Below are 129,199 nucleotides of genomic sequence, written 5' to 3'. Positions count from 1 at the left end.
CTGCCAGACCGATGAAGAAGCGGAGGACGTAGAGTTGGGTGGCGTTTGTGCATTTCGTGAGAAGGATTGTGAGGACGGACCAAGTTACTTCGCAGGCGGGGATCCAGATACTTGGTCGGATGCGCGTCAATAGCATGTTACTAAGCTGTTAGTATTCTGTTCATCATTGACATGAGGGTGAGTTACCTTGGGATTTCTCCGATGACATATCCGACTGTCCAGCAGGTTTGCATATAGTTCAGCTCGTTGCCGAACAGATTCATGTCTTCTTTCATCCCAGAAACAAACGCATTGTTGATGTTCACCTGTCCCGTCACTGGTCAGCCATTGTCTCACCTAGCAATAGAGTGATCTTACCTGATCCAAGTATTTGATAAAGTATCCCAACGACGCCAATGTCATAAGAGCAGCGTCAAGCTTGAACAAGAACTTGCGCTCCTCCGGTGATTTGTCGAAGGTATCCCATATGTACGACTTCCAGCTCCTCTTGGGTGTTTCTTGTAGAACAGCGACAACAGGAGCGTCCGAGTCTGAGCCCGGGGTCAGGTCTTGTGCGCCTTGGACCTTCTCGGATGAAACCACTCTACTTTTCTCTGCCATTGTGATTCTAATTGAGAATAAGGTGAGGTTGAAGATTGTGGCTGATCGGGGAGAAAACTTTCTTTTAAGCTTATTTTCACCCTTGAAGCTGCAGCATCATTCCCCGGGGTCTTATTTCCCTCGCACTATCAATTTTTACTGCTTCGAGTAATCTCGTCGCGTTTTAACCGATGTAGCGTCCTCCGTGGCGAAGGGAATGCATGAACAATATGCTATAGCCCATCCAATGAAAGAGTGAATAACCTACTGCTCATTCTGCACACGAATTGCGTCAGCTTGTGTTTCACGAAAGTATTTCCGAAATTACTCAGATCAGCGCTGATAAGCCCAATAGTAGGAGTCATGTATCCGCGATTGCAACGCTGGGGTAGCTTGATGATTCGCCAGTCGCGCTGACGTGACCGAGACCTGCTATGTGGTGATTTTTTAGTCCGAAATCTCAGATGCGGGGGACAGAACAAGATGCGAAATAAAGCCATAAATTACTCCTCCCGTAGAATATTCGTAGATGTACTTATTAATCTGATAGGATTTGATTATACTAACCTCTCTTATGCGGTAGATAGGTTTGACAGGGGCGTAACTCTGAATATCTAGCTCAACCAGACAGGTGATCGACTAGCCACTGGTATTTTCTGGAACATTACTGCGAGTGCGAAGACGAGACAAGTAAATAATTAAGAAATATTGAACTTTTGGCAACATGGATCATTTGTGATAGAAGAAATGGTCTAGGTTAGGCAGCTCTGTCTTGGTCCAAATCACATTTCCAGATCGCCTTAATTAACTTTTAAAGTGCAGTAAAGTCGTATAACGAGGCACAGTGATGGCTTATATGGACACTTTATACCTATCATTGTAGCTGTCACAACAACGGAAGCCAGGCCAGCGCATCTAGGATTCATTTAAGGACATCGCCACGGTTACTTCGATCGCTACATTACTCGAGAGCGGTTACAGGATATACTGAATTTTACCGACCTTGTGCACAAGCACAAGGAAACTATCATTGGCTTTTAGAGATCTCTAGCCGTTTAATGTTCTCATTAGCAAAGAACATGACTCCGATGGCTATTGTAAGTCCAGTAAGGCCGGCGAAGGATACACGACACGCCTTTGTTGCATGGAATTTAAGGCTGTAACCTATCTGATTCTATCCATCCAAGTCCACAACCAAAACAATATTTCTCAAAGAACCTTAGAGCTGCCGCAACTAATCATAATCAGATACAATCTTTATAATCTTTAGCCTCCACATCAAAACGATGGCTCTATCACTCAAGCCTCTGTACCCTTAACCATTCTCACAATATTCCAGTGAAGCAAGTCTCGTGTAGCAGTCGCATCCTCAAGGCTATCGTGGCCTCTCCCTTTCTGTATGACTCTGCCCAACCGCTCCTCAGCCAACTTCTTCAACGAAAGCCCAGTCGTTGCGCCATGATTATCTCCCTCGACAATAAGCGTGTCGATAACTCGAGGATGAATCCATCGCAATGAAGTGAGATCTGATTTCACACCATGCCCAATGACAATTGTTTCTGGACTCACGAACTTCCAAATCAAAGAACGTGCGTTTCTCCAGCCAAACACGCCCTTCCCTTTGTTCCGTGCTTCATACATCATCTTCCATGTTACGCCTGACCACTTGGTGTTCAAGTGGCTCATTGGAACATCAGGCCAGACGAGCTTGTCAATCACAACATGGCTGGAAAAATAGTCGATAAGAGTCAGCCGTATCAGCTCGCAATCTCCGGATGCTGCTGTTCCCATTTCACAGTCGATCACGACAGCTTTGCGTGTATCCTTTGTCGTTGACGATGGCGTTGCAGTGTACTGCCAGCGATTGGATATATCTTTGAGAGTACGTTGTTCAGGCTGGTGATCCTCTTCTTGCTTACAAGGAGGTCCCATCACATGCTCGCCACAGCAGGTCCATCTCTGTCATAATTATCAGCGAACCCTGATTCGCTTGGAAAGTGCAGAGGTATAACCTTGTTGACTGTTTTTCCGTCGTGGAACTTACATCGCGGTACCGGTGCGCGTGTTTCCTCTAACTGCAGTTGATCCATCCTGAGTGAATCGATCTCGTCTGGAGCATTACTCTGTAAGGGAGCTGGGGTATTCGCACGCGCGGGATCTTGTTGACGAAGTAATCTTTGTTGCCTTCTTTTTTCTTCCTTGGCAAGCACTAGCTGGCTTAGATCTCAGTTCCAGGGATAAAAGAGAAGGAATCTTACACACGCTGCACCTCGCACAGCGTCTCTTTTTCTCGAGGTCGGTATCTGACAGGCGAGTTGTAACATAGCCCTTTGATGATAAGCATTCAGTTGAATGAACCAGTTCGGAAAGGGAGTCTAGATAAGATGGTTGATCCAACATCAGTGTGCTCAAGGGCCTGGTGGTGTCTTCCATAATGGAGGAGTCGAGGACACAAGAGCGATGGTGTTGTGTTGGAAGTGTCAGAGGGAAATGGTGAGGAAGGCAGCTGCTGGGCAGTATTTCTATGTGCATCAAGGTCAAGGCAAGCTAAGTCGACTAGAACTTGTTATCCTTCAATATCCGGCTTCGCAATAGAAGGAATGCTTTTTGTTGAGGGAAAGTAACTCAAAATAAAGATAAGGAAGAGAAAAAAGATAATTCGAGGTCGGCCATATAACCAAAAGCGCGAAATAGCTGTGGGAGGCCGACCAGTTCTTGGTGCGGGGTAAGGCTGCCAGAGGCGAATCAGGTACACCTGCATGGTTCAATAAATAAAGTCTTCACCTTAGCCACCTGTAGACACTGCTGGTTTTCGTGGAACGTTTTTGAGTAGAACCTTGAGTCGTGGAAAAGATATGCCGTGTTCCAATTGCCTGCGCTAGCTGCCTAAAGTATATCCTCAAGGCTTACAGTCCCTCAATTACCTGACCAGGTCGGGTATAGGAAAACTGGCTTTTTTCTAGAGATTTATAGTCCAGGAACCAAGACCTTATGGGATAACGGATCTTAGGAAAATAAATATTGCATTACTTGCTGCAGTAACAATATCACAGGATAACAAGTCTTTTTCTTAGGAAGGCATGCGGGGTTGACTGGAAGAAACAACTGGGATTTACTATAGATTGAAAAGCAAATACTAAAGAAGAAATCGAGCCGCTGCAGAAGATCGATATCGGCGATGGCTCCCCCAGCGTATACAAGCACTACAGCTTACTATGGTCAGCTAGCTTGGCTTCTAGCGTGTCAAGATCCAAATCAAATAGCCACTGCATATTATCCTTCGTAGACTTTTCCTTGCTCTCCGTGCCCAGCAATTTCGATCTTTCCAGCTCGGACGACCTCATCATATTAATCGCCCGCATCATCTCATGTATCCTGTCGATCTTATCCTGCCGCCACGACTGCCAAGTACTCAGCACCGAAGGCCAAACCTCTTCATTCCATTCGTAAGATAAGACCTTGGCCAGTGAGAAAGCATCTTCCAAGGCCTGGTTCACTCCCTGGCCCGACGAGGCCGGCATGGCGTGAGCAGCGTCGCCTATCATGATAACATTTCCAGAAGATGACGACCAGCTGTGTAGCTTAGGCATGGCGTAGAATGGCCAGCATTGTATGCTCTCCGGGCGTTTGCATAATTCATCAATAGCATGTCTCGCTGTATCATGCCATTGGTCATAATCCTTCCGCAATAAAGCGGACAGAGATGCTGGGTCGGAGGCGAGAGCCTCCCAGCCTTTTCGATCAGCTTCTGGATACGCAAATTGCGTTCCGATCATGAGATCTGATCCATCTTCCACTTCAGGAACCATGAAAAGACTACCAGGCTTCCCTAGGATTGTACAACCAGCGGCAAAGTCCTGATCGGGCCATTCCACTGACTTCGTTGGAATATGCCCATATAAACATAACAGATTAGTATAAACTGGAGTAAGATCCGTGATGTGTCGTCTCAAAGTTGAATGGATACCGTCAGATCCGATCACCATTGCGGCGCGTTCTGTCCTGTCTCCAACCTGGAAGACAACCCCCTCACGCGTATCGCTGATTATCTTCTCGAACTTCATATCATAAAAGATCGGTATGTTCCTCTCAGCCAGGGCCATCTTCACTTCTTGGAGGAGGGTGAGCCGATACAAACGGTAGCAAGGGTAAGCACCCGGGCCATCCGAAGCGATCCTCGTCTTCCTCACGGTCTTGTCACCTGCGTCTTTAGTGACGGTATGTTCGAAGATATAGCTCTTCTCTTGCAAGCGACTCAAGATCCCTAGCTCATCAAGGACTCGGCACCCGTTAGGTGTGAGCGTTACGCCACTTGAAAGGATGGCCGAATTTGCGCTCCTGGTCTCGAAGATACGACATGGAATCGATTGGCGATGCAAAGCTAGGGCGAGAGCGGTACCCTGTAACATTGGTCAATCTCAAACGAGCATCAATCACGGCAGGTCTAGACTTACGCCCAATCCGGCACCAATGATGGCGACACCATTCGATTTGATATTGGAGGACATAGTGATTCTTGCGTTGAGATTTATTCAGGAAAAGTGTCACAGGGCTCAGAAACTTACCCTCTTAATTTCTGGGGAGGTTCTATGTAATGCGGCATATCCGGTATTGTAAGGTTTGGACTACATGCAGTAAAGGGCATTTCGGAGTATTTGAACAAGTCCGACGGCTTGATTAAGATAATCTCGACCGGGGTTGTCAAGGCTAGAAGGTATCTAACCTAAGCCATTTCGAGAGAATAGATACTCGACAGAGCACAAGTAAGCGGGATTTGAGAAACTCCGAAGCACCGTCGAACGGACTCGGCGTTTATTTGTATTTAACTTTCACCCTCCGTCACAATGGAAAGATCTAGATCTCAAACACGAGGCATGACTACAATGTTGAGTAGAGTGACTAGATACAACGAAGCGTGCATGTTAATGACCTTCGCCTTCATCTAATGATTCATACGCTCACCACGACCCTTCAATGCCTCGACCAAGGCAATTCCATCTTTCGTCGCCTCGTCCAGGTCCTCCTCCGGCAAACCAAGTAACTCGTTCTGAGCCTTAGCAGATAGATTACTCGGATCCTCTGGGAAGAAAGCTCTCGAGTAGAGCAACTTGCTGAATCCAGACATGTCTCCGTGCTTAACCTGCGCCATACCCTCCTCGTACCTATTCTTGCTTGACTCATGAGTAACAGTCCAGTCGGAGTCAGAAGTACCAGTGACACGCTTGACGCTCTCAAAAAGGTCTTGCTGGCTAACGACGAAGCTGTTCAAGTAAACCGCCTTGTCCAAGAAGCTCAATATCGTGAGACTCTCGTCGTTCTCATCATCAGGGAGTTCCTTTAAACTCAGAACTCTGGCAACAGCTCTTCCAACCTGCGCAAGTGTAGAAGTCGAGTTCTTCACATTGCCATCGTCATAAAGCGTAAGCGACTTCTTGTCAAAATCAAACCCAAAACGGTTCTCGCCGCCGGCAAGACTGTAGTCGAACCAAAACCCGCAACAAACAGTAATCCAATTCATACCCAGCCTTTCAATCTCATCTCTGTTCGCTTTCGCGATCGGTCCAAGCAGAGTGTCCTCGCCGAGTGTAACCTGGTCGATATCGCCGGCGTAGCCATTTGGCATGATGTAAGGTACTCCAGCTTTAGCGGCTGCTTGGACGAGTTTGCTGTGCGTATCCTTCGGAGCGTTGGGAGCCATAGTTATGATAAGGAATTGCTGGCTCTGGAGAGCGGCAACAAGGGTTGATTCATCGTTGTAATCGATGGAGGCGATGCGAATCCCGTCGGGGAGATCGTTGGTACTTCCTTTGCGGGTCAGTGCGGTGAGTTCATGCTTGTCGTTTCGCAGAAGGGCATTGGCGATGTGAGAGCCGATCGTACCGCCGGCCTGACCTGTTTGTTAGTGGCGTTCGGTGGAACAAAGGCTGAGTGTTCTTACGCCGACGATTGCGACTCTATCAACGGAGTTTGTGAAGCCCGCTGGCTGGTCTTTAGCGTATTTGACCATTTTGGTTGTTGTCAGATGAGAAATTATGACAAGTGTGAAGAGTTGTTGTGAATGCAGGTGTAGTGGATGATAGTTGTGCTTGATGAGGTTCATTGTTGGAGACCCTGGCTATCTTTTATAACATTTCGTCTTACTTCGTTGGTACAACCAACATGTTCAATCGTATGACATCTCGGTATTTTCGTATACCATGGCTTATAAACTGAATCTTACTGTCCGTCGTATTCTCGGGATATTTCTGTGACTGGATCCACATTTGCCCGGTCTATCGGATCTAGCGCGGGAATAATATTGCTTATTCATGACTTCGAATAAGCCGAGATCAAAACACCGAGAGGAATCACAACAATCGTTCCACAAACCGCACTGCACAGCCCTGCACATGATCAGAAGTCGGAAACAGACCGGCAATTTCATCTGTTTGACTAATCGGCTATCGGGGGCAGGATGACTTGATCTTACGAACGGCCGTGGAGCGACAACTCGGGATTGCAGGGGTTGGTCCTTCACTGTCTGGAGCTGTTCAGTTACTCAACTATGCGGTGCTTTTCGCGAATTGGATCTGTATGACGAGCTTTTAATTCTTCATAATTACATCCATAGATACTGTGATTATTACCACACATCTCTGTACTTCATGTAACTCCTCTGATGGCAAGTTGGAGTGTAGGTTAGTCAAGTTTTACACTGCTCGAGTTAGAAATGCTGATATAGAACCGTCCTCGATGCGTTAATCCCCCAAGGAAAGCTCAGAGAACTCTCTAATAATCTATGCACTTCTATACGATGCAAGAGGGATGAACAAATGCTTTATTATAATAGCTCCAAAACTTATGTGCCGGACAGTCTGGGTGCAGAGTTCGTAGCGGTTGATAGAAAAGGTTATGCGTTACGACATCTTCATCTTTAAGACTCATCTCAAGCAAACACCACGACCGATACCGACAGCAACTGTTTAGACCATTCAAGAAACAGAAACAGCCTTCCAGATTTATGCATTCATGTGTTGTTCAAAAGGCTTGAAATACTAACTATAGTCTCTAGTTGACAGCAAGAGGGCAATGAAAAAAGAAAACAATCCGACCAAAGACGCAATGAGAGCCCAACCAATATTCCTACTATAGTGAGAATCGCAATATGCTTCAACCTTGCCAGATGCAACATCAACTTCAGTGTTTGATAATCCAGTTCCAACCCCTTTGTCTGGTACCTGAGTGAATCCCGTGGAACCAAAGCTTTCAGGCTTGTACCTTTTCCATCCCCTATCGCCCGATTTCTGGCTCAGTAACTTGCGAACCTCCTGCTGTACCGGAACAATAATGAACTGAGAGCGATTGCGGTGCATGGAAAGCTTGATGAAGTAGGTTGGCCGAGCTCTAGAAAATGCCGTCAACTTTGTGACAATAGTCAATTGGTGAGGCAATGTTCCCGGAAACTGCCATCGTAGAAGTTGCGAACGCAGAGGAAGCTGTAGAAATGTGCCATTTTGTAGATTCCACATGATAGAGAACCAAAGTCGAGAAAAACATCCATAGTAACCTTTTCGGTACAAGTGACATGGATTGTTGATTTCATAGCCTTCCCCATTGATATAAATGAGTGGAATCAACGGATCTAAGAAGTCATAGATTGGAATGTAAACGTTCAAATCTCCATCAAACAGGAGTTGCAGGACCTCTAGATGTTTTGGACAAAGGTATTCGCCACCGAAGGGCTTCCGCCGGTTATCAGGAGATTTCCAAGATACGATACCTAGGTGTCCGCTCATCAAAACGAACAAAGCAGTCCGAAACAGAGTTCTCTGTTCTTGTTTAACGTGAAAATTCTCCTGATCAAGAAGAGCACGGAAGTGATGCAATCTACCATGAAAAGCAGCTGCAGTCAACGTACTTCCAGAGTCGAAATTAACGCTGACATATGGGTCTGCTCCAGCGTTGAATAAAGTATCGAACAAGCTTAGCTGACGGTGTGCTGTTCCTTCGTTACACTGAAGCGCGAAATTAGACCCATCGAAGCCGAGACCACGGATTTCATACTCATATTTGGGATATGAGCTTACGGCCCTGCTTAGGGTATCGGTCTCACAGTCCCTCCAATTGATAAGAGGGTTAGATTCAAAGAGAAGAGCGGGGAAAATATTCGGTCTATCGCGAGTCGATAGGGCTGAGAGAATTGCCTCCCTATGATCTCGATAAGACAGGTCAATATATGTGCCTGACATCTCCAACAAGGATCGAACACTCGGTAGATTTCCCTCCCTCAACGCCCACACTAATGGTAAGACTCCTTTAAACGGCTCTTCGATATTGGCGCCAAGCTTCAGGAATAATGGAACGAGGTTGAAATTCCGGTTCCTAGCCGCCAGGCTTAGGAGGTGATCTGGACTGTACACTTCTGTATTTGCGTCGAGAAGAATTCTAACGGCTTCCTCATCGGCGTACTGGACAGCGAGCTCCAAAGTAGTTCCAGTTCGTGTCTTAAGATTCACGTCTGCACCTCCATCAAGCAGTCTCTGTATAAAGTATCTTCGACTTTGCTTTCTTGAATGCCACAACGCAGCTTCCAGAGGTGTTTCTGGCCTTGTTAGATCAGGCCGGCTACCAAAAGATCGAGCCATTTGAATAGGAAGGGGATAAACATGGTTCACGTCTGCCTTAGCTTCAAGCAGTGCTTCGAAAGCTTCCATGTCGTCGTATTCTATTGCTGATGTCAGGGGTCCCGGGCCGCCGTTGTTAACTTTTGCTTTTGCGAGCAATATGAACTTCCAGATGGGTTCATGCCGGTACTTAATGGCTAGGGTAAGGGGAGATGGTGACAACATATGGAATACGTTGAGTTCGTCCCCCGCTCTCTCCCACAAGTCTCTCAGGATGTGAAATAGTCCGTGAATGGACATAACCTGGAGAGGTGTCGATGATATTTGCAGAGATGAGTACCCTAGGCCTTTCCTCGCGAGGCGAGATCTCTGGCTCTCCATTTTTACTGAGAGGCGCCTCCAAGTCTGGAAAGACGAGCTACCTTGTGAAATCGGTTCGAAGAAGTTCCGTAAAAGATTCGAGAGTTCAGAGTGTCTGAACTTAGGCGAATCCAATTCATGGGCATGCCAAAGTACATGCTTAACTATATAGGGACAGATAACTGTAAATTCAACATAAGGACCACCTGGATCAGATCGACTTGGTGCAGAGACCCAGAGAAAGTGTTTAATGCGGAACTTCGGACTTGGTGGCACCCAGACCAAATCTCTTTCAAGGAACTTAATAGAAGAAATAGCAACATGGTGATGTGATTCAAGTATGCTGTAATGATGCTTCTCGATGTATTCTCGTGCCGACAAGTGTGAGAATCGCCAAACATTCGACTTCCGATCGTAGACAAGCAAGTTTCCGCAGATGCTCTGGATAGTCTCCGGGGTGAAAAGTGTATTCGCTTCTGTCGAAACGGAGTTGGGGTCGATCTGCATCACGAGCGACAATTCGGAAGTCATTAATGGTCTGAATGCACACAGAACCCATTGCAAGGCTCGCCTAGCTAGCTGTTGTTCGTACGAGGACATCTCTTGCATCTGATTCCAGACAACATCGTAAGCACCTTTGAGTCCGGTAGGTAAGATCTTGATTTGTTCCCTAATATTCTTTTCGTTCCATATTCTGAGCCGATGGATCTGGTCTACCTACAGTGCTGCCCATTGAAACATGCCTAGACTTTTTTCGTGAAACACTGCTTTGACCTCCTCCTGAAGCTCGGGACTTAGATGGGCCCAGCGAGAATCTCGAAACAGCCTATCGTCCACATAACAGGAGATGTCTTCTTCATTGTCTGTTACCTCCATCTCCATGACAGGTGTACCCTTGAAATGTCGTAGAATGTCCTCATCATGTCTGCTGGAGATAAAGACGCGGAATTTTGAGCTGCCATTTGCGAGGTTGCTCAGGACTCTCATAAGCTCCTCTCGAGTGTTTCTATCGCACTCATCAAGGGCATCAAGAATAATCGTAGTTTTGGAATAACTTTCGATAAGCTTTCCAATCAGATTTTCGCAGGTTGGTACATCAAAGGTTGTACCATTGAGTGCAAGTCTGTTTGGCAGATCTTTAAGAGCGACGTGAATCGTTCCACTTTCAACGTCCTTGACTGGATTAGATAGCTGAGGAAGGATGCTGCGGAGGATATCCTGAGGACTCCGCCGGTTCTCTTCGTCTCTCTTACAATAGAAAAAAGCCAATGCCTCACTCGCTTCAGCCTTCTCAGTGCAATAGTCGACTACTCTTGAGATGAGAAACGTCTTGCCAGCCCCAGCTATAACTTCTGAGCCCCAAATAAGAATGAATTGGAGAGTTGGCGAACTTACGATTTCCATACAGAATGGTTACTGATGAATCACTTTCCTCCCATCGAATGAACTTCTCCTTTTTCAGTATCCACTCACAGGTGCCGGCCGTTCGTTTGCCACTGACTTCCTCGTGATGAGCCCGATATAAAATGGCAGAAATACTTTTAAGAGTTTCGCGTCGTTCGGATTCGTCGATTCGTACCAGTAATTCTCGGACTCGATCCCCTATTTCAGTAAGAGATGGCTGGATGCTTCTGAGCAAGTCGAGAGATTTGCGGGATAAGGTATGACTCAGGATTTTTCGACAGTCCTCTCCGCGATCTATGACCTTTTTGTGTTGTGCTTCCAGGTCCTGATGGATGCTCACCAGTTCGGATGAATTAAATATTGCCGTGGCTTTGCGTTTGACCTTATACTGGCTCGAAATCAAGTAGGAATAATTGAGAGCACTGAGCAGCGCCGAGTAAAGCTTGATGAGTTCCTCGCGCAAGTTGTCGAGGCCTTGTTGACTAAGTTTGATATCATCCTGGGTCTCTCCGATATGCATGGACTCTTGTGTGTAGACCATCTCTAGAACGCGACCAGAGAAGACGAAGTGCGGGGTCGAGGCAAGAAGTTCAAGGACGGTATCTGCTTGCTCTCGTTCGGCCAATATAGCTTACAAGAAGTTAGATTGCCAATCAGGCCATCGGAATCGGGGCATATAATACCTGCAATATGAATCGAAAGGCTGCCCATGGAAGGGCCGCATGCACAGGGTCAAAAGAAGAGACGACATCGCCAATCCCTTTGAACTTATCCAACCAACGGATTATGTTGTCAAAGTACTTCTTGAACCTGTGACTGTTCCTTCCAAGCTCTTGCTGGCTTTATGGTGTCTGTTTGATGAGTGCATCGATCTGTTCGGTCCCTGTCGCGTTGAGCTGTATGCCTTGTTCAAGGGAGGCTAACCAGTCTCGCACATCCGCTGGAAGATTCTCACGAGCTTTCGCCCAAAGGCATGATGAATGCTCATAATAAACTCATTAGATGCAGAATATATAGACCATGACAAGTGTTGATAGTACAGCAGAACAATCGTGCATATAGCAAAACAATACTGAAGTTAGGCTTCACCTCTGAAACATGTAAGCAGTTGGGGAAATTCAGCTGCATGACCAACAGACTGTCGTTACGTTGGCTGCAGTTGCTCGGCCTCACTGTGCGCCTGCGTGTCAGCCTTGTATGCAGCCTTTGCAGGTAAAAGCTATTATTAGTAATTTATGCTTTTGAGTAGGTTGAAAATGTAAATAAAGAGACTCTGATCAGTTCGTGAATAAATACTCAAATTGGTTTTAACACCAAGCCTCTTGGCTGTTCATTCTAAGATATGGCAGCACCCAACACAAATGACTCCACATTGCATTAGACATAGCTACACGTCCTTAGGACAGCTTAGTACTCGTATGATAGTGGAGGCCATTACTTCGAGGCTTGTCGAGCAGCGACCTTATAAAAAAGGCTCCCATCGTAGATCCCTCTGATATCCTCCTTCATCATACGCCCATCATCCGGCCAAAGCAATATGTAAGTGGCCAGCCCTGTAAAACAAGTTAGTCTTGCAATAATAACACAAAAGACGCCAATGGGTTTTCTTACACTCAAAGAAAGCACCACCCCATCCAATTGGATCAGCGATCAACCTCTGCCCCTTCATCAAATTACTCACGTCCCATATGGTCAAGTAATCACGGCCTTCCGCATACTTGGAGAAAATGTCCTCGAACTTCTGTGGAATGAAGCGTCCTTCAGTATCATAAGTTCCCGTGTCGCTGCCATGCTTGTCCTTATGAATGTTGTCGATGTGAATTCGGAAGAAAGGGTCGGGGAGGAGCGAGGACTGCGTGGGATATGAGAAGTTCACGTGGATGACGAGGACGGAGATTATAGATAGAATGATTCCGTAGCCTAGTTGGTAGAAACCTGTGAAAGTGTCGACTGGCCAGATCACGCCATCGTGGTCCTTGAAATCGTTAGTCTCACATCCAAACGATCATGGAAGAGAGAAGGACCTTATCAAAGAAGTCGCAATGCTGCTGCAGAACCTGAGAGACATCAGCACTTCGATCTGCCGAGTATTTACAAAGCTTACCGTTTGATCACGATGTCGATCAGCCCAATCATCATCAGTCGTTCCTTCAGGTCGTTCGTGGGTTGCAGCAAGATTGACTCTCGCAACACCTGGACACTATTGGTTACCCAACATCTCCAAATCCAGCTCGATCATGCTTACCTGCATGGGCCAGCCTAGGTTTGTCAACCCCGGGCTGATATGGCTTTCGCTCAACAGTCACGGGAGCTGTATCAATTGAAGTCGTAATAATAGAATTAGGATCGACTTTTAGCGCATCGGAATAAGACTTTGTGTTTTTGGGATCGTTGAAGTCCATCTTGGCGATGCAGAAATAGCAGTATGTCAAAGTTCGTTGGATAGGCTGCAAAGGAAGGTGTATGAAGCTGGTTTATATTTCATGCTGCTGCTAGAATGGAAGTTTATTTGCAGCGTCTTTTGGCATGTGAAGACGAGGATGTAAACATGTGACGTCATTGATTCAAGCTAAGTCATAAGAACCACGCAACTTTCTGGTATGCGTAGTTGTTGATACGGGGCAACATATGCGCGAACAATAACGTCATTGAACCGTAGGTAGAGATTGTCTTATCACGGTATTAATAATTGCCGCATCCTCGTTTGTCACGCCATGTTTCAGTTTATGAAAAGTCAATAGCAGAGTTGGAGTAGCGTCATCATGACTCCAAAAATCCCTGCCCAAACGTAAACAACCCGACATAACTTTATGAAGCATTGGCACTGTCATCATAAAATCATCAATAGCAACTCAGTAGGTATAATGGTCTATAATAGCAGGAATGATTAAAAAGTAGCTTGATCTCTTTCGTGGCATTTTTCGCCAAGTTCCTCAAAGCTTTATTTTCCACATACGCCAAGTATTTCCGAACTCTTTCGATATGGACAAAGCACTACAAGCTGGCCTTTCAGCAGGCACGTCCGCTGTATCGGGCTTTCATTCGGAGAAACCTAACTGGGCAGACCCAGAAACTGCCGGTGCCAACGTTCTTCCTACATCATACTGCCCAGAACCCAGTTCTCGTGTTGAGTTTCCGAGTCCTCAAAAGCCCGTGAACGCTTCGCATATCTGTGTTGGCGCTTGGTCGTGGGGCGACAAGTCTACATGGCAGTGGGATGAGAAACAGCTTCCTGATGTCATCTTGGCTTGGAAGACGCTATATGAAGCTGGTATCAATTTTATAGACACAGCTGAGGCATACGGTGACGGAGAGAGTGAGAGGATAATCGGAGAACTGGTCAAGAACATTCCTCGTGAAAGCATTGTTATCCAGACGAAGTACTTCAGCACTCCTCTGAAGGCTTCCAACTTTATGCATCCCGTCGACGCGCCCATTAAGAGTCTCAAGGCCAGTCTTCAGCGCATGAACCTCAATTACGTCGACATTTACCTAGTCCATGGCCCAATTCATCCGCAAAGCATCGCCACTATTGCTGAAGGTATGGCTCAATGCGTTGAACAAGGCCTCGCCCATTCAATTGGCGTAGCCAACTATGATGTTGAAGACGTTCAGAAGATCAACGACGAGCTTGCAAAGTTCAACATTCCTCTCGCGACCAATCAATGCGAGTATAACATCCTACGTCGCTACCCCGAACTCACCGGCAACATCGAGAAGTGCAAAGCTAGCGGCATGATATTCCAGTCATATTCATCCCTAGCCCAGGGTCGATTGACTGGCAAGTACACCAAGGATAACCCGCCGCCCAAGTCACACCGTTTCAGCAGCTATAAGATGGAAGACCTCGAGCCTGTACTTGAGACTTTGCAGAGAGTTGCTGAGAGGCGGCGCAAGAGTATTGCTGCTGTTGCGTTGAACTATAATATCAGCAAAGGGGTCCTGCCCGTTGTTGGAATCAGGAACGTTGAGCAGGCGAAGTGTGCTATTGAGGCGCTTGGATGGAGACTTACGGACAGTGAGATGGTTGAGATTGATAAGGTTAGCATTATTGGAGATAAGACTGTGCTTTGGCAGCAGGGCTAGTCGCTTGGGGCTTTGTCCGGACTGTTGTCTGGTTAAGAGGAATTTAAGGATAATAGATATAGATGTTCTCCAACCTAATCTATACCACTGAAACCTTTAAGGCTCAGGTTATGACCATAGGCACAGATGCAAATTGCTTGCGGCGTTGCCGCATTCACTAGTTTTCCCGAATGAGAAAGAGTTGCTACAGTGGCTGCAGCAGGTAATCCCTCGGGGGTAATGAAACTTCTGACGTCAAAGCAGAGTGTCATAATGAACTGGTCTAAAGGCCTACTAATAAAATACACTAAACTTACCTAAGTCTTTTCGTCGCTCAGGATAAAGGTCCTAAGTTTTCCTGCCTCCCCAAGGTAATGTAATTCGTAGCACGACCGCCCAAAGTGGTTGGTCAAGAGGCAGTATCACAAATGTGTGCAATAATGCGGTCAGAATTTCAGCTGGAGTGGTTACCAGCCACCGGGACATGTGGGTAAGTGTGATAGGCTGTTCTATAAATTTGATGCGGGTGCCAAGTTGGGCTGAATGGTCGTATTATGCAAGACGCTGCGGAATTTAGCGCTCGGTCAAGCCATAATATGCAGGCTCGAGCAAAATTCAGGGCTGTGCTTACGCGCCGGCGGCAATCAAGAGGCAGGCTGTGATGCATAGTGGTCTGGTTCATGAGGCTCAAAGATACCATGGAACTTTCACTTTCATTCCGTCATTCTTCGTTCGCATAATACTTAGGTCCTCCTACATTGCATGTTGTTTTCGGAGAGAATTTTGAGCACGTCCATTCGGCAGCATATACCTAGCTAACTCTACGTGGCAGTAAAGCAGTATATCATGCCCAAAGCTGAGGAATATACAATTGGCTGGATCTGTGCTTTGACCAAAGAGCTCATCGCAGCTACAGCGTTTCTCGACGCTCTCCGCGACCCCATTGACAACGCAGAGATTAATGACGCCAACAACTACACCCTCGGCAGCATTGGAAAGCACAATGTTGTCATTGCAGTCTTGCCGTACGGCCAATACGGTCTGGTCAATGCCGCAGCTGCCTTGAAAGACATGACTCGGACGTTTTCTAATCTGCCAGCTGTGCTCATGGTCGGAATTGGTGGTGGCGTCCCATGCACTAAAGATATCCGCCTGGGTGATATTGTTGTTGGATCTGTAGGTCGAAACAGTGGCGGCGTCACTCAGTACGACTACGGAAAAGCGATCCAAGGCGAGGAATTCACTGTTACTGGTCATTTGAACCAGCCACCTATGACGTTCCTAACAGCTATGAGTGCTCTGCACGCTAGGTATGAGATGGAAGGTCACAGCATTGACAGCAACATCGATAAAGCACTCCTAAAATACAAGCGACTAGGCATGGGATACAAGAGGCCAGAGGCTTCCACCGACAGATTATACAAAGCAGACTTCGTTCATAAGTGAGGCGAGGGCGTAGTCTGTAGCAATTCTTGCGGCGATGACAAGCTGATACACAGAGACGAACGAGACGAGAACGAAAACAATCCTGCCATCCATTGCGGCTTGATAGCATCAGGCAACCAATTGATGAAGGATGCACTTTTACGCGATAAGCTCGCAGCGAAGCATGGTATCTTGTGCTTTGAGATGGAAGCTGCAGGGCTAATGAATCACTTCCAGTGCGTGGTCATTAGGGGGATCTGTGACTATTCTGATTCACATAAGTCCGATGAGTGGCAAGGGTATGCGGCTATGGCCGCCGCGGCCTACACCAAGGACCTACTTCTTCAAGTAGCTCCGAGCAGCGTGCAGAAGGAGGAACGAATTGAAACTCTTTTGGGACACGGTGAGTGATTAAGCATGCGATACAATAGCTACTATATGATTACTGGAAGCTAATAGCAATAAATAGTGAATGAAAAGGTTGATGATATTCACCAGATGACCACGGAAAGCAGTCGTGACATAAAATCTCTTTCGTCCAGCGTTCACGATGATGCTATATCGAGATGGCTCAATCCAGCTGATCCATCTGTCGATCACAACAAGGCTCGCGAAGCTTGCCACTCAGGTACCGGGCAGTGGTTGTTAAATAGCCCTCGGTATCTCAAATGGAAGTTCCAGATGAGTTCTTTTCTCTGGCTGAATGGGAATTCCGGTCGAGGGAAGACTATTCTAAGCTCGACTGTTATTGAAGATATACGAAACAGCCCTTTCCCCCAACTCCGCAACTGCGCAATACTGTACTTCTATATAACATTCACCGACAGCAAGAGACAGTCTCTCCACGCTATTATTCGATCTCTAATCAGTCAGCTTTACCGCAGCCGGCCAGAATCTCGGCATCCAATCACCTCACTTCATTCGAAATGTGGTGGCGGGAGTAGTCAAGCAACGGTAGAACAGCTGAAATTCACCTTTCGCGAAATGCTGTCGGTTGGGGGAGAGGTGTTCATTGTTATTGATGCGCTAGATGAATATCAGAACCGGAGCACCCGGCGAGATGAGCCATTGACCTGGATAAAAAGCTTTCGGAACGGGCCAGTCAACACCCATCTCCTCGTGACAAGCCGTCCGGAACATGACATCAAGACCTCTATCGGAACATGGGCTGATTCTGACCGTATCATCTCACTTATAACAGATAACGTGGGCAGAGATATTTCTGATTATGTCCATGATGTTGTGACCAAGTCCACAAGCTTTCGTCGTTGGCACAGGCAAAAGTCAACCCAGGATGACATCGTGAACACATTGACTGCGAAGGCAGATGGAGTGTAAAGCCCCCGAAGATCCTGACTTCTAATAATAAAAGCTAATCATTGATTTTAAAGGTTTCGTTGGGTCGCTTTACAACTGGAGCGCTTGAAAGACTGCATCAACAAAGAAGAAGTCAATACAACCCTTGAGACTCTTCCAGAGACGCTTCAAGAGACATATTACCGAGTATTAAACGAGCTTACAAATACTAGAAGGAAGTATGTCATTCGCATTCTTCAGTTTCTAGCGTACTCGGACATCCCAATGGAGCTCGAAGCTGCTGTCGATGCTCTCGCGATAAATCTTACAGCACAGCCCGGTTCACGATTCATTATGAAAGAACGTATGCCATTACCAGCTGAGATATCGTCACTTTGCTCTACATTATTTGTCGCAGTTTCTACCCGTCCGCTCCGCAAGCGCAGTAGATCACATGATGCGACATTAGTACTGCAATTAGCCCATTCGTCTGTGAAGGAGTTTATATTATCCTGCCCCAGGACCGAGTTCGACGGGTTATTGATCGAGTCTAACGCAAAGTTGACCATTACAGAAATATGCCTTGTCTACTTCCTGGAAATGGATTGTTCCTTGACCGACAAAGAGCTGATGAGGACACATCGTCTATTGCCATTTGCTGTAGACAGTTGGTTGCGTGATACCTCCTGCCGCGGGTCAAGGCTCAGTACCTTCACACATTTGTCAATGGAGCTCTTTTCGAACCACGTACTCTTCAAACGATGGAGGAAGGTCATTGAAACAAGGATGAATGATAAGCACGAATGGCTTAGGCGTCGTTTACCAAAGCATGATCAAGTGTTTTATGCAAGCTGGTCTGGGGACCAAAGCTCCGTCAAGCAGCTTATAGACGCAAGCGCCAAGGCGGATACTAGAGAAGGGAGGCTTGATCCTGCCCTCCATCGTGCCTCCAAGTTTGGCCATTTGGAAACCGTTGCGCATTTAGTTCGAGAAGGTGCTGATGTCAACGCTCATTCAAGTGATGCCACTGCCCTTTTTTCTGCCTCGTGCTCTGGCCATCTGGATATTGTTGTATTCTTAGTTGGAAAAGGTGCTGATATTGACGCCCGAACAAGAAGATCCAATAACGCTCTTCAGTGTGCTTCAGAGTATGGCCACTTGGGTATTGTTAAGTATCTATTGAACAAAGGTGCGGATGTCAACGCCCAAGAAGGAGAGTTTTGTACTGCTCTTTACCTTGCCTCTTGCTCTGGCCATTTGGATATTGTTCTATATCTGATAGAACAAGGTGTTGATGCTAATGCCCAAGGAGGAGTCTATGGTATTGCCCTTTGCGCTGCCTCCGTCTCCGGCCATTTGAATATCGTTACACATCTCGTGCATGAAGGTGCTGATGTGAACGCTCCAGGGTGGGGCTATGAAAACGCATTTCAAGCTGCCATTTACAATAAACAAGACGCTGTACTCGAATTCCTTCAAAATCACAAAGCCAACCTTAGGTGCGTCGATATGTCAGACTTTCACCTCCATGATCAGCCTTATTGCTATCGAAGATTGGAGCTCATCTTTCACGGGCGTTACAATCCCCATACTTCAAGCGCCGCTAGAAAGGCGCCACATCATGCGATTGCGCAAGAAAAGCGCTTCATCAAATTGGCTCAACTTCCATTCGACCACCTCGCTAACACTAATATTTTAGGCACCAGTAGGAATCCCAGGCTGATTTTGCCTCACGTCGCCGTCGCCCTATTGCGAGGAATCGATATCTAATTGAACATGGAGCCGATCCTTGTATCTCGTACCCTTGTGACTGGTCAGTCCTTTTTGATGCTTTAAAGAAGATGTACATCAGAAGATTTTACATAGAATCACCGAGCCAATATCGTGCAAGAACCCAAACTGAGCTTCTTTGATGTGACAGAGAGCGTCAATTAAATCGTGGGATTATTCGTCATCCAATTTTCCATCGTGAATAGGTGCATTTGTAAAGGTTAAAACTAATAGACAACATACCTCATATCCAACGTTAAAAGAGGCTAGCCGCTTCAAAACAAAGGGCTGTTCTTCAGGCTTTGCTACTAAACTTGCAAACAGAAGCTAAATTTAGAAAGAGTAAGACGCATGTCACTAGTAGAGCTCTTGAGCCGTCCTACAAAATGACTATAGCAACTATTAACTCATTGCCGTAGTGTCTGAGCTACAATCTGTCCGCGCTTTAGCGGGTTAGCTTATCCACAACTTCTCGCCAATATACATGTATGTAGCCTGGTCTCCTTAGTCCAATGGAACTGTTCTATTTATAACAGTACAGATATTTACTAGATCTGTATACGAACCAATGCTTTGAGTAAACAGAACATTACATAAGAATTTCTTGATTAGAATGGCTTCGTTTGCCCTCTGAAACACTACTACCTTGGACCAAAGCTCATCCGCAAATAGGGCATAAATAGCCGATGATGAAGGTGCTATGCTCCGCTGAAAAGAATACAAAAGATGAATATCCATATGTTTACATATTAAGCCCGTGAAACGTAGGCTCGCATATCTTAAATAACACATAACGAATTGGAAACCTCCCCGTATCATGACTCTCTGCAACTATGGCTCACTTCAGCCAACCTCCGTGCTGCAGCCAGTTCGCACACTCCTCTCCGAGCTCCTTCTTCGCCCTCTCTTCGTACGCCTTACAGTCCTCCTCAGAAAGCACATCCTTCCATCTCGAGTTCGTTCCCTTGTACACAAAGTCCTTCGCACCGTTCTCCCAAGCAACCTCGGCCTGAGGCGGCGCCGCCAATTCCGCATGCTCCTTCATCCAATCAAATGTAGAATGCTCAACGACATCTTTGAACTTATCCTCCGGCATGTCCGGAATCTCAAGAAACTTGGCAATTCTCTTGATTCCTCCTTCAAGATCAGCTTTGAGATCATTGAAGTGGACAAGAAGCAAGTTAGGCTGGTCACGATGCTCCCACCATCCACGAATATGACTCCAGAAAGGCCAACCAAGGGAACTTGGCATGTCGTCCTTCACAAGCTGATCGAAAATGTCTTTGGGATTCTCACTTGGTCGTTTAGGGGGTTGGCCCTCATAACCTGTGTTCTCGAAAAAGCTGTAGAAGGTATCTGTAGCGCGATACATATGATTGTGGATACTCCAAACCATATCACGACCGTCGCGTGCGATGAAGATATACTTGACTTGGGGGTTCCAGACAAGAGCGTCAAGAGGGAGATGTGTCTTGAGGAAGCGACGGTGAGTTTGTGATTCGATTAGTCCTAGCATGGCCTCCTTGGGGACGATGCGAAGGTCGACCCATGGTGAGAGAGCGCCTGCTGGAACGGTTGGATCGCCTTGGTGGAGGAGCTGAGAGACGATTTGCTGAACCCACTATCGCGATAATTAGATACTGGCTCGGAGCAATAGAGCGACAGCTTACAGTTGTGCCCGACTTGGCGTAAGTAGTGATGATGATATCATCAGGTCTGAACTTGACGTCGTTCCAGATAGACGACTCCATGTGATGGTTACTCTCCTCACGGGTCTTCTGCGGCATGTTGCCGTTGGTTCCGTTTGTTGTAGCCATAGCGGTCACTGTCCTAGCACAGAAGATGAAACTGCTCGAGCAAACATCAAAGAGTCCCTCTTTCACATGGCGGAACCCAACCTCATTTATATCCATCACCTCGACCCATTCCACGTTCTCGTATCCTCGTCGTATGCACGTAAGACCAAAGGATCTTCAACCCTGTTCCCCGGTTCTCGGGACCAAAGTCTCACCCAAGAACTCCATTTACACCGGAACTCGCTGACAATCATCAACCGACAGCCCGAACCACGGCTCAAAAGGGTAAAGATCGTCGTAAGCTTCGTCACATGGGATGGTATTGATGTCAAGCTAATGTAGAGAAAAGGGTCGTTGCAGCGCTGTCGATAACTACTTAAGTGCTGCGGAGAACGTATTAGCCCGTTTATGACGTCGCTTGAGAAGCGTGGTGCGAGAACAGACCCCAAATGTTGAAGGCTAGCTATAAATTGGCCAATTGTGTTTAGTGAGGGCTTCAATGGTTGCCGCACTGGGCTTGAAATATCTGTAGCATGGCTTTTCTTCGCATAAGACTTTCTTTTCGTGCATGATGGTTCACCGGTTAATATTCTACTTGAACATATCCAACCATTTACAAGTGCTAGGTCGTAGTACGGGGCTGGGAAAGGCTTACGATTGGGGGCCGTGAGAATTGTAATGGAGGATAAGCTACCTTGCCGGTTCCGATTACGTTGGCCCGTGCGGATGTGCCGCTCGAGTCACCGCTCTTCAGACCTTTCAGCCTTTTGCTACGACGGTCAGCATCGTGAGGTGGACCCAGGTAAGACTGTTCGCTGGGGCTCAGACGCCAGTGATATTACTAAGAGCTAGTGCTCACTAGCCCCCAGAACCCTGATGCACTGTTCTCAGATTCAGATCCACAGCTTGACTTGGTTTGATATGATGTCTACTGTCCGATGAGTTTGAATCGCCGAAATACATTCGTTTCACTCGAGGAGGGAGCTATCAGTTTGACAGCAAGTAGTCGCAGGCATTAGCAACTTGCCTTGGACCTCGTATAGGTAATTCATGAACAGATGCTATCCGAAGTTGCGAGAATTACTCCCCGCTCGGAGGAGCTAGTGCTGATCTTACATACGGGCCTGCTGAGATCCGGCGGGTAAGGCTGAAAGAGGAGTATCACCGATAGCCGGCATTCAAAAGCTGGTTAATGTATTTCCATTATTACTATAGCCGTGTCATCCTTTGCTGAAACTCCTCTATCCATATCTTACAACCTCTCAGGTGGGAGAAAAAGCTACTCTATTATCTTAGAACGAATATGATACTACGAAGCCGACGGACCGAGATTATGTCAGCGAAACACAAAACCAGGAATAGATCAAACTGGCCATGTCATCTTACTTTTCCACTAGATACCAGTACTGAAAAGCCACTAGAATCAACGCTGCGATCTAATCCTGCGCCCGTGAGGATAGATACCAGTAGGCATCCTGTAAGCTTTCACCTAGCTAGGTAGATTAAACCGATAGGCTTAAGCTGAATGTGAAGTAAAATGAACAGTGTCTTTATTATCCGCTGCCTATTCTAGGATACATTCAGCTTGAAAACAGCAGTTATGGTATGCAACATTCTTGTTTACGACTAATATACGGCCGCTTTATTATATGTAGTTAGCTTTCGCTTCAACCTAGTGCTATGTTATGAATAAGCTTTAAATACAAGATCATTAAATGATTCATGTATTAAAATAGGATAATAGTACTTGAATAAAATATCTAAACAAAACTTACATGCTTTGCTTCTGAGTCTGTCCTTACCAGCCCTGTTAATACCTTCTTCCATTCCATGGTTTGCTTTATACTACTATACTCCGGGTGTATATCCTTTAGCTCTGGTGGGAAAGCCTTCTCTAAAAACAACTGATCTTTATGCAGAGACATACTAAGAGTGCCTATGTCCTCAGCGATGCCTTCTATGGTTCTTCGGTAGCCCAAGATGTTGCTGTCTACCGATCTGGCACCAATGTTTGTCAGAGCATCATCTAGCTGCTCGAGCAGGCCAAAGCTTCCAATCATGAAGCTGCTCCCAATAGTCCTCTCCAAAGTTTGTGTCAATTCCTTTGACTTTGCAAGACAGCCGCTCAGTGCCCCTTTTACGTCATCGAGACGGCTGTTTAGCAGGACAGTGAAGCGATATCTGACCACCTTCAAGGCACTAATCGTCCAGTCTCGGACGCGAGTGTGCAGAACATGGGCTTTGTCCCAGAACTCAGCCAGGCTTGGCAGTTGTCTCCGCAGCTTTGCATCATATTCGGACTCATGCCAAGTTTCCGATGCCAGAAAAGGCTCCCAGCCTCTCCAAGTTGGGTGGTATATCTCGGGCTCGTCCAGAGACGAACAATGGCAGCTTTGGGCCTCGATCGACAGAGCATGTTCCCTATCTTCTAGGTCTGATCTTGCCATCGTGAATACCTTGTTTCTCCACTTAGCTATGAATTGAACCATGTTCAGTGTAAGAGGTGTGAACTGTGAGAAATGCTGCAGGTCATTGAACTTGAGAGCCTCAACAGGGCTAGACTCCTTTGTTTGGCAAACTATAGCCGCAAAACATGGACTGATCAGGCGGTATTCCAAGCTACCAGTACTTTGGTATGCCAAAAATAACGAACCACACCCCTCGACTCGTATTAGATCCATAGGGCGCAGGAGACGCCCAAGCGCCCATGCGAAACTCCGAATTGCAATTTTAATATTGCCTTTCAGATGACAGAAGACTGTAACATAGTTTTGATCTGCCAGCGCACTGGATGGCCCCGACTCGATTGTGACAGAGGAGGAAACTGACGGAATATGAAACACTGTCTCGATTCTGGCTGCAAGAGAGCCTGACCCAGAACGCACTGTTTTACACCGTTTACCTCTTCTGTTGCACTCCGAGTTCTCATCATGAGGCCAGCCACCAATAGTACGTATCGTAAAACAATTGGCTAGCCATCGGTCCGTAGGAAGTTGTTTACAATCCAGCTCAATCTGCTGAATATGTCTGAAGATATCCTCAAAGCCCTGCGGCGGCGTGTATCTATCCCACATAGGGACCCAAGACGGGATGCCATAAGAGCCTTTTTGGTCCAGGACATGGTTGTTTATATACTGAATGAGATTGCAGCATTGATAATTATCCATCAGGTATGCCGCGACGCCGATGTAAACCTCGCGTACCATCAACTCGTAATCAGGACTTAAATCTGAAGCCTCGACAGCGCTGACAAGACCTAGCAACCCAAATACCTTGTCACGTAGATCTGTGACTTGGCAGACACTGGTAGCAATAAGAAGATCTCTTAAGTCCATAGGGCTTCGCTCTGTGTTTGACTGCATCTTTCCAGCATATCGAACCCATGAAGGAATCTTGACACCTTTCTCGTATAATAGAGAAATGGATTGGTTGTTGACTGTGAGTGAAGTTTCCCCACAGTGAAATGTAATAGATTGAGCCAGAAGAAGCTCTTGGACAATCCACAACCGAGCAAAGTATGATCTTGAGAAGAAGTTGTTAAGAATGGCGATGTTGCTGGTCTCGTCAGAGCTCAGCTTGCCAAAGACTCCATTGCCTTGAATATCCTCCAATAAGGTCATGGCTTCGGATCCTGTAAGGTCTCCTCCACATTCTCTTTCTCCCACATAAGCGTGAACAGTAGTTGCTTTAGAGTAAATGGTTTTCATCAAACCAACCTAATGAGACCTCTCTGAGGGGGATGACTGGTTGATGCAGATGGAATCGACCCATAGTAAGATTGACTTATGCCTCTGACGTAGGCTTCGTAAAGCTCGATCGCAGTTGCGCGTAATATGCAGAACCTTCTGCTTTTGATCCAGGAATATGAGACGTGAAAGTGACGTATCGCCCTTGTCATCTGCCCAAGTATAGGACAGGGCAGAATACGAAGGACAGATCTCTTGCTCCAAATGGACCTCGAATAGACGCCCACTGAGAGTATCGAGTCTGTAGCTCTGCACTAGCTCCAGTAGCCGAATACAGGAGGTTTTGGGTAGGTCACAGTAGACATAAGGGTTTCTCTATCCATAGTGCTTAGCATGATGTTCATCCATGAGACCAAACATAATCCTACATCTATTTGAGAATGATTCTCAAGTGACGTCTGCATGTTTGGGCGGTAGCTATAGACATATGTCAAGGTTTGTGGGTCAGTTTCAGAGTAGTTAACGCCAGGGGGCCATGAGAGCCGCCGAATCTTAGCTGAGAGCCAGCCTTGCCACGGATCGACCCTTTGCTTTGTTTGTGATAGCTGGAACTCTTCAACAAATCCGCAGGACAGACACGTCCTCAGGAACAATTCGTTGGCCGATTGCACGAAGAAATCATGCTTTCTGCAACTCTGTTCTTGCTGGTCCATTGCAACAAACTTAGCATGAGCGGTGTTGTTTGGGTCAGGTTGCGAAATTTGGAGTTTTGGGAAACGCGGGGATATAGTGCCAAGGGATTCGGCTGTATCATACAAGGCGGATTGGATTTTCCAAAAATGGCGCTTCCTGCATGGCTCTTAGCTTACGTTGACTTAATGACACGGCAATGCAACATGCAAGAGTCGAAGGACGGCTGCGAAGAGGCAATATCAAACCCAACATGGCATGTTCTACACAATATCCTAATTTGCAAGTATAGATAGTAGGTTTTCCAGAGCTTTAGCATCGGAAATCTTAGCAATGTCATTCCCAGCTAAGTGAGAGCCTGGCAGCCTGCAAGCCAACCAATCATGGAGTGCCGCGTCGCATTGCAGCTGATTTCTCATTCATTCTGCAGTCACACCATGGCAAGAGAAGACTGACCAGACATCAAGTATTAGCCATCATATTTAAGACTGTAGCTTAAGAACTACCCTAAGTAGAGACAGAATGGCCCTTAAAGCTTGCTTCGAGACTTTAGGTTCAATGACACATATTTGCCTTCGGGCATGGTTCAACGAGTAAACAAAAGGCTTTAAAGGCGGAGATAGACTAGGTCAGCCACTAGAACTACCCAGATTGGACAGGATGCCTAGTGTGGCGCGTAGGTGAAGCAGGCAAAATGAACGGCTGACTGGCTACCGCCCCAACATTGCCTGCATGCTATGGAGCGATAACAAATGGCACAAGATTATGCCTTTCTCAGGCCGTTATCTAGGGACTCTAGATTCTCAAACTATACATTACCTGGGACCGACCTAACACCAACTGCTCATTTCGGCCGAGTTGTGCGGCAGCTGCCTGAATGTGACTGCGGCCATTGCGAGAAAGAACCACCACTCTGCATTTATTAAATTCCAAACGAGGTCAATATTCATCATCTGAACTTGCTTGGCTGGCCACGCCAATCCTGATTCTGAACCATCGGACTCCAGCGATCTTTCACTTGCTATCTAAACTGAAACCTACAATATTATATAACTGACTCGGTTAATAAAGCTATATGTGGCTGGTAGCTATAAGGCTAAACATTAAAATATTAACACTTTCATAAAGGATTGTATATATTATCCCTAGAAAAGATTGTCTGTTTGTCTAAAGAGGTATATAATCGCATACAAGTTGTCTCTGGAGTCAGCTACTCACACTTGAGATCTTGTTAGGCGAGATACTGGGAATGAGTACTTTCTTTCACGAGTTCAAAACCGCAAAATTGATATTTCTCTTACACAAAGAGACCTCTTAACTGAATGACTCACATTGAATCCTTCCAAAGTCTATTATCGTTGATTGGCTCAAGCTGGAAGCTACCTAACATTCTGGGAATAGCGGCATGTCTCCACCAACGGATATTTCTAAGTCCGCCGCGCCCTCTGACAACTTTGCTGACATAAAACAACTCCGTGAGCTTCATTCTAGTCTGTACTTACGTCTTTCTCTCGTCTAGATAACTATTTAGTTTGTATTATGTTTATAATTCGGTCTAATCAACCATGATGGCTATCCCTCAACGACAGACCCCTCCAATCGAAGAGTTGCGCCAATTCTACGTCGGCAAAAGCATACACGATGTTCCGAAGCCCGCTGTCATTTTAGACAAGGCTAGGGTGACTCGTCATTGTCAGTCCATGCTTAAGGCTGTTGATACTCTTGGTCTTGGTTTCCGAGTGCATGTCAAGACTCATAAGGTCAGTTACATCATGTTCATATGAAACGCTTACGCTGACGACGTTCAGACGATAGAAGCAACACGTCTACAGGTCGGTCAGGGAAGCGGTGACGTAAAGCTTATTGTATCGACTCTAGCTGAGATTGAACATCTCCTACCTCTCTTGAAGGAGTACAAAGATGCAGGTCGTCGCCTTGATATCCTGTACGGTCTTCCTCTACCCCGCTCGCAGATCTCAAGGTTGGCATCACTTGGCTCGGAGTTAGGACAAGGAAGTATCTCTGTCCTCATAGATCACCCGACGCAGCTTGGCTCTGTGAAGGCGTTCTCCCAGCATTCCAAGTTCCCCGCCAGGGTGTTTTTGAAGGTCGACACGGGATATCATCGTGCAGGACTGCCGCCAACTGCGATGAACAAGAACGGCCTGATAGAGGCACTCGCAGAGCTTGAAGCCCACGGAGAGGCGGAGTTGCTCGGATTGTACTCTCATAGTAGTCTTAGTTACAAAGACAGCACGCCAGAGCAAGCTATGGCGAATCTCGAGGGAGAGATTCGGGGCTGTCTTGATGCAGTCAACGCCCACGCCCATCTCTTTGCGAAGGACAAAGAGCTAGTCATCAGTGTTGGAGCTTCTCCCCAGGTCACAGCAGTCGAGAATTTAGTAACAGCACAAGGCGATCTGTCGCCAGCAGCCGAGTCTCTACGCAAGTCCATCCAAGCTGTCACAACAGGCAAACCAGGCGGACTCCAAACCAAGCTTGAGCTTCACGCTGGCGTATACTCGATTCTGGATATGCAACAAGTCTCAACTAACTCGAGGCGAGAGTTGGGATCCTTCGAGGATGAGATTGCTATTTCAATCATAGCCGAAGTTTGCAGTGTCTATAATGACAAAGAGAGATCGCAGCCTGAAGCATTGGTTGCTGTTGGCTGTCTTGGGCTTGGCCGGGAGCCTTGTGCTGCTTATCCAGGCTGGGGTGTCATAAGCCAATCGTCTTACAAGGCAGAATCCTACAGGGGAAGGCGGTTGATCATTGATAGAATCAGCCAGGAACATTCGATTGCGGCCTGGGAACATGCTGAGGGCGAGGATGCTTCTACTCTATCGCTGGTTCCGTTGGAGGTTGGACAGGATGTTGTCATATTCCCGAACCATGCTTGCGTTGCGGGGGCATTATATGGATGGTATCTTGTGGTTGACTCTTCGGAAGGAGATGCGACTAAGATTGTTGACGTATGGATTAGAGCTAGTGGGTGGTAGAGACGAATAGATATCAATACAGCCTAAATACATGGGCTCCAAGTCAAGAAAGTTTCTCTTCATAGACTTCATCGTGAAGTTTCTTACTCCTTCAGGCTATCTTCAAAGAGCTTCTGCAATCTCGCTCCTTCACTATCAGCAACCTGCCCATGCGTCCTGACACTTCCATACGGATGATAAGGATATGGACTATAAATGTCAGCAATGCGTAAACCGGACCTCAATGCATGGAAGTCGCCTACCCATATTCCGGTACAAAAGTAATAAGATCACTATCCTTGCTTCGCGCCTTGACAATGCGTAGCCAAAGCCTCTCAAAAAACTCTCGTTCCTCTTTGAACACGGGATCTTCAGGCTCAGCGCACTGTGACGACTGAGTCGTTCCTATGCGGGCATGGATATGAGTTACCTAGGTATATGTGAGTAACTATACAAGACGATTGATGAGGTAAGTTCTTACTCTTGGGATCAACAGATCTAGTATCTCTCTGTCTTCTTCACCGAGATCCAGGAGTCTTTCGCACACGACAACCCAGTGAGAGATATCTGCCGTCACTCGAAGCCTTGCACCTGGTCAGCCTACATCCGCGAAGGCCATTATAGTATGAACTTACTCTGGAACCTTTGGCAGGATATACTTGGCTGCATACGGCGTGAACAAAGACCTGTTGCGATGCGTTTCGTGGCTGACGAGGCCCGTGAGACCCAGCTCCTTATCGATACCAAGGGTCTTCTGATAAAAGTAAACTGATTCGTCAAGACTCCAGTAGTCGCTATGATGATCAACTGCTGAAATACTGTGAAATCCCATGAGACTCACCCTCCGGATTGGGCGTTGATCTTAACAGGCTTCAAGATCTTTGCGCGCTCGAGGTTCTGGCAGTAAATATCGAGGTGGACATCTGGCGTGAGATCTCTGGGCCGACCGCCAACGTAGCCCGCCCATGCTGTATGTAATCTTCCGAAGGTAAGCCATCGTCGCAGACCTGTGATGAATAGCTTACAGCACAGTGGCTTCCAGGCCAACATCATCCAAGATCTTTCGCAATTGCTGAAGGTTGTCGACATCGCGATCTGTGATATCTACTTCGACACCAGCTGCACCACGTTAATATTATTATTCAACCGCTTCTGTTAGGGAAGCTTACCGAAACCTTGTTTCTTAAGATCAGGAAACCATGGGATCCAGTTCTCAAAGTCTTTCCCAGACTCGACACCCCAGACTGTTCGGAATCGCTTGATGACAACCATTCTAATCTCTTCTCTTCCGACAAGTATATACCAAATACGAGTGAGAGAATAAAGAAAGAAACTTGTTACAATTGCGTCGGTTCAGGTCTGTCTTTAAATCGGTCTTCTGTCCGTCAAGTCGAAGGTTCCCAAAAGAGTATCTTCACCCAGGCGGGGAAAATTGCCTGAAATGGGCATGCTGATCACTTCGGCGGGGGAGCTCCACCCTTCACGATGTATTGTTTCCGGATCGGAGAAAAGAGGGAAATAGTTCCGGACACTGTAGCGAATCTCTCATTGTCTCATTTTCCCAGACAATTTCGGAATGCAGCCATACCTGATAACCCTGCTTGGTCACTCGAACAGCATCTCAACAGCAGAGTCGCAGCGTCTGTAGCACAACCCCTTCACATTTCTGATAGACTGCCAAGGCCGCATCCTGTCTTACACTCAAAGGCCTCAGTCTTTAGCCCGCAATGCCTCCAATGTTCTGCTGGTCCAAGCCCGCCTTCCTCATCGCTCCCTTCAGCCGTGAGATCTCGTTTCTCAGTTCTTCATTCTCACTCTCAAACTTCTCCAGCTTTGCGTTCAATTCTTCAGTCCGCTCCTGAGCTCCAACGCCGAGTTCTTCAATAATTTTGACGACTCGCCAAAGCCGCATGACGACAATTAGAGAAGCGACCTCCTCGATGATACCACGGAGCGCGACGTCAGTTATGAAGCCAGCGATGACAATGAAAGCGTCGAAACAATGGAACCAAGAGTTAAAGTATCTAAGAATGTCAGTCTATGCGATATGAATGAGATGGGACCAGGACTGACTTCCAGCCAAATGCCCAGACAGAGGCAATAAGTTCAACGACGAAGAGGCATGAGAACACCAGACTGACAGAGCCAAGTATCTCCAGAGCCAAGTCCCAGTCAGAGCCCTTTCTACCTTGTTCACACTTGAACAGATTGAGAATGAAGTCTGCCGCTGTCAGTTTATTGCTCAATCAATCTACCCCCTAACTCACCAGCAATCATGCTAAGAACATCAAGGGACACCAGCGTAAGAACAGAGTAATGCCCAAATTTTGACGAAAGAAATTGCGCAGTCTTCTGTTTCGTATTTCTCACGCTCCATGGATCACCTCTGAAGGGATGAGAATGCCAATGTTGGATGTTCAAGGACGGAAGTCTTCTCTTCCCGGGTCGCAGAAGTGGCTGTTCTTCCAGCGAGCTGCCCACACGTTCGATACTTGTTGACGACATTTCGCTACTGATGGAAGCAGTGCTTTTAGAGGAGGGAATTGGGGAGGCGCGTCTTTCTGATTGAGCAGGGAAGGTTGAGTTCATGGTATGCCGTGTTATCCGCACAACGACGTCATGGGTCTTATCTTATCTTATCTCACTACATACCCTGTACATCTCGCAATAAAATCACCGTTTCGTCAGTAATAGAAGACTATAAGTCTAATTTACTAAAAGCTTCTTATCTTTATATAATATATAAATATACATTTTCTCCTCTTTTCTAACTATATCCTATTACTTGTCGAAGTTGTTATTTATTTCCAAACACTGAGCATCAGGATTGTGATACCCACGGACAAGTGAAAATGGAAGATAATGGCCTCATTGTTTCGGCATCCCTTCTGTAGGATCGAAGTTTCACCTTAAGCCATATGCTGCTTTATTCCATTATCGTCAGTAATGCCATCCTCTCTTTTGCGCCAATGGCCCTGCTTGTTGCTCGAGACGCGATTCAGGCTGATGACATTGTACGTTATGATGAAACCATGAAGACTATTGTCGGCAATCAGATTCTTAACCTTTACCCGGAGAATCTAGTAATCAGGCTCGACATCCATGAATACCCATCTGGAAAAGTAAGACACCTGTCAGTCAGACCTAACTTTAACTAAAATGTGAACAAGATTATCCGGTCTGAGGTGTTCAAGCCAAGCCGAGATACCAATGCATACTTCAAACAGGAGGATGAACTAGCAAAAGATTTTCTTCAACAATCTTCCAGGGAAGGAACATCATAAATTGGAGAAACCTGGCGTAAGGACAACTGCCTTCATTCACAGGAGTTGGAAGCTCACACTGTTACCATGTCCTCAGGGTTGCAAGTAACAAGTCTCAGACATTAACTAGTGCATACCGTGGCCCGATACGCTTGGAAATATATGCTACATACCCCGAGCTGAGATCCTTGCATACCTCCAATGTTGCAGCATGGCATGCGAAAAGATGCATGGCCCCTCCGAAATCTATAGGGTCAGCGTAGGCTATCCTTTCTTGGTTCTCATGTTGCTACGGTCTGGGATCTGCCTGGACCGTCCGCAACCTATCGAGGAACGGGCGTAAAGCTAATAACATGGATGAGGAAGGTACCCTCACATCAATCACCTTTACATACCCGATCATTCTCGAAGGGTAACTGACAAATGCATTTATGGCACGACGGAATGGGGTCAGCTCGCCATAGTCGTGATGCCTCAATAATAGCACTGGGGGCAATACAACACTTCGCGAATACAGACATAGTAGGATCGACGAAGAATATCACTCGCTATTACTCTATATTACCTAAACTCAGATTGCATCGTAACACGTTTAGCCGCCCAAAGAGGTATGTACCTTTGCCAGCAAAGTGATATGATAGCTGACGTCTTCGTGTAGTACATGGTTTTTCGACCTTATCCACATTTATCCGGCCCTGACAGCCAGATAAACCAGCCATAATTAGACATCTGATCCTTGTATCGCAACTACATTTGGAACCAGGAAGTTGAAAATTGAGCTTGTCAAACTCTCCAGTAAAGAATGGGATGCTGTAAATATGTATACGATAGCATGACACTAACAACCGCTGACTTACATTCAAAGCAATGGAGTCTAAGATACACAGTATTCCTACAATCTCAAGTATCAAATCTCCTTCTTTGAAATTGTAGTCTTGTCACTTAAAGTCCATCGTCTATTCAACCTTATCCGTCTTCGCGCATTGATTCATCAGCAACACAATTCTATTTGAACGCATGACATCAAGAACTTTGTCCATTCACCCTCACCATAGACCACCTTACAGAAAGTGGAGTATCGCCCTCGCTAATCTAAGCACTCACATATGAAACACGTTATCCCTATACTACGGCACGTATATCCTCCCACCAACTTAACCGGCCATTAGCCTAAACAGCTAAACAGGAAGATGAAGAACCTTATTAGGGAATAAATTCCCCAGGGAATAATATCGAAGCCGATCTTTTACCAAGCACGGAGACGACCCGAGGTTAAAAAGGAATCTCATGCATCGTGGACTTTAGCCAGAATGCGGCATACATGGATCGTGCATATGATCCGAAAAGCCATCTTACATCGGGATAAGTATATCGAGCCGGATTGACCGGACGGGATGAAGCGTCGCGAGTTTAAAATTTAACCTTTGTTGACGTTCGTCGACGCCGTGTTTCATTATCTAATACTACTTCGATCTGAAGATCAGCTTGATTAGCGAGCTATAATTCATGGACAATATTGGAGTACTGCTCGAAAGAAACAATAGGAATGAGTGAGTGATCCTACGTACTATGTATCAGTATTTCAAGTTCAATTGCCAGAATGTCGAGGATTATAAATGGCCTCAAAGCTTTTACCCGTCAAGGTAGAAGCACACCATGCCAAGCACAATCACTCCATTAAAACCATGTTCTGGGCACTCCGGCAATAGATTCGGCTCTCATTACTGACATCCTGGACACACATCAAGAACAGTATGATACTAGAAGTGGTCCCATTGCAACACCAAGTCATTCTGCTTTTCTTACTCGTTCGTCGAAGGAAGCTTGGCACGCATGTTTATCCTTCGGCATAGCAGCCTAATATGATATGTCTGCCACGTGCACTCCTCCTTCCCCATGATCCCCGCCTCCCCGCATAAAGTCGCTGGCATCCCGAGTCACGATCTCAAGCCACAGACCAGAGGAATTGGGGAATGCCACTTTAGCCGGAAGTCAGACTGACTCTTGGGGATAAGGGGTTGTTCACCTATCATTGGCCAGGAGAGTTCTCACCGTCTTGGCTCCAGTGTTTACCGTCTTGGCCTTCATGCGAGTGGGGAAGAAGAGGCTGAGATTTCCAAGATGAATGCAAAGAGTTGCTTTTGCTAGTAACGGAGAGCCAGGTTCCGAGGTAGGGCACCAAGCTAGAGGGTTGGAAGAGCCTGATGATATTGGTATTAAGGACTAAGATACTTGGCAGTCGACTTATGACAGGCCATACGAAGCCGTATACGAGTATATATAGAGAACATCCCGCTCACCAACTAAATTGATTTTACAGCTCATCAGGGTTCTTCGATTTACATTCCAACTATCCAGCCAATCTCAAAAAAGACATCATGGTCTCCTTCAAGTCTCTCCTCCTCGCCGCTTCGGCACTCACTGGAGCTCTCGCTCGCCCCTTTGACTTCCTCGACGAGCAAGACGATGGCAACTCCACCTCCGTCCTCGAGGCCCGTCAAGTCACCGGCAACTCCGAGGGTTACCACAACGGATACTTCTACTCTTGGTGGTCTGATGGCGGTGGTTATGCCAACTACCGCATGGGTGAGGGTAGTCACTACCAGGTTGATTGGCGCAACACAGGTAACTTTGTTGGTGGAAAGGGTTGGAACCCTGGTACTGGCCGGTAAGTTGAAGATGCTTTTAAGAGTTGAGATAGTTTGCTGATGATGGACTAGAACCATCAACTATGGCGGTTCTTTCAGCCCTCAGGGTAACGGCTACCTTTGCGTTTACGGCTGGACTCGCAGCCCTCTCGTTGAGTACTACGTACGTATCCCATCTCACCCCGCAACTCTCCACTAACAGCATCTAGGTCATTGAGAGCTACGGCACTTACAACCCCGGCTCTGCTGGCCAGCACAAGGGCACTGTCTACAACGACGGCGACACCTACGATCTCTACCAAACCACCCGCGTGCAGCAGCCCTCCATCGACGGCATCCAGACCTTCAACCAGTACTGGGCCATCCGCCGCAACAAGCGCACCAGCGGCGCCGTCAACATGCAGACTATCTTTAATGCTTGGAATTCGGCTGGCATGAGACTTGGAAACCACTACTATCAGATTCTGGCTACTGAGGGTTACCAGAGCAGTGGATCTTCTTCCATCTATGTCCAGACTAAGTAAGGCTTGAGCTGAAGCGCCTCTCAAGATCTCATCTCGGTACATAGTGCTCCCTTCAGCTCTTCACGAGCAAAGCTGTTACAAACAACTATTGCAAATGAAGCAAATATCATTGAGCAAGAGCTATTATACATTGTGTAATAAACACCTGTTCCTCGCGTACCTTGACCTCCCAAGATATAACCACTGCGACCTTCCGATTGATGTCTTTCGCCTCTTAGTTCTCTGCTATCCGAATGTCTTCAATCTCGTCCTGTCTCATCGGACGTTTCAGGGGTGATAATAGATCCGTAAGGATCTCGACGGCTTTGGCCACGGTTGGACGGGCCACTAGGACTGTTGGAAGACATGGTGAATAAAGCTCTGTGAAGGAAGTTGATTAGCTTGAGTTCTGAAAGAAGTGGGAGGAAGCGACAGAAAAATAAAAGAAAAGGTAAGAGAAGCAAGGGATTATATCCCGCTTTCGAAAGCTAAGCACAATGCGAAACCGAATATGTAAGCGTCAAATTGAGATAGTAGTTGGCGGTTGAGATATCTCTGTCAGAATTCGGGGATTGACTCGAGGCTTATGAGCGATGAGAGTGGTGATGATGTTGGAGAGAAAGATTTGGTGGGGCAGCTGGCTTTAAATATCCGCCGCCGAACTTGACTCATACCGTGTACCTTTCAACATACAGAATTAATAAAACTCAAATATAAAGCTTATCTAATTCTAAATTCTAAAATAAGAGCCTGTTACAATAACTTCCACGCTCAGTGAACTATTCATGATGCTCTATACCTATTATTCATGCCTCTATTTGCCATATTTTACATCCCGCGTCCTCGCTCCCGGAAGATCCCTCAACTCTATATCATTCGCATCTGTAAATCCTTTTGTATCATCCCAGGACCCAACGACTGTCTGGTCTATTGACGAGTATCTGGCATGACTGTCGGACGATGATGGCCACGCCTCGCTACCACGCTGCTGGGAGTGAAAGCATATCGTTCGGTTGCCAAACCCAGAGTGTTTGCGTGTGGACTCCCAGCTGTTGCTTTCTCGACTCGGTTCTTGGGACTTGGTTCGCGATCCGAAGTATGGGCGTAGTGAAGGAAGGCAAGCGACGACGAGACCTATGTTTACGTCTAGAGCGCTCCAAAATACTGCAGGAAAGATCAGCATCTGTAGGTAGCGAAATGAATCGTGAGTCGTACCTATTGTACTTAATGAGATGCTAGAATCGGCACCAGCCTTCCAGATCATGACAAAGCGAACAAGACTAACAGCCATGTTGACGGTGCCGAGAAGGAAGGTGAAGTATATACCGAGTCTCAAGGTTCTTCTGACGTGCAGAGCTGGTACAATTAACCACGGCAGAATGAACACTCCACTTTATTAGACATCGTCCCAACAGAATGGAGATCAACTTACCTAACAGATCTCCCAGAAATGACAGTCCCCAGCCAACATGAAAAGTAACAGCATAAGTCCACTTCGGACATGTCCTCGAAGGCCTGAGATCCCTGTAGATTTATTAGTGCCGTGCCTCAAGAACATACTGAATGAACCTACCAACTTCGGTTTATGGGGAGACAAATACAGAATAAAATCACGATGGTGATGATGTAACTGATCCCCACGAACCAAATTGTCGCCCAGAGGAACCTGAGCCTCTTGACCATGAACTCCGGAAAGACCTGTAGATAAACAGCAAGCAACGCAGCTTTGCACAAGTATAGCGTCGTATAAAAGGGAAAGCTCGATGCGAACAGCAACTACACCACGTCAGCTCCCATCTATCACCCCGATTCCTCTACTCACCTTCAATATCAACACCAGATTGGCAGTACCTCCATGGTATCCCTTCAATGTTGTATGAACGCTCGGATCGAATGCATCGAGCACTGCAAACACTGGTGAAAACGCAGCTGTAATAAGGCCCGATATCCACGCTGCTACCATCAATATGTCGCTAAGTAGTAATTTTCGCTTTTGTATTCGAAGACGAAGGTTCAGGCGCGCAATAACGAGGATTGTCGCTATAACGACGAGTATTTGAGAAAGCTATAGCCATTAGCACCAGTCCCTCAAGTAGAGACACAGACCTTACGAGAATATCCTTTGCCTCTGAATTCTTCATCGCGACATGCCTCGGGCGTTTGCTGTGGCCCAGATACTCCCACAGCATTTCGCCTCTGTTACAAGAAGAAGAATGGGCACAAGAGCATTATAACCGCGCCAAGCGGGTCTTCGGCAATAAAATGGCTTGTCTTTGAGTTTGACCCTGGCATTTCTTCGTGTCTTACCTTTCTTGGCAACATGCCAACCGTGGCGCTAAGATGGAAACGTCAGTCGTTCTACAGTGGAACGGGACTAGGTCTGGACGTTTTAGGGGATTGGTGGTGCCTTGCGGGTCGAGGCCACCTTGGCAAGTATTAAAATATTCCCATGGATGGAAGGGAAATGGTGTATCCGAAAGTAGATCTTGTCACCAATAAGCCAACTTGCAGAACGGTGATGTCACAAGGAGCCAGGATTATCGTAATGGGTTTTTTCTTTGATAACTAGTCCATAGCTTATTCTATAGCATCATACCCCTAGCTTGACTTATCAAGCCCGGGGGGCAAATAGTTGTGTCTTGCGGCGAGACATGTATCGCAGTAGAAATCGTCAGACCGGCAAACCTCTTCGCAAACGCAGTGTCAGCGACAAGATTTATTGGCATGTTGCTTGGGACCCCTGTTATCGTTCAAAGGGTCAACTATTGTTGTTGTTTCTCTAGGAGTGGCATTGCTAGGAGGCGTGCTAGGGGCAGAGCTGTTCTGAGACATGATGATCTGAATGTAATGAGTAGTTGAATCGCGTAAGATGCTGTAGCTGTGTATTTGGATGTGTCTTGTGACTTCGAAGACTTGTAGTGCGCGTGAAGCAACCATATATATCCCGTTGTAGAGTCCACGAGTTGCTCGATTGACTGTGAGGGGGGAAGTCAGGTGTCTCTCTTGACTCCCGGCGAGAGCCGTGATGGCATCTAGTATTTACCGTGACCGTGTTTATTTTGTATCCTCACTGATGCTCCGACAGGTTGAAATTACTCATGGTCTTGCAACATGCAACTATTCACCAGTTGTTGACCATCATGCCTCACTGTGAACACCAAGACTATTCGAAGCAATCACTACAGGGCCTTTGCACAAGGGGTCTGAATATCTCAGGGTAAAAGTCAAGGAATTGGGAATTTGTGATCATGGAAAATGATTCTCTCTAATACGATATGAATTGAAGAAACCCTTTTCACATTTTGTTGCCTGTAACCACATTGGCCTAGCCCCATTACTGATCATTATGGGTTCCCACAAGACGTGTCACACATAGCTTCCTCTTGGTCTGCTTGACGATATTCGTGCAGCTGTTACAAATGGTGCACGCGCATGTTTGGTTGGTCCTGTGCATGACTTGGCCATCTGCCCTGCCAATATCAAGAGTCTCGGAAGGAAGAATGTGCATGTTCAGAAGCATTTTGAGGTGATAGTTGTACACTTGGCGTAAGCGTCATTTATGGCCATCCTCAATGATCATCATTGACACCCAAGCTCAGAGGTTTAGTGAATAAGTGATCGATTTCCATCTCCTCATGATCTTCCTCCCATTGTCACCGGAGCTTCTGACTCCTCAGGTGGGCAATGCTCAACACACCAATGACACCTGTAGCCCCTAATTAGGACAAAGTTCGTGCATTGCGGTTGTATACTGCAGGCGCAGAGTGACATGGCGCCTTGTTTGTTGGCTTCGGTTGTTGCTGGCATATGAATCATTCTCCCGCTGTTGAGTCTTGTCACGGACAATTTGAACTTCTTTCACCGTGCAAAGGGTTTGAAGTGCACAGCTACTGCCTGCAGAAAGGTCTTTGTCAGTGCATGATTGATACACATCACTCACTTCAAGTTTTCCGTCAATTCAACACTGTTCACATGTCCCAGCACTGACATTACGGGCAGAGGAGTGAACCATGAATCGCGGCTACTAGTCAACCGGCACGTCCCAATGTCACTGACAGCCGCTAGAAGTCTGAACATTGTACTAGATCACTTATTGTGATAGCCAGCACAGGGAGGTGGGTAATGGAGCTGTCGCGTCTAGGATTGTTAAAGCGTCCCCTTTCGGGACAACAACTGTATGTTACATGGGATCATATGTCTAGATCACATGTGACTTATTTAAGACATAATTCCTCTATCAGTGTAGGATATAAACTATGGGTGCTCCTTTAAAAGTATTAGCAAGGAATAATCACTCTATGTTACACAGATGTTTGGTGTTGGGGATCGGCGAACGTGTCATAATTGAGCTCGTTGTCATTCTCTTTATCACTCTCGCATCGGCTCGATTCAACAAAAGTTATCATATTAATTAGAAAAGCAGTTAATTGCTCTCTTTCTATTGGCTTCTATAGCCCCAACCAACTCCTCGTCAACCCATGTATTCCCCATGTCTTTGCGTCACAATTTTCTCCGTTTTCACTTCTCAACAGCCAAAGAGAAATTAGCCTCAGGATGGCACAGCTCAAGGCAAACATTGCAGTATATTGCCCTTTCCCTATGAACAGCTCTTATGCATTGATCACTGCATCTCTTGCATTGGCATAGGATGTTGGCGTTTTGTTTGCCTACTGAGTCGTTGAGTAGCGGATTCAGAGCTGTATCCTCATTTGCAGTAGGAGCAGGGGGCATAACGTCCTGGTTAGACATGATGATCTTGGTTGTTGTAGTAATTGTGAAGATGAGGGTGTTTGGTCTTGTCTTGTAGTGTTTGTTTCTGTGTGCTGGAGTCTGACTTTGAGCCTGGCATTGGCTGTGGAGGGAGTTTATATCGACATTGCGAACGGGTCGGCATGATTCGTTCTCTCCTGGCTGAGCACCGTCAGTGTCATTCTAGTGCCTTTATCACGCTCAAAGTCTGACGTCCATCGCGCTCGATGCTTCAGATCTATGCCTAATCACTCTATTGTGGTGATGCGCGTAATCACGTCGCCAGCTCACTCTCAACTTGGCGTTGTTCACAGTGACTCGGCGTGACCATGACTGATACCATATACTACGAGCCGCTGCCACCAATTGACGCTCCAAAACACGACGCGTCACTGATATTAAGAGACAAGACAAGTCTGCCCGCAGCCTCTCCTCCCAAAACTCAGTCCGTTCCTGAATTTCTTGGCAAAACTGCGCCTCGGATGCATGTCGAAGGATTCAGCACGTGTAATGATATCACCAATCAAAGCGTAAGGCTTAGCGTTCTCAAAAAGGGGCCCCGCAGACGGACCAATCACCTCCATTCATAATTCCGGTACAGCGGGGTAACCACTGTAACATCAGCGGCCGCGCCCTAAACCTCCCCAAACCCAATTCAATTCAAATCCTCCATCTCCATCCTCTCTCCAACATCTCTCCTCAACCGCACGCGACATGACGCCATGCGCCCTTCCCACGCAAACATCGGCTTCTGGCTGGTGTGGTTCACCGCCCTAATCTGGTCCTACCACAACTCCTACGACGACCCGTCCTCCTTCTTCTACAAGTCCCGCATCGCCTTCAACCGGCGCTACTCGGCCCTCCGCGAAAAACAAGTCGACGCCTACCTCGAGCGCGAGATCTTCCCCGTCGCGCACAAGCAGCGCACCGAAGTACAAGTCGACAATGAGTTCCTCTGCATCGGCATCCCCAGCATCAATCGCACGACGTCGGGGTTTTTAGCGCATACCGTCGGCAGTCTTGTTGATACGTTGACGCCGAATGAGCGGAATCAGATTCACATTGTTGTTCTGCTGGCGGATAAAGATCCTACGAAGCACTTTGCTTACGGGAAGGATTGGTTGTTCGGGCTTGCCGATGATGTTTTGGTGTATTCCAACGACTCCAAGACCGAGTCGAAGCTCAATTACAAGGTCCTTCCCCATGATGTTCGCGGTATGGGACGCAGCGACGATCGCGTGGAGAACATACGGCTTGACCACTCGGTCCTCTTCGAAGCGTGCCGAAGACGCGATCCGACGTACTTTGCGCTTATTGAAGACGATATAATAGCTTCGCCCGATTGGTTCACGCGGTTTAAAAAGGGTGTCATCGAGGTTGAACAGAAGGCGACCGATGCGCATAAAGATTGGATGTACCTACGACTGTTTTACTCCGAGATCTTTATGGGCTGGAATAACGAAGAGATCTTTGACTATCTCAAGGTCGTCATCCTAGGATACACAGCTTTAATAGCCTGTCTTCTCCTCGCCCTACGATGTAGACAGCGCCGCCACACCGGCTCCTTCGCAACCAAAGACTTCGCCCAAACGGTCGCTCTCCTCCTCGGTCTCTGGATCCCCGCCTGTCTCGCGCTCGCCTTCGTAACCGGCCGAATAACCCTCCATCGACTCTTCACACGCTCCCCCACGGTGCGCGAAATGCCACGCTACGGCTGCTGTGCGCAAGGCCTAGTATTTCCGAACCATCATCTACAGAGCCTGCAGGATTTCCTGCGCGAGCCGCCGTATCAGTTCCCGGGGGATATGATCATGGAGGATTACGCGCGGGATAACGGGCTGAGCAAGTGGGCGCTTGATCCGAGTGTTTTGCAGCATGTTGGGCTGGTTGAGTCGAGTGATGGGCCGCGAAGGGCGGAGGTATGGAACTTTAGTTTTGAGAGGTTGAAGGGGTCGTTGTCGCGATAGAGATACCCGATATATGTATATACTGGTCTGCGCATTTGTGAAGACGGGGACGGTCGCGTTGGAGTGTGGCGATCAATTGGCGCACGCGATGGGAGCAGGCTTCATCAGCGCGTCGCTACCTGTACATGACGTTCAATTGATGCATCGCAATAGATAAAAGTTATTATTCCCATATCATTCCAGTTCTTTCCGGAAATACACACGTTCAAACCCGTCTTCCTCCCTCCTCCCAGTCTCCACGAACCCCATCCTAAGGTACAGCCCCAGATTCTCAAACATCTTGACATTCGTATACAACTCCAACGCATTGCGACCTCGCGACCTCGCAAAGTCTTCAGCATAGCGCATCAACACCTTTCCGTAACCTCGACCCTGCGCACTTGGGTCAACTACCAAGTTCTCGATCTTTATGGCGTCGGAGCCTGGTTCGTGTTGGAGAATGAGCGCGCCGACGGGAGATTGAGCGGTGCGCAGGATGAAGATGTCGTGGGTTGTGAGCAGAGATGCGTAGTCTGCTGTCATTGGGGCTGGCGGTTTGCCGATCCGAGGGATATATTTCGCGTATGCTCCGTTGACGATGGTTTTAATTGAAGGTATGTCGCTCGCTTGCGCGCGGGTGATTGTGACATCTGGTGATGTGAATGGAGGGTCAGGCATTGTCTCGGCTATGATGTCGCGCTCACGTTGGATGAGTATTCAGGTAACTCAATTGACAGAGAAGATGATGCAAAAATGATATCCAATTGAGATTCACTGTCAGGCAATGGCTCTTCTTCCTTGAGGACCGGACCGGTTCAGTGAGTCAAGTGTCAGTGAGGAGCAACCCTACCTACCCGGCAATCGGCTGGCTGGACGTTGATCATGACGCGCATAGCGATTGAGTACCTAAAACACAACGACTGCTGATGCGTAAAGTATACACAATACTTCCGTGCTTAACAAGACACGAATATTTGTTAGTTCATCCAATAATATCGTCATTTCAGGGCCTCTCAAACTGAATGACCCGCAGAAGGATTCCTCTGGCTGATGTGAGCCACGACACTGCTGCGGAGAATTAATGAGAACCCGCGACATTTTCGTATAGCGTATCGATCTAGAAAGTAAGCCAGGCCATAAGCCAAACGTTAAAATCGCACGCTTGTAACCTAAACAGGTTCCTTATCGCTAGTAGCTGAGCATGTAATTAAATAAATACGCCAAAACAGATGGCTGAGTGACACCAGCGGACTTTGGGATCGTCATCCTTGAAAGTCCGCATACCGCCGCAACCAGCATCTCCAGAAACATCTACGAACTCCCTTTATATAAGGGTCGCTTGAGCCTCACTACTCTCTCACGAACCAAACTTCAGCACAATAGACGCAATTAAACATGAAAGTCCTCTTCCTCGGCGCATCAGGCTCCATCGGCGGCGAAGCCCTCCGCCAATGTCTCTGCCACCCAAAGATTACTTCAGTAGTCGCGTTCGTGCGCCGCGCCCTCCCCGCTGAAGTATCAGATCATGCGAAACTTCAGACTGTCATGATAAAAGACTTTTCAAAATGGTCTGAAGATATTCTCCTCCCGCACGTCGACGCCGCTGCTATGATTTGGTAAGTTGATCTTGTTATTGTGAAGGAGGATTTGGGGCTGATGATAATAGTGCCATGGGCTCGTACAGAGGAAACGTCAACGTTGATATGGAGTACCCCCTCGCTTTCCAAACTGCCTTCGCGCCTCTTCTCGAGAAACAACCTAAGCGAGAAACATTTCGGTTTATTCATCTCAGTGGGAAGTGGGTTGTTCAGGAACAAAATGCGAAGTTATGGGTTAATGACTACCCTCGTAAACTCAAAGTACGTCCCCCTCCCATCTTATCTCACCACCGCTGACAGTTTCAGGGCTTGTATGAGCTTCGCTCGCTAGAGCTTGCGAAGGAGCATGCAGCTGTTTGGAAGGCTTGGATGTTAAGACCTGGTGGTGTTATTACCAACAGGATGAGAGTGCCTGGGTATTTGGCTCAGTTGCTACTGGGTGATGATTATGTTATTCGGAATGAGGAGCTAGGTGCGTTCTTTACGCATTTGGCTGTTGAGGGGAGTGAGAAAGATGAGTTTGTTGTTTTGAATAGAAGAATCGTTGAGGGAGGGAGGGAGTATCTGAAGAAGATGAGCTCCATTACGGGAAATTAGTTTAGGGAATGGATAATGGGTGGCTGTATGAGAGGTTTTTTGTTTTTATGCGTGCTTCTGGATGAGCTGAACGAAGGATGGGTTCATTCAGAGAGGATGGGATCAAATTATACCCCAAGAACAACATACTAAGAACTTTCTGTCTAATGGCTGAAGCTATATTGTTACTTTATGCTCAGTCCACGGCCCTCAGTAAGTTTAGTGGACGTTGGGATACATGAATCCGAAAGACGAAGCATATCCTGTGTACTGTGATAGCACTTTTAGCAGCCTTGCCTTGGCTGAGATTCAGTCTTGAACTGGAGAGGTTAGACCTACTACCTTCAGTAGGAAAGTCTGACCATGGTCATGGCCATCGTGGGACCAGTTGACAAAGACCTCGATTTTGGACTGCGTTGTTTTAACCTTGTCAAGTGTTTGCAAATATATAGTTCTATAATGGCCATATCTTAACAATTGGGAGCTTCATTCTGAGAGGATATCATCCGTTATAGCATAGTGCCGAATAACCGTTAATAGAAAGTCATTAGACTGGCGACTGCATCAGCCATTGCGTGTCGTTCAAGCTGCTCATAGAACAGGACCCACTTCAACACCTCCAATCTGGTGGCATGAAAGTGGAGCCCTCACTCACCAATTGTGACGACACATCCCTAAGAGGGAGCGATCACCAGAGTGCGTGAGTCACCGAAGTCTAGAAAAGATAGTTTATGCTTCAATGTCACGCTTGTACGAATATCCAATGCCTAGACCTGAGTGTTATCACGCTTCCCTTGTCATCGGCTTCGTCATCTCATCCCGCTCAAGATTATTAAGCGCCGAGCCGAGCCGAGCCGCGCGTTACAAGTCAGTCTCGTCGGCATCCCACCAACCCCAAAACCCTCAACTCACCGATCTTTACATGAAGATCTCCCTGGATAGAGTTCAATCATCTAAGCTGGACTCGGCCGAATAATATATCCGTATGACTTGAACCCATATTCGAGGTTACATCCAAGATCCATCCCTGCCAAGAACCGTGATGTAAGCCCGAAAACCCCATCCAATTTAGGGAACTCGTCACCTTTCACATGCAGGTCCAAAAGCCGTATTTCCAAGCCGCGTACTAAAAACATAGCTTTTCTTTAGCGCTGACTCGTGCTCTCGCGTTTTTGGTGAAGAACCCCTAAAATGCCGATGAAAAAGCCGATTTCGGAATTAAATTCGGATAACCGGCAAAGCGTACATCCGGAGGCGGGGACCCCGTAGATTGATAAGATGGCGTAGATAAAAAGAGCCGAGATCTCTTTCACTTTCGATGGTCGATTTCTCCTTTATTAGAACAACAATCATAGAGATATAAACATGACTGCTGGTCTGAAGAACGTTATTGTCATTGGCGGCTCGTATGTTGGGCTTGTAAGTATATTTAATTGGGAATGGTGATGAGTTTAACTGACATGAGAGTCTAGGCTGCTGTGAAAGAACTGGCTACGCTGCTACCAGTTACTCACCGTGTATGAGCACCACCTCGCTTTTCCAGAATTCATCGCTAACATATCGTAGGTCCTGTTAATAGAGCCTCACAGCCATTTCCACCATCTCTTCGCCTTCGTAAGTCACTCCTCAATCCCTGCTCACTCATACTAACCCGCCTCAGCCCCGGTTCGCCATAGTGCCAGACCACGAACACAAAGCCTTCATTCCCTACACCGGCTTCTTCTCCTCCCTCCCCAACGCCTCCAACCACACTATAGTCCGCGCCCGCGCAGTATCTCTTCAAAAGAACCAGCTCACTATCGACCGACCATGGCAGGGCTCCACAGAAATCCCCTTTGAGTACGCTGTCGTCACGACGGGAACACGACTCCAAGCGCCTAGTAACATGCAGCATGATGAAAAGAAGCCTTCTGTTGATTACTTCAAGGCGTATCAGCAGGGCATCAAGAATGCAAAGTCTATTGTGATTGTTGGTGGTGGCGCTGTTGGGATTCAGATGGCGACGGATTTGGGAGAGGTTTATCCGGAGAAGAAGGTGACGTTGATTCATTCGAGGGATAGGCTTATGCAGCTTTATCATGAAAAGATGGATGCTATTCTGAGGGATAGATTACAAGAGCTTGGTGTTGAGTAAGTCAGCTTTTCTGCTATGAGATGAGAATTACTAACGGAGCAGTGTCATAACCGGCACGCGAGCTGTGATCCCATCAAAGGGCTTCCCAACAGACGGATCGACATTCGAACTAGAACTCAAAGACGGACGGAAGATACAAACAGATCTCGTCATTCCAGCAACAGGCCAAACACCAAACAACCAGTTCCTGAAGGATCTTCAGCCCACGTCTGGATACGAGATCATCAACCCCGCCAACGGCTTCATTAGAGTCGCACCGACACTCCAATTCGCTGACCCCGAGTACACGAACCTGTACGCATGCGGTGACATCGCCGACAGCGGTGCTCACAAAGCCGCCAGACCGGGAGCTGGACAAGCGCAAGTTGTAGCGCAGAACATCGCTGCTATGGTAAACGGTGGACGGCCCGAGCAGAAAGTCACAGTTGATCCTCCCGCCATTCACCTATCTCTTGGATTGGTTCGTGCTACCCAAGTATGCAGAAATATCGTGGCTAACAGTTCTGTAGAAAAAGAACATTGTGTTCAGAAACCCTGGCAAGGGTCAGACTGAACCTACCATCATCTGGAGAGACGAGTAAGTTTCCTGCTTCCTTTTGCATTTTTCGATACTGATGTGTTGGCAGTGGGTCGAGGGATATGAACATCGAAGGAGTCTGGGAGAGAAGGGGACAGAGAGTGCAGCGACCGGATGACTATCATCTTTGAGTTAGCTGCTGTTCACAGTATAGCTTAATGTTTGGGAAGTTAGAATTTGGCTGATTATGCAAGAGACCTTCAAAGCCACTCTCGTGCGCTCGACATTCACTGCGCAAGTGACTGAAAGCTTTACGTGCCTAGGTGTTTATCTGTGAACTCGCTGAACTTTGATGCCCCTGTCTTACATGCAAGGCGAGGTACCCGATGTAGGAATCAGCCGTCGGTTCCATCAACTCAATAGAGCACAAACTTCAGGCAGCATATCAACTGCCTACGCAATTAATTGCAATGTTAAAACAGACCCAGGGGCTAGAGCTTACCTCCTGTATAGTCTGTTAGCTTGACTCATATGTGATAACCTTAATCTATCGCTGTTGAACTATATGTTATTTAAGGTTGCACATCGACCATCCCCATGCTGTTTACAAACTCTGAGAACTGTCTGTCCAATCGACCGTGGGCGACATTCACGGTTGCATACTAGTGAGGCAACAAGCCAAGAGACGGACCCTATGATCAAAGGTGTACAGAAACCTTCATGCATCACATCCACGAAATAAGCAACGACTTTAACACGGGACCAGCCCTGGCAATGCAAGTCTTGCTCGGTGGCTTTCAGTTGACAGCACAGCCCAGCATCTGAGGGCTAGCAATGCCGTGGAAGAAGGTAAATCTCTGCCCCAGAAAAACCGCCTAGCATATTTCACGCTTCTCCTCCACGACCGCCCAATACCCTGGCTTACTCAAACCAAGGATATCGCAACAGATTCACGCGTCTTCGACACTCAGTCTTGGCTTCTTCTTCGTTTGACGCTCATTTCATAAGTCGTGTGAGTTCCTCTACACGTAACATGACTCACCTGATAGTAACTTCAGCGTTCTGTGCAAGACACAGGCATCGATTCTCCGAGAGGGTTCTTGATACTTCGAGAAGTATCAATGTAGCAACCGCAACCATGATCGGACGACGTCACCTATGTGCCTTGTCCTTTGACATAAGTCTAACTTAGCTCTCCAGCACCTCAGAGGGACTTCATTGGATGACGTTTAAGTGCGAAGTCTACTGAGGCTGAGTCCTCAATGTGACGTCTTGCGATATCGCGTTCACGGTCCTCGCCACCGTGAACAAGCCATGTGCATCCTCACGAAGGGGAGGACGAATAACAATCTTCCGAAAGGTCAAACCTAACCTTTAATTTGTGACTGGGTTCACTCCGAAGCTAAGTGTATTTCAGAAGTGATGTTTTAAAGAAGGAGACAATGAGGACATATCAGTCATGATTGGCTGATAGATAACCATTGCAACCGTGAAGTTCTAGACACGCCAGGGTCCAAACCTATTCCAACTTCAAGTTTCCATATCGCCTTGCAATTATTATGCTTAGTTCCCGGGCCACTGACAAGTCGATATGAAACTTTGATGAGTAGTCGTGCCAAAGTAGATTGTGAGTCGAGTGGCGGGCAGGTAAACGGCTGATCCTCTTACTGGTTGAACCGGTACCACATATGCTCAACCAAGCGTCGCCTCACGGTATCACTCCCAGAGACTTGAACCCGGGCAAAAGCCTCACTGTACGGCCCAGCCTCAAATATTTAGCCTTTAAGTTCAACAACGTTCACGGTCATACGATTGAAGTTCTGTCCTATCGCAAAGGGGACAATTCCCCTTTACCCTTTCTCAACGAGAGCATGATATTCCCCTTCACTCGGGGCAGCATAACCCTCAAGGACCAAACTCTGTTATCCTTCGTCTATAAAAAGCCCTCTACCCTCCCTCTGCTTCCATTTTCCTTTTTCATCCTTTCATCATCACTTCTGCATTGCACGTCCAGTCTTGAGCCGGTTTACTTGCAGCACTCTTGCCTTTGGTCACCTGATTACTTCAATCTTTCGGACACTGTTACCAGCTACTGCTTTTTCTTCGAGGAGTCACAACCATACTGGTACTTGTCGACTGTTGCCTGGCTACTTATTCAACTGTTGTCATTTCTTCATCTCCTCTTCAGCTTGCTAGCAACAGTCTTACCTTTGGTCACCAGTTTACTTCAGTCTTTGGGACAATTTCTACCAGCTCTTTCTCCTTTTACGACTCACATACATGCTGGCACTTCTCTGCAATCTCTCGGCAACTTATTTTACTCTTGATCAATTATCATCTTCTCTTCAGCAGGACTCTCAACTTTGGTTACCAGCAATTACTTCTACCTTTCGACACCTTCTCCCAGCTGGCTTTTATTTCGAACCTACTTGCTTACTGGAGTCTCCTGGCCATTTATTTCAGTACCGTCCTTTCTTAACTTTTTTGGAGAACTACTTGCCATACTTTCCTTGGTCAAGGTTGGCACATTACCAGATAATCTTGTTCATGCGCTCTGGAGCTGCAGAACGAATAAATACAATTACATTACTTGGTCAACACTACCGACACATCTCATTTACTTCAAATACACTCCAAGTCAGGACACTCACCACCTGGCTTTTTACCTCTTTGGCAATTTACAATCCGGGACAATGCCTTCCCTTGCCGACTTAGGAGTCATGGACCACATGAGCAGATCAGAGGATGACATGGATGACAACTCGTCAACATGCTCCTACTACTCTCTGTCAGACGTGGAGGACATCTCTTTCAAGAAGATCCCTGCACATGAGGTGCGAAAGCAAAGCGAGCATGTTCCTGAGTGCAGTCCTTGGGCCACGTACCCTCACACCTTTCGCAACAGCGAGGCACTACCACTAAAGGTAGCCGGGCCCTGGATGGAGTATCCTCTTTGTCTTAGTGGCGTATACTCACACTCCAAGGACCCAGGACCAGCGAGGGTCATTATCAATCCGTCTGTCCCTGGTGGACATGACGTTATTTATCATCCCAGCAAGCGAGAAGGGAGATTTTTTTCAGGCGAAGTACCGACCTAGGGGGTACAGAGCAAAGATGTCTGGTTGTACGGCTATGCCGACTATACCTTCACCTCCATCTTCCCCTCTTTTATCTTCTGTCTCGCCATCTTCACTTCTCTGTTTATCTCCGCCTGCTAGTCCAGGTGTTTACGGAGCAGCTCATAATGGGTTGATTGAGATTACACCACAACAAGCGTTTGCCATGGCAGCGCAGCAACAGCAATGTTTATTGCAGCAACAGAGCCTAATGGCCAGTTGTATGTATCCGCAGACAGTCGGCTTGAACGGTTTGATCCGCGGCCAGTCTTTGTTACAGTATGGAAGCATGAATCAGTCTTATATGCCTGGCTACAATGTCATGAGCGGCTTTGGTTATTGCTAGCAGTCGATTTACTGTCAACTTGCTATCAGCGGCTTCAATCAATTATTACTGTCACTTCATCAGCGAGTTTGTATCATTCATCGCTTTCGACTTCTCGTCAACGGCTTTCAATGTTCCTCAACATCGATCTTGTTCTTGGTTCAGCAGTTGTTTTATCGCCTTTTTGTTAGCGTTGGATCTTATGGGTTCTGCCCTTCATGATACCTTATTTGGATCAGAAGTGGTATGAAACAAGTCATGGCTGGTCCATGTAGTATAGAACCGGATCGATGAATATAGATCGCGATTTCTTTCTCTCTCTCAATCATAGACTCAAAATTGTGAAACAGATAGCCATTATTAACATCTAATGACCTGTATCCGTTCCATCTCCATATAAGCCGATAGTTGATCGCGAAAGATAAGGAAGCCCTGTAAATGACACTCATCCGCACTCACTTAACTCTCAATTATCAGAGTCTGACTCAGCCGGCTACCGTGAGCGGAATTACTCTCCCTTCCATCACAGCATTGCCGTTATTCTCCCGAACTCCCCCGGATTATCACACTCACCCCGCATTGCACCGGAATCCTTCCGACCCCCAAGACTTCAGAGTTCGGCACTACCAGGCTAGCGACGGGTAATGCTTTACACAATGACAGCATACCTGCACAATCATTCTCGTGACATAAGAAGGGCGTGGCCTTGGGGTCGGGTCGTTGCGAGGAGGTCCTTTACTTCTCTTCAATTGAACTGCTCTCATCTACAGTAGTAACTTGATCAATTTCATTGTTCAATATGTCTGACTCTCAGTATACTCTCTACTCTTACTTCAGGTCCTCCTGCTCAGCGCGTATTCGCATCGCTCTCAATGCAAAAGGAATTCCATACGAACTAGCATTTGTCAATCTTCTAAAGAACGAGCATCTCTCCGATTCTCACAAAACCCTCAACCCATCAGCATCCGTCCCCGTTCTCATCTCAAATGCCTCCAAAGACAAACCCTTCCGCATCGGCCAATCCGTCGCAGCCCTCGAATATCTCGAAGAAAAACACCCTTCCCATGCCCTCCTACCCTCCAACCCTGAAGCACGCGCAATAGTGCGAACCCTCGTCAACATCATCTGCGCCGATATCCAGCCCGTTACAAATTTGCGCATCATGCGTCGTGTCAGAGAGCTCGGCGGGAATGCAGAAGAGTGGAATAAGCAGCTCATGAGTGATGGACTTAAGGCTTATGAGGAGGTCGTGAAGGATTCGGCGGGGAAGTGTAGCGTTGGTGATGAGTTGACGTTGGCGGACGCTTGTCTTATGCCTGCTATGTGGAATGCAGAGAGGTTTGGGGTTGATTTGACGCTGTTTCCGACGATTGGGAAGATTGTGGAGGGGTTGAAGGATCATCCTGCTGTTGTGAAGGCGCATTGGCAGAATCAGCCTGATACGCCTGACAATCTCAAGGCTTGATAGATACAGAACTGATATGCAAAGTCTGGATAGCCCTACGGCAGGTTAAAACGAAAGTTCCGGGTTCTTCAGAAAGGTCTACATGACTACTTGCTGGCCATAAGGTTAAACTTGACTCTGCTAACACGAGTACTTGGGACACGATACTTCAAAAGAGTAGATATACAAGGAACTATACGCTGCCGTGATCTGGCATGCTAAGCTATGGGTAGAATGTACACAAAGATGGCAAACAAATTGATGCAAGTAAAGTCTATTTAGCTTTTCATACTACCTATACGTTTCCCCGGACTTGCTTCACTTGAACAGTGGAAGAGGCTCAAGGATTTGCCCCGAAACCTCGCCAAAACCAACCTTCTTATCACCACTTCCATAAGCACCGCGAATGATCAGTGTATCGCCGTTCTGGATGAACTTGCGCTCCTCACCGTCCTTCAATTGAATGGGAACCTTGCCGCCTTTGGTCTGTTCCAACATACTACCCTCGGTACCAGACTCAGTACCGGAGATAGTACCTGATCCAAGAAGATCACCAGGTCGAAGGTTACAACCTGTGATGGTGTGATGGGCAATCATCTGAGGCCATGACCAGAGTAGGTTACGCGAGGTGGTCTTGCTCAGATGGTTCTTGTTACCAGCGGCAGCTGCACTTGGTTAGCCGCTGTATCTTAAGATGGGTGATGAACTTACTGATGATTTCGACCTCGAGGTCAATGTCCAAGACATTATTCTCCTTCTTCTCCTTTAGATAAGGCAGGATTTCATTATCATTCTTGATACCAGCTGCCTTAGCCCCCTCAAGAGCATCAGCCAGCACGACCCAGGCACTAATACTCGTACCCAAGTTCTTAGCCGTGAAAGGACCAAGAGGCACATATTCCCAAGCCTGGATATCTCGTGCGCTCCAGTCATTCATGAGAACATAACCAAAGATGTGCTCATCAGCCTCGTCAATAGGAACAGGACTTCCCATCTCGTTCTCACGACAGATAAACATGCCCATCTCGAGCTCAATGTCAAGCCTCTCACATGGCGCGAGGTCAGGAACCTTGTTACCAGGACGTAGGATTTGTCCCCAGGGTCGTCGGATTGGTGTGCCTGATACGACAACGCTGCTGGCTCTTCCGTGGTAAGCGACGGGGAGATGAGTGTAGTTGGGTTGGAGCGCGTTGTCGGGACCACGGAAGAGACAACCGACGTTGAAAGCGTGATTCTTGCCAGCGTAAAAGTCGGTGTAATCTCCAATGGTCAAAGGAAGGTGATTCTTGACATCAGAGCGCTTCAGAAGGGCAGCGTCTTGAAGTTTCTGGTTATCCTTCAGTACTGGGTTCTTGGTATCTTTTGCAAAGACATCCTGGAGATAACTCCTCGTCGCGCGATGAAATGGACGACCGAGAGCAGCAAAAGCATTCAGGGATTGTTGAGAAAACACATCAGCGTGCTTCTGAATCTCAGAACTACCCGAGAACCCATCTCCCTTTGCAAAAGCATCAAGGTCTAAAACATGATCGCCGATAGCAACAGCAGGTCGAGGCGTAGCGTTTGACGAAGTAGAGATGATGCCAAAGGGGATGTTGGCGATGGAGAAGTGAGACTCGGCGGGGATAGATAGCCACGACATTTTGAATTGAGCAATAAAATACAGTGAGATGAGGAGGTGTAGTGAGAGAGTTGCACGACGTCAGTTTTATTTTGTATTACAAGCTGTTGATGGAGCCGCCGCAAGCCGACTTAGCGGGGCTGAATCCCGGAGCTAACGCGGGGTGCGGAACGGAAATAGTTCCGATTTTCCGCTTTTGGTGGTGTCGGTTACTTCGGCTGAAGACTATCCTCGGCGGAGAGATAAGTGATAAGATTGTGATAAAGGCGATAAGATAAGCGCTTGAGAGGAGAGGCCCAGATCAGACATGATCTTAAGATAGGACGGATCTTAAGATGGAATAAGCTACCCTGAATCATTAAAAGCCTTGGACTTCGTGACGCCTTCTCCGGCATTTACAGTATCTATTTCATACAGTTAAAGCTGTTCTTAGTTTAGGCGACTTTCGCATCTTGGCCAGGCCGTCATTCCGCCTGCAGCTATTTATGCATCTCCATAGCAAAGTCGTTCATCAAAGCCTCATTGTCTCCTTTTACCGACATTAATGGCATTTTTGCGCTTGCGACACTGATATGCTGTGATCTGATATTCTAGGGCGTTACTCGTCCTTTTCTACCTAGCTTTTGTTCTCAGCCGTGCAGGGGATTGTTCAAGTCACAAGGACAGAATAGATAGAACATGCATGGTGGCGCCGATAATTCCAAGCCATCTCCTGCAACTATACCCTGTCTATCACGAGGCTACGCTTCACCTTGCTTTTGAAAGCGATCAGCTCCGTTTAAAAAAGGAGATCAACAATATTGAGAGATAACGGCTTATAGTTGACTATATTTATAGTTAGTTCCCGACAGCCCACTGCATGTCCCGTAGCAATGGATCAAAGTAAGGCTCCTCCTTGCCTTGGGCAATTAGACCGCTGCCAATCATCAACCTCCCCAACATCCATGTTAGAAACCTCTCGCTTACCTAGTTGCCATGGCCACTCTTGACATATGCGCCTTCTCATGCAAAGGCATAAACATCGGTATTAAAAACTACCAACCCTGGACGAATTGCAAAGCAGCTGCTGCGTTCCTCGTTCCCTGGATCGACCACAAAACCGTCAACATGACAGATCTCGTGACCTATCTCCAATCCTTTGGCGGCACGGACGTTCCCGAGTGGAAAGCCATGAACTGGTTCTTCTGCGCAAAGGAGTGCGCCAACAGGGAGATGAACGAGTGGCTGATTTACAAGCCCATGAGTATATGCAAGGGTGAAATGTGTGAGGTTTGGGAGTGGGATGGTAATGCTGATATTGTTGGCATCGGGGTAGGGTTGCCGTTTAAGATTTTAGATGGGTGCTAATGTTGATAGATGATGTTTGTTTACTTGATGGGTGCTATTCTTGCAAGCCTCTACGTCACATCATTTTTGAGCAGTATGTATGTCGAGAACGATTACACCACCTTCAAAACTCGAACACCGTCGAAGGAACAAAGTGTCTGGGACAATACTCACAGCATGTTTTACAATAGCCTCGGTGCGTTCCACACTGGTTTAGGCCTTTTGGCAGCTTCAGTCCTCCTCGCTACTCTCTTCATCTGCGGTCGGAAGGAGAGCGTCTACGACATTAACATGTCACGTCTCGCCTGTGCTGTTTTGACAGCTAGTTACTTTCTCACTCTTCCAATTTACCTCGACATTGAGCAGAGAACTATTTCGGGAAGTTTCTTTGGTGCTGTGGTATGGTTGCTCTTTACGGTAGTGATGGGCTTGAGTTCTACTGCCGAAACTGCAGCTAGATTACATGGCAGAATGCCCTTTGAAGCAAATTGCTGGGACTCAAAGGCATCGTTTAAAGCCAGCAGTGCAATATTCGCTTTTTACCTTATTCCGGCGGTCACTGCGATGCTCGCCGGTTTGACGTACCTTGTTGGAAAGTGCACCAAGAGGCCAGCGGATAAGGTACCCGTGGTAGGCTGGCTATTCTTCCGTGTGCCGTGGAGGATTTTGAGTTCTGTTTTCTTTTTCATCTTTATGTGGACTGCCCTTGGAAGTCTTTTCACACTGAGGGCGGATATTGCGAGCGTGAATGGTGGAGGAGTGCAGGAATCTGAGGGATCTTGGGGGTTTGGACAGATTCTGGCGCTTGCGACTTGGGTTCCAGTTGTGGAAGAAGCAATTGTCATTCTTTTCAGTGAGTTTTACTTGCTCTGTTTGGCGGTTTGTTGGAAAGATCAGAGACTAACAGTGGTTGTCAGAGAGCGGTTTATACGTAAACCAGCGACGGACAAATAAGCATTATATTAGTGCTGAGGCACCCGCTGGATCAGAAGAGGCAGAGGCGTTAGTCCCTGCGCGAACGCCAAATCAGGAAATGGAATCTCTTAGGGACATGCCTTAAGCGGAAAGCATAGGAGGCCTAGTATTTTGCCACTGGTTATATGTTAGAAACTTGAGATGAGAAAGCATCTTAAGAGAGATAAGAATTAAGGTGAGACAAGATCTTAAGATAACTATATTCTAAGTATAATATTTATATTTCGCGTCAAAGTATTTTAATTATTAAAAGACACTGGTAAAGGTTATTTGTAGATGCATAGGATTTATCCAATTCAAGACAGCGTGTTCAAATTAAAACAAGGATGTTATATACTTATTTATAGGAGGGCATATTAAGACTAGGGCTGTCTGCAATCACGACTAGCTTTTTGCCTGCTCTAAAAATTGCATAAGATATATCAAAGAACTTGGGGTGTTTTTAATTGGCCTAGTATAGTATAATTAGAACTTAACCAAAGCCGCATATGTTATCTGAATGTACCTGTCGCCCTGATAAACCGAGCCTGCTCTAGGGCTGCTCCACGTTGTTGGCGCATAGTGAGGCTGAGTCGGGACTGAGATGCCTGCCATGTAACAGTAGAATGGCCAAGAAAGGTGCATGGAGTCCCATTGGTTTGCTGAAAGCAAGAGGTCAGTAAATTGTGGGCGTTGCTTTTTTAATCTGTTACGAATAATTACCTCTTTGTCCTCTTCTTCTCTGTGTCCCAATTACTTACTACTGTTTTCAAAGCGGCACATTATTCTGCTTTATAACTCAAAGACAGGTTTAAATCGCCTGCTTCGCCCTGGAAAAGCCTCGAGAGCCTTGCCGACAAATTATGCTCCAGCTCTACTCGCCATCGACATTTCCAAGCAGTACGCCGTTCCGTCCGCAGCTCATCCACCTGCCGGGCCAGGGTGACCAGCAACGCACTCAGCAGCGTAACTATGTCTGGAGATGGCGGAGACGCCACGCCGATGCCTGAGGATGACGAAACCCGATATGAAAGAGCTGTATGAAGAGAAAGAGCTGTACGAATAATAAGGCTCGCTCGACTCCTCCGCAGCATTTTAGCAATCGAGCAGATTAAATAGCTATTATCACCTATCATAATACCTTGTAATGATAAAGTTTTTGACGCGTTATAGGCCCTGCAGGATATGATAAATCTCTTTCCAGTTTGAGGTAAAACCGAGCTTAGGCCGTTGAAGGATGTACTGAGAGCCCCCCTCAGTCCTTAATCGATGCATTGACATAAAAGAAAATCGAAAACAAAAAAGAATTTCAAGTTATAGTAGACTCAACGCGTGAGGAGCAAGTCGGATAAACAATTCGTTCTATTCGTGTTTCGAATTGCCGTCCGATGGATTTGTTCTCAGCGCCGGACATTTACTGCTTGTAAGGGGACAACCAATGGTTGACCAATCACAATTTGTTGGCCGGGGGAGATGGCGTAACCTATGAGTGCCGCGCGCATCCTCCTCCTATCAAAGATAATTAGTACGCGCCTTGTCCTTCTCATTTATAAAAGGCCTGCATCCTCTCCAGAACTTCTCTGTCAGAAGTCCTAGATATGACACGTGGCTCGACATGGGGATGCTGGATATCTACTTGCATAAGCAGCAACCGAACGCTCCGTCCAATCCCCTCGAGCCAGCCAGGTCAGTTGGACATGGAGGCGCAGTGAGCTTGACGTAAGGACAGAACCAGGCACCTCGTACGATGTATCAGCGCTATTAAAACCCAGGTCGTCCCCATTGTCCAAATGTCCCCATTGGTCTATCTTTGCAACCAGGCCCGAACCTGCAAGGAGTCATTTGCGCCGCTTAACCTGTCAGTATCAGAATTCCCTCCTAACTCGTACCGCACACGAGGTAGGGCGGGGCTGGCTCTCATAAAGACCCTCTTATCTTGATCTCACAACCTCTATGTTTCGCATACTTAGGTCTCAGAGACACATCTATACAGTACAAACCTACGGCTCGATCCCAATTAGTTTAAGGGTAACCTCTCACCACGGCCAATCTAAATGATGAACGGAAATTTGTTATCTGGGTCACAATTCCCTAGCGGTACGCCAGGCACTTTTCGTCTCTTAAGGTACCAGTACATCCGCGACTGGCAGTATAACAAGAGATATTTTTATGAGATTCGCTAGCAGATGTCAGCTGACCTCTGAAGGGCACAACTAGCTAACAAACACACTATACAGGAATCCAGAGATGGAAAGAACATCTCGGAGCAGAGAGATCTGAAGAAAATAACGAGAATCTCAGAGTCGCTCTGGGGAAGAAGGATTATGAGCAAATCAGCCATTTGCTCAGCTGGGGGGAGAGTCTTAATGTGGACATCAGGCATGATGGCTGCCCACTGATTTTCTGGGCCATACACGATAGCGCCATACACGATAGCGCCTTGGACGTCGTGGAGACACTTCTCAAGCGCGACAACATCGATGTAGATTTCACGGATGACAACGGACGAACCCTCATGTCATGGATTGTTAGTTTCAACTCCAGTCATGAGGTCGTGGGGGGCTTTAGGGATCCTGCCCAAAGGAGGATCGCGGGGCTCCTGTACCAAAAGAGCAACAGCTTGTTGAATCATCCAGACAAAGACGGCCGGACTCCATTGTCTTGGGCCGCAGAGAAGGGAGACCCGTATGTAGTCAAGTGGCTCCTCGATCAACCGGGTATTGAGCTGAATTCGAAATGCAAATCGGGTCGCACACCCCTGTTTTGGGCGTTGAGCAACTGTTTACCATTTGGTTCGCTCAGTGACCTTAGAGTCCGGTATCTTCTAGAAACCCCAGGCATTGAAAAACACTCGTGGGATAACAAGGGTCGAACATTGCTTTCTTGGGCCGCTGGCTCAGCACAAGAGCAAGCCGTTGATTATCTTTTGGCAGACGACAACATCGACGTAAATGTGGCAGATGACGACGGCTGGACTCCATTGACTTGGGCTACAATGGAGGGAAAGGAGAGAATTGTGGAACGACTGCTTGCCTCAAAGCACAGAGTTGATGTGAATTTGGCAGACAAGAAAGGCCAGACACCGCTGTTCTGGGCAGTGCAGGAAAAACACCACCTCATCGTCGACATGCTGTTATCGAGAGACCTAGTCACTCTCTGCTCGGCGGTCCGAAACGGAGACCTCGCAATGGTCAAATCACTCGTTGGTGCAGGTTACGACGTTAAAAGGACCAATCTTCTCAACCAAACACCATTGCATAGCGCCATATTGTCTGGGAATTACGAAATAGCCGAGTTTCTTCTTTCTCGCACGACAGCCATAAATGGTGGAGATAATGAAGGGATGACACCACTACGATCAGCCATTCAGCAACGTCGGGTTGACTTGGTCGCATTACTTCTTAAACACTCGGCGGAAACGAAGGAAATCAAATTGTATGAATGGTTTGAGGGTTACAATTTGACCGGGAGTTTCTATGTCTGTCTAACGGAAAACGGCGGCGAAAAAACTCTAAGTGTTGCGCGTGTGAACGAAATCGCGTCCTCCAATGAAGCAATACAGGGACCTCAGAACAGGAGCTCGGAAAGGCGTTTCTTGTAAGTTACCTCAATAGCCCTAGGAATACGGCGGACGGTCGCTAAGCGTTGAAAAGTCTTTTCAAAAACTCTCTGCCATGGCAGAAAGGTCTGATCCGTGACTCAATTGAGATCCTGCAACCCAACAAGTTGCACCTTTCTGAGTCTGTATGTGCAGGTGACGGGAAACATTTCGTCCTTTCAGCAGCTATCCTGCTATTTCCGTGGCATCCTGATCAAAAATTAGGCGGCTTACTGATACCCGACAAAGAAGAGTGCAGAATCACCTGGACCATCAGGCGTGGTGTGGATGCGAGAAGCGAGCCAGTGTGGGTACCTCTGGACTTCTTCAGCACTCTACAAAACAGCGGGACACCAGAGGATGGCGCCGAGCTTTTTACGCAGTTCCTGGATGATCTCGAGAGGCGGTGGCTGGGAGTATGTGACCTGGCAGAGGAACATCTTTCCAATTGCGTGAGTGAAAATCGAATAAATCCTATTTGATATGCTCATTTAGGTCCAGTATTAGTTGATGTTCTTTGATATATTAACCACTCATGCAGCGCCTCGAGCAGTTGGAGCACAAAGGGAGCAACCTGACGCTCATTGATTGCCTCGCAGTAGATGCAAGACAGTGGGCTGAGTTTCGGAAAATCCTGAAGGGACATGCTCAAGACGCTCGTTCATTCGCTCAAAAATATTGCCAACGCTACAATGGCGGAAGGGGGCTCGAGCGGATCCGAGAGTCCATCGATCGGATTGAGAAACGGGTGAACGAGCGTATTCACAACCTTGACCAAACAGTCAGGGACCTACTCCAATTAATAAGTTTACCAACTTGTGCTTTCGCTGGGCCGTGCTGATGTGACATAAGAGTTTGCCTGGATATCAATCACTGAGGTCCGCAAATCGACTAGCGTTGCAACTAGCATGAAACGTCTTAGTTGGATAACGGTAAGTCAAGCTTTAGCAAAGTGAATGGCTATAACTAATGGTCTTAGTTCATCTTTCTCCCTGCGATGTTTGCTTCAGTGAGTTTATTCCTAGAGCCTAGAGGCCAGTTTGAGGTGTCTATTAGCGAGCTAAAAGAACGTACAGAGCCTTTTCGGTATGAATGTAAATCTTCTAAGTAATAATCCCGACTGGCGCTGGTACATTCTTGTCGCCGGAGTTGTTCTAACGCTTACTGTTGTCGGATGGCTCATCTTTAAGGTAAGCTCAGTTTGTATTTCGCGAGTGTTCTGCAATCATCCTTGATGACCTATTCATATTCTGACGGATATTATATAATTTAGAGCATGGGACCAAACAAAGAGCGGCGAAGAAGTTTAAGCATACAATTATAGATAATAGTTCGAAGCAAGAGCTCCTTTATTAGGATTTGTAGTATTGCTGTTGGTTAGGGAAGACAATTGAGGTTTAATAAAAAAGTCATATGTCACCATCAGTTTCCACTATGCTCTGCAGATTCGTGCAGCTGGATGCGAACCGTGTCTCTTACCTTGGGGTCGTATATCTGGTTTCACATCCGGTTTGATGCAGCCAGGACTCTAACCCTAACGACAGTAAATGAACGGCAGAACATTCACTCTGACGATTCAATTGCGCGCAAATATTACACACCGTCTAAGTGAGAGGATTCAAAGAGTAATCAAGGAGCGACGAGTAATTCCATGTGGCTTTTTCAGGCCAAACTGGGATACTGGGCTCACACTTGCTTAGAGATAAAAACCACCTCCTCTTTCGGACTCCACACGCGCAATCTGGAACTTCATGTAAGAGATGGGCTAAGTCCCAACAGGAGGTAAACGTCCGGGCCTTTCTTACCATTATGTCGGATATGTTGACCTCATCAAACCTAATAGTTTCAACTCCTTCTAGTGACGCTCGTACAATCTTATCAGAATATCCTGTCGAGGACGTATTCTCGACAATCATCAGTAATTGCACAGGATCTAATACCGATCGCGATTCCAGTGGGATGAGTTTGTGATTAGAGTCCGTCACTCCATCCCTAGTCCACAGGCATGACTGTTCTATGAGGGCAATAATCAGGCCGAAGACGCAAATGCTAACCTCTGATGCTCAGGTGGCACTTGTGTCATGGCCGGGGAGAAGATCGATCCTGTAGAGTAAAACACTCTAAGGAAACGACCCTTGGGTGACTTCTCGTTCCATATGTCATGTACAAAAGCTCCATCTTGTGAAAGCCAGATACTCGATTCATCGACCCCAGCGCTGCCCTCAAATCAAACAAATCAAATCCAGTGTCATATTTGAGATATTTCATATCCCTGAAGACTGGATTCCTTATTTAAGATATTTGTTCAAACATTTCAAATGCTTCAAATCTTACCCTCTATGCTCTCCATACCACTATCTCCAGTTTCCCAGTGGACCTCGTCTACTCCACCAGTTGCTACCCTTACCTTCAACGCACCATGTCTGACCCAGTTCTTGAGGCATTCTAACTTCTCCAGTGTCTCAGTCGTCATCGAAAGCCTCTGCGTCGTCAGTGCTAGCTATTTATGATGGTTAGCGGGGTCAGGGTTGACCTCTGCGTTCAGAAGGAACAAGACAAAATTTCGACGCAACATTTCCTAGCCATAGCGGTTTACGAACCAAAAAGAGCATCATATTATATCGAAAACTTTAACAAAACAATCCAATTGAAGAATCTTTTTCTTTTTTTCATCTGAGGCGACATATAACAAGCAAAAAGATGATCCTAAAGAATTGATAGGGTAAGTGGCCATTAAAGAATGCTCTCCACTCTACTTTAGAGCAACCCAATCAAAAATTGTTTAACTGTAATTCAAATTTTAACATCTTGTCATCGAGCTTTTGTCTTTACCTTCATCTAACACTAAAAGTTTACCTGTCTATCTTTACCAAACATTCACTAGCAATTACCTTTCACTGGATTTACAATGGTAGCGAATTCTGGTCCAGCTGAATCTGACGAAGCCAACATCGTTGCAGTTGTACATGCTTCCCCACGACTTTGCCCCGGCTGCACATCCCTCCCGTGGCCATCAACCCAAGAAGACTGGTCTTTGTCTCAGGAGCTACCATTACAAGAATAGTTCGGCTCTCTCCAAGAGTCAGCTGATCAAGGCTGTGCATTTTGTCGATTTGTGTGGCTATCCATAGTCAACAACTGTGAAGTGACCACAGAGGTTTTAAAGACGCTGACGAAAGGATTGATAGAAGCATCAATTCTACTAAAGCTTTACATAAACCGCGGGCTCTTATGTCTAACACCGAAGATGGTGCATGACGGTGAAACATTCCTTTCCAGTGCAGGAACTGTGTGTGTGCGTGTTGAGGCCAGCGAGACAGAGTTGCTTAGAAATATAAAGAGGCGCCATATCAAAGGTACTCATGCTAAATGCCCTAGAAACTATTCTATGCTAAGATGAACTCGTTTCAGCCTTCAGTTGGGGAAATATTCAACAGGAACTCGCTGAGCTCATCAAGTACCAGATTCAACCTTGGATGGAAAGCTGTCGTGAACAGCATACAGACCACGAATTCTGTGGCGCGAAATACGTATCATCAAGTCTACCGACTCGACTGCTCGACGTTGGTGAGACAAATGACCTTTTGGTTAAACTTGTCGAGGTCAAGAGCTGCAAAAGTCTCCGAGACGTGGACTACCTCATCCTCAGCTATTGCTGGGGCAATGGAAACGAAAAGTCCAAAATGACAAAGACCAATCTCGGGATGCGGTTACGTGGCTTTGCTGTGTCGAACCTTTCGGAAACTATCCAAGACGCCATCTTGCTGACGAGAATGATGGAGGTTCGATACTTATGGGTTGATGCAATATGCATCATTCAGGGACCAACTGGTGACTTTCGCTCAGAGTCGCCCAGGATGGGGGATTACCCGTCAAATGCTGCGTGCTGTATCTCTGCGTCGGTTGCAAAAGATAGCCAAGAAGGCTTTTTGACTGAACGCCCGCTTGCAAGATTTCCCATGGACGACATTGCCATCAGGATTGCCAGACACGATGAGCCAGGATATTCCATATTCAAATCAAATGGGGACGACCGTTCCCTAGTATCAAATATCCATGGCTCGCCGCTAGCCAAACGCGGATGGTGCTTGCAAGAGACAGCACTTCCAAAGCGGATAATTCACTGGACTCTACAAGGACTCTATCTCCAATGTCAAAGTTCGATCTTCTCCGAAGACTCCAAAGTCCCGTACACATATCAAGCTGGTTGTGGACACTTCTCACCACGAGAAATAATGACGAGGCCTGACAAAGACCTTGTTTTTGCCGGTGGATGGTATCAACTTATCTCTGTTTTCTCAAAAACGCAACTGACTTACGAAACGGATCGGCTGTACGCCATCCATGGACTGGCATCTATACTGATACAACGTCTAAGGGCTGAATACTTCAATGGCATCTTCCGACCGAGCCTTGCCCAGGGTCTTTTATGGTACCATGATTCCAATCGGCGTGAAGCATACAAGAGACCGAAGGACGCGCAGCTACCATCTTGGTGCTGGGCATCTGACTGTCCCATTTCTTATCTGGACATTTACGAGACGCCTATGTATGTCAAAGATGACCACCCGGAGCGGCCTCTACAATTCCCTACGCATTCCGAGGCTCTGAGTGTAATAAAAAGCACCGCCTCAAGGCTATACATCAGAGCCCCCATTTTCCAACTTACCATTGGGAGAAGTGATGTTGGATATGTCAAGAATGATTGTTCAGGTCATACAGAGAGCTTCAGATGTCGCTACTTGCTGGACGCAAATCGTCAAGTCATGCAGAGCATGCCTCAAAGCCCTTCCCATGGCGGAGAATGGGGACAGGGTGTTGACGTATTGTGGTTGCCTGTAGGCCGAGATAAACACGTTTATGGACTTGTGCCGGGGTTATTAGTGTATGAGGTGCCTAACGAAGGCAAGGGGGTATACCGCCGGTATGGACTTTTGCAGTGCAGTGACTCTTGGCTAGATGAAAAGGACTTCGAAGAGGTCAGGAAGATAATTCTAGTATAGTTTCTAATGTATATATTTTAATCTTAAATAAGTATTTTAGCAGAATAGGGTAGTCTATACTATATATTATAACTTTATTATTTCAATTTCTAGACTGCTGGATTAGAATACCAGACCTTCCCAATTCATATAACCTGGTTTAATAGCAGAAACGCCTTGTATCTATCCTCATTTCCCTTGTTGGCTTAGCCTTCATAGATGCCACTTAGCTCCGAGACAAGACTCAGGCATACCAAAATCTATTTCCGTTTTTAAAGCTGAACTCCTGCCACCCCAAGCTGAGTTGGTGCTGAGGTTACCATCTATCTGACCTTCGGCCCTTAAAGCGCTCTCAGTGCGATGTTTTGTTACAGTAGGCTTAAGTATCGGTGACGTTGAAAAAGTCTTGTTATATAAAGCATCGCTCCAGCAATCTAACCACAGATAAATAAAAACTCTCTTGAACACTCTCTGGCTGTCCAGCCTCGCCCGTATGGAAGTCACTCCTCAGGCAAACCGAGGCTGCGTCAGCGAAAGCGTCACCCATCCTCATCCTAACCTCAGGAATCATGTCAAGTATTGCCTCGCGCACATGTCTGTCTTCCTCTTGACTCCCTCGAGCGTCTAAAAGCTTGATGATCGGCGACCACAGACCAATCTCCACGAGCAGGACACCAAGACTGTACAGGTCGGCCTTGTAGGAGAAAGACGGTCGGTCAGCCGCCTCGCCATTCTGACGCACTGGATGGCCTTGGTGATCTGGATGCCGGTACACGTTCTGAAATCGGTTGTCTCCAACGTTTTGAGTCAACCTGGTCTCCCGGAACAGCCTACTGTAGTCGAAACCGCCAATGTATGCTGCACCAAGGTCAACACAAGATATGTCGCTACTAAGAAATAGTACATTATCGCTACGGATGCCTTTGTGCAGCCATGATCCCAGATGAAGAAACAGCAGCGTTTTGGAAAGCAGCTTAACAAGCTTCAGTCGCTCAGTGAGAGACTTGGGCGCAGAACCTTCCCTGCTCAGCAGCTCCAAGAGAGTGTAGACTTGCTGCCCCTCTTCAAGCTTGAAGATCAAACCGTACTGTGCGTCCTCTTCTTCTGCCACGGGCATATCGACCATTGCTATGCATTCCAGAGTCCTGAACTCTTGGGGCTTCTTTTCCGAATGTAGTAGCAAAGCGAGGTCGTGTATTTGGTTTTGAGAAGCCTCCTTGATTTCCGCAGATAAGCTACTTGGTACGCATATCCACTCGATCATCACAGGTGTGATGTTGATGTTGCGAGACTTGAAATCGGCGAGGCTGCGCTTGGTAGAGTATTCAGGTGTGTTGTCCAGCTTCTTTTCGTTCTTGATTCCTCGGTGACTTCGCAGCAACTCTCGTTGGTGCAAAGCGTCGCTTCGGTTTCTCATCTCTTGTGCAGCTTCCTTGAAATTAGCGATACCCTCTACTAGTTTGGAAGCCCTATCCTCTACAGGACCTCCAATCTGTGGCTGGCATGGAGAGGATATTTCTTCTGACGTCAACCTTTGATTGAGGAAAACTGGGCCGTTCGGGTCGCTCGTCGGGGGTGTAAAGAAATCCTCGAGCTCTCCAACTAATACGGCAATTTGGTCCGTCATCTTCATCCCCTTGCCCTCCTTCCGGGCCCATCTCCCCCGCTGGATGATGTTGGCATGGTTTATAGAAGCTACCTCCTGCTGAAGCAGCTCCAGTTCTCTGACATCCGGCCCATCCGCATGAGCGATCAGAGCGAGTTGAAGAACGCGTTCTTCTGAGCGAGGCTGACCCTCTAAGACGCGATCATTTCGGAACAGTGAGGGATACTTTTTGTCAAAGTTATCCAGCGCCGTGAGTCGATATTGGATTATCAAGAGATACCTCAGAGCCAGAGATCCGAATTCTCTGAAGCGTCGGCTTTTCATGTGGTTCCCCTCCTTCAGCCCCCAGTCGAGTGCCCAGGTCTTGAGACGGGCGCGAATCATGTCGAGTCTGGCTTTTATCACGATAACCTCTTGCCCGACTTCATTTGTGGCTTTCCACAGATCGATGACCGTGACGGTAGTCTCAACGACCTGCAGGACAAATCCCAAAATGGCAATAGCCTCGAGGCCAGACATTTTTTGGTATGCAATGGGTACGTTGGCTTGGTGCACTTTTGGAGGGATAAGAATAATCTAAATCACGAGGATTTGTTTCATGCTCACGCTGATCAGACCTAGCATTTACTTATGTTTGTTTTGGACGGCCTGGATCATGTGCTACCGCTTGATGGCGGAACTTCTAGCGGGAACCTCCGTTATTTCACGGCTCTCTGCCACCGCCACAGTTGCCCATACTTGCGCTAAAGTAGAATAGCGAGCCCTGAAAGGCCGCCCCTGCCCACCTTGGACTCAGTGGCTGGGGGCTTATATCACTACACAGACCTTAGTCCAAATAAGTTCGTCTTGGTGGTTGCAATAAGGCTTTTCCCCTCATCTTTGTGGCGTGCGATGCTAGCTAAATGTGAATCAAATCTTGACAAGGCACAGACTCACAAGAATGTGATGGATTGAAACTTTGCACGTGCTGTACAATGCAAAGTCTAGACTGCGCCTCCAATCTCTGCATTCGGTGTAGTCTCAGAAGAATAAATACTGCCGTCCCATTCCAAGAAACAGGTCACTTGAGCAGGCTGGTCAGCAAGAACCCTTGATAGCCTACTCAGAATCCCGCCATATATTGTCTATCTGGCTCAGCAAGAACACCTTGAGTAGCCATTCAAGGCTCCCTGGCGATCACTGAGTTCCATGATGACAAACCACACGAAGGAATCACTGCGGCCCATGCCGGGGTTACTGCCTTTATTCACTGCCGCCATTGATGCAGTAGGCACATGTCCATTCCCGAGAGAAGAAGTGCTGGTTAACATCTGCATCGACGAAAAGGCTTTTGAAAGAGAGCCTCCCCTGGCGCCTAGCAACTCATTCCAGGTCATGCGGAGCCAGCCAAACACACTGCTAAAATACGTTGATTCGAGGTTTAAAATGACCACTATCCATAGACTGGCCATGCTATATCTGAATGACGTTGTACTCCGAGTCCCGAAAAAGACGGTGGATTGGAACTCGGATCCCGGCCAGGACCTATCAGAGTCCATCAGTACTGAAATCGCGATCCTCAAGAATGAGCATCTTCGGAAACACGAGAACATCATCGACATGGTTGGTATCTGCTGGAGTGTATACAGCGACCGCATTGTGATGCCTGTTCTTGTGCTGGAGACGGCCCAAGGCGGCGATTTATGGGGGTATCTTCAGAGTTCGACGGAGCTCGATGCGAGGGACAGACTGCGTCTGGCCATCCATTGCTATCAAGGCTTACTTGCTCTTCACACTGTCGGCGTCATCCACGCAGACCTGAAGCCAGAAAATATCCTGGTGTTCATCGACGAACAAGGCAGGCCATGCGCAAAGCTTACCGATTTTGGCTGCTCCCTTCTTGTTTCCAACCTACACGGACCAACCAAGCTCGAATCAGGAACTCCTTTGTGGCAAAGTCCCAAAGTCTTGGAGTCCCTCAGCCATCAAGGTCTGCGTCAAGCTGATATCTATTCTTTGACGCTTGTGGCATCACTTCTATTAGTTGGGCCTTTCATGTATACGGTGCTTGAGGAGGCGCAGAAGTCAGGTGATGGCAAAGAGTCACTGCATAAGCTCAAAACTGACGATGGTGCTCTCGCAAGCTTTATCAGAAAGCAAAAGGATACTAATGACTCGTCGGGCGCACGTGTTTTCACGGACGAAGTATCGGGTCTCATCTCCGAGTTCTTCGACTTAATGCTCTCCGGCGAAGATGAGCTTCAGGCTGGAGCGGCACGACCCATCAAGCTACTGAGGACTATGCTCCACCATGAGATTACATCTGCCGCTAAACACAATGTCCGAGTCCTTGAGACTTTGGATAGGCTTGAAGAAGACGTCTCTCTCAGCCCTGGTAAGCGCCCCGCTGTCTCTAAATCAGTAAAAAAGATGTCTAACTCAATCCAGGTAACAGTATACCATTAGGTGAAGCTGAGGACGTGATATGCCGGTCCACTGCGGCGACAGACAGACAACGAGAGCTGGATCCCGAACCTACCATACCACTACTCCATCACCCTTATCCAGAATTGTGTCAAATATATACAGAAAAGACGAAGCGGAGAGTGGAGGACGGGAGGCATGTAACCCTGATTCCTCGGCCAGAAAGGACGATTTCGGTAAGCAGTACCAGCAAGCTTTCGCACCCTAGCCAGGTCTAACATGGCTTATGCGTCTAGATCAATACATACTTTAGCAGGCTCAGACGACTTCCTGGCCAAGTTACTACCGCAATAATTGCTCAGATAAGGGAGATCGCTGACTCAGACGCATACTGCGAAACCTCACGATCCCTCGCGGCATATGCAATGGCAACATGGCTCATTGGGATTCACCGGTCCGCTGCCAATTCCGCACCGTCACTTAGCGAAGCCGGACAATATCTTGTAATTGCCGCCAAGCTTGGACATGGAGGGGCCCGCGCTATTCTGGGACAGGTACTGGATTGGGTAGGGATGCCGAATCCTATTGAATCAAAGGTTGAGGAAGGATGGCTCTACGATCTGGCTGTTCTTGGAGATCGACGTTCTTTAAAGCGATTGAGTTCAGAAAGATGCGCTGAAGTAATGAGGGATCGGATGTCATCGCTGAATGCACGAATTAAAGAGGAAGCAGACATCTCTGCGCCTTCAGATCAGGCGTTTTCGGAAAGCGACCAGCTCAAAGACAGCGACGAACTGAGAGGACGCCTCCCACTCATCTGCAGATACTTGGTTGGCAAGAGCTGGCATGTCAGCTTGCAAAAGATTCTCGACTTACCGGGCTTCATGGATGCCGACCTGTGTGTTTCTCTTCTGATGGAAGCTTGTCAACAGGGTGACTATAGGATTGCCAAGGTTCTCATCGAGCACGATACGCCGCTAAGGGATGAAGCCTCCGGACTAACACCAATGCATTTCTTGGCCCATTTTGGAGACGAGGACATGCTTCCTTTAGCACGGCAGATCAAAGACAGAGGTGTCGATCTAGAAGCCCGATGCAACCTCCCTGCGCAATGCACCTTTGGCCAACTCGATTTGCGAGACACCCTTGTTGATGCGACGCCTCTGCTGTTTGCGGTGGCACAGTCGAGCCTCACAGCAGTTTCTGTGCTTGTTTCCCTGGGCGCGGATCCATTCAACGGAGCCGAGAAGTATGAACCGCACACAGGAACTATGTCTGCTCAGAAACGTGGGAGGACATACTCGCCAGTCCATTTTGCCGCAAGACTACACATGTCAGAAATCCTTCGCGCCCTGTTACCTGATGACAAGGAATACGGACAGTTGTGGGATTGGATGTGTTATGAAACGCACTCGCTAAAAGTCACTCCGCTCTGGTGTGCCGTCGACTACTGGTACCAGGGCCTGTACGATCGGGTATTAATGCATGGGAAGGATCACATCAAGAGATGCGAGGAGACTATTACTTTCCTGTTGAAACGTGGAAGCCAAGGCCACGCAGTCAGTTGGGACGTCGTCACCCAGGTCAAACATTCCGTGTTCACAGCAGCGACCTTGTACGGCCAACCGTTTGTGCTGAATCATCTGCGATCTTTAGACATTCAGCCCACTACGAAGAATCTCATCAGAACACTTCAGATTGCCCTTGATGTCGAGGACTTGACGGCGGTTGAGTACCTCCTGCCACTTGCCGAAAGAGAGACTCGAGACTCAGACTCGGCCTTTGAGCTTCAAGCATCGATTCAAGGTCACAAAATTGCAGACTTCATCAGCCATTTATACGATATCAAGGAACGCCTCGAGTCGAACGCAAGGTCAAAACTCAAGCTTGATTTAATCAGGGATCCGCCACTCAAAGAAACCATTGGCCCGGATGCCGGCCAGGATATCCTCCAGCAGAAGGCTTCTCAGGGAGGCTTCAAGATGTCGTTCACTATACGGGCCGGGCCTGGTGGGCGCAGCATCATGGAACGCACAGGCGAGCCAAGCTTGATGCCGCCCAAAGGTACGCCTTTACCCATCGAAGCAGATGACAGTGACATTTCTGCCTTCGAGATGGCCGTCATGGGTGGGTACGAGGCGCGTGCCCGCGAACTATACGAAAGCGAGCAATGTGACGTGTCATGCCGCCGCGTAGATGAGGACGGCGATGAGACTACCCTCCTAGCACGTCTCATCCGCAAGAGCCGCAAGTACAGCAACTTCGACAATCAAATTCTTTTTCTTCTCGAGCTTACTCCCCCCAGCGCAGAAGAATTCTTCCGTGCATGTATACCTTCAGGATCAACTGCCAACGAAGGGTTATCTATTCTTCACATGTCTGTCATTCTCGACGAGTCTCAAACAGAGTTCAGGCCCCGCGCCCCGCGCCAACTTGTTTCTGCCATCATTGAGAAGTACCCAGAACCGGAATATCTGAACGCGATGAATGCGGAGTTTGGCGCTGCTGTACATATAGCAGTCGAGACGGGTAATCTGGATGCACTTAAGGAACTTGAACATGAAGACGTTGAGTGGAATCTTCTAAACCGGCAAGGCGAAACACCCCTCGACATCACGGCCCGGCGGCTGCTGAACGTGCATACATTTCTACAGCAGAGCCGCCACCTTCAAAGGCTAGAACAGCCCGAGGAGTACGAAGCAGCAGTGAGTAAGTACCGGGCGAATGAACAGCGCACGAAGAGCTTTCTACAAGGGAGGGGTGGAAGATACGAAAAGTACAACGGGTTTATGCACAGGAGGAGCGAGACAGTATGGGACCTTGAGAACTTCACGGTCTCGGGTAGCATGCAAGTCAACGTCGCGGAGCACTTGGCGATCCTTGAAAGCCGTTCGGTTGGCGAGAATGAACCAAGTGTAGCGGCTCATCTACGTAAACTAAGAGCTTGGAGTCAGTTGGGGGTGGATGAATGTATGCTTCACCTTGCTAATGGTACAGCGGTGACTCGAGATTGGTGTAGCCATACTGATGGTACAGCTGTGGCTAGAGATTGGTGTAAGTTCTGCGAAAGATGGCTATTTTCGTCCTTTTTAGTTAGATGATAGATTATTGGATAGCAATGTTAAGCATCCCATAGCTGACTGAGTCATCTTGCTGAAGACACTTCTTGATACCGATAATGGCTGCTGTGACTATAAAAGATAATGCTGGGATTTGGCCGCGCTGAACAATGACATTAACAGAATAGGTCATATGCAAGGCAAATTAACTGATATACCTGAAAGGCTTTCTTTATGTAGCATCTTAATAAAATAGATCAAATGACAGAGAAGAAAAGCTCTCAAGTCTTTACAATCCTGGTATTTAATCCTGGGTCATGAAAAAAAAGAAAAAAAGTATCATTAAAGCTGTATGCATATAGAGATCTAGAATATAGAAGTAGTTGTATGCAATAGCTGGGCGCAACATACTTCGGGCCCAGGTAGACAGCCTCACGAGCCATGCAAGCCATGCAAGCCATGCAAGAGCCTCGAATAGACCCTTGATATGCTCCTTGTAAGATCCCCTTATACCAGCCTTACTGTTCTAACTATGACATTATCGAAGAATGACAGGCCCCCAGCTACATGAGGCTTGGAAAAGAATGTTCCCACTCGATAATACCCATTCGAATTTTCTGCTGGGTGGATCAGCAGGCCATAAGCCGCTCTTTCGAATCTGGTCTCCGTCTCCAAATCACCACCACTTTCAGCACTCAGGGATGAGGTGCTGGACGACTGATAGTCAAAGCCTGCATGGGAATCACCACCAAGAGTCTCAGAGTTGTCAGAATGTGTTGATGAAAAGAAATTTGCATCTGTACAGCGTCGAATGGTACTCCCTATCAGCAGGAAACTAATGGGCGCTGCGAGTGTACGAGTTTCGGGTGACTCGAATATGTCTTCAGCAGAGCAATCAGGCTTGATGTGTGCAAAGTATCGCCCGTCAAATCTAACAGTTTCTTGCGGAGGATCGAATTGTCGAAAGGCTTTGTGGTATGTTATCCGCTGCGATCCAACGTACACCTTGGAGGTAATATCAAGCGCGCCATCTCTCACCTCGCCAAAGACTGACTCGCCGCGCAAGGTGATAGCTGTGTCTAGGCTATCGAACTCTGGTCGACAATCAGCTAAAAGATTTGAATGGTATAGATCGAAAGTGAACCATTCTCGTTGACTAGCCCAGCTCCACGAGCGGGCAATGTATGGAGAAGGAGTTTTCAAGCTCTTCAGCAGGTCTTGATAACTGGGCATTCCTGATATTGATAAAGCCCAGCAGAGTGATTGATGCATGCTATTCTTCCAAAGACCAGCTGCGTAGTCATCATTCAACTTGCTACTGAAAAGCGCTGCGATACCAGCAATTGAAGGAAGGAAGTCTGTTTCCCGGGTAAACTGATGGTACCCAGGGTTGACTTGAGATATTGTCTCGGCCCATTCTCTATAGATGTCTGCCGTGCCACCCGATTCGATTATCACGCGGTTGAGCATGAGGAAATCCGTGTTATACTTATTTTTCTCCCTTCCCATTGATTCACTGAAGGATTTGCACTTGAAATGCACGTTTCGTTTCGAGAACATGAGCAGGCGAGTTGATGCGATGCGCTCCTGGAACGTCCAGCCTCTCTCAAGCCAAGGGCTGAAGACTAGGTCTTCTCTCTCGTCGGCTTTGTAGAGAGGAGAGTATATACCAAAGACATGAGTGTCGTCAGAATGGGTTCTGAAAGGAAGGAGAATTCTATCTGTCCTTTGGATGAATCCTTCCTCGCAGTTGTGAGACGATGCAGCTGCCACTGCCACGTAGGCGTTGCCATAGATTCGTTCCATCACGGCACATTGCTTGTCCAATCGGATATGTCATCTTGAAGAATGCATAATGCATCTACCCAAAGGAATGGGATCGACAACGCTCTTGTTGCAGCCACGGCGTCCTTGATAACTTGTGGCAAGGAGAACTCTGGGATTTGCTGCCGATGCTGGGAGATATTGACAGTGGTTGTCTTACGCTGTTTGCTTGCATGAGGCTCTGGGCCCCAACAGTATGTAAGGGCAATATATCGCTGGACTTCGGCGTCTCGAGGTTGAAAATTCTTGGTAAGGACTAGGCTCAGCCGATTTTCTCTAACATCAATGAGCCGATCGGGAATGAAGGTTTTGTCCGGGTTTACATGGTCATGTAATACACACGACTCCAGCTTTGACTTCATCCATGATAAGGTCTCTTCATTGATATGAGATAAAGGTGGTTGAAGTCTCAGAGACGTGTGCCCATGTCGAGATCAGTAGCTGCCGTGATAGGGCAATCAAGATGGAATTCCTCGCCGTCTATCCCGTTTCCCGTCAGCCATTACACGTCTGTCTGCCGGTTCTTGGTATTTACCGGGTCTTATTCTGATGCGTAGGGCTTTTAAACCATACCCATCGGTCTCATCAAAGCGAAACACATAGTGCAGCGACACGGGGACATCTTTCGCTAAGAATTCATTCACTGAGTCATCGTGGATCTCCCACCAGGTCACGACGCGATGAAGAAACTCGCAGCAACCGCATTTGGCTCTACCTTCACTAAAGGCGTGGGCCAGGAAATGGGTCACGTTCCAATCCAGATCAACTTCTTGTTCCTGGCCCTGTTCCTCAGCTGACGGGCTTCTGGGCGAGATGGCATCTGGCTTTGTGCTTGTTAGTTGAAGGCATGCGCAGCGCTTGCGAAGATTTGCAAATTGGTCAGGGGAAATATCAGAGGCTGACATTGATAACATGCTTGCAGCTACTGAAAGTGTTTCCAGCTCGCGCTGAAGTGGCAGCAGTCAAAAAAGTGCATGACTAAGCGAGGAAAACGATTAGGACTGGCTTGGCTAGACATGATTATAATTAGCAGCACTCTAAGAAGTTCATTAGATAGCTGTATAAAAGAAACCCCAAATGGCTGAATCCTTGCAAAACCACGGACATTTTATTTCTCTTGGATGGTACTCAATGCCGTGTCCGACTTGTTACTAGCTCCGTGCATCAGCTGGCCAGAATCTTCGTCAAGCTCATCAAGGCCACACTGCCATGATCGATACATAGGTTTGAGCTTCATAGGCCAAATCAGGAGAATGTATTCAAGTGTCTGGATTGCCGACTTCGAAGACATGACCTTCCTAATTGGTGTAGTCTGGCCCAATAGCATGAACGCCTCATGCCAATCCCTAAGTCCCTTGTCTGAGCCCTGTTGACAATTGCCGAGACAAATGCTTGTGATAATTGAATGCCGAAGTGTCGCGTCCCATTTGAGCCGCGCTGGTGTAGACTCTCCGCATCTTACTCCTGCTCCTCAGGCGATACAGCGCATAGACCCCAGTGGCATCTTACAGGGGCCTCACTTACTCCCCACGCAAACTAATCACTGCTCCTCCGGCAACTCTCCCGATACACGCTCTCACCTCATCCTACTCGTCAAGCATTCTCACCAGTACATCATAAAAAAAGACAAAACCACAGAAAAGCACGTATCGTTACATTTCCATCGTCTGGAATAAAGCCTGCGAGAACCCTTCTTTACAACAATCCTTCGCCGGAGCATCCTCGCCGCGCCCTCGGCCGTTCCCCATGACATGTCAGCGCTGGAAATTACACAATCTTAGTCAATGCCGACAACTCTGTGCGAACTGCATAATTAAGTCCATCGGCATTGCGTACATGGCGGGAATATCACTTGCTGACCTTCCGAATTGGGGAAAGGCTCTTGTTTTGCACTTGCATGGTAAAACGAAAATCAGGCTAACCACGTCTCAGGCGCGAGTCAGTCAAAACAACTCATAAACAGGGGAGAAGTGACTCTTTTTCGCATCAGTTTTCGGGAGGTGTTGCTGAAGTGCTTTGTATGGTCGACCTCGACCGATTGGTGTTAGCATGGATGATGCATCAGGACTGAATAGACCGGTGGACATGAAACATTTCCATGACGACCTTCTTGCAAGGGAATTGATTGAGCTGATGCTGGCCTGTGATCAAAGCACTGCGATTGCCGCATTAATTGATCAGATAAGGACAAGCTTCATGAGTCTCTCCCAGCTGCCTGGCGCTCGTCCCCTCTGATCTTCATATCACTCTCCATCGCGTTGGTTCAACCTCCTTCTTCCAGAAACACCAATGCCGATCCCTCAAACGACAGCCTTAAAAACCAAGAGCCATCTGCCGGCGGTCTTCCATCTCCCCACCAGCAAATTTGACGAAGCGCCAATTGGAACCGTTACCAATAGCGACTATTTAAGCCTTATACTACTTTAGGTCCATGATTTGCAACGTCCCGGGTTCCCCTTGGCGATCACATATGGGGTTCCCCTGTTGCAGATCAATCCTTCGGCAAATTCACATGAAAGGGGGTCAACATTCCCAGACTTAAAACCCTGACAATGGCTTGCATTCCCCGGTGCAAAACGCGAATGTCCTTTTAGGGATTTCTTTGCTTTTCTTATCATTTGGTAATCGTTGTGCAGGTGAGGCTTGACAATATGGAGATCGGGCTATCAATCAGCGATGTCAAGCTCATCACCATCATTCAGCAAGTATGCTCCGTTCTATCGCTGGTAGGATGTCTCTTCATCATCACAACTTTCTGTCTCTGCGATGCCTTCCACAAACCTATTAATCGACTTGTATTTTACGCGTCGTTTGGGAATATCATGGCGAGTATTTGCTTCATCATGGCTGATTCGTTTATCGACGCGCCTGATGGGGCTGGATGTCAGACACAGGCCTTCTTACTCCACACGTACGTTCACAGACAATTTCGCTACGACGCTTGGCTAATTTGTGCAGTTTTGTTGGGGCTGATGCGTTATGGACCCTTGCGATGGCGATTAATGTTTACCTTGCGTTCTACTATCGCTTCGATGCGCAGCGGTTGAGGAAGATGGAGTTACCGTATTTACTTCTCTGTTATGGTATCCCATTCTTGCCAGCATTTATCTTTATCTTCGTTAAGAATGGCGATGGCGTGAGAGTTTATGGTAGCGCTGTTCAGTGGTGCTGGATCACTTCATCATGGGACACTCTGCGCATCGCAACATTCTACGGGCCAATCTGGTAACTACGCCTGCTCTACCTCACAGTTTATTACAGTGTACTGACAATACAGGGTCATCATCGCCATCACCCTCGCAATCTACATCCGCTCCGGCAGCACCATCTACCGAAAACGCCAACAACTCCTCAAAGCACAGGGCTCTGGCTCAGGCGGTCTATCATACGTCAACCAAAGCACCGTCAACAACATGAAGACCACCGAAGTGACCATCACCTCCGAAGCAGCGACTCAACCCGACGCGATCCAATTACAAAACATGGGCCATCAAGTTACCGTCCATGCTATTGGCGAGCATGCTGAGCCCCAGCCACCTCAACCGATTGCTCGTGTAACCAGCACCATGCCCCAACCTGTCCAGCGCCCGGCGGTGCGCCCTAGCAACGATGTATACCGTGCGGCATGGGCTTATACAAAAGTCGCGATGCTGTTTTTTGCGGTGATATTAATTACGTGGATTCCGTCCAGCGCTAATAGGATGTATTCACACATTCACCCTTCGGAAGTCAGCAAGCCTTTGCAATTCATGAGCGCGACGGTTCTTCCGCTTCAAGGATTCTGGAACGCGGTTATTTATGCCGTTACGTCATGGGCCGCATGCAAAGCGTTGCTGGAAGAGAGAGGCCTTTGGGGATCGAGAACAAGGATAAATGAACCGGCTTGGGAGGCTGATGAGGAGCGTGGAAGGAGGAGAAGTAAACTCAAGACTGTGTTGAACTCAAGGACAGAAGATTCTGAGAGCCTGAGAGAGTTAGCTCATCAGAACAAGTCTGATGATGGGCGAAGCGTATGAACATGACGATCTTGTTTTTTTATATTTCTACTTCAAGCAATGATACCATATACCTTTCAATAGCATACAGATGTTTAATACCTTCACTCATCGGAATAGTAGCGTCGCTAGTCTCTTTACGCATAAGCCCAGTAGACTGGCCTTAAGCTCAAGCGACTATACTTATGGCTCGTGCGCATAACAGAAGACAGGCAGAAGAATATAACTAGGTCTGTTACATCACAACAGCTTCAACAATGTAACTTTGAGTGAAGTAGACCGAATACCAAAACTAGGACTAAGTTCACAGGGTAATTCGCTTCTAAACCTCCACTTATATCCATCTACTTTGAGTCTCGTCTTCCTCTTGATACAGCGCAAAGATTTGGTGATGAACCGCGTACCACTTCTCCAAATAAAATTACTTATTATTTATGTGCGGAAGTCAGCTCACAAAACAGGTTTTTGCCGGATCTTTCCGTGTTCTGCCCTCATATTATGCTCTTACCCGTGTACAAACGATAAACGTCGGGAGACTTTGTTGCATAGTGCGCAATCCTTTTCCGTGCCCTGACATGGATGTACTATCGTTTGTATAAACATGAAAAATCCTCTCATTCTCAGCTTGATGTCAACAGCGCTATCAGGTTTACGAAAACTGACGATAACCAGATAGATTTGCCTCATTTTCTTGCAATAATCATGGTCGCAGTGAGGAGAGCGCTAAGTTTAATCAGGTTGACTTTTATTTAGGTGGTGTTGACCATAGCTCATACATAGCCTATGCAATCAGCCTCACACTATCACTTCTCATCTCACCGCTTAACGGTCCGCAATGGTAAGCATAGACAACAAGGCAACCGTTTCGACAAGAGACAACAAGTCTAAACCATTCTCACGCAAGCCACCGTTACAAAACCTGCTGATGTTGCAGGGATCCTCGTTATGCTGATACTTAGTTGGTCTGTTGGTTGTAGGGCCAGCGACAGACATCCCGGCCTAACAATATTTTGATTGGACGTCCAAAGAATAAGGCTGTCAATTATAGGAAAAAACAAAGAAGTGTGCGAGGGGCCTCCTTTATTTTTCACTGTTACTCTTCATTTATTTCTTCTCTGCTGTGTCTGTCTGTCGGATAGTCTTTTTCGCGTCAATGGTTTCTGGCGACATCGTTGGTGCCTGGCGTATCGCTTGTCTTCAACTCACTTATAGCACGCGACATATCGATACTGCTAGACGCACGCTAGCTAGTTAGCCCTATAATGGCGGACCAAGCCACAACGAGCCCAGCCATTGGGAGCCCCCCAGGCCTCCATTCATCACGAGTCGCTGCCATACAGGCGCTCCTCCAACAATGGACGCCTCTTCCGCATTCGACGAAGTCACCAGAAGAGGAGTTCCAAGAAAAGTATAAGGAAGCACAAGCACGTTTCGATACAGCGACCGCCTTGACGCGTGGCCATTCAGAGGACCCAGCCTCGTACACAGCTAAGGTGGATCATGTCGTATCCTGCGGAATCCGCCTGAACGAACTAGTCGCAGAGCATAAAGCACACAAGGATGATAAAGAGCGCAAGTATCAGCAGTTGTTCTTGAGTCAGCAGGTTGCTCTTATTTTTGGGCTCCTCGACACATTCGGTCCTGAGCTCGGTAAAGCGTTGTACAAGACGTGGCGAATGCGTGGCCAGCGGCCTTTAAATAACCCTACCCAGCCGAATACTATCGCTGGCTCAGCAGCTGAGGTGACGACTAACTCGTCCTTCACTACCAATACAAGCCCCGTCTCGCAACCACTACATCCACAGAACGCTACGAATGAAACCGCTCCTGTCCTTCCAGTCGCCGAAAGCTCTAGAGTTCAAGAAGCACGCACAACCGGCCAGTCTTCAGAAAAGGCTCAACAGCCATCGCAAGCCCAGCAGAAGAGACCCGCGAGCCCTCCACACGCCAACATATCCCACCTAGCCAAGCGGTCCCGGCCAAACATACCTCAGCCTCCAAAGTCACTTACCGGCGACCGATCGATCGACTTCGCCGACGTGTACCAGGACGGCAACGCCGAAACAAAATACATGATCACCTCTCACAAGGATTCTTGGTATATCCTAGAGTGTAAGAAATGCAAACTGCACTTCAGGACCATTAATCCCGTCAAAGGTGCTCGAAAGCATTTGACATCAGGGGCGCATGGTCACTTACAGCCCAATCACGACCAGACAATTAGTATGCTCGGCACGCGGGTGAGAGACTGCACCAAGGAGCTGGCAGATCTCAACAATGACGTTACGCAAAGGCCTTCGTACGAAGCTCTAGGTAGACCTTCAAGCGTTCTTTCCACCGAGTCCACAAGCTCTAGCCGCGAGCACCCTCGAACGAGAAGCACCCAGGTCATCCCTGGTCTGGACCCAAAGCCAGGCGAGATTTATACCGCCTTCTGGCCAAAGACGAAGCAATTCTACGCGATCCTCGTCTTGCCGTGGGGCAGCTTCCGCAAGTTTGGTTGGGAAATGACACTCAAGAGCTGCTCCGACATTCTAGACAGGGACAGGGATATTCCGAGTTGCTACAACTACAATCGTGATACAGAGAGTGTCGAGTGGACTGAGAACTACAAGCCTAGGGGCCGGTATTATCACAAGCGGAAATATCCGGTGCTCTATTTCGATGCGGCCGACGTTCCGGGGAAGTGTCTTGTCGGATGGGTTGGCGTTAATGAGTTTCGATATTACGATCCCCATGATGCAGAGATTCCTTTCAAAGACAAGGTCGATGACTTTATCCGAAGAATGGGAGAGCGCAATCTGTCGGGAGATGTCGAAATGGGTACGTATCATTGACGCAAGGGATCATGAGTTATGGCTGATCATATATAGATGCACAAGCTACTGACTCAGCTTCAGGCAATGCCTCGGATCAACAACAGAACACTGGAGCCGATCAGCCACGGTTGGGAGCGTCTATGCGTACAGCTATTTATGTCTCGGACGGCGATGATAGCGACGACGATGAGGACGAGACTGAAGCTAGGCCGTCAACGGTGCGGCAACAACCGAAAGAGCCACGAGTAAAGACCGAGCCGACGAACGAAGAAGTTCCGACACAACCCTCCGATGCTGCTACGGCGCAAACAACTACCAACTCGGTCGGCTCAGAGTCGACGAATCAGTGGAATGGCCTTGATCATACACCGACTGTTCCAAACCCTGGCTCACGTGTTGATGCCAACGGTATGCTTAACAGCGCGGTGCCAAACACCTCTGCGGTTGAGGATTCTATTTCTTCCTCTAGTGTGCCTCCCAGACCCGGTAGGCAGATATGCGATGGTCTCCCAGCAACATGCTGGAGTGGGCCCCAGCCGCGAGAGCACCAAATTGCTCCGATCGAGGACACCGGTCCCCGTGCCCCAGAAGCCGTAATGGCTCCCGGAGATCCCCCAAGAGCAAACGGACCAGCTCCATTCGCACGCATGAGCAATCACGCTGCGTTGGAGAACTCTGCTCCGTTGGACCTGTATGGCTATTTATCTCCTGAATTCACCGCAAACATGACTGCAGATGCCGCGGGGAATGGTGGTTTGATATGGATGACGCCGCGGACCGCGACGGAGGTATCGCGGGACCGTGAGATAGACATCCGTAACGCAGCTGCGAGACGAACTAATTGGCGGCAGCCATTTGTGAGTGACGATACTGATTAAATAGAAACTCAAGATTGGGGGGAGCACTGGATTCTAGAAAAAAGTACACATTACTCTATTAATATCTTCTTATACACTACCTAGTCATACACTCTATAGCTTAGGCACAACAACGCCCTCTCTCAACCTCATAATAGACTGCTGCGTATTACTCGCGATTAAATTCCCATGCGCATCCCACAACTTCCCCTCGGAATATGTTCTATTCCCCCCTCCCCTACTCGTCTTCCTCTCTCTAACATGCCACTCCCCCATCTTGACGTCCGGCACAAAAATCCTCAACGCAAAGTCCAGCGTTGAACAAGCAGCAGTGTCGTCAAACCACATATGGTTATGGCTCAAGGGCAAGAATGAAAGACCGCCGTCCATGAGGAATGCTAGCGCGCTCATGTTGGCGGTTGGTGTTGGGAGATCGTGGAGGGCGCGCTGCCACTCGGCGGATACTTTTTCCGTGATGGAAAGGTGGTCTTGGGTTGTTTTGGTGTGTCGTGCTGCGCCGGAGAGGTTCTGGGAGGATACGCCGGCGGTGCAGTAGCGCGTCTCAAAGAAATCTGCATTCGCTGCGAAGGATTTTGCGAATTCCTTGCCCTGCTTCTCAGTGATACTGCCCTTCTCCAACAAGCCCTTTACCAACTCCTCCAAATTCGGACAATCTTCCGCCCTCGGCCACTTTGAGCACGTCGCCTCAGAGTACTCCCAATCCGACTGTTCAATAATATGAAAATCCGCGAGGACTTCCATACAGACACGGAATTTCCCATTGGGCTGCTGTTGCTTAACCTGAACCCTTCGTGTAGCGAAAGATCTCGTATCTCGAATGTTGGTTACACTGCAGTGCAGTTTCTTATCCGTTGATGCTGGGCCGTGGAAGTGCCCGAGGACAGAGTACAGTGACATTGAGGGTGGTGCTGTGTGGCATGCTGCGTTGACAGCGATGCTGGCTGTGCAGCCGCCGTAGGCTATGGGCATGGCGTTGCCCATTCTGATGGGATTGAGTCGGGAGACATATTCTCCGGGGGAGACTTGGTCTACTGCCACTTGCTCCGCTAATGTTGGGGCCATCTTGCTGGCTAGATTTGAGAGGTGGAAGGAGAGTGTCGAATGGAATTGGGCATTTTAATAGGAGATGCTCATGGCTCGGGATTCAGTGGGTCTATCCGTACCTCGGCTCGGTTACAAGAGTGGATCTGAGATCTTGTGCTTATCTCGATAAGATGCGCTGTATCGCGATGCGACAGCGTGGCTGCGTAACATTGCAGAATTAGCTGCATTGCTACTGTATCACGATGCTCTCTATGTCGCTGTTCTGGAAAGTCAAAGAAAAGGGTTGCATCCCCGGATATGAAGAGACACCGTAGACATCTCGTAGGATTGATTGTGGTTCAGCGGATTATTATATGTCCGCGGCCGAAGTATTGCAGCTTGCCCTTTATTAAACTTCTTCTCGGTAAGAATCAGCAAGATGTAGTTATGATATAATAAATAGAGAAAGCAAGAGAAAGTATTAGCTCTATTCGATAACCTGCTATAGACTTTTCTTTGTATCTGATGAAATGGCTGTTTTAACCTCGGTCTATAGAGTCATAAGCTGATTGGCCAGGCAAGGATTATTGGCTTACCACATAACAGAGCCCAGACTAAAACTCGTGGCCGGCGACGAGTTTCACAGCAACGGCTAATACTTGTTCCGGCGGCTAGGAGAGAGTCCATAAACGAGCTTGTTATTTATAAAAGGCTGAGCATTTTAATAAGAGTATTCATAGGTTAAATTATATTATTTCTTACTCTTTAGATAGTAATTATAGTCTTAGAATCTCACTCTTATTATTTAGACTTTTTAAAATGGGATGTGCGGTTCGTGTTTGTGTTAAATCGGGAGCTTGCCGTCTGATAATCATAAACGCGTTACTTCATATAAATATTTCTCTGCTTCATTTTAGGACAACGGAAACATTTTTGATTCGATTCTTTATTTATTTTGACAGCATGCCGATTCCTGTTTCTTTCCGGGGTTTAATTTATTAATCTCATCGAAATGTGTAGGGTAACGCGTCTCCCGCATTGATCAATCAATAAACTCTAAGACCGATCGCGACTCAACAGACGGCAGATCTATCTCTCCGATCATGGCAGATAATTAGCCCGATTATTCTCTGCATTGTGCACACAGTCAGACTAAGAAATAACGTATGATGGACCCGTCATTCCAAACAGATTCACCCAATAATGTGCAACGTGGCTTACATCTTATCAACCCAGACGCTTGGCATTTCGACCAAGTGGGACTAAGTAACAAGCATAACGATTCAGCAATTCGATGGCTCAATTAAACCTGCATATTCAACTCGCACTCGTTCTTCGCTGTCGCGTCACGTAAAGCGCGGACAGCGAGAGCGAGAGCGACACAGAATAAGACACCGGTTACATCGTGATGCATCATACCCTCGTGACAAGATGAAGCTCAAAGACCGAATCCATAACGGAACAACTCACATTCACTCCAATTGTGTCAGACTCAGCCATCCATTACATGGCATTCACCCCACCAGAGCCGCAAAACCGCAAAACTCGCGTTCCGAGAAACTATTCCGAATCAGGGCTCCTCTTCATAAGCGAGATGTCAGTTCCTGCTCGGGCACCCGCGGGTTCCTTGTACAGTGGGTAACGAATCCACTTCCTCACCAATGACAATCGCCGTGTCCGTCGGGCCGGGTCGATTTGATAGAAACGGCATTTCATGCATGGGGTGATTGTCCGCGGGGACCCGGGGGAAAGAGGGTAATCGTAAAAAGACTTGATCTTCTCCCGACTCCGTCTGTCCGTTATGTTCTGGAAAGACCGAATGTGATTCAATCGCCCTAATTCATCTGCGGCTCTGAAGGCTTGATGCACATACATAAGCATAACTGAACCGCATGCTATGACTTTAGCTTAAATAGACCTCCTTGCCTCAATTGAGTCAATCTTCACTCGAACAATTTCATCAAAAATGACAACACGACTCTCGAGGACAATGTCCTCTCACAGCAAACACGACGACCACCACTCCGACTCAACAGCCGATACACCAACAGAAGAACCCCAAGAAAACATCACCCAGCACATCAGCAACTTAGCCCGTCAACTCTCCCGCGTCTCAACAACAGCCGGCAATGAACTCCACGCCTTCTCACCCCAGCCCGGCACTATGCTAGACCCCAACTCACCAACCTTTGATCCAAGAGCTTGGGTAAAAGCCTTTGTGAGGCTAGTCGAGTCCGACGCTGGAGCAGCGCCGCCGCGCAGTCTGGGCGTTGCGTTTAAGAACTTGAATGTTTACGGCTGGGGCACTGGTGCTGAACATCAGAAGACTATTGTTGATTATCCTATTGATGTTGTCAAGTATCTTGTTGGTCTGGTTGGTGGCGGGAAGAAGAGACGGGTTGATATCTTGAGGAATTTTGAGGGCATTGTTGATGAGGGAGAGTTGCTACTTGTTCTTGGGCCGCCTGGCTCAGGATGTTCGACGCTTTTGAAGACTATCGCTGGTGAGACAGCTGGTCTCGAAGTTGGACCTGATTCCTACATGAACTTCCGAGGTATGTCGTTCCCATCTTCTCAAAGACACTCTAACAAGTTCAGGTATCGACGAGAAGAGTATTCGCCGCTCATTCCGCGGCGACGTTCTCTACAACGCCGAGATCGACTGCCATCTCGCCCATCTCACCGTCGGCGAGACCCTCTCCTTCGCCTCGTCTGCCCACTCACCACGTCACGTCCCCGGCGGGGTAACTCGTTCTCAAGCCGACACCATGATGCGCGATGTCATGATGGCCATCTTCGGCATCAGCCACACAGTTGATACTCGTGTCGGCAGTGACTTTGTGCGCGGTGTAAGCGGCGGTGAGAGGAAGCGAGTCAGTATCGCTGAGGCTGCGCTCACAGGCGCAAAGCTGCAGTGCTGGGATAATACCACGCGCGGGTTGGACAGTGGGAACGCGATTAACTTTTGTAAGACTTTGAGATTGCAGGCTGATCTTGTTGGTGTTGCTGCTGCGGTGGCGATTTATCAGGCGCCGCAGTCTGCGTACGATGTAAGTGCTCTGACATGATGCTCATAGACATGGACACTAACGAGGGCAGTTGTTTGATCGTGTGACGGTCTTGTATGAGGGTCATCAGATATTCTTTGGCCGCATCAACGAAGCGAAGCAGTATTTTGAGAATCTCGGCTTCGAGTGTAAGTCCTCCACGAACCTCTGTATCTCAAGTCAAGCTGACAATTCAGGCCCCGATCGCCAAACGACGCCCGACTTCCTCACCTCAATGACCAGCCCCCAAGAACGCCGCGTAAGGTCAGGCTTCGAATCCTCCGCCCCCCGAACCCCCCAAGAATTCGCCGAGCGCTGGCAATCCAGCCCCCAACGCAAAGCCCTCCTGCAAGAAATCGCCGCGTACGAAGCAAATCACCCACCCGCGCAGCGTCTCGAAGAGTATAAATCCTCCCGCCGTGCGGAGCAGTTCAAGAACCAGCGATCCAAGTCTCCATATACAATCTCGTACCTTGCGCAGGTGAAGCTTACTCTTTGGAGAGGTTGGAGGCGATTGCTGGCTGATCCGGGATTTACTATCGCATCGTTGATATTTAACCTTATCATGGCGCTTGTTTTGGGGACGATGTTTTTTAACTTGAAGGATGATAGTTCGAGTTTCTACTACCGTGGTGGATTGATCTTTTTTGCATTGTTGTTTAATGCTTTTGCGAGTCAGCTTGAGGTATGTCCGCTGTTCCATCATAAGGAGATTTACTAACAGCTTAGGTCCTTACTGTTTATGCTGAACGCCCTGTTGTCGAGAAGCATAACCGCTATGCGTTCTACCATCAATCCGCCCAAGCCATCGCCAGTTACATCATCGATCTCCCCTACAAGACCGTCAACATGATCATCTTTAACTTGCTTATCTACTTCATGGCCCATCTCCGCCGCGACGCAGGTCACTTCTTCTTCTTCTGTCTCACCTCCTACCTCACCACGCTCGTCATGTCGTGTATCTACCGCACCCTCGCCTGCGTCACCCGCACGACGCATCAAGCCATGATTCCCGTGTCGATTCTTAGTCTTGGACTTATGATCTACACGGGATTTACCATGCCGACGGATTACATGCTTGGTTGGTCAAGATGGATGAACTACATCAACCCCTTGGCTTATGCCTTTGAGGCGCTGATGGCGAGTGAGTTCCATAATCGAAAGTTTGCCTGTGCGGGTATGGTTCCCCAGGGCCCGGGCTACGACGACCTTCCCGCCAATTCTCGCATTTGCTCTGTTGTTGGTGCTGAGCCTGGATCGTCCATGGTCGATGGCGATAGGTATATCAACATGTCCTTCGACTACTACAACTCCAACAAATGGCGGTACGTGACACTCCTCCTTTACATGACCTATACTGACCTTTTATAGCAACATCGGCATCCTTCTTGGCTTCCTCTTCGGTTTCCTCATCTTGTACATCATTGCAGCTGAACATGCAAAGCCACCCAGGAACAAGGGCGAGGTTCTCGTCTTCCGCAAGGGCCGCATGCCTCCCAACTTTGAGAAGGATCACGGCGATGTTGAGACTCAGGCTACTAATCGACCTATCGTTGCTGAGAAAGTCAACAACAACCCTTCTAGTGGACTTACTGCCGGCGCCTCTGTGTTTCACTGGGAAGATCTCTGCTACGATATCCAGATCAAGGGTAAGGACCGTCGATTATTGGATCACGTTGATGGATGGGTCAAGCCCGGTAAATCAACAGCTTTGATGGTATGCCCCTTTCACTCACCATCTCTATACAGCCCAACTAACTCTCCCAGGGCGTGTCTGGCGCTGGCAAAACAACCCTTCTCGACGTCCTCGCAACCCGCGTGACAATGGGCGTCGTATCCGGAAACACCCACATCGACGGCCTCGCAACCGACTCCTCCTTCCAACACCGCGTCGGCTACGTCCAGCAACAAGATCTCCACCTCACAACAATGACCGTCCGCGAAGCCCTCGAGTTCAGCGCCCTCCTCCGCCAATCCGCCGAGATCCCCCGCTCTGAGAAGCTCGCTTACGTAGAGCACGTCATTGACATGCTGGACATGCAGGAGTTTTCAGATGCTGTTATCGGAACGCCTGGTGAGGGTTTGAACGTCGAGCAGAGGAAGCGATTAACGATTGGTGTTGAGTTGGCTGCTAGACCGCAGTTGTTGGTGTTTTTGGATGAACCGACTAGTGGGCTGGATTCGCAGACTAGTTGGGCGATTTGTGATCTTATTGAGAAGCTTACGGCTAGTGGACAGGCGGTCTTGTGCACAATTCATCAGCCTTCTGCGATGTTGTTCCAGAGATTTGATCGTCTTCTGTTGCTTGCTCCCGGTGGAAAGACGGTTTACTTTGGCGGTAAGTTCCCCCACCACCTCATTGAGATCTTGACTAACATCTACAGACCTCGGCGAGCAATCACAGACTCTTCTCAAGTACTTCGAACGCAACGGCGCACCCCCTTGTCCTCAAGACGCGAACCCCGCAGAGTACATGCTCGAGATCATCAAACCCTCCAACGACGAAGAAGCCGAGAAGATCGACTGGCACCAGATCTGGAGAGATTCACCCGAGTTCCAAGAAGTCAAGAAGGAGCTTTCACGACTTAACTCCCTCCCTGCTACACGAGGAGCAGCGGCGAATGCTTTGGAGAACGGTGATGCGTCGCAGCATAAGGAGTTTGTGGCTTCGTTCTCGACGCAGTTCCGTGAGGTGTTGATTAGGACTTGGAAGCATTTCTGGAGGTCGCCTACATATATCTGGTCCAAGATCGCACTGATCGTCTTATCGGTATGTTTGAGTTGGGTATGAGGAGGGCGTTGGCTAACAGATGCAGTCACTTTACATCGGATTCACGTTTGAGGCCAAGAATACCATTCAGGGCTTGCAGAACCAGCTTTACGCCATCTTCATGTACATGGTTCTCTTCCAGAGTCTCAGCGATCAGATCATGCCCATGTTTCTACCCCAGCGTGATCTTTATGAAGTCCGCGAGCGTCCATCCAAGATCTACCGCTGGAACAGTAAGTCCTTATCCTCCTCATCACTTCAAAGCGCGCTCTTACAAGTCCCAGCATACATCCTGTCCAACATCCTCGTTGAAGCAGCTTGGAACACCTTCATGGCTGTCCTCATCTACTTCACCTGGTACTACCCCGTCGGCTTCGTCCGCAACACCACCTCCGACGACCAAGCTATCCGAGGCTTTCTTGTCTTCTTGTACCTCTGGATGTTCATGCTCTTCACCAGCACTTTCTCTCACACAGCCATCGTTTGTATCGCTACTGCTGAAGAAGCTGGTGTCATCGCATCCTTGTTGTGGATGCTTTCCATCTCGTTCTGCGGGTAAGTCACTCTCCCTTGGATCTATCATGCATATGCTGACTGTTACAGTGTTGGTGTCGCATACAAGGATATCCCCAAGTTCTGGACCTTCATGTATCGCGTCTCACCAGCGACTTACATCGTCGGCGGTATCATGTCGACTTGTGTCTGGGGCTCCAATGTCAAGTGCGCAGACAACGAGGTTCTCCAGATGGCTGTCCCTGGCAACATGACTTGTGGTGACTATATGGGTCCTTTCATCAAGGCAGCTGGTGGCTATCTTCTTGATCGCTCGTCCACTGATGTTTGCAAGTATTGCTCGCTTGCTACGACGGAGGAGTTCTTGCATAGGTTCAACATCAACTATGACGATCGATGGTGGCACTTTGGATTGCTTTGGGTGTACATCTTTGTCAACTGTGCTGGCGCTCTAGGCTTCTACTGGTTGTTCAGGGTGCCGAGGGGAAGTGGTGTTAAGAGGGCTTAAGACGGGAGCCTAAGAGGAAAACTTAAGAGGGGATCTTAAGATACAGCATTTATTTCTAGAATCTCATTTCACATGGATCAAGGCAGTATATTATAGACATAGGATATTTAATTAGAGGTTAATGCTTAGACTTAGAATACAAGCGATCAATATATACAAAATGAATAGTAACTGTCCAGTAATGTCGCCTCCCCTACTCGATGTTGGTGGCACTGATATAATCGCACTCAACAGTGGTGAAAGGATCACCGCATCCAACCTCTCGATCCTTATCAATGTATACAGCAGGAAGATCAAAGTAACAAGTCGGAATCTTGCCACCAACCAAGCTTCCCAAGTCAACATTGTCATTGGGATTAAGCGCACAGTCCAGAATAGCGCGGTAGTAAACCTCTCTGTTCCCAAGACCATAGCTGGCCATCTTGTCATAAACCTCACCCGAAACCTCAGCCCAGTCTCCAACACGGTTAGGCTTAGGATCGTGACGCATGATGTAGAAACAGTACTCTTCACCCTCTCTCAGAGCCATCCACTGACGACCAGTAGCGTAACCGCAGTCCTCGCGGCCTGTACGGCGCTTATCAGCAACGAGGTAGAACTTCGCAGCCTTCATGACGTTGTTGGCAACCTTGGGCTGGATGTTGCCGTAGACAGAGTTGAGCGCCATCTGCACAGCTTCGGCATTGTCATTGAGAAGGAAGAAACCGCCGTTGAAGAAGTTTGCGACGGGCTTCTTGTAAGGATCCGGGTTGGGCGTCTTGAGTGCATTGTACTGGTCCTCAGTACCACCGCCCATGACGATGCGCATGGTCTCGTCGAGTCGGTCAACAGCTGCCTCGAACAGATCGGCCAAGCCAGCTGAGATGGTACCTTGGTCGATCTCCTCTTGCTTGAGGTTTCCAAAGCTGGAGAAGATTCCGCCAAGGATGTTAAAGCCGACAGCGAACCCAACCTGCTGAGATTAGCTACGTGTAATTGCAGGGGGGGATGGATTACGTACGTTTGTAGAGAGTCCACTCAGAGCAGCACCCATTGTGCTGGCGGAAGCCAACCACTTGACCATATCACCAGTGTCATCCTCATTGCCGCCGAAGTCGGTCACCATCTGACCGATCCTGAGACCGCTGATGATGGTCTTCTCGGTGATCTTGGTCTTGAGCGCCTTGAACTTGGAGTGCATGCCCTTAGCAGCCTGGAATATCCAGTACGAGGTCTTGCTAAGGCTGTCGTCGGTACCGTATTTCTCATACTGTTCAGTGCATTCTATGTTGTTCATAGGGCTGCAATCGTTGTCGAGAACACTGCATCCCGCGGCGCCAGACTTTCCATCTGTACCGCCAAAGACTCGATCCTCGAGGTTGATGAGCCAGTTGTTTTGGTGTTCTACTTGGTCAGTTATTGCATCGCGTAATGGCGGAGAACCATACCCCATTGTTCACGGAGGAAGAAATCTAGTTGATCGCCGGCTTTGGTTTCCATCCAGAGCCTGTCGGCTTCCTCTGGTGTGCTGAGGACCCAGCCTTTGCAGAGGGTGTCTTTGTTCTCCCAGACATCGGGGACCTTGTTGTCCTGTCTTTTGGTGAGAGGTGAGGCGTGGACGACGGCAGCGAGGGCCACGATGACGGTAGTGGACTTCATTGTGAGAGAGTGGCGAGGAGATGAGTGAAGAAGGTGATTACTAGAGATCAAAGACGAGGTTTATATCATGGTGATGGCACGATGAGGAGAATACCTGAGGATGGATCGCTCATCCATTGTTACGAGTAATTAATTAACCTGGTGAATCCTACGATGGGCACGAGCATACTTGCTGTTACACTGAGGCTCTTGGCACGAAGTCGATCGTGTCGATAAGCGGCTAGATAATATTCTTGGTACGGAGGACAAGGAACAAGCTACTCCGACTCTCCGGCGGCCGCGGGAGGAGCCGTACTAAACCCTGATTTAGACGAGGAGTGGAGTAGAAGCTCACGATGCTTCGCCGCAAAGGAACAGGGAATGTAGGAGAGAATGGTAATTTTCGATTGGGGTCCATTGTTTGTTCTCTCAGTTTCAATGACATCAATTGCATTGAACCGTGCATATGACTCCAGTGATGCCTGGGCTCCTCATGATGGCGACAGTATTTATTTATTGCTTGGCACTCAGGCAGCGCAGCGAGCTTCAAGTCGAGTAGAATTGCTTGAACAATTAAGTCCTCACCCTATGATAAATGATGGTTCCAGGGCAAATTAGATCATGAGCCCAGCAGCCCATCGTAATATTCGCATAACCTAATCTCAGCATCGCGGCACAGCAATAGACGCTCAGCCCATTCTCGCCAAACCGCCCTATCAGCGATCCCCCGACCCCAAAGATTACACTCTAAAATCGGCAGATGAAACGCCAGCGCAGATCCTTCATCTGGGAAACAAACCACTAACCACGTTGGGCGTGCAAAAACTCACGATCTCTGCCTTGGCATAAGCCGCAAGGACCTTTTTGCACAGGCCAACAGGGCCAGCGCCAAGATTATAGCAAGTCGGCCGATTTCAAGGACAAAATCAAGCATAAGTTCAGTTATCGGCAGTTATTGAAGCCTGGCGGGAAGACGTTTTCCGTGGCGTTGCGTGGCGGAGCTTGTTTTCGGGGTTACAATGGGGGACTTGGCGTAATTTATTCGATTGGTCAATCGAAGGGAACTTTTTCAGCTCTCGCATTCTAGCCTATGATAAAGATGCTATGGTGATACGATCGAATCCTTCGTAATGCTTCCCTCTTCACAGTCCAGTATTTTCGCCCCCAACAATTTTTATCACCAGCGTTTCCCTGCGCAATTACTTCGCCGCCGGAGGCTCGGGGAGTCCGTATCCAAAAGACAGCAAGGTCTCTGGGTCTTGCTTGCGAAGGTATTCCTCGAAACTATCCGTCTTGACAGGTTTGCTCAACTGCTCTGGTGTGATAGCCCCTTCGACACCCTCCATATATCCATGCTCATCGAGGTAGGCTGGTCCGTCAAGCACCTCGTAAGGCAGACCAGTCTTCTTGTGCATCTCCTCCTCGGTCATTGACTGGAAGACAGCCTTCTGGCCGGTGACTTTGCTCCAGGTGTCCATAGCCTCAAGGATGTTCAAGTCGCTGTCGTAGGCGAGAAGCTTTGTTCCAGCGGGTTCATCCTCAACGAGGGCTCGGACGAACGACCCAGCCGAACCCTCGATATCGATGACAGGGAGTCTGAGATTCTTGGACGCAGGGACTGCGAGGATATACTCGCCAGTCTCGGCATCCTTCTTGGGGTACAAGAAAGCGTTCGTAGCGTAGGCAGCCATGTATACATAAGATGTCTTCTTAGCCAGTTCAGGCGTCTCATTCTCAATGTACTTGACAGCAGCAGCTTTGGTCTCCCAATGATGACAGTGCGAGTACTTTCCCTTGGAGACATCCTTCATAGGGCCAAGTGCGGAGTAGATGTACTTCTCAAGTGTAGATGTCTTGGAAGCAGCATAAGCAGCGTTCTTGACATGTCGCTCCTCGGTATCATAACCGATTTGTTGAGCCGTAGCTTGGTCTTTTCCTTGACTGAGAGCAGTCGTGTAAGGAGCCCAGAAGTCAGTGTTGACAAAGATAGCGTGAGCGCCATCGAAAGCTTTGACGAGGGACTCTGGGTCGTTCATGTCTGCTTCGACGACCTCGGCACCGAGGTTTTGCAGAGCCTGGGCTTTAGCTGAGCTTGAGCTGCGGGTGAGGGCTTTGACATGCCAGTTGGGTAGGGAGATGAATGCTCTCACGACTGAGCCTCCTTGGGTGCCTGTGGCGCCGACGACAGCGATGGTCTTGGTAGACATGATAAGAGTGTATGGTGAATAAGATGGTGTTAAGTTGGTCAATGATGAAGTGATGGAGATGGCTATGAGGGCGCATTCTGCTGGCATATTTATAGTATTATACATTGCGGCGTTAATTTTGACTTCTGTGTTTCCTTCTTCCGTATTAATTATTGCCTTTGTATTGACTCTAGCCTCAATCGCTCGCTGGATGGAGCCATAGACCGTAAGCCGCTGTCGCTTACTGGCGTAGCAGCTTTTGATTGGCTCAAAAACCGTAAGCCAATTCGCCCCCACGGACTTCGGACTTAGCATGATATCACTTCCGCCAAACAACCAATATTTCGAATCTGACATGCTCCAATGAGAAAATCACTCCGAACCACGTCCAGTCAATCCATCTTCAAGCCATGCGCGATACAGTGAAAGACGGTTCGGCCAATAGGGATGACGCAGTCTCTCGAAAGCGGACGAGTAGCAGGGATGATGACGCTCCACCAGCGAAGCGTCGCGTTCTAACTACGGCGCGGAGAGAGCAGAATCGCCAGGCGCAAAAAGCATATAGTACGCCACGCCCCATTTGTCCCATGGGAATTACTAACAAGACCTTGCAGGAGAGCGACAGAAACAAGAGAGGATACGACTGAAGCAAGAGAAGGCTCAAGCGCAAGCTAGTTGCGGACAGCGCCTGAGACCTCTTCTAAAACGAGAAGAACTCTCACCGAGAGACTCTTCCGGGCAGCAGAGGTCAATGAAGGAGATATCTCTATGTGATGAGGACTTTCTGGAGACTGTCGACAATTCTGTCAGCACGCCATCATCTCAGAACAACTCTGTCAAAAAGCTTGAGCCGAACTTTCCAGACCTTTACATGAACATGCTTCAATTCTCACCGGCAGCCATCTTCACATCGTGCCTCACCAATGCAGTCTCACTCGGTCTAGACCCTTCCGTCATCGCAAACTGCGGCGTAGAACACATCTCACCATTCTATCAACCCAACCTCTCAATTACCCTTGATCACGCAACCCTCATACAAGCAGGCTCAAACATCCTCTCGACGTTTAACAACACCAGTATCCCCGTTCACCTCCGCCCAACAATGGCGCAAATCCTCATCCCGCACCACACAAGCCTTGATTTAATCCCTCTTCCCTTTCTCCGCGAGCGAGCAATCATGCTATCAGCAGCAATGCCCCATGTCTTTAACAACTGGGAACTTAAGCTAGATATATACGAGCGAGGAGGTTTGACGATATGGCGACTGAAGCATGAGAAGGGTGAGAGTGTGAGGGATACCTATCCACCCTGGGATATGAAGAGCTGGGAAGCTTCACCGTGGTTCTTGAAGAAGTGGTGTATGCTTATGGGGAGGGAGTATGATAAAATGCATAATCAGAGCATAGGGTGGCAGGTTGTCAGGGACATGATAAGTTCGAGGGATATACAGCGATTGACAACTAGTTAAACTTGGAACGTTTGTCTCCAAGCATATAAGACTGTGTATTGTTTATTACAGATTGTGAAATATGTAGTAAAGAAATGAATGCTATGAATAAACAGCGCATAGAAAATATTTATTACAGAACCGTGGCCAACTTACTCTCAGTCCATTCCCAGAGCTTCTCCGCCAACTTATCATCTCTACCCTCCTCGGTCGCCAGGCCATGCTTCCCAACCGGCTCATAGTACTCTCCACTAACAACATCCTTTGAAACCGACGCCCAAAGCTGATTCCTAACGCCCTTTGCAACAGGCGTGATCAACATACATCTCACCACTGCATACAAGTACCAAACCATACCCGTTGCCTTCACTAACAACTCCGTGTTCACCAGACCAGGATCGATAGCAGACACTTTGAAATGCGGAAACTTCTTGGCCAGCTGGCGCGCCCAGAGGATGTTGGCAAGCTTGCTCTGGTAGTAGCACTGATAAAGACCAACTGACTCGCCGTCAGTCTTGAGGGTATCATAGTTGATGCCGCCTTTGTTCAGATAGACGTGTCCATGGGATGCAAGACACACAACTCTCACGTCTGAACCGGGTATACGCGTTGTCTTGTTGAGCAACGGGATAAGTAGTTTCGTGAGGAGCGCATGACCCATGTGATTCGTGCCAAAGTGGATCTCATAACCGTCTGCAGTACGACCAAGAGGGACAAACATGATGCCTGCGTTGAGCATCAAGATGTCGAGCCTTTCACATTCTGAGAGCATGATCCGCGCTGCTTCTTTGACAGAGGCAAACGAGCCAAGATCAAGATGGAGGAGTCTGATTGAAGCGGATGGGACATGGTGCTTGATATATTGGGCTGCGAGCTGTGATTTTTGCAGGTTTCGACCGCAGAGATAAATGCGCTGGGGATTGTGGTGTGCGAATTGGAGGACGGATTCTTTGCCTAAACCGGCGGTGGCACCTGTGACGAGAATGACCTTTCCTTCAAGAGAGGGCATGTCTTTTGGGTTGAAGTCTTGTTCTTTGGTCCAGAACATTGTGTTGGGAATATTAGTCAAGCAGGGGAGTGATGGGAAGAATGAAAGCGACGGACGACTTGGACTGATTGTAGTTGCTAATCAAGCTCAAGCATAGATACAGCAGAGGATGCTGTACCTATTTATATAAGACCTCGCCATATTACAGATCCATATTAACACGTATTTCTAGCTTTAATATGTAGAAGAAGCCACCAAGAGGTCAGGAAAGCAAAGTCTACTCCCGTATTGGAAAAAGGTACGGTCTTGGCGCGGCAGTCGATCTATTAATGCTTGTCAGGAACAGACTGAACTGAATTGCTGGCTGCCAGTCTGACGCTAAAGGCGACTAAGCCGCATTTGCTACTGAACAGGCCCAATCACGATCAAGAACGATCCTCTAAACCCTTTTTGGCAAATAGTACGGAAGAACTCCGGGCAACTCTATACCTAGAAGTGCTTACTCTCAACATGGATCAAGACCGAATAACTTCAGAAATAGAGCATGTGATCAATAAAACCGCCTGCCATAGACGAGATTCCGCTTGACGACCCAGTTTTATACAATATGGCCATCTTCGTGGTTACCACGTCATCTGGTAAGCCCGACAAGGGTACAATGAGAAAGATCCGCAGCCATGCGATGCGTGGAAGGAATACACGCGCAGACAGACTAGCTCGGGCTCAAGAGCGAATGAATCCCGATAAAAGCCTGGTGCATACTATGGAAACTGATAGCAGTGCATCTTCCATATCAGTACCATGTACCGATTCAATAGCAGAACCATGTAATGTCCAGAAACCTGGCAAGGATAATCTGTCAACAATGAGTATCCCACGAAAGCTAGCACCAGAGCTTTTGTTACAGCGATCAGAAGTCGAGCTAAAACCGTATATGCTAGAGTTAACGTATCAAGGTATTCTCACAGATTCTATGTCAACGAACCGGAAACTGATCCAGCACTTTCCCCCAGCTTTCACAACGCCAAAACCCTGTCGATACGCCATAGACATGAAAGTCGCCCATGACTCAGAGTCTCACATCTTTAGCCTCAGCGACATGCACACGCAAGAAGTATCTCTCCACTCCATCCTCTTCACAGCATCGGCATTTAAAGAAGTCTGCCAAGGAGTCGAGTTCAGTATACTAACGAGATATCATCTTGGCGAGACACTACGCTGTATACAAAAGAGTCTTCAAGACAAAAGCACCGCAACGGCCATGCCGACGGTGGGAGCTATCGTTAACTTGGCGTCGGCGGCGTCTAGCTTTGGAGATGTTGAAACTGCGAGGAAACATATGGATGGGATATGTCGCATTTTTGAACTTCGTGGGGGGATATCGCCTTTTGGAACTGCAGCGTTGGCGGAGATGAAGTGTCAAAGGTACTTGCTTCCTCTATTACCAATTTATATGGCTGACCTGTACAGGATAGAGATTTGTCTATCAATGGCCGAAGGTCGAAAGCCCCGCCTTCTTCCTGATATTCAATCTTGGGATTCACTTATGCCAAAGTCTTCAATCCGTCTCGCTCCAGAGTCCACGTTCCTGGACTCTCGAAACCTTACAACAGATAGGCGTTTACTTTCCATATGGGCCGATCTGCAACACTACAGCAGATTATCTAGTGAAAGCTCGCCCATTCCACCAGAACTCTTCCTCTCCATAAGCACAACTCTTCCAAACAGGTTGCTCCATATTTCCTACAACGCCCGATCGACTTGCGAGCTTCTGAGGCTGTGTATGCTCGTGTATATCAAGAGCATCCTGTTTAGTCTTCCCGGGGTAGGGAAGAGAATGTCCTACCTGTCGACTAATCTGGAGATGGCACTTCAGACGTTTGTACCCTGCCGTCGTGAGCACTCGACCTTCTTGCTCTGGGCGCTGTTAATTGCTGGGGGCTGTATTTTTGAGGACTTTGGCCGAACGTGGCATCGGCAGGCTATTCGCGAGACATGTGACGTTCTTGGTGTGATTAGCTGGATACAATGTAGGGAAATGTTAAGCAGTGTGCTGTGGATTGGTGATTTACACAATTCGCTGACACAGGACGGGTATGTAAAGGTGTTTGGGGCTACATAAACGACACTGGTCACGGACTAAACTGCAATATTTACGGTAGCGGCTCTGTTCTAATTGACATGAATGCGGTACAATAACTTTAAAATTACTTGAATAGCCCTCATATTAACTAGAATGAGATGTAGGAGATTTTAGCCTGAGGCTTCAGAGTGCTTGATCTGCTTACGTGAGACCACTGATAGGATCGCTGACATTTAGTGCTGACGCGCAAAGCCAACGGCGTTACTGTCTCATCTCCGCCATTCTCCTTCGAGTAATTTTTATCTCCTACCAGAATTCTATTAAACCGACACAAAATCGTCAACTTCTCTCTATCAAACAAGCATCTCATCATGTCCTTCATCTATCTCAACCGCGCAACACACGTCGTGTCTCTCATCCCCGCCCTCTTCGGCATCAATCTCCTCACGCGCCCTGAAGCAACCCTCCAATCCTTCCAGTACCCAATTCCCACAGACCCTGAGGCGCGAAAACTCGTCCGTGGAATTACGCGAATTTACGGATGTCGAAATCTCGTCATTAGCTTTTTGTTCTTCAACATCAGCCTCACTGGGGATAGGAAGCTAATGAGCCTGGGGTATCTTGGGGCGCTGGCCATGTGCGTTACTGATGGGCTTGTCGCGAGGAATGTAGTTGGACATGGGGAGTGGCAGCATTGGTCTTTTGCGCCGCTTTGTATTGGGTTGTTGATTGGGCTGAACTGGTGAACGTAACTGAGTCTGCGACGAGTTTTCTGAATTACTCGAGTTGGATGTATGGCTATTGGTTCCGGGTCGCGGCAAGATGGTTTAGAACATTTACATGTTACCTAGAACAACACATGTTCTTGTGACGTACCTCATTCTTTTGTTTTACAAACAAGCATACACTGATGAAATGCAAAATAATGTTCTACTGGCTTCTTATAAGTGCATGCAATAAGATCAATTCGGGCTTCCAGCGCTGTAAGTAACTAGACGCTATAGCCCTTCCTTATGGGTGTTATTCAATAGATCTATTGCTGAAAATTCCTCCTTCTTCTTTTCAGTAAAAGTCCTAGCCTGATCCATGCCCCATACCTATTCTCCCTTACCTACCATGTCATATCAAACACAGAATCGTGAGAAAGAGCGTGCTCCTAAGCCTCTGCTTTGTTCACTTCCTCGACTCCCTGCTCGAAGTCAGTAACAGGGCGAAGACCAGCAAGGAAATGACTCACTTCACCCCGATACCTTCTCAAAGCATCCTTATCATCAGTACTAACCGTGATCAAGTTCCCCATGATCTTAGCTAGCCCCCTAACGTTAGCCGCTTCTCCATCTGAAAGATTCCACATCCAGTCTGCAACAATCTTGTCGAGGAAGAAAGTCAAAGCACTCTCGTCCTCCCACTCAAGAGGCCAATCCTTCTCACCTTGCTCTTTTTTATACAAATTCGCCATTATAATTAGAAAACTGAAGGGATGCTTGACTGCTTCCCAGTTGCCGTAAAAGTCTTTGCAGTAGTCTGATTCCTTATAGAAACTATAATGCTTTCTGAGGTATTGTCGTGCACGAAGGCTTTGAACTGGATTGAGGGATATTCATCTTCAAAGACAGATTCGATAGCGTCGGAAAAGACATTATCTTGATCCTCTGGTATCTCCAGTCCGATCTTGGGGCAGTCGGGTTTGCTGGAGCCGCACTTGCAGGGCGACTCTACAAGAGATGATTGACTTTGAAGTGAAGGTGTAGGGCTGCTGCGAGCAGCGTCGGAGCCGGAGACTGAGGTAGTGGAGGAAGGCATTTTGAGTGATGGATGTGATGCAAGTTGTATGTATAGCGAGAGTAGGCTATGGTTTGAGATGGTGTAGAGTGTTATTGGTGAGATGTGATGCGATAATGTAGGAAAGGATAATTCACAGTTGGTAGAATGAAAACTTTATACCAGATGGGTGAAAGGAACCAGGTCGAACATTTACTGAGACATAGATTCGTTCATTTTCACAAGTCTTATGTCACGCTTGAATTTCTTGTTTGGTTAACCTTTGTTCTTTTGACGTTTCGAGGGAAACGATCTGTTGAATTAAATCAAAGTTGGCAGCATATAGTTGCGACTGAACGTTTTCGTTTGTCTCATAAGCAAAGAGAACAGAACCCGGGTCCATCGGCTTATCTCTCGTATTAATAATGAACAGCTAAGCCTGAGCTGTTGCGCATAAACATATGGCTGTTTAGTGGTTCCCAAAGAGGAAGTGAATAATGCTTAGGGTAAGCCAAGACCACGCTAGCGGCTATGGGACGCTGTACGAACCTGAACATCTAATAATAGCATTTCCCCTGTGGCTTAGTTGGCTAAAGCGTCCGACTGTTATTCATAGACAATCGGGAGATCGGAAGTTCGAGCCTTCCCGGGGGAGAACTGGTACTGTTTTCTCTTTTTGCTTTCTTGGCCATTGCTTTTGCCCTCTAATTCTTGATATTTTTATTACCATACAGTTCATAAAGTATAGGGTTAGGTTTATTTTTAACTAATTAGCAACTTGGCCCGAGCCCAACTAATTCAAGTCCAAATTTAAGCTAGATAACCCAATTTATTAGACGATTCCCCTTTAGTCGCCTCTTAATAGTACCCAGGGTAGCCGGGTTTATACCCTGGTGGGTCTTTGGGATAAGGGCACTTTTGCCATTAATGATCTGGACGTAGTTATCCTTAAGGTTAAGGGTCTTTGCACCGTTTATAGACATGATTAATAACAAGAGGGATACACTTGAAGCTTAATTATAATTGTCTAGAGAGGAAGGAAACAAGAGGATCATTGTGCTTTTTAGCTCTTTTATATAAATTCATACCTGACTATCGGGTGAAAGTCCCCCGCACCCTGCTCAACAGCAAGTTGTTACGCAGACGAATCAAGAATGAGGTGTCACAGAAAAGGCTTCGGAAACTAAAGCGACAAGTCCCGAACCTGATCAGGCATGACGCCTTTCTGCAGACTAATGTGCGGCTCGTCCACTAACAAGTCTCGATTTGAAATAATTTCTTAACAAAAACCGCAACCCTCGGACTGAGAGACGCGGGGATCGAAGCCGCCTTCACTCAAGTGCGCTCAGCGGGTTTTCTCCAATGGGGACTGATAACTTGCATCAGATCGAATTTGCTAGTAGACGTGTTTAATTCGATGTCATCCTTGTAGCGACCATATGATTTTACTTCGACTTGCAAGAAAATGCCCGGCTGTTCAAAATCACTTTCAGCCATGGATGGATTTATCACGAATGCAGAGCTAGTTATAACCAACAAAGGTACACAGGTGGCTAGGCGCTAGATCGACCTATAGAAACATCAATCGACAAAGACGTATCAACACCAGTGATCGTCATCGTCCCAATCCTCCTCCGTGGGCTCCCATTCGTTCCTATGTTCTGCAAGTTTGTCCATCAGCTGGTCGACTGCATCGAAAGCTTCATCTCTCCTAAAGGCAAGAAGCCATCCGAAGCCCTGGTAGAGCTGCCTGATATACTGGATATCCAGAGCTGTGCCCCATGCCTCTTCCTGTGCAATCACCTCTTCCTACGTAATGATCTCCCCGCCAGGCCGCTCTTTAATTTTGTCGGCTTCGATAGTGATCCGTCCGTGACAGGGGATGAGCTTCAGAGTGACGTAGTCTTGCTTTAACCCATCGAAAAACACTTTCAGGTCGATTTGCGGGAGGTCATGCATCAGGCGTTCTTCTACAGTAATTTCCCCATCTCTTACATTCAACCAGATATACTTGCCCCAGGCTTCGCGACCAGTAGCCAGTGGTAAAACATCGCGCATGTCAATTGTAATCTGTCGTCGCTCTGAACATATCTCATCTGATCTCCGATACTCTCCCCCACATGACACGCTCAAAACAATCCTGAGGCAGGGTTGGATAGTCTACCAGTCGAGACTTGTAGTGGATGAAAGCTTTGCAGTTGTTGTCAAAGTAGGGAATGCGCTTCATGACTTGGCCGACCATGTCTGAGCTCCCAAGGCTTTTTAACAAGGGTTCCATGCCGGGCCAGCCTTCTGCTGGAGGGAGTTTGAGGTACTAAGCATCGTAGTGAAGTGTTGTCAAGAACAGATAAAAGTCCAGAAGAATCGCGGTAATTTCTGCGGGCGAGTAGCTGTTTTCTGAAAGCGGAGCCATTTTTGTTATATTATAGGCGCTCTGATATATAGCAATTAGCCTTTGACCATGGGAGCTATATAGGAATCTCGGCATTGTCCCTGGGATGTAATGTCACAATTGATGACAAACCTGTAGGATCGGATCTTTTTCAACGTTGAACGATCTGCATGGCGTGACATTTCCTAGTTTTGCCCGCAGGGGCCAGAATTCGCCAAGGATCGGATCCTTCGCGCTAAAAACAATGCTTTTCTCCACGATCACCTCGACCTATGGCGAATGTCATTGCGCATACCAACAGTCGAGTCTATAAATACATTAACTCTTAAAGAAACCTATAATTCATCATATATAAATCTTGGTAATATTTTGATCGATGTAATTGAGTTTGATCTTGCATATAGAAAGAGACTGGGGCCGATGCTGCGGCTACCTCGGAACTAGACCGGGTTTAAAACATGGCCGTACCGCGGCGCTCTACCCTCCTATGGACTAGACTCACGATTGAACAGGTCACTGTTGATGTACAGACATAGCCTGGCGGGTTTGGCGCCGAAATGAACTCGTTCTGTTGAGGTAAGTCGGACGACTTCCCCTTATAACCTGCTATCTTTCCCTTCTCAATAATCGTCGCTGTCCATCATACGACGCCTTTCCCTCGTTCGCTGCACGATCTTCCATCTTGCCCGACTACGTCATTTCTCCTTCGTCATGACATCAGCAGACAATCTCATCCAGGCTCTTGAAGGCCTTGACGCCAGTTCATTCGCCAATGAAGCAGAGCGCGTTCGTGCCCTCGATGCACTCACTCTGTCTGTCAGTAGAGTTCAAAAACCATGGGATACAGTCTGGCAGCACTGCTGGGTTAATCCAGCGACAACCGCATGTGCCAAGTCCTTGATTGACGCTGGCGTTTTCACCAAGTGGATTGACGCTGGTGGTGGAGAGCGGACTTGTGATGAACTGGCTGAGCTCACGAGTACTGAGCCCATTCTTATCCGTAAGTCGCCCCGTCTCTGCTATCAAATGGATGCTGATAGTTTTTAGGGCGCTTGATTCGACAGATCTCAGGCCAGAATCTCGTCATCGAGACTGCAGAGGATACCTACAAGCCGACACCTTGGGTCCACGCCCTCACCGCCGATCCAGCCCTGGCCAATGTCTACGGCGGTTTATACAATTTCGTCAACAACCCCATGTTCCAAACCCTCCCTGCATATCTTAAGAAAACAGGTTATAAGAACCCGACGGACCCCAATGACTGTAACTGGCAGTTCATGAAGGGCAGACAGGAAAACCTGTTTCAGTCTCTTGGTGCTGATCCCGTTGCTGCAAGAGAGTTTAACGATGCGATGGAGAGTCATTCCAAGTATAATCTCACGCCTTGGCCAGAGGTATACCCTACTGAGTCTTTGATTACTGGCGCTAAGTTCGATCGAGCACTGGTGGTAGACGTTGGGGGTAGCAAAGGCCACGATCTGACTAAATTTCATCTTCGTCATTCCGACATTCCCGAGGGTAGTCTTGTCCTTCAAGATCTCCCTGATATCCTCAAAGAACTAACCATTCCTGATACGATTGCTGTCTGTCCCCATGATTTCTTCACCCCCCAACCTGTCAAAGGCGCGCGTGCATACTTCATGCACAATGTCCTGCACGACTGGGAGGATAAACAGGCATGCCAGATCCTCAAGCACCTCGCTGATGCTATGGAAGCAGGCTACTCTAGGCTTTTAATCCATGAGAGTCTAGTTAGTTCCGCCAAGCCTCTTGCGCGCGTGACGACGTCGGATATCACCATGATGGCGTGCCTGGCTGCCAAGGAGCGAACAGAACTTGAGTGGATAAAGCTGGTCGAGAGTGCTGGATTGAGGGTTCTCAAGATCTGGAGACCTTTGCAGTCTGTTGAGAGCATTATTGAAGCGGAGCATTCTTAACCTAGATGCCAGATTGGTTAGGCCATCTTTTGAAGTTGATCTCTGTTGTATCTACATTCCTGAGGCAAGCTTGAAGGTATCATGTTATCTCTATAAATATCTCTAAAATTAGCGGTATTAACCCTTTCCATTAATCTCATACAGACCTATATCATTCTGCCTAGCTGAGATTGTCCGTGATGGTAGACTGAGGTCTCTTAACCCTTCTTCTGTTAGCATATTCGCGCCTTCTTCAGTATTATAGCTTGGCATTGTGTTGTTTGTTGAAGCTCTCTTATCCAGAGTACTGATTACTCGAAGAGTGCGTAGAGGTCGATTGGAGATTTGATCAGGCGTGCGGCGGTAAACGCGCAATACCAGTATGCGCATGACGGGAATGGATGCTGCCATGATGGTGACGGCACACTCGGTAGTGCCCCATATAATGATGCCAACTCTATCCACTGGGAAATGTGTTAGTGAATAATAAGTGGTGACGAGATATAGAATTACTGACGAGTCCGGTTCTTGCTGCTAAGGCCGAGCATCTTGTAGCATTTGGCTGCTGCAGTGGCGGCGGCACTAAAACATCATCAGTAGGTAGACATACGCAGATCCCTGAGAAACTGACAAAACACCAAAGGTCAAAGCAATCCCGACTCCGATTTTCTCTCGTGTCCGCATGGAAAGCTTCCAAATGATTGTCCAGGCAATGACACAGAGGATAAGATCAACTAATCCCGAAAAAGCTGATTACAGTCAGTAAGTGCAGTTCCCGGTAAGGCAAAGACTAACCTCCAGCAAAGATATTGTAGTACGTCGCGACCATAGGATTCCAACAGGTTCCCGGAAGATTCGAATGCCAGACCTTCTTGGCCGGCGTACATTTCACAAAAGAGAATACAATAACCAGATCCATGGTGATGTTTGTCGCGATGATGAGAAACCAGAGAAACCAGCTCATCCAGCCATCGACTAGTCTGATCAGTGTCAATGCAAATGACGTCTTGCTCCATGCTGCGGACAATACTGCAAAGAGGCCGAAGATTGTTCCGGTAAGTGCGATTTTTGGTACGACTGCTGGATCAACCTCTGACATGTCTTTACCGAAACCGAGGGTGACGTTGAAGATGACGAGACCAGTGCCGATGGCCAAGCAGATCTAACGAATAAACGCGTGCTGTTAGCTCGACGGGACGGATTGAAATGCGGTCAAGCGCCCTGGACGGACGGTTGCTATCACGGATCTTACGGATCCTAGATGCAAACTCAACATAGATTAGCTGTCACTCACCCATGCCGCAATCAAGATGTAATCATCCCACCAGAAGCCCCGATGGCGAATGATCTTGCAATACAATCGTAGACCCAAAAATAAACCCGCCAATAAGGTCAGCGACACACAAACTGCGATTATCGTTGCGCCGAGACCCGTAGGCGATGTCATCAGAGAGCGCGATGATCAGGACGCTTTCGCTGCCTCCCGAAGTAATTTTCTTCAGGACATGGGAATGAAAAAGGAAGATGAATGTTGCAGGAGAAGGAGAGCGACTGGGAGGGCGAGCAATTGAAGTGTGATCTGTACAGTATGAGAGGTCCGAGCCCCTTTTGCAGTGCGCCTCCCCGGAAACAGGCGGACTAACGGATTTAATGATCAGCGGCACTTCTGTTGGGTGTGACATTACCCCGTGGGCTAGCGGCTTATGGCGCTCGGTAGTGCGGTCCGTCATGTAGGTTCAACAACTGTTACTGGTCTGACCGCTGAGCTTCTTGAATTGCCGATGTGGGTTACATCAGGGTCTGGTTCTCCCTCGAGTGAGAAATCCCCTCGAACCCGGAGACTCTAGATCGCAGGGACTTTCTCTAGACTACAGGTAAAGACATCGGGGCTAGACTTTGCCAACAGCCTGTTTCACGGGTGACAATGTCTCACTGAGGTACGAGTCATTTACAGTGCATTGAACTGATGCCCAGGCCACTGCCACGGAGCTAACCTTAGCCATAAACTCAAAAGGCCATCGTACCTATCAACAACCCTCTGAATGTCAAGTGCATTGGGATGCCCTGTTGGTGGATAATGTCCGTGCCAAATCACTTCCGCGATCAACTCCACATGCTTATCGTCCCGGCTCGCTCCCGGTTCCCGTTGAGATTTACTATTACCAAACAGCGATAGAAGCGTGTTGCTAGGCCACTTATTTCCACGCTTCTCATGTTGATATCGCCACTATCTAGCTACCATGCTATTTAAGTGGTTGAAGATCCCAATAACACTATGCAACAACTCTCTATAGACGACTGTTGCTAATTTAGCAGCCCATACCAGCCTATTGCATTGCCCCCAGGTCATCTAGAATAGCCTCATAACCATCCTTCCTCCCAGATATACCATGTCCTAAACTGCGTGTCAACACCCGACCCAACAAACGCCTCCTGAAACTCCTCCTTGCGCACATCCATTTCCGCCGACAGTTTCGCCAGCTGCTCATTATCCCAATCATCATCCCAGCTATCACTCCCAGGCATTGTATATCGAATAGGGGCATCAATCTGAACCCTCTTCAGCTTCGGAAAATCCTCAGCAACAGCGCGCTGCCCTAGATAAGTAATATCATCCATAATCTCATACCTCGCCGACTTATTGAAGAAGATGGTCAAATTTTGAACTGCCTGCGGGAGAAAGTCGACTAGGTATGTTTCTTGCTCAACGATAACTCCGTCTCTATTTCGTTGGACCGTATGGCTGTAATAGCATGAGGAATCGACTTCGAGGGTTGTGAGGTTTGTAAATTGCTTGATCTGTTGGGGTGTAATGGGTTGGGGTTTCTTTAGGTTACGTTGACTGGGTTCCAACCTGCTGTCCAAGTTCAGACTGAGGCGCTGCAATGTCTTTGAGTTCGTGGGCTGAGGAACTCGATTAACTGGGTTGGTGAGACTTGGGAGCGAGCCCGAGTATGCCAGCAACTATGACCATCACTGACAAACTTGAACGTGTTAAGATTCTGAGCTGCCCCGAGAATTCGCTCTAGTTCAAGAGTTTGCCAACTACCTGTACTACCTGTAAAGAATGGTAGGCCGAGAATCTGAAACTCGGTGATGTTCCTGACTCCAGAACAGAATTCCTGTATATCCGAGTCGCTATTCTGATCAGCGTATGTCTCGCCCCCAGGACCTCGGAGGATCAGTGTCTCAAGACGAGGTGCAGCACGCATAAGAAGGATTGGCTCTGGATCACAGAGGCTGAACTTGAAGCATTCAGATTTGTCGATATCAACATGTCGAAGGTTCGGGAGGATTTTCTCATGTTTGAATTTATCCAGGAGGGTATACAAGAGTTCGAAATGCATTGATTTACCCATAATTCGATCGTCTGAGATTTGTATCTTCAAGCGTTCTATGTCAGAGCATAAAGCCATGGCGAGACACATTTCGGCGTCGACAGCAGAGAACTGCGCCGTCTCAATCCATTTGCGATTAAGTGATAGCCTATCAGCAAATCGCGTGAAAAGAACGGAATCCATCATTATAGATGAGGGTGGCCGGTAAGGCGTCTGGTCCTCCCTTGAATTGATCATGAGTCAGGCGGCCCCATTGAGCAAGTTGATTGATGAAGGTAGCTTCGTCGACGATATCGTAATGCCATGCTACATTTTTAAGGAAGTCTTGCACGAGAATGTCTATGTGTCTGGAGACGGAAGTTCTCGAATTATGCTCATGTATCCACCAGGGGCAGGACAGTCCCTAGGCGGGACTTGATGCAAAAGACTTGCAGACTCCCCCAGACTACGGAGGACTCCTGGTGTTCCCTTTGTATTGTCGCAATAACCCAATGGTTTGAACTCATCGGGTACAACGCCCGAGGCGGGTGGAATTGGTTCTGGGCATGCTTGCAAGACGCCGTTCATGGATTGGTCCTGGAGCTCGACAGGGAGGAAAGTAGAGGGTGCGCGGTTGGCATCCAAATCATAGAGGCAGACGTCTTGTTTCCTCAGCGAATGGCATGTCCCTAGGGAGACGAACACGCTTACTGCTTTACCTCGTTTCATACAATGAGCACATGGCTGGCGACGGTCGCACTGCAGTACAAGGTTAGTCTGGGGTGCCTTGTTAAATGCAGGTGCAAATACCTTTTGTTTACGTCGCTGACACTCCCTGCACGAAATTACAGAGCGTTTGCGCCTCGGGGACTGTCCACTACTGTTGTGGCTCACAAGCATTGGAATTTACACGTCGATAACTACTAGAGCTTTGAGGAATTGCAAAAGAACAAGTAGAGCATGTTTGTGTACAAATGGGGCAGGGTATAAACCGTGAGTTAGTTGGTAAGGGACTAGAGTTTTGTTCCAATTTTGCAAAACGCCGCAACCCCGCTTCAGTATGACGAGATGCTGTGGCGCATTGCAGAGCGAGGAACATAAAGCCTGTCTTTGGGTAAGAACGCGCCTTTCCGCTCCTCAACCTGGAGCACACTAGTGCACCAGTCTCAGAGACCTAGTCGCCGATTAACAAGAGGCTGAAATTGAATATAGGGCCGGCGTGCAGGGTGAAGAGAAAGTGTATGACCGGGCGTTACAAGCGATCGCAGATACCCTCTGCCATATGGTTTTTGAAAGCTATCAGGCTCACAAAAGTAGAATTATCATCTATCGCCAGCTTCATCAGTTAGGGGTGTATTGTTACTGCTTGCGATGTTTGTGATGATCTCCTCTGGCACCTCAATGTTGAGACGCGAACATTTTTGGTCAGCTGGTCCGTTCACAAGGTTTCTGACTAAGACAATTCAAGACAACCGAGTGGGATAGATGGGGAAGATGCATTTTTCTCACAACGTACGGGGTAGTTTCGACGGTTTCACCTAGCCTCTTTACACATCATAACAGTACAATTCGGATAAGCAAACAATGGCGCCTACACGGCTTCGAGTCGAAACCCGCATCAGCCATGGCATTGCTCAAGATATGGTATCGTCTTTGATTGTGGGTAGTCAAGCAGCTGTACTCGTTGATGTACCCTTGACTATTCCTCAAGCAAAAGAGCTTGTCCCGTGGATCCGCTCCAACGCCAGTGTGCCATTAGTGGCGATATTTGCCACACATTTCCATCCAGATCACTATCTCGCTGCTCACATTATCTTGGAGAGCTTTCCTGAAGCCGACTTATATGCTGCCGAGAAGACAGTGGCTTTGATCAATGACATCATCGAGGGCAAAGTGTGTAATTGCTCAGACCAAACAATTGACTAGCTAACATAGAAATAGACTGCATTCTGGAAGTCGGCACTAGGTGGTGAAAACATTGCCAACTCGCCTAGAATCCCCAAGGCTTTCCCGTCGACCTTCTTTTCGCTTCCGGGGGACGATATTGTCCATCTTCTTGGGCCTGTCAACGGAGACAGCCCTGAGCAGACCATGTTCTGGATCCCCTCCATCAAAACATTGATTGCCGGCGATGTCGTATACGGCCATGGAATGCATATGTGGCTCGCTGATCTTGATGACCCGTCAATGACGGAAGCATGGCTCGACTCTTTGCGACTAATCGACTCTCTCAGTGCAGAGAGAATTATTCCAGGACATGCACTCAGTGACCAAGAAGGTTTCAATGGAAGTAAGGATACGGACCACACACGAGCGTACGTTCGCTTCTTTCAGAAGGAGATCGAGTCGAAACCGAGGGATACCTTTACGCCAGAAGAAATCACTGCCAAGTTTGACGAAGCTTTTCCAGAGTTGGCAGAGATAGAAGAGGGTTCGACCTCGAGGCTTTTGCTCCAGATTAACGCTCAGCATTTTGGCAAGGGAGGCCGGCGACAAAAGCACGACGTTGATCTAGTTGCACTTCAAAAGTCTTATAACGCAAGCTGGGACTTCAGCAAGAACTAATTTACGGCGACCGAATATAACAACTCCCCTGGCCGACATGGGTCAGTGCAGGTGAAAGTTGTCGTATTTTTGCTACGAAGACAATATATTTTATTGGAGAAACATGTCTACACCCAATTCACCACTCTTTGTAACCGATCGAGTCAGGATTGATAGCAACCCTACGCCGGAATAAGCGATGGGAAAACAGTACTGAGTAGATGAGTTGCATGTTGTGCTTGGTGGAGGTAATCATGCTAGTGTACGTAAAGATAGTCTTGCCCTCCTCCGTCGGGGCGTTCTGTCTTACATAGTAGAGGACAAGTACCGTGATCGTGATAAGAATAAGACCGTTAGCCCTAGAAAACATCAGCATATGAAGATCTATTACTAGCTTGGGTCTTACGTGAGGCAGGCGTAGGTCCCAGGTAGATAGTGCGGTGCGTCCCTGAAATAACATCGAGTTAGCCACTAAGCTCTTAGTGGATATTTGTGATGACGAATTACTGTGACCGGAACACCAAAGAAACCGCGATACCACCTATAATACACCCTTCAATTGCCTTGATAAAAAGGCCGACGGGACCGGCGGAGTACTAACCGAATTTGGACAGACAATTGTAATGGCGGGGCCGCTCCGACGGCATCGTGTTGCGGAAGACGGATACTGTAGGGGAGATCCAATAATACGGTCTTGGCTTGAGCACGAATATGCTTGGATAACTCTGATCACCTATTAGAATTCCTCTTCTTTCTAAGCAATTCTCAATTCGTTAACTTTGCAAATGTTCATATAAGCTGCACCTTGATACAACTTGACGGATACCTAGACCATTGTTACTCCCACGAACATCTCACTTGACGAACAACAGCATCAGACCGGTAGTTCCTCAATGGCTCCTCTCAAAGTCATCATAGTCGGCGGTGGCCTCGCCGGCGCATGTCTAGCAAATGGTCTCATCAACAAAGCCGACGGTCAAATCGACGTTACCGTCTTCGAACGTGACGAAGCTGGTTCAGAACGGGGAGGCTACCAAATCCGCCTTGGCGCTCACGCGCTCATCGGGTTCAAAGCCTGTTTGACAAAAGATCAATATCATGCCCTACTGCCCTGCTTCGGCAAATCGGGGGGCGTTGTTTCATCAGCACCTTGCATATTCAGTCCTTCTGACTTGAAGGTCCTGATTGACTTGAGTAAAGCTCCTGTGTATGAGAAGAGTGCCCCGATCGCACGAACACGACTTCGGAACTTTCTTCAGATGCCACTTCAGGAGAGGGATGTTATTCGGTTTGGCAAGAAGTTTGTTAGGTATGAAGTACTTCAAGGAGGGGTAGCTGGACAAAGCAGCATCAGGGTTCACTTCAGCGGCGATACCCACCACGACTGCGATGTCCTCATATCTGCCGAAGGAAGCGGAAGTCGTATTAACAAACAGATTGGACTGAACAACATCATCACCGAGGTGACGCCTGGACACGGTGGTTACTTAGGAAAATGCCATTTACCGTGGTCTGTACTACAGATTTTGCCGAGACAGCTTCTAGAAAAAGGAACCATATACACCGGCAACTCCAAGGCCAAAGTATTTGCCGCTGTGTATCTACCGGAATGCCTATCATCTACCAAAAAGACAGCAAATTCAGATGGCTCAGATAACTTCAAACCCAAAAACTACGACGAGGATGAAGCCTCCCTATTTCTCGGCATGGCATGGACTACAGGGCCTGAAGCCGCAGAGCTACCTCAAGTCGAAGACAAGAAGGGTTTGATGAAAAAGAAGCTCGACGAGGCTGGCTTCCATCTAGACTTTCACAAGCTGGTTGATGCTGTTGACGAAGAAGCAATCATGACGACACCTTGGAGATACGCAAGAAACGACACGCCTGTTGATTGGAGACAGCAACTTCTGTCTACGAACGAGAAAAAGTCAGATACAAGCATTGCCAATCCGCGCGTCTGGCTCATTGGAGATTCTATCCATCCAATGCTTCCGTCTAGAGGAATGGGCGCGAATAATGCGATCCACGATACAGCTGATGCACTTGGTCCATTACTGGAACTTGCCAAACTGAAGAACATGTATGGTAGTGTGACCGATGAGCAGGTTGGTGACCAGTTGGCGGTGTATGAGAAAGCCATGATGCCAAGGGCTTTTGAATGGGTCAATAAGAGCAGCAATCAACAGGTATGAATCCCTTCTTCGTAGCGTAATGATTAGAGCTGACGATGTAATAGTTACCGGATTTGGATAGTTTGATTGGTAGAGGGATAATTATTGGTCTACGAGTGATGCTTTTCGTAGTTGGTGGTTTCGTGAGCTGTCTTAGGATGTTTGGCTGGGAACCCAAGGATGATGCCCCCGAGCTTCCTTGATGGATAAATACCATTATGCATATTCTTAGCTTTTATACTAGCAAGTTCACAACAAGAAGTAGTGGCTAGCGATTAAGAGAGATGCAGACCTCAGTATAAGCTAACAAGTCCATATTTCTATAGAAAGCTAGTAACTATTCATCTTAATTCCTACCATGGCCTGGCTGGCCGCCGAAATGATCCAGCCGTCTATTCACTTTCACAAGTATCTGCGACGCGTCATATACCAAAATACACACCGATAAAACAACGACGAGCCCAGCACAGATCAAGGGCCCAAGAATTGAGAATATAGTAAGACCATACGACGCTGATTGAAAAGCGTGGTCACGACCGAGAGCCTCGGTGGCGAGCCCAACCTGCATAGATGTGAGCACGACAACTATGTATACAGTCGTCGCAGTAATCCATCCAAGATTTGCCTTGAGAAATGTTGAAGATCGGTGCCAACGGCGTGCAAAGCCTGCTGGGTTGCCTTGAATAAAGTAGTAGATATAATCCAGTCGACTTAGTTGTAACTCCTTATGGTAGAATCGTGGGTTGATGTCGGGATAGATATGCTCAGTGTCCAGCTGTCGTATGAAAGTTGTCCAATCGGACCAGCGAATGTCGTCATTAGGGAGGAGATACCTCTCCTTCGCTAGCAGTAAGTCACTTTCATGTCGAATCAAAGCGGCATAGGAATACAAAAACCCCAACGCTACTTTGTGAAGTTTCCGCTGCTCACAATCCTGCATCTCCCCATCCGCACCAGTCGAGCAATCACAATTCTCTGAACAGCAGAGGAAGTCAGTCCAGACGGCAGGCTCTAATAAGAAGCGTGGAAGCGGTTTGATAAATATCTTGCCTGTCGTCCATACAAGATGCATATCCATATCCTCCGTGATGACAATTTCTCGGTCTTTCCAGATCTGGCTGTGGAGTGGTCTGGCGGGCACGGGACTTCCCGCAATCCATAACCATCGTTGTATTCTGCTTAGGCGTTCAATATCAAGCTCTTTCATAATACAGGTAGCAAGATGACCATCGGGCGAAACCAAGTCATAAGAATCGCTGCAATAAGATGCAGGAAAAAGACTCAAGAGTGGGCTGTTCTCATGGTCTGGATTCTGGTGGTATTTCAAGAGCTGTATGGAGAACGGCGCCAGCTAAATTCCAGTTAGTTTCCCTCGGACACTTTGCAGACCAATAAGCAAGTTACCCGACTCCTGCGCACATTGGACCCTTCCAAAGCCTTCGTTTGTGCCATTATACCGCCGGAAGGATGAACAGAATTGAACGGGTGAGTGATTTTTCAGCTCAAAACACTCTGACGCAGAGAGGGATTTGCGCTAGTTATGCCACTGAACGCTGGCTGCAAGCCTGGCGCTCGGGTAGTTACGGCCTGAAGCTTTGTAATTGGCTGGGATTGAAGGTATGCAGCCAGCACCCTGTTATACATGCCTGTGCGTCTGCATAACCAAGAACTGGATAATATAACAGCTCGATTTGAAGAGAAGTGACTCGTTCTATATGGCGACTACAAGCTCTCAGCCACGTGTCTTGATTGGAAATAACGCATCTATTAAGAGAAGTGGCAAGAGGTATTAGGGCGCAGTAATAGTATGCAAAGAATTGACATGGAAAATTAGCCGCCCCATCTCATACATAGCCTTACCTCGTTGTACAAAGAATAGCTGAAAAGCTTTATGCTAGGAGTATGGGGCTGTAAGGTTCTAAATGATGTAACACACCGATAGTAATATCCGTATTTTTCTCTACGAGGGGTCATACATCTGAACTATGAAAAAGCCATAGAGACATTGGGACGCCTTTCACTACAAGATCCTAAACCCTTGCCCATTTGAAACCCGCCTGCAAATATCGTGCAGTCCCATACGCAAATACTGAAGCAATCATTGTACAACCACAAAACAACTGCAAGCCCATGAAGCTATTCCCTCCTCCACTCTTATCCGAGATTAACGCACCACCAAGCGGACTTCCCGTCAAAGCCCCAAACGCATTGACAAGTGACGCGAGTCCAATCCTTGTACCGATTTCTTCAATCGGGCTGATCTGACCAACACAGCCAGGGAAGATGGACACGTAGCCACCTGAGCCGTACCCGAAAGCAACGGCATATGCCATGATAGCCCCCGTGCTTTGACTGCCCGGGATCCAGAGCACTAGCGTCAAGATGCCTGTGAATGCGGTGATTATCAACATGCAGTTGAACTGACCGATGAGATCTGCTAGTGCACCTGCTGTCAAGCGACCAATGAGGCTGATACCGTTGATAAGAGGGAGAAGGTAAGGAACAAGATCTGAAGAAACGCCGCTTGCCTTAGCCTGGATGATAATGTAGTTCAAAGGTAGAAACATTCCCCAAAAGAATAGAAAGCCACCAAGCATTGTCAAAAGCATGACTGGCTCTTTGAAACACCTTTGATAATCTGATAACGCGAAAGGACGAGGTTTCGGTGGCGTCCGCGACTTGATCAACACGCACGAAATCGCCATGAAAGCCAAGAACATAAATCCCACCACTCTCAATGTCCATCCGAAACCGATGATCTTGAACAAGCGAGATAGCATAATTGGAAGTACTATACCACCGGCGGAAGATCCAGAGTTGACGATACCAAAGACAGTACCGCGTTTCTTTCTGAACCATGATGTTGTCGAGGTAAGAGAAGCGGTGAAGACGGCACCTGAGCCCATTGAGCTTAGTAGAGCTTGCGAGAGGAGGATCTGGTAGTATTGCGTGGATAAAGAGAGCATCATTATGCCAAAGACGTATACTGGAGCGCCGATGAGAAGAAGCCATCGAGGGCCGTATGAATCATAGACACGACCCCACTGCGGGCCGCGCTGTTAGTTTCATATTCTGAACTGTTGACGGTGTTGAGGGGGCGACTTACAACAGCCGAACCGCCGACCTGGAAGAAAACTTGCAAACTCGTGATCCAACTGATTGTGCTTGGGCTGTAAAGTGCCAAAGGGCCGGTCTGGTAGTATTCAAGAAATACGCCGACGCATGTTACTAGGCCGAAGGTACAGAAGAGACCAAACCAGCCTCCGACAACGACGAGCCATGCTTCCCTGCCGCCTTCGGGATATTCGGTCTCGCTCGCCGGAGATGTCGCTGGTGATTCTGGTAGTGCCTCAACCTGGGGACCCTTTTCGGATGTCTCGATGTCGACATCTTGTCTGATAGAGCTTGTGTCATTCGAGAGTGAGCTCTCAGTTTGGGCCATGGGGATTTAGTGCTTTGGTAGACTTGGGATGAGTTTATTGAGGGACGATGAATTCACAATGGTGTCGAAGCAATACCTGGTTGCTAAGATTTTGTGTTGAGGTAGTCATAGAAAATCGGAATCGCGGAGTCTGGACCCGTACCGAGCCGATAGAAGCAGATTATAGACCAACTTTGCAGCGGCAATAGCAGCTAAGAACGAAGTGAAGTAATGCTATAAGCTAGTAGCCAGCGGAGGTGCACCGGCTCAAGATAGTTCCCCACGGTGAAAGAGTCGAGGTCTGACATGTAGCCGACGGGGCCGCGCGGGGGATAATGCAAACCTCGTTGAGACCTAGTCTGAGAGGAGAAGAGAAGTCAACTAAACCACCTCAGATACTTGGCAATTTATGGCCTCATGCTGGTGGCGGAGGATCGGGCGTTTTGCTTCTGTGAGATCATTCTGCAAGATATGAGATTAGCATTCTATATGGTAGCAGGATCGACCTTTCTCGCGAGAAGTAGATGACTTAAAATGGATAGCAGCATAAGAAAAGATCCATGTTCGCTGTATTGGAGAACTATGAAATATCTGTTATTTGCGCTATGTGATGGATGGTGAAGGTATGGTAGGACCCTATAATCTCCATTATACGAAGGAGTCACGAGAAATGCTAGTACAGTTATGTATGCAAGCTGCCCTACTGCATTAAATTAGTTCCGAAGATTGAAACGTAGCATTAAGTTCTATGAGACGCCCAGCACCAATGGTAAGCTATATGTCCAGCGTGACCGGCTGCGCAAAATCCATCGTCAAAACCTTTGTCTTGCCATTCTCCTCGACAGCCTTTGTAGCCGCTTCAGTCTTGATCCTCCAAGGGGGGATACATCTGTAATATGTCAGAATCTTCCATTCCAGCTTTACTCGGCCAAGGTTGCGTACGCTTCATCATGTAAACACCAGATCACCTGAGACGGATTCCCCAACCAACCAACCGTCATAGCTGCAAACTCAGCCGCAGAACCATCAAAGGGCCTACCATTGAGATTCGCCCTTCCAGCAATAGCCATTATCGCAATATCAGGCTTTGGCTGTAAGTCTCGCAGAATACCCTCATAACCTCCTAGATGTGCACTCCAAAGCAATGCTTTCTCACCAATGACAAAGTTGAACATCAATTGCCCACCATCACTGTGTGAAAAGAGGTTTTGCTTTCGGTCGCCGACATACTCGATAAAGGAGCGATGGCCAGGTGTTAGTTTCTCCGGCGGCATGAGCTCTCCGATCTTGAGCAAACCGTATTTCATGCCGATTGTGATATCGAGAGTACAGCTATAGGGACTCGCTGAGCCTTTGTATACAGTCGCTGTGTCGATAACTTCAGGGTGATCTGTAGGCATCATGCAGTGTAGTGAAGGCCAAACATCAACTGAGAATGCTGCAAGTTTATCCAGTGGACGTCGAGGTGCTCCAGGAGGACCGGGACAGAACAAGGATGGGTTGGCATTGGCTTTATTCCAGGTCTCGCGAGTGAATAATGGAATTCGCTCGCCGCCTTGAACAGGCAGGAGTTGGTGTTCTGGAACGCCGGCTTCTCTCAGGAGGTTGATCGCTTCGTTATTGGCTATGACGATGGCGCCGGTCCTGATGGCGATGCGATCTGCGCCGGGGAGGCTTTTCCTCCAGATTAGGGAAGCCTCTTCGTGAGAGTTATAGAACTTACTGGTCGAAATGAGCATGTGAGATAAAGATATAGTCGACCTCTTTTACTTCGTCAACTGGGACATAAGTCTTCAGTACGGAAGGTCTGTCGAGCCAAGTATCTAGGAAGACGGTGACGCCTCTTGTTCGAAGGCGGAATGTCGTGGCACCTATTGGTTCAATGACAGAGCATGTTTAGAGAAATGGAGATAAACATACCGAACCATTCAAGGGTAGAATCTTCCATTTCAATTTTGATCAGGTCGACGACAACTGGGATCTTTGTTCGTGAAGTGGGCTTTGATGCTTACGCATAGAGGGCTTCACCGCCGTTAGGTTATTGAGAAGTCAAAGCTAAGTTATGCTGTTCTGACATGAAACTCAGCCGCTAGCAGCTAGAGAAATATCATCTCTTAAGCTGAAAACCCTTTACCGATTTATTTAATAGCAAGAGTCCGTTGTTCCGTGAGTTCTTACCCTGGAGGAGGCGGGGCCGGCGGGGTAAATAGCACGCATCCAAACGTCGTTAGCACCCCACCATCGTCAAATAACCAGTCCCGCCGCTTCTCACACATCTTTTACTCGTTTACGAAACCTTGCACCAATTTGTACCGCATCGGAGTACTAAGTCATGGAGCCGAATCCATTATCCTGTGGCCATTGTGGGGAGACGTTCCAACGCCGTGAGCACCGCGATCGACACGTCCTACGACACACGGGCCTCAAGCCGTTTCAGTGCAACGTCTGCTCCAAGTCGTTCTCTCGCAAGTCAGTCACTGACTGCGCTCACGGACGCGGTGATCTTGCTGACCTAATATAGTGACACCCTTACTCGTCATCGAGCCTTGCATGATAGTCAACCTGGCACGTCCAAAACTCGCCGTCGCCGCCGTGGTCAAGCTTGTGCACCCTGTTCAAGGGTGAAGCAGAGCTGTGATGGAGGCCATCCTTGTTCGCGATGTGAGACTCGCAATTCAGAGTGCATTTATCCTGATAGGGTATCTAGTGCACGGCAAGATGATAGTGATACTATAATCGTTGGAGAGTCATCCCAAGGCCAAGACATCGCTGCTTCATCGCCCCTCACAGCTCAAGGCGCAGACTTCCAGGAGGAAGCTTTTATACCTGGTGACCTTCATGTCGCTTCAGAAGTATGGGACAATCCTCCTTCTATTCCCTCTGATACTAGTGGAATGCCGACGATAGCATCAAGCACCATATACACAACAGTCCCAGATGCTTCTTCCAGCTGGGCTTATCTTCCAACCTTGCCCGATGCTTTTCCTTTCGGCGCGGATATTGGCAGTCTTGATGCCATATCAAATATTCCATGGATGTCTTGGAATCCTGTGATGGCTCATTTCCCTTTTCCCTGGTTCATGGACGAATTGGAGATGCCACTTGAGCTACCGGATATGGCACATCCTCCTGAAGACGCAGCACATCACGCAGCCTCGGTTCAACAGACTGCAACTGGCTCGGCTTCTACCAAGACTTATTTAAGTCCTGAACATATATGCTCTTCTTATACGCTGCCATGCCGTTCATTCCCAGAGCCGCAAGCCATGAGTTTGCAAATGGCTAAGGCCGAAGTCTTTGGGCATATCCATGAGCTACCTAGACAGGCCGTAGAGGGCTTGAACAACTTCTACAAGACGCAGCAAAGAGACTCAACTCTACTAGTAATTCCTGAAGACATCCTCCACACCTTCGTAGAACTATACTTTGAGTACTTCGATTCCCAGTTCCCTTTTCTTCATCCATCTCGCTTGGAGGACCCAGATCTCCCATGGGTTATGTTATTAGCCGTTGCAGCGGTCGGAAGCCATTATTCTGAGATTCAAGGCGCAGGTGAGTATAACTCTGCGTTATCTGACCTACTAGCCCGAGCTGTTGAACTCACTGTAAGTAGAGTCACAGATGGCCAAGCATTGTATTATGTGGTATCTAACCCTCAAGCCTCAGGTACATGATGACATATGGAATGTCGACGTAACAGCAGTACAGTGTGTCTTTCTCTTACATGTTCTGTGGCTATTCTCAGGCTCGCACAGCGACAAGATCGTTCTGCAGCATAGGCGAAGTAGCCTAGCGACGATGTGCTGGGACCTCATTGGCAAGGCTGACAAACGCAGACACTCGAGTCAGGGTGAGCTTGACAACGAAGCAGCATGGCAAGCTTGGATCGCTGAGGAGAGTGAACTACGTCTAGTCACTTGTGTACGTGTGTTGGAGTGTTTGAGCCATATCTTTCTAGGTACACCGCTGGTGTTCAACCTCCGTGAGGCGACGCGACACCTGCCGTGTCCTGAAAGGCTATGGCGGCCTCGGGATGCTTCAGAGTGGAAATTACGACAAGAAAACTCCTCTACAGGTATCCTAATTGTCACTGGCAGTAGGGTACATTACATGGCTGATCATTTTTTCCAGGACGCCAACCTAAGCTAGATACGTTTGCCGCCAAGGTTATTCCTCTCGAACTATACATCGACGACAGGAATTACTACCGCCAACTGCGCAATTCCCAACTCTTGCAGTCGTCATTTGCCTCATACCTGAGCTCTTCAACAAATAGTGATACTCAACACGTGCCGAACCCTTCGCGTCACAGACCTGACACCAGTAGGAGCGAAAGTGTGCTTCTGGACACGACGATCGATCAATTGACCTTGAAAAGCTTGTTGGGCCCTGGAGAGTGTACAGACACACTTTTACATGTCATTGCAATCCTGAGGTTGATTCCGCTTGAGACTTTACACTCTGCTACAGGCTGGGAGACGAACAAAGAGCAGATGATGAAGTCCAAACTGTACCTAAACGACTTCTTTAAGAATAGTGGTTTGAAGGCGCGCAAGGGTCTATGGCATGCTACCTGCATCTTCAAAACAACGCGGAGTTCACGTCGACTTGCGTGTTATGACGCCCTCAGTCTTACGGTGGCGATGGGCTATATATACTGCTACAGCGAAACACGCGCATTGTTGGTGCCGTCCCCCACGCGTCCGATGATTACACGCCTTGATCAATTGCAAGACAGAAAAGCCATTGAAAGATGGATTGAGAATGGCGGTGATGACGTCGTTCACTTGACCGGCGTTGGAATACTGGATGGCTCTGACCATTGCGTGCGTTTCCTTCGAGATTTGGAGAGGACGTTGGTATCTCAGATCGCGTGGCGAGGCTTCTGTCGTGCTTTTGCTAGTAGTTTCGCTCAGTTGAGACGTGGTGAGACGCCGACGAAGACTTCTAGAGAGTACAATAATGCTGAATGACTGCTCTCCATATATAAGAGGAAGGACCAACGTACAATGAACAACCTTGTAAGAACATGGCAACGTTTAAGCATAAGGGTGTCTACACTGTCACTGCGAAATAAGCTAAGATGGCGTGGAGAAGGAATTAAATAATTATTATACGGTGAAGAATACTTGCTACTCCTGCGAACGTTAGGCGGTACAGCCAGGGCACTCAAAGCAAGAGTTATCACTCCACGTCCCATCCCTCGAGTGATCAGGCCAGTCTCTGAAGTCCGCCACCTTAAGCTCCCTGAACGAAAACATACACCTATCATCCTTATACCCAGACCCAACACAGTAATCCAGCGCCATACAAATAGCCGCACACTTCTCGGGTGAGCTCTGATCAGGATACGTCGCAAGGTCCCACTGGTTGTACGCCTCCCAGAAGCCCTGGTAGTTGCACAAAGCACCCGGTTTGCCAGATACAGCGCGACAGCTATCGCCTTGTTCGTACGAGCAGTATTTCGTGGTGGGGAGAGTGGCGGTCTCAGAGCAAGTTGGGCATGTCCAGCAGGAGTTGTGGCTCCAGACGGAGTGATCCCCAGGCCGATCTTCATGTGACACCATGTCGGATTGCTGGATTTTCTTGGAGGTGAAGAGGCAGCGGTTCTCGGTCTGGTAGTAGCCAGAGGATTCACAGTTCTTCAGAGTCTGGCAGATAGCAGCGCATTGGTAAACATCATCTTGGTAAGGATAATCTGCGCGAGACTCTTTCCATGTCGTGCCGGTGAAGAGGGCGGCCCAGATGCAGAGGGTGTCGCTGTGGTCTTTGAAGCGGTTGAACTCGCATTCTTGACCGCGGTTGTAGATGCAGACATCAGCTGGTGATGTCGTAGTTGCCGGGCTCTCAGATGTTCTGGTAGTAAAGGTTGTTGGCTTGGGGGCGATGGTAGTATCAGTGTTAACAGGCGTAGAAGAAACCTCAGCAATAGTTGTTTCTGCAGATCCATGCTCACAAGCAGAGCATGTGAAACAATCCATTGCATACCAATCAACATCAATACCATCATCCATCATATCCCGAACCTCAGAGCGCGTAACAACATTGTTTGAGAAAAAGCACTTTCTTGGCGCAAACATGTAGCCCGCTGATTTGCAACCAGGCAGCGTCTTACAGATCTCGGCACAGTCTTCGGCGCCGTCGTACCAAGGTCGTGTCTCGTCGTCGTCTTGGTTGGGGAGCTGGTATGTCAAACCGCTGTAGAGACCGTAGACTCTGCAATTCCACGCGGGGTTGTTGTCAAAGCCGTCGCGGAGGTCGCATGTTGGTTTGCAGGCAGTTTCAGTGGGCTGAGCGGGACGTGTAGTGTCGGTGTTGGGGGAAGAGGTGGAGGTGGTCCCGGGCATGGTTCTCTCAGTAAAGACCTCCGATGAGGAACTGGCCGAGGTCGTCTCGGGCTCGATGGTTCGCTCGGTAGATGTTGGCAGAGACTCGGATGTCGTAGCAGGGTTTGTAGTGGGCACGCCAAAGTCGAGGACAAAGTTGCCAATGTTGGCTGGGGTGACTTGATTGGAGATGAAAATTGAGTCGACCAAGATAACGGAGATGCCGTTGCCAGAACAAGTCATGGAGATGGCAAAAGTGGCAGAAGCAGATTCAGCGTCAACCTGCTCAAGAACATGAGTCCAAGACACGCTAGTTCCGACAGAGGAAAGAGACTGCGAGTAGAACTGCTTGTTGCCCAGAGCTGCAGTGACGGTACAATCCTGGCTACCAGCCGAAGCGACGAGGTAGTAGAATTGAACGGTGTACTTCCTCTGAGAGCCAGTGCTCAGCGAGTTGAGAGTCTGCCAGATACTAGCAAACGATCCAGTGTCTCGCTTTCCAGCTGGGTTTCCAGAAGCAGTCAACGCAGCGCAACCATCATCTGGACTACCATCGGCCTTGTAACATCCACCTTGATGGAACTCAGCATTTCCGGACGCGCCGAAATTTGTGAGTCCACTGGGCGGGTTATTCGCATTACGAGCGGCGAAGCTACCTCCGTCAATGGCGTTGGTGATGATGACATCGACGTCTTGAGTTGTAGTTGTCGATTGGGGAACGGTCAAGCTGGGGATCTCGGATGTTTCGGAGATGTCGGTCCGGACGGAGGATGTAAGTGCCAGACTAGATGCCGGCGTTGGACCACTGGGCTTACAAGGACCGGCAGTGGCCAAGTTAGCCAGGGCCAGGCCCGCGAGAGCAAGTATAGACTGCATATTGAAACAAGCTCAGTAAAAGCGACCACAAAATTGGTCAAAAAACGAGTGAATGAGAGCTTACCTCTGCAAAACAAAATCGTGCGATGCTGGTTTATTATGTATGGACCCCTTGTTCCGCCAAGTCTTTACTCGACTCAGCTTTGCGAAACTATTGACAGCATCACGGTCGAGATTTACTGTTTTCAGGGCCCATGATCAAAATTTGGGTTAGCGAGCTGTCACTATTGACAACTATTGATCATTATAGCGGGCCGTTTTGGCCGTACCTTGCAGGACTGAGTCTAGAGCCCGAGACCTAAACCAAGTTCGCGATAGCTGTTGGTGCAGCGCCAATCAGGTTCTACGGTTCAATCCACTACGGAATTGCCGCTGGTGAAGTCGTCTGGCTTTAGCTGCAGAAGGAAATAAGCCAGTAATGTTTGCGATAGGGTAGGCGATTTCTGGAAATGCCAAACAAGTTCTATCAAAGCCGTGAATCTTTAATCATTGACCTGAATATTAGTTAAGGGCAACAAGAACCTTAATACCCAGCACCTAACCGGTAGTGACCGTTTTGAGTGCTTGGAAAAAATGATTATGGTATATGTATAATATGGTTAGGGTATGCTTTACCTACTCTTGATTAAGAATTAAAGATTTAAATATACTAACAATATGCGGAAGCTAACACATAGTAAGCTAAGTTTAAGCATTATCCCAATTATTCATAGCCGCTTAACTCCATATGTGGTTAATGATGTATGCTAACCAGAGACCAATTCTCAGGCTGCAGCTTCACGGACAGGCGTGCAGAGGGAACTTACCTGAACGCATCGAGGTTCGTCACGCTAGAGCTTCCAGCTCTAAATCAGGGATCAGACAGAGATCAGTAGCTGAGTGTTTCCTAAATGATTATACTAGAGTTGGAAATAGCAAAGTGCAGTAGGACTGACGTATCGAGCCTTTGGTACAGTGGAGATAAAGGGTTAAGAATAAAGATCATAGAGGAGGATGAGCTTGGAATATATGAAAATCTTTTATTAATATGCTAACTCTATCCCTTCTAATTAGTCTATGTCTGGACTAGTATATGTTAGATTGTCTCTTCTACCTCAGATTGTAACTTGAACTTTAACCTCTATGGGATAATAGCATGGACATCACTTGTAATACTAATCTGTAATTAAATTACTAAAAGAAGATAACTTATACTTTCACTATTACATGATCTCATTTAAACGTAATGTTAAGCCTTCTTAATCCTTAATCTTAAAAGGTTGTACTATGACAAAAGGTTAAATGCCTGTTAATATTTACTAGGGTTTCTTATCATATCCTCGCAATTGGCGTCGAATCTCAGGTTGTAAGTTCGCATGTTCTGCATCCACCGCTCAGTTCGTTTCAACTCCTTGTCTTGGCCAAATAGCGTGTCAATGAAAACAACGCCAGCGTTTTTCTCGACATCTTGCTTCGGCTTTTCCGTCTCTTCCACATTACCTCCCTCGTTAGACGCTACCGTTTCTTCAGTTTCCTTGTTCAAACCATCTGATTCGCTCTTGGCCTCCTGTGAAAACTTCTTGTCGTTGCCGTCTGAGTTGCCCTGCTTGTGAACTGTGTTTTTACGTTTCCTTTCTTTAAGCTTGTATGCTTCCAACATGGGAGCCTCGCACTTCTTGAGCAGCGACACCAGTTTCGCCCATAACCTCTCCCCTGCTTCGATAAATTCCTCTACCAAGTCCTTAGAGTCCACTAACCTGACCCTTTCTACTGTCTCCTCCGCTCTCTTCACTTTGCCAGCCAGCTGAATGAGTAGCAGCCAGAATTCTCCCGCCATATCCGATATTGGTGTCGAAGGTCCATGAGCGTATACAGACCAGTCATAAACCCATTTCCCAAAAGAAAAGGCGTCGAAAACGCTACCAAGGAGCAAGATTGGTTCCTCATCTGGGTCCCAGTGCTTTAAAGAATATCCAGTGGGGATTTTATGGCGCTTTGCATCTGCTTCTGTTGCCTTCCGGACGTCTCGCACGTCTTTTTTCACGGATTTCTTCTTTTCCTCAGATCCCGTATCCCGGGATGTTGATGGTCTTTGCGGGACACGTGTGCTTTCGCACTTCCGTCGAGGGTGTTTGGATTTGAAACCACCCGGCAACACGCTCTCAAAGCCATATGCGCCTGGGCCAGGAATCTTGTCGTCCGGATATCCGTTGTGGCCGCCACTCTTTTGGGACGGTATGCCACTCACATAGGCAGTTCCGAACCCGAGTTGTTCTCCATAAGACTCAGATTGTAGCTGCGATACTCTTTTATTCTTGCCCCAGGGTTGTGACTCGATGGTCCTCGATGGTGTTTCAATGCTGTCACTCTCGGTGATGTTATCTGAGCTGCGACTCGTTTCTTGTTCTTCGAAAGCAATGTGTTGTGCTGAAGCTCCGAACTTTCGTTCTGTCTCGGAGTCTGGTGGAGTTGGTCGTATAGCAAGCCGCAATATCGGTAGTACAGTCACTCGCCTGATCCCTGTCAAGTCGGCATCATCCGAGTCAGAACCAGCATTACGCGCGTCTGTTGGTTTCCTTTTGGCCCGTAGCGCTCTTCTTTTGTCTAGAGGGGCCCCCTTTCTTTTGCGAGATTGACCAAGCTTAGATGGGTTACTTCCCGGCTTCAAGTTTGGATCATTAATTCCCGAGTCAGGAGCATTGGGTGCTACTGGAAGCTCTTCATCGTCAGACATGCCTGGTAGTTTTCGAAACAACTGCTGACACGAAGGGCTACGATCTTTTTAGCCAAACAGTTAGAACGTGCTGAGTGTATCGGGTTGGGCCTACCATTGAATAACAGTCCCTATAACTCCTTCACACATTGCTCCGCATGATGGAAACGGGCACTTTAGGGATTGGGCTTCATCCTCATCCTCCTTAACTTCACAAATCAGACTCATGTTGATCCGAGACCCTGGTGTGATAGCCAAGCTCCAATGAACATCTCGATCAATCTCGTCTCCGGTTTGATGATCCTGTAGGAGGAATCGATTCTGGGCCACTCGTCTGCCGCCCTTTCGACCCTTGAACTTGCCATGTAAAGATCCTTCAAAGGCGTTCCAAGAATCCACAAAATTAATCAATATGATCGAATCAACACCTAGATAATCCTCAAACGTAAAATAAGGGCCCATATGCGGAGGGCGCTCGAGACGACCTATAATGTTGTTGTGCATGGTGGATAATAAAGACAAGACGGATGTCCCAAGGTAAGACATGCCCGAAACACCTCGCAGTACAGCAAGACCCAGAGAGTTGACTGTTTGTGTGACTATGTCGAGTCGCCTAGTGACAACCATACTAATGTTGAGTAGATATTGTTGCGTATTAGCCGAGGTGGTTTTAACAGCTCTCAGCTCTTCTTCAAGGCAAGTGAATCGATCTCCAAAGTCCTTTTGAAGTTTGCTTACAAGTTCTTGGGTATCACTTTGGTCTTTCTGGCTACTATTAAAGTTGCGTTCCATCAAACGCCTTAAAAAGCAGGTTAGCCATGAGATGAAAGGACTAGCTTGTGATGGGCGATACTTACGCAAATGCATCAAACTGCAGTGATTGAATGATGGATGTATAACGATTGAGGTCCAACAAAAACTTTTCTGTCTCCTTCTTCTCAAGACTCCATTGTACTTTTTTTGCAACCTTTTTTATCCGTCTCTCAGTCGAGCCTTGAGACAGAGTTGTGTATTTTTGCACCTTAACTGCAATGTCCTCCAGTCTTCTCTCAGCCTCATCCACGACACTCTCGAGCGTGTTCCGAATATCTTGGAACTGGGGCGCGTTGTAGTACTCATCGTAGGAGCGCTTTGCGAGGTCCAAGTTCAGTCGAAGAAAGATGAGTTGTTGCCTCAACGAGTTGTATTCCCAAGCCGAGCCCCGACTGTCATCGAGTAATTCGATAAAATCCTTGATGAGCACACCAATGGAGATAAAATCCCCAACGGCGCCGAATGTCACCTCCATTGAGTGGCAGTGATGGCAGCCTGGTGCATCTTACTCAAGGCCAACCCTCATGAGAATGAGGAGGAGTAAGGGTAAGGTGAATCAAATGAAGATGTTTTGTCAGCCTTTGCCAAGATGCGGCACAGTCAGTGTCGGTCAGCCCCGCACTCCGCCTTGAGGCTGTGTGAGACAAGTTGTGACGAATGACCTCTGGAGTACGCGCCATCCTGGCAGTTATCTCAGCTCCGGCCTAGCCCATTCGGGCAAAGGAAAGATATTGTTGCAAGCGACCTGTATCTAGCTAAACTAGCTTTAACCAAGAAGATTTCAATACACCATCCGTTTTAGATGCAAGCTCCTTCAGTACCTCACCATGCATTACATGGTACACATAACATGATAAGAGACTGACTCATCCAAGACATACATGTTCGCCAATGAGGCCCTGGTCAGCAGCCCGATTATGCAGCTCTGGACACATAAGATGCGGGGCTGTGTACACTATAGGCATAGCCCCCAATAACATGTTTGTAATTGTTCGGTATGAATTATTTTGTTTCTCACAACGTTAAGTATTACTCCCTACACCACGACGCTCGACTTCAAACTTTGTTATTTTGAAATTATTCTCTTGATATCCTTGTGACCTAGAGACAGCGCTGGCCATGGAGGTCGTTGGCGGTCATCGCGGGGGTTCCGGGTCTTATTCAGATTATCCAGGCAGTAACAACAGCCGTCCGCGAAGTATCAAAAAAGGATGTCGCACCGAAAGTAGCTCAAAATATGATTTAAAGCCTTCAAAATGTCGAACATATTCTTGAACAGGGGCGTCAATAACACTTATGGGATGAACGGCAATTTGATCAGCATAAGGCAACCATTGAACAGTGTACGAAAGAGCTAGACTCTCTCAAGCTTGTGCTCCAGCCTTCTAACCTCAAAAGGGTACCTCGGAGATCTCTTAAGAAGTTTTGTCTTATCTTGACTAACCTCGAAAAAACACTCAATGAGTGGTCGACTCGTCTAAGTCGGATTCAAACAGATCTCACATTAATCATGACGGATGTTCAACAGCATGTGATGAGAAGTAGGTTGTTGAATAAACGTTATGAATAAAGCTAAATAATTCGTAGATATACTGGATGAAACTGTCACTGCCCGTTTGCGAGCTGATTTGCATCCCTGAAGCGCCAGCCTTATTCCCGACAAGACACCTGGGACATGCGAATGGATTTGGTCGCATTCGACGCTCCCTGACTGGGTCAAAGGCTCTTCAACCATACCAGATTCCTACCTAAACCGTACCCTTTGCATTTGTGGCATGAAAGCCTGCGGAAAGTCGGTTCTCATTAAATCCATTGCCCAGAAACTTGGAGAACAATGCCAGATCAACTTGCACTTTTCGTTCTGGTCAGGCAACGAAAACCAACGGAAACTAGAGGACCTCTTGAGGACCCTGGTGTGGCAAATTTCAAGGCGTATTAAAGAGACTGATCTTGAGAAAGTGTTCAAGTTGTTGACCAGAAGTAAGGGCATCGATAAGCGGAGCCTTGTCGAGGCAATCCACGTTGCTTTATCTGGTATCAGCCAGAAGGTATACTGCACCATCGACGGCATTGATGAGTCTAGCAAGGACTGGAACAGTGATACAGACGGGTGTCTATCAATTTCTGGACCTCTTCAAGGATCACACAAAACCTTAAGTGCTCCTAGCTGGTCGAGAGGCCTCAGCGCGAACGCTTCTCAAGAACGATGTGCCAAGGCTGCAGATTACAGAACATCTCATAAGAGGGGATATAGACAAGAAAATTGCAGTTGAGAAAAATCATTCGCTCCAGAACTATTCACCACTTATAAGAGCCCAGATGCAGAAACATTTAGAGTCAAAGACTCAAGTTATGTTCCTCGGGGTAGCATTGGTCTCGAAAGAGCTGAGGTGTTGCTTTAGTGTTGAGAATGTTGGGCAAACGCTGAAACAAGTTTCCCACGACGTCGATCGCGAGTATCACCTAATATTCTTACAATTTATAACTAGGACAAAAGTAACTCCGAGGAAAGCTTCGATATCGAGGAAGCGTGCGAGATATATTTTGTCTTCCATACTAACCTGCCCTAGGCCCATGACGGGTGAGGGTAAGACCTTGACTTATTTACAGTTTTAAATAATAATAGCCTAGTAATATAAGCCTAATATCCTATTAGAACAGTCTCTTCGAGGTCGGAGGTAAGCGATAAGTACATGAAGCTTAAAAAAACGACGACTAAAAGCTTTCCACGCCTAGCGAGAAGCGTCAGGAGATAGCTTGGGGCTACACAACATGGTGGGATTTGGGGCAACTGTTTTAGGAAGGATTAGACTGGCGATTGGTCTCTCTAAGAATAGATTTTATAGCGTCGTAAGCTGAAACGAGCATAACAATAAACTTGCAGATTCCACACGTGACTCTACAAGGCTGAGTACTGGCTACCCCAAAAACAATGCCATAATCTCTTCATTCTCCATACTCACTCCGTTCGCGAAAAACTAATTGTCGCGTCAACTGTCACCTTCAAACTCATACAAAAGAGTCTCCATTTTCTTTCTCAAACTATTATCGGCGGCCCTGGTTTTGTCGCTATGTTGAAGCAGCGTTGCAGTACACGGCAACCCCGCACCCACGCCGGCTCTAGGGGAGATAGTGAAGTTGATGTTTCACCTGCCTCGAGAGATACATTCCCTTTGTATTGGAGATATCAGAGTGAGCTAGAAAGCTATGATGAGGCTGCCAAACAGGGATTGAAAGACGATCTCGAGGAAAAGTCGAGACTGAAAGGAGAGCCAAGGGAAAGAATAAACAGAACAGAAAAAGAACGAAGAATAAGCCCGCAAGGGCAATCCTATCACAGAGTCCGTAAGCCCCAAATTCAATCAGGGTCTTCCAATCGAAATGGAGAAAGTGACTACTATGACATTGATCATTCTGGGCGTCCCTCCAATCGCACCTTCAACCCGAACACCATCGCCATTCCGAGAGTACTTATGACGTAACCGCTAGGGTCGTAGCAGCGTGGATAAAAAGTAGATAACCAGGCGGGATTTTAATAGTCCTTTATATAGTAGGGTTTAGGGTTAGTTTTAAACTAATTAGCAGCTCGACCCAGTATTAGATGATCAAGTATTAAAAATTAAGCAAAATAACTTTTTTCATTAGACAATTTATATTAAGTTGCCTATAAATAGAATCTAGGGATTTGGTCAGTTTTTTGCCTGACGTTCAGTCTGGTTGGTCTCACAGTATGTATTATTCCAAATTTGATTAATCCCAGATTCGATAAGGCTAACCAGAATTACGTGACTGTGTTGCCTTGCAGAGACTCGCTTACAGTTGCATCGTATCCGTAAGAGACATCATATCATGTCTCCTTTCTTCTGCATGTGGCTTGCACTTGGACCTCTCAGAGTTAAGGAAGAAGTTACCCGGTATCATTAGCCGTAATTTCCAATGCAGATTCTGGACACCTTCCTTTGTCATCATACTTTCTTGGCATACAAGTGTTAAGAAAGTGGCCCTGTCTACACCTAAATCCTTAACAAGTGCACAACAAACGACTCAATCTGCGCTTTGCGCAGCCGCAAGCCGCGGCGATGGCTTCGTCTTCAACGAACCCGCCCGCTGCCCCGGACCCCTTCGATCTGGGGATCCACACTCCCGCTAATCTGAACCGAGGAGCCCGTGCAATCCTCCTGCGAGACAGCCCCGCGGTCGTGAACACCCCCATTGGTGTTTCACATGGACCCGAGCGGACGGCTCAGAC

At 47.7% G+C, this 129,199-nt stretch overlaps 53 protein-coding genes and 1 non-coding gene across 58 annotated transcripts in view; 25 read left to right on the top strand and 29 right to left on the bottom strand.

The window, feature by feature from the left end:
- Window positions 1-600, bottom strand: part of FOIG_12524 (uncharacterized protein) — a gene marked incomplete at both ends in the record, with an annotated part of 1,580 nt that extends 980 nt beyond the window's left edge. The window contains 3 exons of the mRNA XM_031213437.1: window positions 1-140; window positions 187-305; window positions 358-600. The exon at window positions 1-140 is cut by the window's left edge and continues 980 nt beyond it. Of these exons, the coding sequence (XP_031056768.1) occupies window positions 1-140; window positions 187-305; window positions 358-600 (502 nt within the window). The remainder of the gene's footprint in view (window positions 141-186; window positions 306-357) is intronic.
- Window positions 601-1,878: 1,278 nt separating this feature from the next.
- FOIG_12523 (uncharacterized protein) lies at window positions 1,879-2,669 on the bottom strand (the record flags this gene model as incomplete). Its single annotated transcript, XM_031213436.1, has 2 exons — window positions 1,879-2,538; window positions 2,592-2,669. The coding sequence occupies 2 exons, from the start codon at window positions 2,667-2,669 to the stop codon at window positions 1,879-1,881; spliced, it is 738 nt and encodes a 245-aa protein (XP_031056767.1).
- A 1,113-nt stretch (window positions 2,670-3,782) lies between these two features.
- FOIG_12522 (uncharacterized protein) lies at window positions 3,783-5,087 on the bottom strand (the record flags this gene model as incomplete). The annotated part of the gene is made up of 2 exons (XM_031213435.1): window positions 3,783-4,979; window positions 5,034-5,087. The coding sequence occupies 2 exons, from the start codon at window positions 5,085-5,087 to the stop codon at window positions 3,783-3,785; spliced, it is 1,251 nt and encodes a 416-aa protein (XP_031056766.1).
- Window positions 5,088-5,521: 434 nt separating this feature from the next.
- Window positions 5,522-6,586, bottom strand: FOIG_12521 (uncharacterized protein; the record flags this gene model as incomplete). Its single annotated transcript, XM_031213434.1, has 2 exons — window positions 5,522-6,466; window positions 6,518-6,586. 2 exons carry the CDS (start codon window positions 6,584-6,586, stop codon window positions 5,522-5,524), a joined length of 1,014 nt encoding a protein of 337 aa, XP_031056765.1.
- A 1,811-nt stretch (window positions 6,587-8,397) lies between these two features.
- On the bottom strand, window positions 8,398-11,657 carry FOIG_12520 (uncharacterized protein; the record flags this gene model as incomplete). The annotated part of the gene is made up of 5 exons (XM_031213433.1): window positions 8,398-8,414; window positions 8,477-10,212; window positions 10,264-10,885; window positions 10,938-11,576; window positions 11,630-11,657. The coding sequence occupies 5 exons, from the start codon at window positions 11,655-11,657 to the stop codon at window positions 8,398-8,400; spliced, it is 3,042 nt and encodes a 1,013-aa protein (XP_031056764.1).
- A 617-nt stretch (window positions 11,658-12,274) lies between these two features.
- FOIG_12519 (uncharacterized protein) lies at window positions 12,275-13,348 on the bottom strand (the record flags this gene model as incomplete). The annotated part of the gene is made up of 5 exons (XM_031213432.1): window positions 12,275-12,499; window positions 12,558-12,921; window positions 12,971-13,003; window positions 13,051-13,139; window positions 13,192-13,348. 5 exons carry the CDS (start codon window positions 13,346-13,348, stop codon window positions 12,381-12,383), a joined length of 762 nt encoding a protein of 253 aa, XP_031056763.1. The 3' UTR covers window positions 12,275-12,380.
- A 352-nt stretch (window positions 13,349-13,700) lies between these two features.
- Window positions 13,701-15,041, top strand: FOIG_12518 (alcohol dehydrogenase). The gene is made up of 2 exons (XM_031213431.1): window positions 13,701-13,962; window positions 14,017-15,041. Exons 1-2 carry the CDS (start codon window positions 13,929-13,931, stop codon window positions 15,030-15,032), a joined length of 1,050 nt encoding a protein of 349 aa, XP_031056762.1. The 5' UTR covers window positions 13,701-13,928; the 3' UTR covers window positions 15,033-15,041.
- An 816-nt stretch (window positions 15,042-15,857) lies between these two features.
- FOIG_12517 (uncharacterized protein) lies at window positions 15,858-19,502 on the top strand (the record flags this gene model as incomplete). Its single annotated transcript, XM_031213430.1, has 4 exons — window positions 15,858-16,453; window positions 16,511-16,839; window positions 16,906-17,770; window positions 17,828-19,502. 4 exons carry the CDS (start codon window positions 15,858-15,860, stop codon window positions 19,500-19,502), a joined length of 3,465 nt encoding a protein of 1,154 aa, XP_031056761.1.
- An 838-nt stretch (window positions 19,503-20,340) lies between these two features.
- FOIG_12516 (uncharacterized protein) lies at window positions 20,341-21,480 on the bottom strand (the record flags this gene model as incomplete). Its single annotated transcript, XM_031213429.1, has 2 exons — window positions 21,173-21,480; window positions 20,341-21,123 (listed from the first exon to the last, which is right to left on the bottom strand). The coding sequence occupies exons 1-2, from the start codon at window positions 21,413-21,415 to the stop codon at window positions 20,341-20,343; spliced, it is 1,026 nt and encodes a 341-aa protein (XP_031056760.1). The 5' UTR covers window positions 21,416-21,480.
- A 1,475-nt stretch (window positions 21,481-22,955) lies between these two features.
- Window positions 22,956-25,719, bottom strand: FOIG_12515 (uncharacterized protein). Its single transcript, XM_031213428.1, has 2 exons — window positions 25,413-25,719; window positions 22,956-25,359 (listed from the first exon to the last, which is right to left on the bottom strand). The coding sequence occupies exon 2, from the start codon at window positions 25,003-25,005 to the stop codon at window positions 23,059-23,061; it is 1,947 nt and encodes a 648-aa protein (XP_031056759.1). The 5' UTR covers window positions 25,006-25,359; window positions 25,413-25,719; the 3' UTR covers window positions 22,956-23,058.
- Window positions 25,720-27,138: 1,419 nt separating this feature from the next.
- Window positions 27,139-28,814, top strand: FOIG_12514 (uncharacterized protein). The gene is made up of 2 exons (XM_031213427.1): window positions 27,139-27,434; window positions 27,483-28,814. The coding sequence occupies exons 1-2, from the start codon at window positions 27,240-27,242 to the stop codon at window positions 28,674-28,676; spliced, it is 1,389 nt and encodes a 462-aa protein (XP_031056758.1). The 5' UTR covers window positions 27,139-27,239; the 3' UTR covers window positions 28,677-28,814.
- FOIG_12513 (uncharacterized protein) lies at window positions 28,760-29,927 on the bottom strand (the record flags this gene model as incomplete). The annotated part of the gene is made up of 7 exons (XM_031213426.1): window positions 28,760-28,865; window positions 28,919-29,085; window positions 29,137-29,239; window positions 29,291-29,449; window positions 29,497-29,634; window positions 29,681-29,774; window positions 29,825-29,927. The coding sequence occupies 7 exons, from the start codon at window positions 29,925-29,927 to the stop codon at window positions 28,760-28,762; spliced, it is 870 nt and encodes a 289-aa protein (XP_031056757.1).
- Window positions 29,928-30,372: 445 nt separating this feature from the next.
- Window positions 30,373-31,160, bottom strand: FOIG_12512 (uncharacterized protein; the record flags this gene model as incomplete). The annotated part of the gene is made up of 3 exons (XM_031213425.1): window positions 30,373-30,679; window positions 30,729-30,876; window positions 30,923-31,160. 3 exons carry the CDS (start codon window positions 31,158-31,160, stop codon window positions 30,373-30,375), a joined length of 693 nt encoding a protein of 230 aa, XP_031056756.1.
- Window positions 31,161-31,573: 413 nt separating this feature from the next.
- FOIG_12511 (uncharacterized protein) lies at window positions 31,574-31,939 on the top strand (the record flags this gene model as incomplete). The annotated part of the gene is made up of 2 exons (XM_031213424.1): window positions 31,574-31,777; window positions 31,826-31,939. The coding sequence occupies 2 exons, from the start codon at window positions 31,574-31,576 to the stop codon at window positions 31,937-31,939; spliced, it is 318 nt and encodes a 105-aa protein (XP_031056755.1).
- A 2,357-nt stretch (window positions 31,940-34,296) lies between these two features.
- FOIG_12510 (endo-1,4-beta-xylanase 1) lies at window positions 34,297-35,090 on the top strand (the record flags this gene model as incomplete). Its single annotated transcript, XM_031213423.1, has 3 exons — window positions 34,297-34,586; window positions 34,639-34,729; window positions 34,776-35,090. The coding sequence occupies 3 exons, from the start codon at window positions 34,297-34,299 to the stop codon at window positions 35,088-35,090; spliced, it is 696 nt and encodes a 231-aa protein (XP_031056754.1).
- A 769-nt stretch (window positions 35,091-35,859) lies between these two features.
- On the bottom strand, window positions 35,860-37,210 carry FOIG_12509 (uncharacterized protein; the record flags this gene model as incomplete). Its single annotated transcript, XM_031213422.1, has 6 exons — window positions 35,860-36,233; window positions 36,285-36,455; window positions 36,502-36,593; window positions 36,643-36,845; window positions 36,892-37,134; window positions 37,181-37,210. The coding sequence occupies 6 exons, from the start codon at window positions 37,208-37,210 to the stop codon at window positions 35,884-35,886; spliced, it is 1,089 nt and encodes a 362-aa protein (XP_031056753.1). The 3' UTR covers window positions 35,860-35,883.
- A 3,275-nt stretch (window positions 37,211-40,485) lies between these two features.
- Window positions 40,486-42,025, top strand: FOIG_12508 (uncharacterized protein). Its single transcript, XM_031213421.1, has one exon. The coding sequence runs from the start codon at window positions 40,541-40,543 to the stop codon at window positions 41,783-41,785; it is 1,245 nt and encodes a 414-aa protein (XP_031056752.1). The 5' UTR covers window positions 40,486-40,540; the 3' UTR covers window positions 41,786-42,025.
- FOIG_12507 (uncharacterized protein) lies at window positions 41,895-42,442 on the bottom strand (the record flags this gene model as incomplete). The annotated part of the gene is made up of 1 exon (XM_031213420.1): window positions 41,895-42,442. The coding sequence occupies one exon, from the start codon at window positions 42,440-42,442 to the stop codon at window positions 41,960-41,962; it is 483 nt and encodes a 160-aa protein (XP_031056751.1). The 3' UTR covers window positions 41,895-41,959.
- Window positions 42,443-43,159: 717 nt separating this feature from the next.
- FOIG_12506 (uncharacterized protein) lies at window positions 43,160-43,959 on the top strand (the record flags this gene model as incomplete). The annotated part of the gene is made up of 3 exons (XM_031213419.1): window positions 43,160-43,380; window positions 43,431-43,623; window positions 43,669-43,959. The coding sequence occupies 3 exons, from the start codon at window positions 43,160-43,162 to the stop codon at window positions 43,957-43,959; spliced, it is 705 nt and encodes a 234-aa protein (XP_031056750.1).
- Window positions 43,960-45,219: 1,260 nt separating this feature from the next.
- Window positions 45,220-46,892, top strand: FOIG_12505 (oxidoreductase). The gene is made up of 7 exons (XM_031213418.1): window positions 45,220-45,357; window positions 45,411-45,455; window positions 45,505-45,552; window positions 45,599-46,068; window positions 46,115-46,532; window positions 46,582-46,649; window positions 46,699-46,892. Exons 1-7 carry the CDS (start codon window positions 45,304-45,306, stop codon window positions 46,778-46,780), a joined length of 1,185 nt encoding a protein of 394 aa, XP_031056749.1. The 5' UTR covers window positions 45,220-45,303; the 3' UTR covers window positions 46,781-46,892.
- Window positions 46,893-49,282: 2,390 nt separating this feature from the next.
- On the top strand, window positions 49,283-49,687 carry FOIG_12504 (uncharacterized protein; the record flags this gene model as incomplete). The annotated part of the gene is made up of 2 exons (XM_031213417.1): window positions 49,283-49,513; window positions 49,574-49,687. The coding sequence occupies 2 exons, from the start codon at window positions 49,283-49,285 to the stop codon at window positions 49,685-49,687; spliced, it is 345 nt and encodes a 114-aa protein (XP_031056748.1).
- A 1,003-nt stretch (window positions 49,688-50,690) lies between these two features.
- On the top strand, window positions 50,691-51,827 carry FOIG_12503 (maleylacetoacetate isomerase). The gene has a single exon (XM_031213416.1). It carries the CDS (start codon window positions 50,830-50,832, stop codon window positions 51,493-51,495), a length of 666 nt encoding a protein of 221 aa, XP_031056747.1. The 5' UTR covers window positions 50,691-50,829; the 3' UTR covers window positions 51,496-51,827.
- On the bottom strand, window positions 50,705-53,209 carry FOIG_12502 (fumarylacetoacetase). Its single transcript, XM_031213415.1, has 2 exons — window positions 52,186-53,209; window positions 50,705-52,139 (listed from the first exon to the last, which is right to left on the bottom strand). The coding sequence occupies exons 1-2, from the start codon at window positions 53,114-53,116 to the stop codon at window positions 51,793-51,795; spliced, it is 1,278 nt and encodes a 425-aa protein (XP_031056746.1). The 5' UTR covers window positions 53,117-53,209; the 3' UTR covers window positions 50,705-51,792.
- Window positions 53,210-54,202: 993 nt separating this feature from the next.
- Window positions 54,203-55,481, top strand: FOIG_12501 (uncharacterized protein; the record flags this gene model as incomplete). Its single annotated transcript, XM_031213414.1, has 3 exons — window positions 54,203-54,406; window positions 54,452-55,274; window positions 55,339-55,481. The coding sequence occupies 3 exons, from the start codon at window positions 54,203-54,205 to the stop codon at window positions 55,479-55,481; spliced, it is 1,170 nt and encodes a 389-aa protein (XP_031056745.1).
- Window positions 55,482-57,165: 1,684 nt separating this feature from the next.
- FOIG_12500 (uncharacterized protein) lies at window positions 57,166-59,814 on the top strand (the record flags this gene model as incomplete). Its single annotated transcript, XM_031213413.1, has 4 exons — window positions 57,166-57,274; window positions 57,613-58,972; window positions 59,029-59,425; window positions 59,515-59,814. The coding sequence occupies 4 exons, from the start codon at window positions 57,166-57,168 to the stop codon at window positions 59,812-59,814; spliced, it is 2,166 nt and encodes a 721-aa protein (XP_031056744.1).
- Window positions 59,815-64,364: 4,550 nt separating this feature from the next.
- On the bottom strand, window positions 64,365-66,080 carry FOIG_12499 (uncharacterized protein; the record flags this gene model as incomplete). The annotated part of the gene is made up of 1 exon (XM_031213412.1): window positions 64,365-66,080. One exon carries the CDS (start codon window positions 66,078-66,080, stop codon window positions 64,365-64,367), a length of 1,716 nt encoding a protein of 571 aa, XP_031056743.1.
- Window positions 66,081-66,935: 855 nt separating this feature from the next.
- FOIG_12498 (CAMK/DCAMKL protein kinase) lies at window positions 66,936-71,065 on the top strand (the record flags this gene model as incomplete). The annotated part of the gene is made up of 4 exons (XM_031213411.1): window positions 66,936-67,935; window positions 67,989-68,200; window positions 68,261-70,913; window positions 70,962-71,065. The coding sequence occupies 4 exons, from the start codon at window positions 66,936-66,938 to the stop codon at window positions 71,063-71,065; spliced, it is 3,969 nt and encodes a 1,322-aa protein (XP_031056742.1).
- A 465-nt stretch (window positions 71,066-71,530) lies between these two features.
- FOIG_12497 (uncharacterized protein) lies at window positions 71,531-72,829 on the bottom strand (the record flags this gene model as incomplete). Its single annotated transcript, XM_031213410.1, has 1 exon — window positions 71,531-72,829. One exon carries the CDS (start codon window positions 72,827-72,829, stop codon window positions 71,531-71,533), a length of 1,299 nt encoding a protein of 432 aa, XP_031056741.1.
- Window positions 72,830-73,256: 427 nt separating this feature from the next.
- On the bottom strand, window positions 73,257-73,752 carry FOIG_12496 (uncharacterized protein; the record flags this gene model as incomplete). The annotated part of the gene is made up of 2 exons (XM_031213409.1): window positions 73,257-73,327; window positions 73,383-73,752. The coding sequence occupies 2 exons, from the start codon at window positions 73,750-73,752 to the stop codon at window positions 73,257-73,259; spliced, it is 441 nt and encodes a 146-aa protein (XP_031056740.1).
- Window positions 73,753-75,374: 1,622 nt separating this feature from the next.
- FOIG_12495 (uncharacterized protein) lies at window positions 75,375-76,952 on the top strand. The gene is made up of 3 exons (XM_031213408.1): window positions 75,375-75,758; window positions 75,806-76,072; window positions 76,125-76,952. Exons 1-3 carry the CDS (start codon window positions 75,499-75,501, stop codon window positions 76,861-76,863), a joined length of 1,266 nt encoding a protein of 421 aa, XP_031056739.1. The 5' UTR covers window positions 75,375-75,498; the 3' UTR covers window positions 76,864-76,952.
- A 994-nt stretch (window positions 76,953-77,946) lies between these two features.
- Window positions 77,947-80,708, top strand: FOIG_12494 (uncharacterized protein). The gene is made up of 2 exons (XM_031213407.1): window positions 77,947-79,665; window positions 79,716-80,708. Exons 1-2 carry the CDS (start codon window positions 78,105-78,107, stop codon window positions 80,537-80,539), a joined length of 2,385 nt encoding a protein of 794 aa, XP_031056738.1. The 5' UTR covers window positions 77,947-78,104; the 3' UTR covers window positions 80,540-80,708.
- Window positions 80,586-81,601, bottom strand: FOIG_12493 (uncharacterized protein; the record flags this gene model as incomplete). The annotated part of the gene is made up of 1 exon (XM_031213406.1): window positions 80,586-81,601. The coding sequence occupies one exon, from the start codon at window positions 81,599-81,601 to the stop codon at window positions 80,633-80,635; it is 969 nt and encodes a 322-aa protein (XP_031056737.1). The 3' UTR covers window positions 80,586-80,632.
- Window positions 81,602-83,257: 1,656 nt separating this feature from the next.
- Window positions 83,258-88,577, top strand: FOIG_12492 (uncharacterized protein). Of its 5 annotated transcripts, XM_031213402.1 has the most exons (11): window positions 83,258-84,117; window positions 84,161-84,612; window positions 84,662-84,758; window positions 84,807-85,294; window positions 85,339-85,934; window positions 85,981-86,326; window positions 86,377-86,947; window positions 86,994-87,379; window positions 87,426-87,612; window positions 87,664-87,934; window positions 87,983-88,577. In XM_031213402.1, the coding sequence occupies exons 1-11, from the start codon at window positions 83,529-83,531 to the stop codon at window positions 88,398-88,400; spliced, it is 4,401 nt and encodes a 1,466-aa protein (XP_031056733.1). In that variant the 5' UTR covers window positions 83,258-83,528; the 3' UTR covers window positions 88,401-88,577. The 5 variants fall into 5 exon arrangements, with proteins under 5 accessions (XP_031056733.1, XP_031056734.1, XP_031056732.1 ...); XM_031213403.1 differs by having other exon boundaries at window positions 87,664-88,571; XM_031213401.1 differs by having other exon boundaries at window positions 87,426-87,934; window positions 87,983-88,571.
- FOIG_12491 (uncharacterized protein) lies at window positions 88,494-90,038 on the bottom strand (the record flags this gene model as incomplete). The annotated part of the gene is made up of 3 exons (XM_031213400.1): window positions 88,494-89,352; window positions 89,401-89,783; window positions 89,828-90,038. 3 exons carry the CDS (start codon window positions 90,036-90,038, stop codon window positions 88,594-88,596), a joined length of 1,353 nt encoding a protein of 450 aa, XP_031056731.1. The 3' UTR covers window positions 88,494-88,593.
- Window positions 90,039-91,216: 1,178 nt separating this feature from the next.
- On the bottom strand, window positions 91,217-92,232 carry FOIG_12490 (uncharacterized protein; the record flags this gene model as incomplete). Its single annotated transcript, XM_031213399.1, has 1 exon — window positions 91,217-92,232. The coding sequence occupies exon 1, from the start codon at window positions 92,222-92,224 to the stop codon at window positions 91,217-91,219; it is 1,008 nt and encodes a 335-aa protein (XP_031056730.1). The 5' UTR covers window positions 92,225-92,232.
- A 304-nt stretch (window positions 92,233-92,536) lies between these two features.
- On the top strand, window positions 92,537-93,798 carry FOIG_12489 (uncharacterized protein). Its single transcript, XM_031213398.1, has 2 exons — window positions 92,537-92,767; window positions 92,818-93,798. The coding sequence occupies exons 1-2, from the start codon at window positions 92,614-92,616 to the stop codon at window positions 93,669-93,671; spliced, it is 1,008 nt and encodes a 335-aa protein (XP_031056729.1). The 5' UTR covers window positions 92,537-92,613; the 3' UTR covers window positions 93,672-93,798.
- FOIG_12488 (uncharacterized protein) lies at window positions 93,784-94,698 on the bottom strand (the record flags this gene model as incomplete). Its single annotated transcript, XM_031213397.1, has 1 exon — window positions 93,784-94,698. One exon carries the CDS (start codon window positions 94,696-94,698, stop codon window positions 93,784-93,786), a length of 915 nt encoding a protein of 304 aa, XP_031056728.1.
- Window positions 94,699-96,989: 2,291 nt separating this feature from the next.
- FOIG_12487 (uncharacterized protein) lies at window positions 96,990-97,658 on the top strand. The gene has a single exon (XM_031213396.1). It carries the CDS (start codon window positions 97,093-97,095, stop codon window positions 97,465-97,467), a length of 375 nt encoding a protein of 124 aa, XP_031056727.1. The 5' UTR covers window positions 96,990-97,092; the 3' UTR covers window positions 97,468-97,658.
- Window positions 97,659-97,877: 219 nt separating this feature from the next.
- FOIG_12486 (uncharacterized protein) lies at window positions 97,878-98,180 on the bottom strand (the record flags this gene model as incomplete). The annotated part of the gene is made up of 2 exons (XM_031213395.1): window positions 97,878-97,910; window positions 97,959-98,180. The coding sequence occupies 2 exons, from the start codon at window positions 98,178-98,180 to the stop codon at window positions 97,878-97,880; spliced, it is 255 nt and encodes an 84-aa protein (XP_031056726.1).
- Window positions 98,181-99,053: 873 nt separating this feature from the next.
- Window positions 99,054-99,137, top strand: FOIG_12485. Its single transcript has one exon. It is a non-coding gene; the product is annotated as a tRNA-Asn (tRNA).
- A 944-nt stretch (window positions 99,138-100,081) lies between these two features.
- On the bottom strand, window positions 100,082-100,540 carry FOIG_12484 (uncharacterized protein; the record flags this gene model as incomplete). Its single annotated transcript, XM_031213394.1, has 2 exons — window positions 100,082-100,291; window positions 100,478-100,540. 2 exons carry the CDS (start codon window positions 100,538-100,540, stop codon window positions 100,082-100,084), a joined length of 273 nt encoding a protein of 90 aa, XP_031056725.1.
- A 975-nt stretch (window positions 100,541-101,515) lies between these two features.
- Window positions 101,516-102,942, top strand: FOIG_12483 (uncharacterized protein). The gene is made up of 2 exons (XM_031213393.1): window positions 101,516-101,874; window positions 101,922-102,942. The coding sequence occupies exons 1-2, from the start codon at window positions 101,586-101,588 to the stop codon at window positions 102,809-102,811; spliced, it is 1,179 nt and encodes a 392-aa protein (XP_031056724.1). The 5' UTR covers window positions 101,516-101,585; the 3' UTR covers window positions 102,812-102,942.
- On the bottom strand, window positions 102,929-104,237 carry FOIG_12482 (uncharacterized protein; the record flags this gene model as incomplete). The annotated part of the gene is made up of 5 exons (XM_031213392.1): window positions 102,929-103,254; window positions 103,308-103,372; window positions 103,422-103,539; window positions 103,586-103,952; window positions 104,085-104,237. 5 exons carry the CDS (start codon window positions 104,235-104,237, stop codon window positions 102,929-102,931), a joined length of 1,029 nt encoding a protein of 342 aa, XP_031056723.1.
- Window positions 104,238-105,151: 914 nt separating this feature from the next.
- FOIG_12481 (uncharacterized protein) lies at window positions 105,152-106,311 on the bottom strand (the record flags this gene model as incomplete). Its single annotated transcript, XM_031213391.1, has 2 exons — window positions 105,152-105,711; window positions 105,762-106,311. 2 exons carry the CDS (start codon window positions 106,309-106,311, stop codon window positions 105,152-105,154), a joined length of 1,110 nt encoding a protein of 369 aa, XP_031056722.1.
- A 1,295-nt stretch (window positions 106,312-107,606) lies between these two features.
- FOIG_12480 (uncharacterized protein) lies at window positions 107,607-108,938 on the top strand. Its single transcript, XM_031213390.1, has 2 exons — window positions 107,607-108,000; window positions 108,049-108,938. Exons 1-2 carry the CDS (start codon window positions 107,692-107,694, stop codon window positions 108,670-108,672), a joined length of 933 nt encoding a protein of 310 aa, XP_031056721.1. The 5' UTR covers window positions 107,607-107,691; the 3' UTR covers window positions 108,673-108,938.
- Window positions 108,939-109,544: 606 nt separating this feature from the next.
- On the top strand, window positions 109,545-111,200 carry FOIG_12479 (uncharacterized protein; the record flags this gene model as incomplete). Its single annotated transcript, XM_031213389.1, has 2 exons — window positions 109,545-110,837; window positions 110,888-111,200. 2 exons carry the CDS (start codon window positions 109,545-109,547, stop codon window positions 111,023-111,025), a joined length of 1,431 nt encoding a protein of 476 aa, XP_031056720.1. The 3' UTR covers window positions 111,026-111,200.
- On the bottom strand, window positions 111,169-112,313 carry FOIG_12478 (uncharacterized protein; the record flags this gene model as incomplete). The annotated part of the gene is made up of 2 exons (XM_031213388.1): window positions 112,227-112,313; window positions 111,169-112,173 (listed from the first exon to the last, which is right to left on the bottom strand). Exons 1-2 carry the CDS (start codon window positions 112,272-112,274, stop codon window positions 111,169-111,171), a joined length of 1,053 nt encoding a protein of 350 aa, XP_031056719.1. The 5' UTR covers window positions 112,275-112,313.
- Window positions 112,314-112,852: 539 nt separating this feature from the next.
- Window positions 112,853-114,264, bottom strand: FOIG_12477 (uncharacterized protein; the record flags this gene model as incomplete). The annotated part of the gene is made up of 2 exons (XM_031213387.1): window positions 112,853-113,866; window positions 113,929-114,264. 2 exons carry the CDS (start codon window positions 114,262-114,264, stop codon window positions 112,853-112,855), a joined length of 1,350 nt encoding a protein of 449 aa, XP_031056718.1.
- Window positions 114,265-115,017: 753 nt separating this feature from the next.
- FOIG_12476 (uncharacterized protein) lies at window positions 115,018-116,191 on the bottom strand (the record flags this gene model as incomplete). The annotated part of the gene is made up of 4 exons (XM_031213386.1): window positions 115,018-115,132; window positions 115,186-115,917; window positions 115,967-116,114; window positions 116,164-116,191. 4 exons carry the CDS (start codon window positions 116,189-116,191, stop codon window positions 115,018-115,020), a joined length of 1,023 nt encoding a protein of 340 aa, XP_031056717.1.
- Window positions 116,192-116,575: 384 nt separating this feature from the next.
- On the top strand, window positions 116,576-119,216 carry FOIG_12475 (uncharacterized protein; the record flags this gene model as incomplete). Its single annotated transcript, XM_031213385.1, has 4 exons — window positions 116,576-116,712; window positions 116,765-117,848; window positions 117,910-118,318; window positions 118,375-119,216. 4 exons carry the CDS (start codon window positions 116,576-116,578, stop codon window positions 119,214-119,216), a joined length of 2,472 nt encoding a protein of 823 aa, XP_031056716.1.
- A 174-nt stretch (window positions 119,217-119,390) lies between these two features.
- Window positions 119,391-121,445, bottom strand: FOIG_12474 (uncharacterized protein; the record flags this gene model as incomplete). The annotated part of the gene is made up of 1 exon (XM_031213384.1): window positions 119,391-121,445. One exon carries the CDS (start codon window positions 121,443-121,445, stop codon window positions 119,391-119,393), a length of 2,055 nt encoding a protein of 684 aa, XP_031056715.1.
- Window positions 121,446-122,733: 1,288 nt separating this feature from the next.
- FOIG_12473 (uncharacterized protein) lies at window positions 122,734-125,425 on the bottom strand (the record flags this gene model as incomplete). The annotated part of the gene is made up of 3 exons (XM_031213383.1): window positions 122,734-124,195; window positions 124,253-124,936; window positions 124,995-125,425. 3 exons carry the CDS (start codon window positions 125,423-125,425, stop codon window positions 122,734-122,736), a joined length of 2,577 nt encoding a protein of 858 aa, XP_031056714.1.
- Window positions 125,426-126,460: 1,035 nt separating this feature from the next.
- Window positions 126,461-127,535, top strand: FOIG_12472 (uncharacterized protein; the record flags this gene model as incomplete). The annotated part of the gene is made up of 3 exons (XM_031213382.1): window positions 126,461-126,491; window positions 126,691-126,998; window positions 127,521-127,535. The coding sequence occupies 3 exons, from the start codon at window positions 126,461-126,463 to the stop codon at window positions 127,533-127,535; spliced, it is 354 nt and encodes a 117-aa protein (XP_031056713.1).
- Window positions 127,536-129,029: 1,494 nt separating this feature from the next.
- On the top strand, window positions 129,030-129,197 carry FOIG_12471 (uncharacterized protein; the record flags this gene model as incomplete). The annotated part of the gene is made up of 1 exon (XM_031213381.1): window positions 129,030-129,197. A coding segment is annotated over one exon (168 nt), but the record flags the coding sequence as incomplete, so codon positions are not given.
- Between the last annotated feature and the right edge of the window lie 2 nt (window positions 129,198-129,199).

The sequence above is a fragment of the Fusarium odoratissimum genome (assembly GCF_000260195.1).
Source record: "Fusarium odoratissimum NRRL 54006 unplaced genomic scaffold supercont1.27, whole genome shotgun sequence".
NCBI lineage: Eukaryota > Fungi > Ascomycota > Sordariomycetes > Hypocreales > Nectriaceae > Fusarium > Fusarium odoratissimum.
This window is presented reverse-complemented; position numbering and strand designations above follow the sequence as displayed.

What these genes read in the sequence shown, in the direction of transcription:
- FOIG_12518 (XM_031213431.1), top strand. Translation starts at nt 13,929, where the DNA reads ATGGACAAAGCACTACAAGCTGGCCTTTCAGCAG. An exon ending in ACAAGCTGGCCTTTCAGCAG is followed by an intron (nt 13,963 to 14,016) that starts GCACGTCCGCTG and finishes GGGCAGACCCAG; the next exon opens with AAACTGCCGGTGCCAACGTT.
- FOIG_12515 (XM_031213428.1), bottom strand. Translation starts at nt 25,005, where the DNA reads ATGAAAACCATTTACTCTAAAGCAACTACTGTTCACGCTTATGTGGGA.
- FOIG_12514 (XM_031213427.1), top strand. Translation starts at nt 27,240, where the DNA reads ATGATGGCTATCCCTCAACGACAGACCCCTCCAATCGAAGAGTTGCGC. An exon ending in TGCATGTCAAGACTCATAAG is followed by an intron (nt 27,435 to 27,482) that starts GTCAGTTACATC and finishes GACGACGTTCAG; the next exon opens with ACGATAGAAGCAACACGTCT.
- FOIG_12508 (XM_031213421.1), top strand. Translation starts at nt 40,541, where the DNA reads ATGCGCCCTTCCCACGCAAACATCGGCTTCTGGCTGGTGTGGTTCACC.
- FOIG_12505 (XM_031213418.1), top strand. Translation starts at nt 45,304, where the DNA reads ATGACTGCTGGTCTGAAGAACGTTATTGTCATTGGCGGCTCGTATGTT. An exon ending in GCGGCTCGTATGTTGGGCTT is followed by an intron (nt 45,358 to 45,410) that starts GTAAGTATATTT and finishes ATGAGAGTCTAG; the next exon opens with GCTGCTGTGAAAGAACTGGC. An exon ending in TTCACCTATCTCTTGGATTG is followed by an intron (nt 46,533 to 46,581) that starts GTTCGTGCTACC and finishes ACAGTTCTGTAG; the next exon opens with AAAAAGAACATTGTGTTCAG.
- FOIG_12503 (XM_031213416.1), top strand. Translation starts at nt 50,830, where the DNA reads ATGTCTGACTCTCAGTATACTCTCTACTCTTACTTCAGGTCCTCCTGC.
- FOIG_12502 (XM_031213415.1), bottom strand. Translation starts at nt 53,116, where the DNA reads ATGTCGTGGCTATCTATCCCCGCCGAGTCTCACTTCTCCATCGCCAAC. An exon ending in CCTCGAGGTCGAAATCATCA is followed by an intron (nt 52,140 to 52,185) that starts GTAAGTTCATCA and finishes AACCAAGTGCAG; the next exon opens with CTGCCGCTGGTAACAAGAAC.
- FOIG_12495 (XM_031213408.1), top strand. Translation starts at nt 75,499, where the DNA reads ATGGAGATCGGGCTATCAATCAGCGATGTCAAGCTCATCACCATCATT. An exon ending in CAGGCCTTCTTACTCCACAC is followed by an intron (nt 75,759 to 75,805) that starts GTACGTTCACAG and finishes TAATTTGTGCAG; the next exon opens with TTTTGTTGGGGCTGATGCGT. An exon ending in ACATTCTACGGGCCAATCTG is followed by an intron (nt 76,073 to 76,124) that starts GTAACTACGCCT and finishes CTGACAATACAG; the next exon opens with GGTCATCATCGCCATCACCC.
- FOIG_12494 (XM_031213407.1), top strand. Translation starts at nt 78,105, where the DNA reads ATGGCGGACCAAGCCACAACGAGCCCAGCCATTGGGAGCCCCCCAGGC. An exon ending in GTCGGGAGATGTCGAAATGG is followed by an intron (nt 79,666 to 79,715) that starts GTACGTATCATT and finishes GATCATATATAG; the next exon opens with ATGCACAAGCTACTGACTCA.
- FOIG_12492 (XM_031213401.1), top strand. Translation starts at nt 83,529, where the DNA reads ATGACAACACGACTCTCGAGGACAATGTCCTCTCACAGCAAACACGAC. An exon ending in CGCCGCAGTCTGCGTACGAT is followed by an intron (nt 84,613 to 84,661) that starts GTAAGTGCTCTG and finishes TAACGAGGGCAG; the next exon opens with TTGTTTGATCGTGTGACGGT. An exon ending in CTTTTGCGAGTCAGCTTGAG is followed by an intron (nt 85,295 to 85,338) that starts GTATGTCCGCTG and finishes CTAACAGCTTAG; the next exon opens with GTCCTTACTGTTTATGCTGA.
- FOIG_12489 (XM_031213398.1), top strand. Translation starts at nt 92,614, where the DNA reads ATGCGCGATACAGTGAAAGACGGTTCGGCCAATAGGGATGACGCAGTC. An exon ending in CCAGGCGCAAAAAGCATATA is followed by an intron (nt 92,768 to 92,817) that starts GTACGCCACGCC and finishes AAGACCTTGCAG; the next exon opens with GAGAGCGACAGAAACAAGAG.
- FOIG_12487 (XM_031213396.1), top strand. Translation starts at nt 97,093, where the DNA reads ATGTCCTTCATCTATCTCAACCGCGCAACACACGTCGTGTCTCTCATC.
- FOIG_12483 (XM_031213393.1), top strand. Translation starts at nt 101,586, where the DNA reads ATGACATCAGCAGACAATCTCATCCAGGCTCTTGAAGGCCTTGACGCC. An exon ending in TACTGAGCCCATTCTTATCC is followed by an intron (nt 101,875 to 101,921) that starts GTAAGTCGCCCC and finishes GATAGTTTTTAG; the next exon opens with GGCGCTTGATTCGACAGATC.
- FOIG_12480 (XM_031213390.1), top strand. Translation starts at nt 107,692, where the DNA reads ATGGCGCCTACACGGCTTCGAGTCGAAACCCGCATCAGCCATGGCATT. An exon ending in ATGACATCATCGAGGGCAAA is followed by an intron (nt 108,001 to 108,048) that starts GTGTGTAATTGC and finishes ACATAGAAATAG; the next exon opens with ACTGCATTCTGGAAGTCGGC.